Here is a 144,179-nt window from a genome sequence, read left to right as displayed (position 1 = left end):
ACTACAAGGCCAGCCTTATTCCAATTATAACGGAATCAGGGGATTCCGTTATCCTGGACACAAGGGATGATTCGAGTCGTCCAGTGTGGACGCACGTTTTCCGCGCTCCTGGGTTTTGTCTCTGAATATGTGTTTACAGTGCCTGTTAGTTAATGAAAAGTGTACTAATTAGAAGAATTACTACAGTGGATCTCAGGGTGAGAAACTTTTGATCATTTACTGGGAACTTTGCAGGTTATTTGCGTTTTCTATCTGTATCCTTTGTTGCCAGACCGTACTGGTCACCATGCGGCTGACAGCAGGGCTATAGAGAGGCACCAATTACACTGTGGTTGCCACGCAAATACCCTGCACTTGACTTGGGAGGCTCGTGTGACAATGGAATGTATACCCCCTTGTGTGACAAGAATGTGCAGCATTCCCCCTCCGGCGCAGGACTTAGTGAGTAAACACATCTACTGTATTCCTTCAGTTGTGACCTTGACTGCCGCATTTCACTAATTGCGAATGTCCATCTTGCAAAGTAAACAAAATCTTCTGCGATTCTCTAAAAGACTATAGTTGCGAAATCCTGAAAAATTGTATTGCCCTTTTTTTTTTTTTTTTTTTCTGGAATTTTGCGCTGAACTAAAACCATGTCAGATTCCGACGTTGAATATATGAACAGAGACCGCGCAGACGCTGGCAGACGCACTAGAAATGCTAATCTCCTTCATGAGAATGATGAAGCTATGAGAGAACTAAAGAGGCAAAAAAGCACGCGGAAAGCTAGAAGGACAAGACATAGATCTGGCACAGAGTCCCCCCCTGTAAGGGATATACCTGGGGACCCAGGTAGGGATACATCCAGCGGATCGGATACAGATAACACTGATGACAAGGAAGAACCACTACAGGGGACCCCAATTGACCAATTCCTAAAACTGCGCGACATCCTTGAGAAATATATGGCCAAGAAGACCAACAGAATCACTGCTGTCACTCGCACAGGCATTATTAGAATATGGTCGAAACTGGAGGGCATTGTTTACCATCTGCATACAGATAACGAGAAAATGTCGGCCAAATTAGACCTACTCACACAAGAACGGGAAAACAAAATGCTACAACGCCCCCGTTCTTTTACCGAGGCGTTGAGAAATGGCACTTCATCGCTCAACGAAGAGGTCCCTGTGCAAAAAAATACTATCAGGAAATCTGACAAAAGAACAGCTAAATCGCATGTTATCCTGGTGAAACCCACACAGGATACGCAACTAACAACTAGCGACGCAGTTAAGGATGTCTTAACTAGCAACCTCAAGGAGCACATGAAAACCCTAAAGATCAAAAGCATAAGAAAAACCAGGATGCCTGGTGTTATCATTGAAACGGATACTAGGGAGGAGGCACAAACTATACTAAAGAGTTCAGAAATCTCCAACATAGGATTGAAGGCAGAAACGCCAAAACGAAAAGGACCTTCCATTATCCTCTTCGGTCTGGACAAGAGTACTACTCCTCAAGAGCTAAAGGAGGAAATATACTACAAAAACCTTAGCGCGCATACAGGCTCGTGTGACAATGGAATGTATACCCCCTTGTGTGACAAGAATGTGCAGCATTCCCCCTCCGGCGCAGGACTTAGTGAGTAAACACATCTACTGTATTCCTTCAGTTGTGACCTTGACTGCCGCATTTCACTAATTGCGAATGTCCATCTTGCAAAGTAAACAAAATCTTCTGCGATTCTCTAAAAGACTATAGTTGCGAAATCCTGAAAAATTGTATTGCAGAGGACGACGTTGATGCTGACATTATACCAAAACATATCACGAAGTCTAAGTCAGCTGCTACAGTAAACTGGGTAGTCGAACTTTCCCCCAGAGCGTGGAAGGTTATTAGCCAACATGAGAGAATCTACATCGGATGGGGAAGCCACCGATTCAAGGAGTACGTTCCAGTTCCCAAATGTTTCAGGTGTCTGCAATTTGGGCACACATCGCACACCTGCAACCAACGGGTCCCAACGTGTGGTCACTGTACCCAGCAGGGACATGAGTTCAAAGACTGCCCTAAAAGGGAGGAACCAGCAGCTTGTGCAAACTGCAAACGGTCTAAAATACCCCACCTGCACTCCGTCAGGGATGCAAACTGCCCTGTATATATAAAATTTAAGGGAATATACCAAGACAGAACCAATTATGGATAGACGGTCCACCCAACCACCAACACAGAAGAAGCTGAATTTCTTGCAGATAAATGCACAGCATGCCAGAGCAGTGGTTGAACAAATTAAATTAAAAACAGAGGAAGAAAATATTGACATAATTATGCTCCAGGAGCCTTATGCCTACAAGGGTAAGGTCACAGGTTATCCAGCTTCATACAAAATCATTCAAGGTACTACAGATGCACCACGGGCCGCAATCCTAGTCAGTAACACTGAAATCTCTGTAACTAAAGTAGCTCCACTTTGTACATCCTTTAGTGCCTGTGCTCAAGTTCTTACTGCCATGGGATCCTTACATCTGCTCTCACTCTATAGCAGACCTGGTGAAGACATCTCAATTGCGATCGCCATAATACAAACAGCACTTGACCTTCTCCCAGGGGGTAAGCTACTCATAGCCATGGACGCGAATGGTCGCTCTCCCCTGTGGCATAGTCAAACACCTGATCGTACGGTCACTCGAAATGGGGAGGAACTTGAAAACTTCATCCTTGCCTCCAGACTACAAGTACTCAACCAGCCTGGAAATCTCCCCACATACAGTAGCACCCTCTGGGAAAGTACCATCGACATCACCCTGATCACGCCGACTATTTCTGGAAAGTTCAGCAAGTGGAAGGTTAATGAAGCATGGACCACTTCTGATCACAGAGCAATCACCTATTCTCTTGGCCGCTCCGTGGATCGTATTCCCCCAATACCAAGGGATGTAGTGCGATTCTGCACAAAGAAAGCTGACTGGCCACGCTTTCAAGCCGAACTTGTAAGAAGACTTCATGAAGATTCTTCACAACTGAATCACATCACCTCTGAGGACTGTGCAGTTTCCCTCTCCAAGACCATCAAAGAGGCCTGTGCTATGGCAATCCCCAAGAGAAGGCCCTTCAAAAACGCAGTCCCTTGGTGGAATGCTGAACTACAAGATATGAGGAAGAGAGTCCACCAAGCTCGTAAAACTTTTCAGAGAGCCCGTGCTCACCTCCCACCCTTGGAGGTCGAAGCCGCAAAAGACAGTTACCGATTCTTAAGGAACAGTTACACTACCATGATTAGACGCTGCAAAAAAGCCTCATGGCAGAATCTGGTCTCGATCACAGGAAATGATAACCCCTGGGGAGTTGTCTATCGTATCGTTGTGAACAAACTCCCTAGAGGTGAAGTCCTCAGTACAACTGTAAAACCTGATGGTTCTTCCACCTTCACGTGGGAAGACTCTGTCCATAACATGCTAAATGCCCTCTTTCCAACAGATGATGCACAGCTAACTGAAGAGCAACTACAGATTGTTACCGCTAACGATTCTTATACAACAGAAAATACTGAAGAACCATTTACAAATGACGATCTAAAAGCTGCACTGGACAAAACTAAAGAAAATAAAACTCCTGGCAATGACCTCCTGGAGGTGGATGTTATCAAGAAATTTGCAACCTACTTCCCTAACACCATGCTCGCCACTTTCAACAGATGCCTAATGGAAGGCCACTTTCCTGCTATCTGGAAGGAGGCATGCCTTAAACTCATCTTGAAGAACCCAGACAAACCACCTGAAGAGCCAAAATCTTACAGGCCAATTGCTCTCTTGCCAGTCCTAGGCAAACTTCTGGAAAGGCTTCTCCTCAGCAGGTTGTCAAAATGCTACTCTAAAGAAAACCTCATTTCTCCACTTCAGTACGGTTTCAAAGCTGGTTGCAGCACTGAAGATGCTCTTCTTAAATTAATATCTACTGTTTCAAGCACTCAAGGCAAGTATGTGCTAGCCATCACAGTTGACTTTGCTGGAGCGTTTGATCGGCTGTGGTGGCCAAGTATTCTCAGAAGACTCCAACAAGCCAAAGCACCGCTCAACCTTTATAGCTGTGTCAAGGAGTACCTGAGACACCGCACTGTCCATGTTAGTACCAGGTACGAGTCTGTCACTAGCCAGGTCTCCCGAGGCTGTCCCCAGGGCTCGGTCCTGGGGCCTTTCTTTTGGTCCATCGTCCTGGACGAGTTCCTTGGGATGGACTTGGGGATGACTCAACCCCTTGCGTTTGCTGACGATTTGGTTTTGGTGGTGCATGGTGACACAAGAGCTGATTTAGAGGAGAGAGCAAATTGTGAACTAACTAAGCTCCAGGATTGGACAGCCATTCACCGACTAAAGATCTCGGGAGAGAAAACCAAATCTATATTGCTCAAGGGAACGCTTCAACTACGAAGACCACCGGTTATCAAAATTGACAACACCTCCATAAAATTATACCCAGAAATCAAGTATTTAGGAATCGTCTTAGATATGAAGCTAAATTTCCATCCTCACTTGGAATATATGTCACAGAAAATAAAAAAATACTCGGCCATGATCATCCGTATAAGCCGTGCAGACTGGGGCCTTAAGCGCCGGGCTCTGGCCCTCATCTATAATGCCATATTTGTGCCAATAGCTTGCTATGGAGCCTCAGTATGGTGTACTAGGGCCTCCCTCGACCGAAATCGCCGTAAACTAGACTCCATACAGCGTTCTATGCTCCTTGCCGTAACAAGGGCGTGCCGTACAGTAAGCACCCCAGCTCTGCAGGTGCTAGCTGGATGTATACCCCTACACCTAGAGGTAATAAGAAGAGGATTATATCAACGATTGAAGAAGAGTATTCCCACTGAAACAGCAGGCATCACTCTTAACCTTGATAACAACCCCAAACAGGAAAGGAAGAGAATCTCTGAAATTATGTACAGGACCTGGCAAGAGACATGGGACACCACCAACAAAGGATTGATAACCAAAAAGTTCATTCCCTCTGTGAACCTCATCAGTCCAAAGCCTCCTCCCTGGTACTCACCAGGCCTCCATACTACATTTCTATTTACAGGCCACGGACCCTTTAAAGCGAAGCTAACATCCCTAGGCATAGAAGAAGATCCGCTGTGTCACTGCGGGGATGAAGAAACGTGGGATCACGTGATGTATGATTGCCATGAATATGATGAGTTCCGGCTAAGGTTTGCCACTAAAATGCAAGAAAATCCCCGGAATTGTGAGCACCTGATTATAATGGACGAGCAGCGCTATGTCGCCTTTACAGAGTTTGCGCAGTCTGTCTTCACTGCTAGACGGGTTAGGCACCCAAACACCACCCATTGAAGATCAAAGTAAGAAACTTCCTGGATATGACAGTCCTCTCAGGAAAAGGAAAAAAAAAAAAAAAAAAAACGCTCCTTTCTTCCTTCGTCCCAGGAGTGACAGAACCTACATCAGTACAGCTCAGCTGCTGCCTTTAGGCCTCCCTAGCCACGCTCTCTTGCGTGGTCCTTTGCCTCCACTCCCTGGCAGGAGGGGGAGTTCATCCCTGGTGTCCTCCCCCCCTCGCCACCCCTCTTTTTCACTCTGGTGGGGCATGGGCCTGCTCCACTGACTTGGGGGTCATCTTCACTATGGACCCCGTATCTCTGTCTTTTCCCCCCAGTCTTCAGTCTCCCTCCCCTTCTCTAACTTACAACTAGTGTCTGAATCAACTCCAAATTGTTTGAGCCCTACATCCAAAAACTTAACAACATCAAATCGCCCAACTAGTACTCCCTTTGTTTTGGCTGACCCCTATCTATAGCGTGTTTTTTTTTTTTTTTTTTTTTATAGGTCCTTGCCACTGAAATCTCAGGAAATTAGGTGGCAGGACCTGCCAGAGTAAATAACTAAGTAGTGTACCTGGTCTGCCTCCACGGGGCGGAGTGGGGCAACGTTGGGTCCCATTAGGGGCCCAGCGGCTAAATGACCAGATGAACAACGGTACACGACACTACACAAATACAAAATCCATATACTTTTAAACCTCTGGCATTGACAGTGTTCTGTTTCACACCCACAATGTATAGCACGCGGAGATGGGGGAACCCCCTGGTGCCGTTTGACACTAAACACACTCTACACTACTATAACGGAATCAGAGGAAGCGGTTGTTTTAAGTGCTCCTGATTGTCACTCGATTTTTATAGTATATGTGAATGTTAAAAGGTTCTCGCATGTTACAGTGCAACGGCCAAATGTTTCTACCTCTCCCAAGGTGAGTATCTCCCGGATTCCGTTTATTAACTCTTTCAAATTGTGTGCAAGTTAAATCGAACCAGGCACGTTCTGCAGTGGAAGATCGTTATTTTCAGCAGTTCGGACTTTTGCCTACTGGATTGCAGGCCCAGTCAAGGTCAGAGAGGAGTGATAATCCCCTCCCCCCCACAGGTGAAGTCAAAGTAAACGTCATAAAAGAGTCCCGCCGTAGGGTGAAGCGACATACAGCATTAGTCACAAAGCCCTTGCACAGTGCCTAATGGAAAAGACGGCTTCGTGTTCCTGGAAAGCTTTGATGATCCTCCCCCATACTTATTTCTGTAGTCCAAAATGTCGGATTATAGTGCTTCAGTAGCCGGGTTGTCTGGAGAATTGACTTTCTCGGAAGTTCCAGACACCAGTTTCAAGGAACCTCCAGCTATGATGGGAAAAACACTGGAAGACAAATTTCCCCCTATTCAAGGTCCTTTAAATTCTACTCATACGTTAATGATTCTCAAGATTGTAAACAAACTGGTAATGCAGCTATTCTTGACTTATCTTTTTGGATTAAAAGCAAATATGCTCGATGTTTTTGTAGAGGGCTCTACTGTGACACTTCTTATGTTTGTTGAGATGTCCAAAAATTGGAACAATATGGAAAGGTTAGTAATAGATCTAATAATAAAAGTTGACAACAAAATTAAATAATCTTAATGTTGAGAGGAAACAACAAAATGTCTTGCCAACCGTTTCAGCTCCCACCTATGAGGGTGTGGTTGCTTTAGGCGCTGGCAAACAATCTCAGAGTGAAGTTAACTTACTGGATGTTCAAACAAAGTATAAACTTTGTTTAACTCTTTGTCTAACTATAGCTGTTGAACTTTGTCCAACTATAACCCTTAGTTAAAGCAAATGCAGACAGTAATTGTAAAACCAGTGAGGAAGTTAAAGCTGAAATTTCTAAGTCTTAAACCTGAATTTAAAAAATTAAAGATTAAATCAATAAGAGAAAGGGAGTTTTAATCGAAACTGATAACAGCAAGGATCTAAATAAACTTAAATCCTGCCCTAAGTTCAGGGAGTTAAATTTTCTGTGCATTCCCCTAAAAAATTAAATCCAACTGTCATAACATCCCTAAAGATGTCAATGACTCTGATTTTCTGGGGGACTTATTCAATAAAAACCTTGTGGATCCTGGGATTTCCCAGGAAGATTTCGAGTCTATTAAGGTTCGTTTTAAAATCAGGTCTCGGTACAAAAACAATCAACATTGGGTTCTTGAGATCCCAAATAAAATTATCAACATTGGGTTCTTGAGATCCCAAATAAAATTAGGAAAGTGTTTTTGGTTTCAAATAGCAAGGTTTTTATCGGATGGTCTGTCCATGGTATGAAGGATTTTTTCACAGCATCACGCTGTTTTAAATGTCTTAGCTACGGACATTCGGCAAAAAGCTGCCACCAGTCCGAGTTTACCTGCAGACATTGCGGTGACCTGGGTCATCAAATTCAAGACTGTCCTAAAATGGAAGAACCTGCTGTTTGCCCAAATTGTCAGCTTAAGAAGAGGAATGCGGACCATTCCTTCAAGGATGTTAAGTGTCCTGAATTTGTGAAAGCCCAAGAAGTAACAAAAATTCGGACCGACTTTACCTAACTCTGGAATGTCTTGTGTATATACTTTACAGTTAAATTGTCAACGATCTTTATCAGTTTTAAGTGATCTTTCTAAGTTCAACACAAATTTCAACTTTTAGGGTTACAAGAACTGTATTCCTATAAGGGTGTGGTCAAGGGCCTCCCTCTCAGCTGTCGCATTATTTTTTCAAACCCTGTTACGGTCGGTGACCAGGGTAACGCCACTACCAGGGTTTGGGCAGCCCTGGTGGTTGCTGACCCCTTATTACTGTAACAAAAATTTCTAGTCTCTGCTCTACACGCCGCATGTGCATGCTTGTAAGGCTGTTTTGGAAAAATTTATGTGGTTTCTCTGTATGCTCAATGTAGTTAGGTTGGGCAGGCCATAGAGCCATTTCTTAATTACATGGAAGACGTTTTGATCCGTTTATCTAGTTTTCCTGTCATTTTTATGATGGATGCTAATGCTCACTCCCAGCTTTGGAACAAATTTAAAAATATATTATTTTAGGGTTGCCCGTAATTAGATACATTAACCCGTATTTGTGGCTGTAAATTGCGTGTGTTCTATGGTTGATTTGCCTGTTTTGCTGGACGAAAAAACCCCAGTTACTTTACTGGGGAGACCAGCTTTGGAACAGCCCTACTAAAGACTCTAAAGGTGAACTTTTGGAGGAGCTTATTCAGTCCAATAACCTCACTCTGTGGAATACCCCAGGCCATCCGCCTACTTTTGTTTCTTCTGTGGGTCAATCTTATATTGACATTACCCTTTCGAACCCTCTTGGTTATGGCATTTCCAACTGGCTTAGACATACTTCGTGGTACTCGAGCGACCACAATGTCATCACTTTTATGATCAGTCTAAGCAACAATCCTAGGGTTATCAGGTGCTGTTTTGACTTCCCGCGGTTTAAGACAAAACACATTGATTGGAATATCGTTGATGTAAAGGTTCGTGAGCTTATTTCAGAAGAAATAATTGTCCAACTTGGCTTTCTTCCTGCTGATGCAGGTTTCTAGGGTTCAAGAGATTCTAATCACTGTCTGTGAGTCCACTCTAAAAAAGAAAAACGAAAACTGAATAATGTTTCATGGTGGATTCCAAATCTCATAATTCTCAGAAGAAACTTGCAAAATACTCGTCGTAATTTTCAGAGCGCAAAGAGAGCTAACAGGCCCAGAGATGAGATTGACAGATTTGGTGAGTTGTATAAATCCAATAGAAGGAATTATTTCAATACCATTTTCCAAGAGAAGAAACTTTCCTGGGCAAGGTTTGTTCAGCATAATATAAATGAAGATTCGTGGGAATTACTCTACAAACTTGTTACTAACAAGGTTCATCCCGGCGATATTCTTTCTTCTATTATTGTAAATGGTAATGAAACCTTGGACTGAAGTTTGTCAATTAATGCCATCTTGGACGGTTTGCTCCATGAAGACACTGCCTCCTGTGAAAACACCATCCAAACTACAATGAGATTAGATCATTTATCATACCAAGGGCCCCGAACCGAAGCTCCTTTTACGGATGCTGAGCTGGAATCGGCTATCTCAACCTTAAGCGATGGTAAATGTCCTGGACAGGATCTTGAGGTTTTTGTACTTAAAAGATTTTGGAAAAATTGCCCATTAATTATATTAAATCTTTTTAATGCTTGTCTGTTTTCCTGGATTATTCCCGCTGGCTTGGAAACAGGCTAGACTTAAACTTCTGCTTAAGTCCTTTGACAAACCCTCCAATGATCCAGCCTCCTACAGGCTCATTGCACTGTTGCCCATCCTTGGCAAAATCTTGGAAAAATTTATTGTTTCTCGTCTTCTAAATTACTATTTAGACAGAAACCTAAGTTCCCCACTTCAATTTGGCTTTACAAGTGAAAGGTCTTCTGTTGATGCTATTTGTCAGGTTTTGAGTTCTGTTCAAAATTATAATTCTAAATATGTCCTCGGTCTCTTTGTTGATTTCAAAGGGATATTCGACACTGTTTGGTGGCCGATTGTCCTGGCGAGGTCCAGAGAGGCCAAGGTCTCAGCTCCTATTTACCGTCTCCTTTCGAATTACTTTGATTCTCGCAGTATCACAGTTTCCTCAGGATTCTGCTCTGTCACCAGATCTGTTTCTAGGGGCTGCCCTCAGGGCTCTGTTCTTGGCCCTATATGCTGGAACATGGTCCTTGATGGGTGGCTCTCGGTTGATCGAGACAACATCCTTCAGACAGCTTATGCAGACGACCTTGCTATTCTGATTTTTGGTATTTCCCGCCGAGAGCTAGAGTGCAGAGCAAATGAAGTTCTAGACGGCTTGAATATCTGGTGTCAAACTCATAAACTTTAAATCTCGACTAATGAAACAAAACAAATGTTGCTAAATAGCTCTCTTGATGTGAATAGACCATATGTTATTAAGTTGAATGGAGAAATGATTAGGAGTACTCGGCAGCATAAATACTTAGGAATTTATTTTGATGACCGTCTTAATTTTAATTGCCATGCAAAATATGTACTTCAGAAAATAAAAGCTATGACCTATAAAATTATTAAGATTACCAGGAGTACTTTTGGTGTAAAGAAATCTTCCATTAAATTATACTACTCTTGTATATTTATACCAATTGTGTGTTATGCGGCTGGGGCCTGGGGATACAGAATCGGTAACTCCCTTGTTCAAAAATATCTTACTCAAGCACAAAGATTCTTTCTTCTCGCTGTAAGTAGAGCTTGTCGAACTGTCTCTGCAGCTGCTCTCCAGGTCGTCAGTCATCGACTGCCAATCCAATATGAAGTAATGTTACATTATCTTTTATATTTTAGAAGAAAAAACGTTCCTGCGATTGTAATATCTTGATGGTCGCTCCAGATTAAGTCACGTCCAGGAAGAGGGCCTTCAGGAATTCGGACAGAGTCCAGGCCAGGCCAAATGGTATAACATATAATACTGACCTACAAGAAAATGTAGACATTAAAAGAATGAGAAATGAATGTTGTAGAGCGTGGCAAAAAGTTGGTCTACTTCTACCTTGGGTAGGCAGACCTTTAGGTTTTTTCCCGAGGTTGCGGATTATGATAAGAAAATGGGCTGGTTCAATCCTAGCTTATATGTTACGTTTCTGTATACCGGTCATGGCAGTCTTAATTCTAAATTGTTCTCATTCGGATTAAGTAACACTCCTCTCTGCAGTTGTGGTGCTCAAGAAACTGTTGAGCACCTCGTCTTTCATTGTCCTCTGTATGATGATTTAAGACTGGACTTTCAACTTCTCACAAATGTATTCAATTGCTCTGAAATGCCAAGACTAGTTACCTGTCCTGAGTATTATGCTGCCTTCTCCACCTATGCGGAGAAAACCATCGATCGTAATTTTCGATGCGCAGAAAGATCAGGATTCAATCCCTGTAAGGGATGAAATTTACAGGACTATCAAATTACTATATTAGGGTTACCCGTAAATGATTACATTAGCCCGTATTCGTGTCTGTAAATTGCGTGTGTTCTCTGGTCGATTTTCCTGTTTTGCTGGACGAAAAAACTCCAGTTTCTGAGGGAAAAACCTTGCTATCTATGCCTGAGACCGACTAACTCAGCCACGGAGTGAAAAAAGCCCACTAAAGTTCCTCGCGTCATCGACGGGATTCGAACCCGGGCCTTTTCCACCCGGTGTGTGTAGGACGGTGACGATACCACTGTGCTACCCACGCAGACAATTTACAGGACTAACCTGCAACGTGCCTTCCCGGATACTGACCCAACAGAGCTCACAACTCCCAAGTTCCAAACTACATCCAGGTCAGGTGACTCCACTAACTGGGTGGTGGAACTCACTCCAACAGTCTGGCAGGTGCGGACACACCAAAATCGTATATATATATATACTGGTGTTCATACCGCTTTAGGGAGAACGTAGCGGTGTCAAAGTGCTTCCTCTGCTGTAAACTCGGTCATACGACCCACACCTGCTCCCTGAAGGAGCAAATATGTGAACACTGTGCCGAGAAGGGACATGGCTTTGAGTCCTGCCATAACAAGGCCAATCAACCCATCTGTGTTAACTGCAGGAGCCAGAAGCTTCCTCACACACACACACTCAATAAGAGACAACAAATGCCCTGTTTATATTAAACTGAAGAGTATGTACCAACAAAGTATCAATTATGGGTACTCTCCCTAAAATATATATAACGTAGGCAAACTAAAATTCCTACAGATCAACATCCAACGGGCTAAAGCTGTTGCTGCTCAGCTTATAAAGATTACAGAAGAGGAAAACATCGATGCCTTACTCATTCAAGAGCCCTACACCTATCTGAACAAAGCTAGGGGTTATCCCCTGACGTATAAAATTGTTCAGGCCCCTGACGCCGCACCCTGGGCAGCGGTAGTAGTCAGAAACCCGACTCTTACAGTGACACAGATTTCACATCTCTGCTCCCCATGGGCTGCTTGCACCCACATCATCTCCTCTGGGTGAGCTCTATGCAATATCCCTTTATTGCAGGCCCGGGGAGGACATCCTATCAGCAATTCAGTATCTTCAACACTTGCTGAGGGAGCTTAACGGAGCAAGGATTGATATTGCCGATCGCAATTGCCGCTCAGCCTGTTGGTTCAGTGAGACGCCGGAGCACAGGGGTACTGGAAATGGCGCAAGGATGGAGGAGTTTCTGGCAAACAATGGGCTGGACGTGGTAAATAGACCCAATCACCTACCAACATTTTCGAGTACATTATGGGAGTCCACCATAAGGTGTAAGGTATATTGTTGTCATGCGGCCCCAGGGGTTTCCCCCATCTCCGCGTTGCTTTCTTTGTGGGTGTACCAGTTTCCTGGGAATGCCAGAGGTTTAAAAGTGTGTGGGTATTGTACCTGTGTAATGTCGTGTACCGTTGTTCATCTGGTCATTTAGCCGCTGGACCCCTGCTGGAGCCCAGCGTTGCCCCACCTTCGCCCCGTGGAGGCAGACCAGGAAACACCAGTAGACTAAGATTTACTCTGGCAGGTCCTGCCGCTTAATTTCCTGAGATTTCGGCAGCTAGGACCTAAAAAAAAAAAAAAAAAAAAAAACTTATGTACACATACACATATATGCACATATACACAACAGTGATACATAATATATACGCATCCATGCAATCGTAATTACTTTGGATGTTTGCATACAGCACGTGTGCATGCATTCATATGGCAGGAGTAGGGCATTGCGTAGGATAATTAGGCCGAGACTGGGCGAAGATTATTTTTTTGCTAGATTAAATTTAGTGTGTAGGGCGCTCGCGTTGTGTATAGATAGAGTGGGGGAGGGGAGGAAGAAGGTTGGGAGGAAAAGGCAGAAGTATGGGGGACACAGAAGAGATTCCCCCAGGTGGTCAGTGAGGCATGCCCATGCCTCACCAGAAGGAAAGGTGGGGTAGCAGGGGGCGAGGCGACTGGTCATCTCGTCCTCCTGCCAGGAAGGGATATTAAAGGAGAGCCAGGCTAGTGCTTGGCTCAGGCGGCCAGAACAGCTGCTATTCATCCTTCATTCAGATTTTTTGTCTATCTTCATGGTTGCTTAGTAGTCCATCTTTGGTGTTATGCACATTTTGGCTTCTAGCCATTATGTGGCTAGTGTGCATTCAGGTCCCGTCTTCTTCTGTACAGGGCTTCAGCGAACTTTGAGAAGGCAATATATTCCTGTCTCCCATCCAGGAGGTGTTGTTCTCTATCTCTGGGCAAAAAAGTGATCCGAGTGATGAGTTGGCAGTGGAGGTCATCATAAAGCTGGCATTCATGCATGAGGTGGTGCCAGCTCTCCAGCTCTCCACAGCAGCAAGTAGGGTCATCTGTAATGCCCAGGGCTGTAAGTTTAGCCTTAAAGGCACCATGTCCTGTTAGTAGGAAGGTCGCGTGGAGTCCCGGCGTGAACCATGCTGGAGCCATTGGATAGAGTTTTCCAACGTTGGGGGAGAATCGTTTGGTGACTTCTCCCTTTGGGGAATTCTCCCATCTGGTTTGCCAGGTTTGCATGAAATGATTTGCAAGTCTCTTTTTCTCAGTCAAACGATTTGTGGTAGGATCTGCGTCGAAGCCGGCGAAGGTGCAGGCTCTTCCCTTGGAGAGTTCATATAATACTCTACATTTAGCTACTTCGAGGTCTAAAGGTAGGGTTCCCGCCAGCACCTGCAGCGCGTGGGTGCTAACTGTTCTGCAGGCCCGGGTTATAGCGAGCAGCATGGCTCTAAGGATAGAGTCGAGGATTCTGCGATTTACAGCCATGGTGACTTTGGGGTACCAAGCTCCGGAAGCATAGATAGCTATCGGCAGGAAGGCGGCTTTGTAAAACAGCTTGAGGGTCTTCTTTTTCAATCCCCAATCCCTTTTTGCGACTCTGGTAACAAGGGCTGTATAGCCCCGTATCTTCTTACGGATGTATTTCAAGTGTGCCTGGAAGCAGAGAGTGGGGTCCAGTATTACTCCCAGGTATCTAAGTTCCTTGGACAGTCGTAATGTGATACCATCAATCTTAATCTGTGGGGGTCTCCTGTAATCTAGGGCACCCTTGAGGAGAATGGAGTCCGTTTTGGTTGCTGAGATCCTAAGGAAGTGGATATTGGTCCATTCTTGTAGGATTTTAAGGGCATGATTTGCCTTTCTTTCTAGCTGGATTCTGCTGTTTCCCTCTATCATCAGGATGAGGTCGTCTGCAAAGGCTTGTGAAGACGCCTCTCCAATATCGGTATTTAGGAATTCATCCAAAACGATGTTCCATAACGTAGGTCCTAAAACGGAGCCTTGTGGACAGCCTCTGTTGATTTTTCTGGTGAGTATTTTATATGGAGCATTCACCATGATGAGTCTACTGGAGAGGTAGCTTTGGATTACTCGATAGAGTTTGCCTGGCATCCCACTCCCCCGAAGCCGGGCCAGGATGCTCGGCCACCAAAGGGTGTCGAACGCCCCAGCAAAGTCGATAGAGATAGCCAGGAAATATTTGTTTTCTGTGGCAGCTGCACGTGCAAGGACGTTCTTCAGGGCATCTACAGTCGACGTTCCCGGTCTAAAGCCGTACTGGTTTGGGGACATTAGGTTTGCCTGTAGGTAGTGAGCCTGTATTCTGGTTAACAGGAGTCGTTCCAAGAGTTTACTGCAGACTGTTAGTAGGGCTATTGGTCTGTAGGAAGTTGGTTGGTCTGGTGGTTTTGTCGGGTTTTTAATTATGAGTTTAATATTTGCTTTTTTCCAGTCCTTCGGATAGGTTCCAGTTTGGAGACATAGATTGAAGAGGTTCAATAGCATGTCAGGGGCTATCTCCACCACCTTCCTGATGATTTCGGGCTCCAAGAGGTCCGTACCCGGGCATTTCTTACTTTTAATAAGGTGCGCAGCCGTTTGTAGTTCCTCTATTGTGAAATCCGGTTCCCTGTCTTCTGTTCGGTAGTCGTCATTCTCTGTGCACGTCTTGATTTGTTGGGGTGTCTGTGGGTCTACATGAGGGTGGAAGGTTGCATCCAAAATATTGTTAACAGATGCCTCCCAAGAATTGGTAGCATCTCCCTGTGGTGTTATGGTGGTTGAAATTACCTCTCCCCTGGGAAGTTTATTAGTGGTTACTTTGTAGACCACCCCCAGGGGTCAGTGTTGCCAGTGGTTGCGACCAGATTTTCCCACGAGAGTTGTTTACTTCTGCGTATGAGCGAGGTGTACTGGTTTCTGGCCTGTTTGTAGATTTCCCGTAGTGCATCCACTTCAGGGGCAGGCCAGGAGCGTCTGGCTCTCTGGAATGCTTTTCGTTTGTCCTGGACTTCTCTTCGGAGCCTCTGGAGCTCCGGACTCCACCATGGTACAGCACCTGAGGCAGGTTTTCTTCGTTTTATGGCAGCATTCGCTGCTTTAGTAATGATCGCTGTGACTATTTTTTGGAGTTGGTCAGGGTCTTGGATTGTTTGAATTGCAGCTTGCTGTGTATCTTTTTCTGCTATTAGGGTGTCTCTGAATTGGTTCCAGTTTGCAGTGTTCACCGCATATCTCTGCAGCATTTTTCTCTCAGGATATTGTCTCTGATGGTCTCTGTTGAGTTGGAAGTTCAGGACCCTGTGGTCGGACGTTGTCCAGGCATCCTGAACCGTCCAGTCTGTTATATTGCCAGCAATGTTTCTAGTGGCTAGGGAGACATCGATGGTTGATTCCCCTCGTAGGTTGCAGTAAGTCGGTAGTTGATTAGGTTGGTTTAGCACTGTTATCGTTGATGTTGCTAGGAATTCCTCCAGGCGCTGCCCATTCCTTGTCCCCTGCCTGTCCAGGGTATGGCTGTACCAAGCTGGTGACCTGCAATTCACGTCCGCTCCTATTATTAGTTTCTGGTCAGGGAGGATATTTGTTACATGTTCTAGGTACCTTGTAGCCATCGTTATGTCCGCTCCAGAGCGCAATAAAGGGCTACGACGTAGAAGGCTCCCAGTGCTGAGATAAGATCCGCACAGACTGCCCAGGCCGTGCAGAGGTGAGTGATCCTGGTAGCTGTTATATCTGGGTTTCTGACCACAATAGCGGCCGAGGGGATTTCATTTTCAGGTTGTATGATCTTGTATTGTAGGGGGTATCCCCTTACTTGATTGGCGGCTGCGTATGGTTCTTGGAGTATGATGATATCTATATTTTCGTCGTCGGCTTTCATCCTGACCTGGTCGGCCACTGCCCTGGTTCTATGAGCGTTTAGCTGGAAGTATTTGATTACTTTAGTGTTGAATTGTTTATGGTGTGGTGCCATAATCTGTTCTGGATTGGGTCAAGCTCTTGTATTTTTGGTATATGGGACACATGCTGTCTCTGAGGGAATGGGAGGCATCCATTTTCTGACTTTTGCAGTTTGCACAAACGGCGTCTGTGCTCTTATTTGGGCAGTCGGTGAAGTTGTGGCCTTTGCCAGCGCAGTGGCCGCAGGTTCGCACAGCCTGGGAGCATGTGTGCGATGTGTGTCCGAACTTGCAGCAGTTGTAGCATTTGATGATAGCCACATGTTCGCGGAATCGGTGGCCGCTCCAATATATATAAACTCTAGTCTGATTTATAAGTATTTGCCAAGCCAGCGGGCTCAGTTCTACCGACCAATTGACTGTGCTCGAGGACTTGGTCTTGATGGTGTGCTTAGGTATCACATGATCATTTAGATTTTGATCTGGAAAATGTTTGGACAGATTTCTATCAAACAATTCTCTTGCGACCTCCTCGGGTTTGATATCCTTATCAAGGTCGTATATAAGGATGGAGGGCCCCTTCCTTCTTGGGGGTTCCGCTCTGAGTCCCAGGGTTGCTATCTTGGGGTTGGCTATTATTTCGTTTATTTCCTCTGTGGTCTCTGTTTCGATGACTACACCTGGATTCCTTGTCTTTCGTACCGATTTTATTTTCGTGGTCCTTAGGTCACCGGAGAGTTTATTAATTATTGCCTGCTTAATGCCTTCACTAGAATGTTTGTCCACTTTATTAAGGGGTCTCAACACTACAATGTTAGGTCGCCGAGTGGTGGATTTCTCCTTGGCTTGTATTGGTTGGGTGGCTGTGTGGTCACACTGAGCCGGTATCCTCAGCGCATCTGCATAGGAGGGAGTGCGCTGTGGCATATTTTTTGCTCCTCCTTCCTTATAAGCCTGCAGTTTAGCTGTGGCTATTTCAGATTCTAAGTATGTTTGGAATAAAACGGACTCCATTTTATTCCATAAAGTAGCAATTTGGCCTCTGAGACCTGCTGAGATTCTGTTGCTCTGGTCCCTAAATAGGTCTTCTAGGGCTGTCTTGAGAGTGCGTGCTTGATCCAAGGGGGATCCCTCTGGGAGTGCAGAGTCCAGGGGGGAATCCTTCGGCTTGGTTTCAACTTGTTTTCCTGGTTGTAGGGAGCCAGGATCATCATGAGCGTCCTTTGGTTGGCTCTGGCTTCTAGTTGCTCTGTCCGAATTAGAGACTATTTGATTTTTATTTTTTCTTTTAGCCAAAGGTGTCGGTTTAACTTCTTCAGTATGGAATTGGTGTTCAGGGTTAACTTGTTCACAGTCAGAGTCACAATCTTTTTCGTGTGGTTCTCCCATCAAGTTTGTATCCATTTCGGATTTTCGAAGTTATCCGGATTAGTGAGGTCTAGACGCGTTATTTTGTTTGAGGGCTCTGAGAGCTGTTGGAGGATATAAACCACTAGTCCATGGGTATATTTGTTGCCGTGTGATCTGCAGGCGAAGATTCGGGCTCTCCCCCACTGGCAGTATGGGGGGGGGGGAACAGCCTAGTATATAAGTGGCCCTAGGAAAACGGGGTTAATTTCTCTGGGGGTTTTTCTTGGCGCCGATAACAGTTGGGACATCAGTTTTTGCACTACACGTATATTTGCTAAGATCCATTCTGTTCACGGTATGTCTACTGCAGAGGGGAGGGGAAGACAAAAAATACATGTTTCACTAGCACAGTAACGGTAATTCAGCACAGATGATGGAACGCTCTTGCAGCTCGGGTTTAGCACAAGTTGGGGCACCTCCCCAGTCAAATGCAGGGTATTTACGTGGCCGCCGCTTTATATTGGCGCCTCTCTATATCCTTGCTGCCAGCCACATGGTGACCACTGCGGTCTCGCAAACAAAGGATATAGATGAAAACGCAAATAGCCTGCTAAATTCCCAGTTGAAATTTAAAAAATGTCTTACCGTGAGAGTCCACTAGTTGACTTCTTTAGTTGAGAACACTTTTTATGGCAATAACTATAATTAAAACGCATATTTAAGCACATTTTTCTTTAGCGTTGATCAGCACGTCCGACTAGTAAGGCAGCCCTCTAGCCGTGTTTTCGGAGTCCACCATAGACGTTACTCTATCCACGAGATCTCTGACATAGCACATCGCAGATTGGACGGTGAGAGACGGATGGTCTACCTCTGATCACCGCGCCATAACGTTCAACATTTGCAGGGCATTAACACGAGCGCCACAAGGCCGGGACATGCAACAAAAATATGCTGTAAAGAAGACGGAGTGGAACCTTTTTAAGGATGCCCTTACTAACTCAGCTCAACATATTCCAACTAATATCATGCAGACAACGGATCCTGACACCCATCAGCGACTACTTGCAGAGGCAATTGCAAAAGCTGCTAATGTATCCATCAAGCGCAAGGTCCCTGTCTCGGGAGCGGTCCCCTGATGGTCGCCAGAACTTCATGCCCTGCAGCGCCAGGTCCAACAGAAGAGAAGAGCGTTCCAACGTGCCAGAAGAACGTGGCCCCCGGCTGAAATAGATTTCTTACGGAACGAATACAAAGAGGTGCGAAACGCCTACAATGCAATGATCAGACAGCACAAAAAAACTGTCCTGGGAGCATCCGGTCTTCACCACTGGTAAGAAGGATCCCTGGAGCACGGTGTTCAGGATAATTACCAATAAACTGCCCGGAGGAGAAGTCGCCTGCTGTACCACCACCCCACAAGGAAACAAAACCTACAAACTGGAACCACTCAATGAATAGGCTAGACCATATCTACAAACCAGTGCCAGATCAAATCTCCACTGAGCAACAACAACTGTGCAGAGATAACGACAACTGGAGGAGCATTTCACAGCAATTGGAGGAGCATTTCACTGAAACGGAACTTTCCAAGGCTATTGCTAGAATCAGGAACAACAAATCCCCTGGCTTGGACATGTTCGAACCGGAAATAATAAACCGACTATGTGCCTGTGGTGCCCAGGAGACCTGGGATCACCTGATACATGACTGCCTGATATACGAGGATCTAAGATCTAGACTTATAACTCAGTTGCATTTCACCCCAAAGGGGCAGGAGCATACCTACTTGAGGACAGTGACACCTACACCTGAAACCCAACCAGGCAACAATTGAACGAAGCTGCTGGGAACGTGTGCTGGAACTGCCAAGACCTTGGACGCTCATCTACACTTGAATCGCTGAAGAAAACCCAAACTACCAAGGCTAAGCCACTATATTCCATCTGTCCCACGGATGGTATTACCGCAACTGCGAGACACTGGCTTGGAATCTGTCCGAATTCCTGAAGGCCCTCTTCCTGGACATGCCTTAATCTGGAGCGACCATCAAGATATTTATGAATGGGGCAGTCACATGGTCCCCTTTCTCCATGCTTCCTTGCATGGAGCTTTACATCCAACTTCCGGGGGGGGGGGAGGTGCCTTTGCCTGCCTCCTCTCCTCCTCGCCACCCCTCTTTTCTTTCTAGTGAGGCATGGGCATGTCCCACTGATTACAAAGGTCCATCTCCCTATTGACCCCCTTATTTCTATTTATTCCCCCCAGTCTTCAGTCTCCCCTGCCCTTACTTTTATCTTTCACAGTGCGCAGTCCCACACGTAAAAATTTATAAACATCAAAATTTAGCCCGACTTTCCAGGCACTAATATTATCCTTTCAGCGTACAAACCCAACTTACGTTCTTAAATTAATTAATTAGGCAAAACTGAACAGCGATATACCGTATAAATTTTTTTTTTTTTTTTTTTAAGTTCCTTGCCACCAAAATCTCTGCAAAGTAGGCGGAAGGATCTGCCAGAGAAACAAATGAATAAATGGATACACCTGGCTGGCCTCCCCGTGGCAGAGTATGGTAACGTCGGGTTCCATTAGGGGCCTGGCGACCAACAAGCCAGAAGAACAATGGGCACAACATATTACACAACACATGATCCACACACTTTAAATCTCCGGCTTTGAAAGAGTACTGTCCTCGATACAAAGAACATACGCGGAGATGGGGTAAATCCCTGGTGCTGTTAGACCAGAAAATACTCTATACTCTATAACTTATGCCCGGGATAGGCATAAGTTATAATCAGAAGGCAATCGGTGGGGGATATGGCCCTGGCGGGGCATGCCCCCACTGATCACCTTCTCTATAGTCCCCATATTTTTGTCTGTCTCCCCACTCTAACTAAAACGACAGCGTACGCCCTCTAAATTAACACAGCCAAATTATTAGCGTCAAAATTCAAACATCACTCTTATTAAACCATTTTGGCCTAATCAAACTATAGTGCTTATCCCTTTTTTTTTTTTTTTTTTTTACAATAGGCCCTTGACATTTAAATCTTCGTAAACTACATGGCAGGGCCTGCCAGAGTATGAAATATAATATGGAATATATATTGTGTACCTGACCTGCCTCCTCGTGGCAAAATATTGGCAACGCTGGATCCCATCAGGGGCTCAACGGCTAAATGGAAAGAAGATACAACGCACCACGATTATTACACTACAGAACAATACCCATATATACTTTTTATATCACTGGCCTCCACAGAGTACTGTGTTTCACAAACAATGCATACAACGCGGAGATGGGGGAATCCCTGGTGCCGTTAGACCCTAAATACTTTACACTTTATATGAGCTATAAAGTGAATCCCAGGACATAATATACAGGGTATCTCAAAAATACACGGCATAACTTCAAGAATGAGTCCCCCATATGTAGACAATAAAGATATTTTATATCAACATAGTTCTGGAAATGCTTGTCTCCCGAGTTATTAACCGGAATGTCTTATCTCCTGCAGGTGATTTCCTTCATCACAAGGTACTGACAGAATCTGGTGGTTTTCCATTCCGACCATGTACTCAAATCAGGAGCAAACGGATATGCACTTTATGTACGGTTTGGCGGACGGCAATTCTCTGGAGGCTCTTCGTTTGTAAAACGAAAGGTTCCCAGAACGAAGATGTCCAGACAGGAAAACGTTTGAAGGTATCCATCGCCGCCTTTGTGAATATGGGACCGTTACGCCTCGTGCTGTCGACGGACGACGGCCAAGATCTACGACTCCTGAAGTAGAGGAGGAGACTTTAGATGTTGTGCATGCCACTCTTGGAATCAGCACATGCAGAATAGGTAATGTAACTGGCTGTTCAACGTTCGACTATTTGGAGAGTGTTGCGAGGGCACCAACTGTATCCTTACCATCTGCAACGGATACAGGCCTTGTCACCAGCAGATTACCCTGCGCGAGTAATGTTCTGCCAGTGGTTCTTACAGCAGTGTGGTACAACTGCTCACTTTCCTGCTTTAGTGATATTCACAGATGAAGCACAGTTCACACGAGACAGAATCCAAAAATTTCACAATCAGCATGTATGGGCTGGGGGAAACCCACATGCAATTCTTCCATCACATCACCAACAGCGGTACAGCCTCAACATCTGGGTGGCTGTTTTTGGTGATAAGTTATTTGGGCCCCATGTACTTCCAAACAAACTCACAGGGCAGGCATCCAGAAACTTTCTTGTCTGCGCGCGTAGCACAGTGGTATCGTCACCGTCCTCCCCACACCGGGTGGAAAAGGCCTGGGATCGAATCCCGTCGATGACGCGAGGAACTTTAATGGGTTTTTTCACTCCGTGGCTGAGTTAGTTGGTCTCAGGCGTAGATAGCATGGTTTTTCTCCCCAGTTACTGGGGTTTTTTCGTCCAGCAAAACAGGCAAATCAACAATAGAACATACGCAATTTACAGACACAAATACGGGTTAATGTATTTAATTACGGGTAACCCTAAAATAATAATTTGATTTGATCCAGAAACTTTCTGGAAAACAACATGCCTAATTTCTCGGACGACACGCCACTGATCATTCGTCAACACGCACACTTCGTGCACGATGGTGCACATTTCAGCCACCTAGCCCGGAATTACCTGAATCGAAGGTTTCCTGGTCGGTGGATAGATAGAGATGGTCCAAAAAATTAGCCCCAGGGGTTCACATCTAGCGAGGATGGGCTTGGCACACCCAGGGTCCTTACCTGGATATCATCATTCTTCTCTTTCTTGGTGATTCCTTTCTATTTCTCTCTCTCTCTCTCTCTCTCTCTCTCTCTCTCTCTCTCTCTCTCTCTCTCTCTCTCTCTCTCTCTCTCTAGGACTAATAGATTAATAGTAGCCACTGGCAGAGATGAAAGTGATTCTTGCACTGCTTCTATTGTAATGAGCAGCAGCCTGGAAAACAAGATGCAGAGACTGATGGGAGTTACATAGGTTGTTGTAAACACATGGGTTGTGTTAGGGTAGCTAAGAATAGGAACATTTGCATGTATACTTGCGTGTACACCAATGCTAGGAGTTTGGTAAATAAATTTGATGAAATTGAGGTATTGCTCAAAACATCAAAGGCAAGGCAGATATTGTTGTGATATCAGAGACGTGGTGTCACATAGATATAAGGAATGCAGAACTGGAATTTGGTGGAGTACAATGTCTACAGAAAGGATAGACAGAATAGGAAGGGAGGAGGGGTTATGCTATTAGTTAAGAAACACATAAAATCCAAGGAAGTGAAGCCAGTCGACATCGCTGGACAGCGCAGTGTCGAGTTAGTTTGGTGTGACATAAGCATTGGGAGATCAAAATTGAGAGTAGGAGTGTGCTATAGGCCTAACGACTCTGATGAGTATAATAAGAAACTGTACAGGGAAATAGAGTGGGCCAGTAAATCACAGAGTCTTATAATAGGGGATTTTAATTTCCCAGATATTGACTGGAATTTGTGGGTTGGTCACTCACACACTAGCAGGGCTTATGTGGATTTATTGGATTATTCTTTTCTACATCAGCATGTTCGGGAGGCAACTGGAGGGAGTAATACTCTTGATTTGATTATCAGTAGTGATTCTTCATGCCTTAAGAATCTGCAGATAAAGGAACCACTAGGTGGCAGTGATCACAGTGTGCTGAAGTGGGATTTACTCAAAGACTGCCTCGATAGCATCAGCAAAAAATTCTTGCACCCTTTCTATTTAAGTGTATCCCATCCCTGTAGAAGCAGTCTCTCCTATTAACAAGTACAGACCAAGCCGAAAAAAATTCTACCCCTAGCCTTGCACAATCTTTCCAGGGTTAAATTGATCGACAAGGCTCTCATCGTATACTCCCTCCTATCGTGTCTGGGGAGAATTGCAGACACTTTCAAATTCAACCCTAATTCCCGGCTTTTTTTTTTTTCAACAGTGATCTGTACTTGTTAAGTAATTTGGGCATGAAACCAAAACTGACTGGCAAAGGTGATAATGTGAAATCACTCTTATTGACGCTATATGTTTACTTGGAAACTGTTGTTATGTAACTGAAACATTCCTTGTTGCTTGTTTAGTGCTGCACTGTAAACTGATTTCTCTGTTCTCAATATTTCCATATTGAGCGTGTCTCATGAAAAAATTAAAATTTCAAAAATTTAATTTTCGATAACTCGAAAAGTAAACTTCGAAAACAGCTTACGACAAATACCAGGGATTTTTTGTTTGTTTGTTTGTTTGCTTGATGAGGAAATTGTTCACTTTATAAAAATGAGCAATAAGATATACACTGGTGTGCAAAATTTAAGAACCATCTGGTTTTCACCTGTAGCTTCTCATGGGAGTGGCCTGGATGTGCGAAAAGCATACTTCATCATTTCTGTACCTGAAGAGGTACAGAAATGACGAAGGAAACAACACCAACAGAACAACGTTAAGGTCCCTCTGTAAACAAAATGGTATAGATGGACTTTATTTAAAATGGCAACATCGCATTGGCTGCCATAATACAGATGCATCACTGCCAAAATCGTAACAAAGGGAAGAGGTGGTCCTCAGTAGGAGATATGGCCACCCCTAATGTTGATGCAGGCTTTGCCCCACCTGTCCATACTTAGAACAATGTTGTTGATAAGTTCTTGCAGTAATATCGTCCATTCCTCTCACAGCGCCGTATTCAGCTGGTGAACATTTTCGGGTGGGTGTGCACATGCCGCTAGACGTCTCCTCAGAGCGTCCCATATGTGTCCGATGGAATTTAGATCGGCGGGAACGGCGAGATCGGCAGGCCAATCCATACAAACAATGTCCTCACTTTCCAAAAGCATATCAACAGCTACAGTGCATTGGGGTGTGGCTTTATCATCCATAAACACGAACTCGGAGCCAATGGCACCTCGGAACAGACACACACGGGGAAGTATTACCTCAGTACAGTAGCGTCCACCGGTTACAGTACCGCCTTCTAGTATCTTGAGTTGTGTACGTCCATCCAAGATAACGCCTCCCCAGACGAGAACACTTCGACTGCCATATCGATCCCTTTCAGTGAGGTTTGCGGGGTGATACCCTGTGCCACCTCTCGCCAGATTAGCCGACGTCCAGAATTGCTGCTGAGACTGAATCTACTGTCATCAGTCAAGAGTATCTTAAGTAAAGCTTTTGTGGTTGCAACCTTTAGAAATAGTGTTGGTCCTTAAGTTTTGTACACCAGTGTATTTGTGTAGAAAAAAAAATAATAAAATAAATTATAAATATATTGGCATTAATTCATGTCGTTCTCACAATAAGCAGTCCCTTCAGTTCAGGCTTAGGATTTTACACTAGCCGTATAAGTCTACCTTAAAATTTTAGATGATTTTTTAGTGCTTCAAAAGTCAACTTATACGCTGGAATATACACTACCTATTTTAAAATTTCAATTATGTTGTAGGAACATCAGCAACTAAGGCTATATTGCTTCTCATATACTGTCGGTAAATTGCATGTTCTCTGGTCGATTTTCTGTTTGCGGGACGAAATAATCGGGTTTCATGGAGTCAAAAAACGTGCCATATTCGCCTAAGCCGGCTAACTTAGGCAGAGGTGAAGGTGATTCTTGCACTGCTTCTATTAGAATAAGCAGCGGCCTGGGACGAGGGGTGCCAGGGCAGGTTATGCCGTTTTGTCAATTTTTTTTTTTTTTTTTGGCTGATGCTACATAAGCTGATACACTTGCTTTCTTGAATCACATGCCACTACTACTACTACTACTACATTGCGAAAAAGGCCCATGAAAATTCCTCACGTCATTGACCGCACGTTTTTTCCACTCAGTGTGGGAAATACAACAACCTACCAACTAAGCTACCCACGAAGGCTTCAATATTACGTGGGGTACAAATGGTCTAGAAAAATAACTTTCAATTTAACAGACATTGGCAAATAACGGAAACTCTTTCCCCCCAATTAGTCCGTGAAATCGAGGGTTTGCTTTACTTCGTTTTCATAGTATTCAGCATCATTGACCATTTCACTATTTCTTTTATTTGGCTATGAAAACTTCTGTCTTTGGTTTTTAATCAAGACAACTATTCGAAAAAAAAAAAATACATCAAGTGCACTCAGAATTTATCCACTGAAAAATTAGGACTGAATCGAGTACTGCTTCTGTCTTGTTTTTGAACCGAAACTGCAGTTTAACTGCGCATTTGCTCCAGCTTGCCGAGCGAGGTGCTAAAAACTATACGTAATATGTACAAGAAATTGAGACTTAACGCCATCTGTCGTCCTTTGATTATTCAAATTACTTCCGGTTGTGTTAGCATAAGGAATTATTATGGATGCATTGTAGGTTTAAATTTTAAAGTTTTTGATTATGAATGCCATTTATATAAAATTATATGAGCGTAGTATTTCTCATTAACGGTATTCACATATAATTTATATTCTTTAGAAGTGCATTCTGCTTACTTTATAAAATTATGAATAATATAGTTACTATCACTAGTGGAAATTGCTCTGCAGTTATTAATTTATTTGGTAAGTTATTGGTAGTGACGCTACTGAAATTCTAAAAATACAGAAATTTTTATAATAACCAAGTCCAGTGGTTTTTGTCTTGGAGGAGGAGCATTTTTTATAGCATATGTTAGAACAGTGCCTTTCGAACTTTGGTCCGCTGAATCCTTTTTGCAAATCTAAATCTTCCGCGGAACCCTAGTAACTTTACAAACGGTAGCAGTGATTTCGTTAATAATAAATTAAAGTTAGTAATTCATGTGTACATATTATATTTCAAAAAAATGAATGGCGGAAAATTAATGGAACAGGTTATACTTCAGATTATGGGTAAAACCTCTGGAGGAAGTGGCTTCTTTTGCTTGAATTCGCCCAGAATTACTGGTGTAAACTAACATAACCATTTGTTAATTTGTTCCGACAAGGTGTATTGAATTTGTTCCGACAAGGTGTACACATAATCTGGAGTCCATCCTCCAGTACACTATATCTGCCCAATGGGATTTCATTCTTTGAGTTGTGGGATAAGCTAGTCCTTCAGTATAGCTATATAAGAGTTATGATTCCCTAGTCCTTCAAAAAATATGCTCAAACAGATGACATTGCTACTCACAACATGACATGTGATGGGCAGTGCTCTAATTCCTCATAATGATTTGTTTTGCTTCAGAAATAAATATTTCAGTTCTATAAATTGCAATAAATGGCATATTCATCTGGAAAAAAAATTAATTACCATATTCTGGCAGTATCACAAATGTGTCAAGTAAAAGCTGCAGTTCTTTTCTGATGTTTACTAACATAAATAAGCTTGATTGTTTTTAAATCCCACTTTGTGTCTGCTCAAAGTTGCTAGTGGATTACAAAGTTCAGCTGATCTTTTTTAGAGTGATTTTCTGGGAGGCTGTGTAAATGTGAGCATTGTTGCTTTTATCTACTGGGGGGAAGGGGGGTGGTATTCCACATCTGGGGTTGTCCAAAATTCTTTCTGGTGAAAATCGTTTGTTCTTGCTATAGGATACTCAGTTTTATTGGCGTATTTATGCCATTCTTTCAAAATAAGTAAAAATAAATTGTAACACTAAATTAAAAAAATACAAATGAATAGGTAGAAATTGGTACAGACATGCCAAAGTTTTGAAAGCAGACATGTAATTTCATTTTTACTGCAAAATGTTTATTTTTGTAATCAGAGCAATTTTTTTTTTTTTTTTTTGTGATCCCCAATAATGAGTTGAGAAGGCAGATAAAACTTTACACCAAACTTTGAATGCCTATAGGTTTAATTTTTAAGAAATCCATATGGAAGAACATTGTCTTGGAGAACAGATAGAGAAAAATGAAGAAAAACCATTTCAATGGAAACATGAATGGATACTGGCAATTTAAATCCACATATTAATCAGAGATTTGGGGAGTGGGGAAAGAGAGAGAGATGGAATTAGGTTGGTGTTCTGGCCACGGGCACTTCTTTACTAATTGCTAAAACTATTGTGACCTCCAGTTACCAGGAACAAAAAAACTGAAAAAGTGAACCCATGTGCTTCATTTTTAAATTGATCCTATTTACATAGTAATGAAAAGTATGAAAATTATGAATTAAATTTTTTTATACAGTAAGGCCCCCGTATCCACTGGGGATCTACCATGGATAGCTGAAACTGCAGATATAAGCAAACACTGGCTGATCCCATATATAATGTGATTTTCTTGTACATATATATGTATAATAAAGTTTAATTGATAAATTAAACATACAGTAAGACATTACCAACATTAAATACAGTAATAATAAAGTACAGCAGACTCTCGATTAACCGGGACACTTCAAGACTCCAAATTAAAAAAATAAATAAATCAACCAGAAATAATAAAATTCAAGTAATAACTAGAATAGGTATAAACAGATATTTTGCAAGTCGTAAATAAGCGACAAGAACCGGCATTATAAGTCGTCATAACAGTAATAACATATTAGTGTTATCTTGCAACCCCCACTGTTTCACACCCGTCGCTCAAAAAAAAAAAAAAAAGAAGAAATGTTTAGTTTGTTTTAGTGCATCGCATCGATTGTTGTGTTCTGTCGCACCGCAAAAAGACAAATTTTGTTTCGTTATTTATGTCAGGGATGTTGGAATTTTTTTTTATAGTAACTATTTTTTTTTTTTTGTTTAGTAATTGTGAAAATGATGGGCAAACGCAAGAGTTGGGTATTTAAATTAAACAAAAACTTGAAATTATTCAAAAGTTTGAAAACGGTGCATCTGTTAAATCGCAACCGACACTGTAAAAAATAAAGGGAAGCTATTAGATTTAAAATCGATATCGTAAAAAATAATGGAAAGCATTGTATTGACATGTGAGTAGTACGTGTTAAGTTTTTTTCCGTGGTTAACCATGGGTAACTGATTCAGTGGATACGGGGGAACAACTGTATTAAAGTTTGAATATCCCAGAATTGGTGATAGATTTCAAGGAAATAAGAGATCCATTTTCCACCAGAGATCGTGGAAGATCAGGATACCACTTGACAAACATTAGTAATAACATATTCATATCTGTTTGCTCACTGCATCTCTGTGCATAAATAATCTATTCATTACAGTCATTTAGCCTATAGTATGCTTCCATTCAAGTTTTTCTTTTTGCACTTTTGCAGTAGAATTACTTAAGCTTATCTCAACAGTTTTCATCTGTTGGATATGTTCATCTTGGCCTTTATTATCTGTGTCCAGTAATGGCCCAAGATAGCTGTTAATATGAAATAATAATATCACAGAGTGATATTATTATTTCATATTAACAGCTATCTGAAGTATATGTTCAGGGCAGGAATGGTTATATGAGATGTGTGTCAAGAAGAGCTTAAGTGAACACAGTTTCACTATAACAGTATGTGTTTTTGGAAAGGAAATATTGTTATATTGTCTTTAAAACTATTTATCCACATAATTGTTAATTATATACAATAAATATTATATATTATATAATAAATTATATTATATTTATTATATAATAAATAAATTTATATAAATATATAAATTATATAAAAATAATTTATATAAATATAAATTTATTATATAATGAATATTATATATCATATATAATAAAAGATAATGTATTCTTCTTTAGGGGCAACTGTGCAGTCATGGAAAGTAGATGGACAAGAAATGTTGTTTGTGAGGTGAAATTTTTTTTATCTTCTACTGCCATATGTAATTCTGTGTATGAAAATTAAAATTTTGTTTTAATTATAAAGTCTAAGTCATATGAGTAAAATAGATGATGCTTTAAGAATTTATACACTTAATATGGTACAATCACTTCTGTGAAAATTCACTTTACATTTATGAAGATAAAAGGTAGAGACATTACTTTTTTGGTATGAATTAACATGTTTTCATGTTAAAATGTCGTGAAGGGATCTAATTTTTCATTGAAAGGCATAGATAAATTAGCCAAGATAAATTAGCATTATCAGAGACATACGATGCAAGAAAGCAAACTTATGCAGCATCAGCCAAAAAAAAACCAAAAAGCTCCCATTTCACCCCTCCATTTTTTCCAAATGCCTGTCCAGCTCAGCCTTAAATTTATTTATGCTATCAGCTTCCACAACAAAAGATGGAAGTCTGCTCCACCAATACTACCCACTGGCTAAAGGCAAATTTCTGCACATCTATTCTACAACTGTCTTTCCTCAGTTTGAATCTGTGTCTCATCAGGTTCTTAATCTGAGCAAGAGGAAGAATCCCATCAGCATTCAGCTTGCTCAAACCATTCAAGACCTTATACACTTCAATCAAATCACCATTGCTCCAGGTGCTGCCATTTTCAGAACTTAAGCCTTTCTTCATAAGAGCACCCTTTGTTCCCTTCACCAATTTTGTTGCACTTCTTTGTACTCGTTCTAGCAACTGTACATCCTTCCTAAAATGAGGCCTCCAGCCTCCAGACCTGTACACAGTACTCTAGGTGTGGCCTGACCATTGCCTTGTATAACAGGATAATCACATCCCTGTTCCTGCTAGCAAATTCCTATATATCATTGACAAGACTCCATAACCTGCACTGGCAGCCCGTCTGCATGGCTCAGCAAACTTCATATTTGACTGCACAATTACCCCCAGGTCTTTTTCACTTTCCACTTCCCTGAGTGTAGTACCACACAGTTAGTACGTTTCTCTTCAGTTATTGCTACCCATATGCAGTACTTTGCATTTGTCAATGTTAAACTTCTGTTGCCACTTCTCAGCCCATTTGCCCAACTTATCTAGATCCAGTTGGAGCAGCATATTGTCTTTACTGACATTAACAACCCTGCCAGCCTTTGTATCATCTGCAAACTTGGACATTAAACCTGATATACCTTCATCAATATCATTGATAAATATGCAAAACAACAATGGGCCCAACACCGAACCCTGTGGAACTCCACTAATAACATTTGTCCACAGAGAGCAGTGTCCCTTGATTACCACTCTCTGTTGCCTCCCACTCAACCATCTTTTTATCCATTGTAGCGACTTACCGTTAATGCCATACCTCTCCAATTTGTACAGCAGTCTTCCATGTGCAACAGTATCAAAAGCTGTCCTGAAATCCAAGTATGTGATATCAAAATTATTTTTGGCATTTGGTTCCTTTGTGATCACATCATAGTATCCAAACAAATTGGTCAGACAAGATCTCCCTTTAACAAACCCATGGTGTGTCTTAACTATTAATGCAATCTTGTCTAGATGATCCTGCAATGCTTCTTTAACCAGTGATTCCATTATTTTCCCGGAACATAATTTAAACTAACAGGTCTATAGTTACTTGTGTCACCTTTTGAACCTACTTTGTGAATTGGTGATACATTTGCATACCTCCAGTCCGTGGGGACCTCTCCAGACTCCAAGGAAGCTCTCATAATTATGGGTAAGGATTTGCTTACTTCCTTTGCTGCCTCCTTAATATAACTGGATAGATCCCATCCACCTCTTTTGGGTGCCTTTTTTATGTTTAACTTCAACAATTTCTCCTCCACTTTCTCTCAGTTATTACAAAATCACTTAGCTCCCTGTTAAGAGTTTGATAAACTTCTGGCATTCCCCTCATTGAATAACTCCTCATGTGTGAGTGTAGATGCAAAATACTCATTCAGTTTATCAGCTACCTGAGCATGATCATCAATAGTCAACCCATCTATGTTAAGTGGTCCAATCTGATTTAACCCTTTCCTTCTAGAGTTTACATAAGTAAAGAACTCTTTGCTGTTTTTCTTTGCATCCTTTGCCAAGGATTTCTGGTAATCTGCCTTTGCCTACCTAACCTCCTTTGTGACTTGATTACAATCTAGTTTATATCTGCCATAGGCTTCTGTCACTTGATACTTTATATGCATTCCATACATTTTTCTTCTCTGCCACAACCCTCATTAGTTCATCTGACATCCATTTAGGCCTAAACCTTGAACAGTATTTCTTAGTTGGAATGAAAAGCCTAGTAGCCTCCAAAATGAAGGCTTCCCATTTAGAACTGAACGTTGGTAACATCATCAATTGATCCCACTGTACAGAATTTAAAAACTGTCTGAGACCCCTGTAATCACCTTTACGAAATAGCCCTTCCCTTTAGCCTTGATGGTAGTTACATCTGTAAGTAATTCCTACATCAGTACATTGTGATCACTGTCACCCAGTGGTTCCTTTATCTGCAAATTCTTAATGCATGAATAATCACTGCTGATAATCAGATCAAGATTATTACTCCCTCTGGTCACCTCTCGAACATGTTGCTGTAGAATACAGTCATCCAGTTAATCCACAAAAGTCTTGCTAGTGTGTGGGTGACCAAACCACAAGTTCCAGTCAATATCTGGAAAGTTAAAATACCCCATTATAAGACATTCTGATTTATTGATCCACTCTATTTCTCTGCATAATTACTCATTATACTCATCAGATTCATTAGGCCTGTAACACACACCTATTCTCATTTTTCCTTTCCCATTGTGACAGAAAGTTTCCTTTCTGTGTGACAGAAAGGAAACTTTTTGGTGTGACAGGAAGTTTCCTTTCTGTCACACCAAACAGACTCAACATTGCATTGTTCACCAACATCAATTGGATGCACTTCCTTAGATTTTGTGTTTCTTAACTAACAGCATAACCTCTCCTCCCGTCCTGTTCTGTCTATCCTTTCTGTACACATTGTACTCCCCAAATTCCAATTCTGCACTGCTTATGTTTGTGTGGCACCACGTCTCTGATATCCCAATAATATCTGCCTTTGATGTCTTGATTAACTATACTCCTAGCATTGGTGTACATGCAAGTATACATGCACCTGTATCTACTCTTAGTTACCCTAACACAGCCCATGTATTTATTTGTTCCACTATGAATATATAAATTCACAGTGGAAAAATTTAAAAGTGATCTTTAATTTTATTTTACAGTACAGTATTTACAAAATCCAAATATGGCCTATTTCCTATGACAAAATCAAAAAGCTTTTGTCATAGCTTCAAAACAAAATACACAATGTATAATACAATACAAATAGATAACACATTCTCTGTATTCTGCTGGTTGATTATTAGACCCAGAATCAGTAATCAGACATAAACTTAATGTGACTTGCATAAATTGTTTATGCAATTTATTTATTTGTTAAAAAAATATATATTTTAATGTTTAATGGTTAATTTATTAACCACTGAACATCTCTGAACTCTATTCTCTAATGCAACTTTATATTATAGAAATCTATTCTATAATCTCTGAACTCTATTCCAGAGCTGAAAGAAGTAGTCAAACTAACAAAGAAACAAGACCTAAATATTGTTTTGGGAGATCTGAATGCTAAGGTTGGAAAAGGCAGATCTGGTGAAACTGTAGGAGAATTTGGTCTAGGAGCAAGGAATGAAAGAGGGGATTGGTTGATACAATTTTGCCAAGAGGAGAAATTGATGATTGCTAACACCTGGTTTCACCTTCCCAAGAGAAGGCTCTATACACGGAAGTCACCCCTAGACAGTACACAAAATGTGGTCAAAAACCAAATTGACTATATCATGATCAATCAGCATTTCTGGAGCAGTATTAAAAGCACCAAGACATACCCCAGTTTAGATACTGATTCAGACCACAATCCAGTCATAACCGAGATCAAGATGAGATTGAAGGCTATTAGGAGAAAGCAACGATGAAGAAAGTTGACTTAGAGAAGTTAAAAAAACCAGAAACATATCAGTTAATAAAGACATGCCTTAACGAAAGAATGCAACAAATCAGTAGGTAGGAGGAGAGAGGAGTGGTAGATCTTTGAAAGAGTTTTAAATCTATTGACTGAAATGAGCTCAGAAGTTCAAGGTTATGGAAAATGTCAGACATTTTCCATAACCTAAAATCATTTTCCATCCTGACTGAATGACAGATAGTTTTGACACTCATGGAGAAGCACAGGGCATTTAAGAACTGCAATGCACTAAGGTACAAGGAAGTGAATACACTGATTACGAACAAAATTAAAGGAGCTAAAGAGAGCTGGATCACAGAAAAATGCAGAGAAATAGAAGCATTGCAAGAAAAACTTGATGATTTCAATCTTCACAGAAAGACTAAAGAGATTTCAGGAATTAATAGAAGGAAACAACTAACTTCAATCTGAAATGACAAAGGCGAGATTATCATGGAAGAATCAGAAAAACTAGACGTGTGGACTAAATACATAAAAGACCTCTTCGCCGACAGTGAATGTGATAGATGACAACGATGTAGTGGTAGGGCCATCCATCCTAAGATCTGAGGTGAAGAGGATGATTAAATCAATGAAGAAGGGAAAAGCTAAAGGACCTGATGAAATCACAGTGAAAATAGTCAAATTTCTTGACTACAAAACACCAACATTCTTGTTGAATTATTTAACAGAATTTATGACAGGCAACATCCCTTAGGACTGGCTGACATCAACGTTCATCACCCTTCCCAAAAAAACTAAACACCAGGACTCGTGGAGACTTCATACTAATCAGCTTGATGAGCCAAGTCCTCAAAATGTTCTTAAAAATAATTCAAAATTGGATTTTCAGAAATTGTGAGGATTCAATGGACAATGCCCAGTTTGGATTTAGGGAAGGACTGAGTACAAGAGAAGCACTATTTTGTGCCCAGGTCGTTGTGCAGAGAACAAGAGATTGATGCTCACCTTTATTTTATTGACTTTGAGAAGGCCTTTGGTTGAGTCCAACTCACCAAGCTTGTCAGGATCCTTGAGGAGTCTGGCCTGATGAAAAGGATATCCGAATAATCAAGCACCTCAACAGGAACCAAACAGCATCTGTTGTAGTTGACAGCAGAAAGACAGAAAACATTAACATTGAATGTGGAGTGAGGCAAGGATGTGTACTCCACCCCCGCACGCCTCCGTAGCCAGGTGGGAAGGAGCAGCAGTGCATATCACACGCTTCTTGATTACACCGGGGTTCAAGCCCATCACCACCAAATACGGAGGATGCGGAAAGGTCAGGGAATGATCACCGCATATTCCCGGAGCAATATGGCCTTAGTTGCTAATGCTCCTAAAAACCAAATAACAAACAAACAATGGCGCCTCCGTAGCCAGGTGGGAAGGAGCAGCAGTGCGTAGCACATGCTTCTTGATTAGACCGGGGTTCGAGCCCGTCACCACCAAATACGGAGGATGCGGAAAGGTCAAGGAATGACCACCGCATATCCCGGAGCAATATGGCCTTAGTTGCTAATGCTCCTAAAAAAAAAAAAAAAAAAAAAACAAACAAACAAACAAACTCTCCCCCTACCATTTAAAATTTACTGAGACGTCATCTTCAAGAGAGCATTAGATGGAAGAAATGAAGGAATATCTGTCAATGGTAGAGTTATCAACAACCTTTGCTATGCAGATGACACTGTACTTTGTACAGCTAATACGCAGGACTTACAGGTACTCCTCAATTGTGTGAGTGAAGAAAGTGAAAGAATGGGCCTCGGGATTAATATCAACAAGACTAAGTTCATGATCCTTAATGAGACAATGCCAACACCACCCCTCATGTTAAATGGAAGGCTGATAGAGTTAACAAAATTAAATATCTAGGCTGTTGGATCAATGACAAAAACGAACGAAAAAAACGAAATAAAAGCAAGGATTGAAATGGCCAGGCAGTATTTTCTTAAAATGAAACCTGCATTGTGCAATGGAAACCTGGATCTTCACCTTAAAACCCAGATGATGAGATGTTACATTTGGTCAGTTTTGTTGTATGGTGCTGAGACAGGGACACTGAAACTTAACACCTTAAAAAAAACAGAAGCATGTGAAATGTGAACATACAGAAGAATATTAAAGATACCATGGACAGCAAGAATGACCAATGAATGTCCTGCAGAGAACTGGGAAAACCCGGGAATTACTGAAGGACATAAAGGAAAAAAAAACTGCTTATCTTGGACACCTTAATAAGGAACAACAAATATGCAATTCCACGGCTAATTATTGAGGGGTGAATGGAAGGAAGAAGAAAGTTTGGGAGAAGACGTACATTGTGGCTTGATAACATTAAGAATTATACAGGACTGAAGACCGAGCAGCTGTTGAGAGCTACCAGAGACAGAGAGAGATTTGCTGTGGTGGTTGCTGACCTCCATTAGGAGATGGCACACAGAGAAGAAGAAGTCTATTCTCGGTGATAAGCCTTTCTCATTTGCATTAGAGGTGCACCGAAGTTCGGCCTTGGCCTCGGCCATCAGAAGGCCAAATAGCTGAATATCTACATCTTTTTCTTATTGAATTAAAAAATCTGTGTAATAGATTGTTTAATTTACAATAAAGTAGAACCCCCAAATATGTGGCCTCAAAATTCGCATGTGTCAGTTTCATCAACTGTTTCTGCAGTTTATGAAGTAAAATAAACAATTTACGAAATAAATTATCTGTTTAATTTCTCTTGGGCATTTTGGGAGTCTTCCAGCAGTGCCATCTGTTGTTGAGTAATAGCACTATGCGAAGAAGAGCAATATTGAATTGCGAGTTTTCGTACTAAAACCTAAAACTGCAAAACAACAAAGCAAAAGTAATTTGTGTGTTTAAAAATAATTGGTGGCTTATAAAATCATTTCAGCAAACAAATTTATTAAGTTCCTTCTAGAAAACATGTTACAGAAAAAATTTTTCCTGATGTACATTCTGCTGTGTTCAAAAAGGTTAATGATCTTATAAAATGTGTCACTTCTGTATCTTATACAACAGATTTGGACATTCACAAACAACCAGAAATCTTTCTTAAGTTTGACAGCACAATGGATTAATGATGAATTCAACTATGCTTCTGCTTTACTTGCTTGCCAAGAGATTTCTGGGTCTCATACAGTTAGCAATGTAGTGAAGCTGATTGAGGAAATATTTATGGAATGGAAAATTAGTAAAGAAAAGTGTCATGCAATAATTTAACCATGTAAACCATTGTGATATGAGCCTCCATTCCAGAGGTAAAAATTGATCTGCGATTACAAAACTTTACTATTATGAAGTGAGAAATGAAAATATATTTTAACTTTTTACTATAATAAAAATATGTCAGATGTAAACATTATGCTTAAATCCATGAAATAATATTTCAGTTAACATTTCTGTGCCATCATCCACATCACTGACTTTCATTTATTGTTAATATGTGAATAGTCCCTTTCAACAAGGTACCTAATGCATTCTAGATGTAACTAGAAGCGAAAATCATATTATATGCCTTATAAATAAACTTAAACTATATTTATTTTTTATTTATTTAATTCTATTTAGGCCACGAGCCTTTCAAGAAAAAGTCCTATTTGAAAATTCTTCATATCTTGTGAAGATTAATTAAAAGCAGTGTCAACTATGCCACCTCAAAATTTTAAGAGGTGGAAAAACAGCAAAGTCATTTATGGCATCTATGATAAATCATCTTCGATCTCGACATCATAAAGAGTATAAAGAGTTTGAAGAATGGAAGAAAGAATTAGAGAAAAACGAGGTATCTAAAACACAATGTGTTTTCACTAATCAAATTTCAAAACAACAGACTTTACAAGAATGCTTTAAGAAGATAATTCCTTATAGTTCTGAGTCTATGGAGGCTAAAAATTTAAACAAAAAGCTTGTTGAAATGATTGCTATAGATTGTCAACAATTTTTTAAAATAAAAAATTTTTTTATTTTAAAAAATTAAATACTCTTCCTTGAACTTTACACACTTTCACCACCATTGTACTCATGCATTAAATACTTCTTGCAAGCCATTTTTTGAAAGACTGGGAAGTGCTTCCATTGTGGCTCTGCAAGCATTGTCAGACACAAAATGCTTGCCTTTCAGATGTGGAAACAGGAAGAAATTACATGGGGCTAAGTTCAGTGAATAAGGGGAATGTGGCAGAATCTTGGCACCTATGGCAGTGATCACTGGCTGCACAATATTAGCTGTGTGGGGTCTAACATTTTCTTGATGGAGAAACCACCTTACACTGGAATGTTCTTGATGTTTTTCACGAATGACGCAGCAAAGTTTGACTCGGAGAATCTCAGAGAATGCTTCCTTATTCATAGTTGTTCCCTGAGGCACAAGGACCATTTGTTTGTCAGCCGAACAAGAAGCTCGAAATTTATTAGGTCTTGGTGAATCAGAATGCTTCCACTTGCTGGACTGTTGTTTTGTCTCTGGACCATAGTGAAAAATCCAAGTTCATCACAAGTCACTATTCGATTTAAGAAGTTTTGACACTGTTTCTAAATTAGCATTAGCATTAGTAGAGGCATTTGATGCAAGAAAGCAAGCTTATGCAGCATCAGCCAAAAAAAAAAAAAAAAAACCACTTCCACTTCACCCCTCTGTTCGTTCAAAATACCTGTCCAGTTGAGCCTTAAACTTATTTAGGCTATCAACCTCCACCACAAGGGATGGAAGTCTGTTCCACCAACCAACCACCCGCTGGCTAAAGGCAAATTTCCGCACGTCTATCCTACATCTGTCTTTCCTCAATTTGAATTTATGCCCTCTCAGGTGATTATTCTGAGCTAGAGGAAGAATCCCATCAGCATTGAGCATGCTTAAACCATTCAAGGCTTTATACACCTCTATCAGATCACCTCGCTGGTGCCTAGTCTCCAGACACTGTAATTTGCAAAACTTAAGCCTTTCTTCGTAAGAGCACCCCTTTGTTCCATTCACTAATCTTGTTGCCCTTCTCTGTACTCGTTCCAGCAGCTCTACATCCTTCTTGAAATGAGGCCTCCAGACCTGTATACAGTACTCTAGGTGTGGCCTGACCATCGCCTTATACAATGGAATAATCACCTCCTTATCCCTGCTGGAAAAATTCCTGTATATCATTGACAATACTCCATGAGCTACTCTTGCAGCCCGTCTGCACTGCTCAGAGAACTTCATATCTGCCTGCACAACCACCCCCAAGTCCCTTTCATTCTCTACCACTGTCAGTGTTGTACCACAGAGTTGATACATTGCTCTGGGGTTGCTGTTTCCCATGTGTAGTACTTTACATTTGTCAATGTTAAACTTCATTTGCCACCTCTCAGCCCATCTGCTCAACCTTTCCAGATCCTGTTGCAGCAGCATAGTGTTAGTAGTGTCCTTGACAACCCTGCCAACCTTTGTATCGTCTGCAAACTTGGACATTAATCCCGATATACCATCATGAATATCATTTATAAATACAGAAAACAATAATGGACCCAACACTGAGCCCTGAGGGACTCCACTAATAACATCAGTCCACGATGAGCAGTGTCCATTGATTACCACTCTCTGTCTTCTCCCCCTCAACCACCCCTTTATCCATAGCAGCAATTTGCCTCCAATGTCACACTGCTCCAATTTGTGTAGCAGTCTTCCATGTGCAACAGTATCAAAAGCCTTTCTAAGATCCAAGTATATAATATCAAAGTTATTCCCTGCATCCAGTTCTTTTGTGACTGCATCATAGTATCCAATCAAGTTGGTCAGGCAAGACTTCCCCTTAACAAAACCATGCTGTGTCTGAGCTATAACTGAAGTCTTGTCTAAATGATCCTGCAGTGCTTCTTTAACCAGTGCCTCCATTAATTTTCCTGGAACAGAAGTTAAGCTCACAGGTCTATAATTACTTGTGTCAGCCTTTGATCCTCCTTTGTGAATTGGGGTCACATTTGCACATTTCCAGTCTATGGGTACCTCCCCTGAGTCCAAGGAAGCTCTCATAATTATGGCTAAGGGTTTGCTTACTTCCTTTGCTGCCTCCTTTAATATAACTGGATAGATCCCATCCACCCCGGGTGCCTTTCTTGTGTTTATCTTCAACAGTTTCTCCTCCACTTTACTCCCAGTTATTTCAAGATTCTGTAACTTACTGCTAGAGTTGAATACACCTCTGGCATTCCCCTCGCTGAATAACTCCTCATGTGTGAATGTCGATGCAAAATATTCATTTAGTTTGTTAGCTACCTGAGCAGGATCATCAACACTTGACCCATCAATATCAAGTGGACCAATCTGATTCATCCCTTTCCTTTTAGAGTTTACATAAGTAAAGAACTCTTTGCTGTTTTTCTTTGCATCCCTTGCCAAAGATTTCTCGTAATCTGCCTTCGCCTGCCTAACCTCCTTTGTAACTTGGTTGCATATCAACTTGTATCTATCATAGGCTTCTGTGTCATGTGTTAATTTGTAAGTATCCCATGCATTTTTTTCTCTGCCATATGCCTCATTAGTTCATCTGACATCCATTTTGGCCTAAACCTTGAACAATATTTCTTAGTTGGTATGTAAAGCCTAGTAGCTTCCAAGATAAGTTCTTTGAATGCTTCCCATTTTGAATTTGCTGTTGGTAACATCATCAGTTGGTCCCACTGTATAGAATTTAAATACTGTCTCAGTCCATCGTAGTCGCCTTTACGGAAGCAATAACCCTTCCCTTTACCCCTAATGGTAGTTACCTCTTTGAGTAAATCCCACTTCAGCACACTGTGATCACTGCCACCTAGTGGTTCATTTATCTGCAGATTCTTAATGCATGAAAAATCGCTGCTGATAATCAAATCAAGAGTATTACTCCCTCTAGTTGCCTCCCGAACATGCTGATGTAGAAAACAATCATCCAATAAATCCACAAAAGCCCTGCTAGTGTGTGAGTATCCAGCCCCCAAATTCCAGTCAATATCTGGGAAATTAAAATCTCCCATTATAAGACACTCTGATTTACTGGCCCACTCTATTTCCCTGTACAGTTCCTTATTATACTCATCAGAGTCATTAGGCCTATAGCACACTCCTACTCTCAATTTTGATCTCCCAATGTTTATGTCACACCAAACTGACTCCACACTGCACTGTCCAGCGATGTCGACTGGCTTCACTTCCTTGGTTTTTATGTGTTTCTTAACTAATAGCATAACACCCCCCCCTTCCTATCCTCTCTATCCTTTCTGTAGACGTTGTACTCCCCAAATTGCAGTTCCGCATCCCTTATATCTGTGTGACACCACGTCTCTGATATCCCTACAATATCTGCCTTCGATGTTTTGAGCAATACCTCAAATTCATCAAATTTATTTACTAAACTCCTAGCATTGGTGTACACGCAAGTATACCTGCACCTGTTTCTATTCTTAGCTACCCTAACACAACCCATGTGTTTATTTGTACCGCAATGGCTCCCAGCAGTCTCTGAAATACCATGCATCTTGTTTTTCAGGCTTCTGCTCATTCTAATAGAAGCAGTGCAAAAATCTCTTTCACCTCTGCCAGTGGCTATTGTCAATCTATTGGTCTTTGTCTCCCCCCAAGCTAGCAGTTTTCCGACCCACCTAACACTGCCTCGATAGCATCAGCAAATATTCTTGCACCCTTTCTATTTAAGTGTATCCCATCCCTGTAGAAGCAATCTCTCCTGTTAACAAGTACAGTCCAGGCTGAAAAAAATTTTACCCCTTGAGCCTTGCACAATCTTTCCAGGGCCGAATTGATCGACAAGGCTCTCATCATATACTCCCTCCTATCGTGTCTGGGCAGAATTGCAGACACTTTCAAATTCAACCCTAATTCTTGGCTTTTGTTCAACAGTGACCTGTACTTGTTTAGTAATTCTGCCGGTCTCCTACTCTTAATATTATTAGTGCCAACGTGTACAACTATATCACCTTTTGTGCCCTTAAAAGATGATATTCGCTCTACAACGTCATCAACCTTTGCCCCTGGCAGACATACCCTGGTCCTGTTCCACCTATCTTTTTTACAAAGCATGTTCCCCGTTTCCCTGACAATAGAGTCACCAACAACTACTAGTTCCTTCGGGACCAGCGCATTCTGCCTTGGGGGTTGTCTCTGTGTCACGCGATGCCCAAGTGCAAGCTCTGGCGTTGATGTGGGCAGCTGAGAGCTTGATGGGCCCCTCAATTTAGTTTCTTCGAGGGCATCCACCCTGTCCTTCAAGCTCTCATATAGGCCCATAAGAACGCCGAGTTGTTGCCTGATATCGATACACTCCTTGCATCGCGCACACACAAAGACATCCCCCTTGGCAGTGTCATGTCCCGTACCCGATTGCTCTGCAAACATCAAGCAAACAGTGCATTTTATAAGGCTGTGAGTCAGAGGACAACTGCCCCCCTCAGTTCTGCTCTGAGCCAAAGCACTTCCATTAGCTTGAGCCTTTTGCTTTGCTGCTCTGGTCTGAGTCATGATTCTATTAATTTATTAATTAATTATGTTATGTTATTAATTATATTACGTTTGTAAACTAAGTCGTTATATGTATTTATTTAAACGTACAATTTAACTGCTAACGAAGTTCAACTAACGCTATCTAGTACGGTATATAACCTACGGTATATCTAGTACGGTATCACAATGGCGGGAAAGTTAATAACGGTAGCGGTAGTTACGAACACGTGGAAACCCTTACCGATACTTTTACAAGGCCGAGTAAAGAATAAATACACCAAATTAATCAAAAAATCACAAAATAATGTTATACTACTAAATTTAAATCAAAAGTTTTAGAAAAACAATAATTTCAAATCAATAAATAAGAAAAATCCATTTAGCGGCTTGGAACACGACTGTCACTAGTAGCCTCGTCAGCAGACGAGTAAATGATTAAGCAGTTCTCTGTACAAGTCTACTCTTTGTTGTTTTTGTGCTGGAGCCAAATGTATGGTGTCCAGTGGGCACAGATTTGCAAAATTTTCAGGTGATCTTTCACAATATTGTGAGCACTACCATATGAAATGGACATTCTGACAGCTAATTCACAAAGTGTAATTCGCCTGTCTTCATCCAAGATTTCCTGGGTTTTTGTAATTTGCTGAGGAGGAAGGCTAACCCAGGTCTTGGGTCATCTGTAACAGACTCATGGTCTTCACTGAATCACTTGTGTCATTTAAATATGGCCATCCTATCAAGGCACTCAATACCATATGCTTCATTCATCTTTTTAACTGTTTCCGATGCATTTTAAGCCCTGTTTGACACAATAACAAATCACATATTGCTTTTCAATCTGTATGTCCAACATGATACTTGCTTCAAAATGATCATCAGTGACACGGCTAAAAAAACTCTTCACCCAACACTAGCTCGACAAGTACTGGCAGGTGTACAGAGTCTGCTCAGTAGCAATTAGGGAGAGTGTCTCTAGTGGTGGTTATGGAAAGTTCGCATGGTAATCATAAAATCTGGCAGCAGTCCGCGAATTAAATAATCATCCCTTGTAGATCTGCTGGAATAGGTGCAGAGAAGGGAAATGAGATTGACGAAGGGCAGTACTGGACCAAGGTATTTTTTGGTGTTCCCTTTACTAAGGATATATATATATATTTTTTTTTTTTTCATGATTTGTAAAATTTGGTGCCCTTTAAAGAATGGCATCCCAGGCAAGGGCCCTGCTAGCTCGTGCCTTAATTTTTGGCACTGATGAAGGGAACGAATGAAGTGGTCTTACCAAGAAAGGCTTAATTTCTGTAAATTGCAGCATCTGGAGACTAGGCACTTGCAAGAAGGTATCTGATTGAGGTGTTTAAGGCTTTGAATGCCATCAGCAAGCTGAATTCTGATGACATTTTTCCGCTTGCTCAAACTACACATGAGGGGGCATAAATTCAAATTGAGGAAGGATGGTTACAAGATGTGTGGAAGTTTGCCTTCAGCCAGTGGGTGATTGATTATTGGAACAAACTTCCATTTGTTGTTGTGGAAGTAATGGTATTCTATTAGAATGTCTAATTTACTTAAATCTACACTTCTGAAACAACAAAGTTTATTGTCCCTCTCTTGCTAACAGTGATGTTACAAATTTTTCCGATTTTTCAACCAAGGGTTTCAAGGTTGAAACACATTCTTTTGTATGGGAAAACTGAAAAGTCATCCCGCGTCATCACAATTGAAAAGTCTTTTTTTTGTCATGTGATGCCAACCAGTTCTGATGTCATGATAACTTGTTTACTGTTGACAGGTTTTTATTCACTGTTTATGGCTTTTTTTTGTGGGAGGAGTGATTTTTTTTTCTTTCTTTATTTATTTCCCCTATATCTTAGTATTGCCGCCAGTGACAATTGTTATTAGTACAACAACTCACCTCAACCACTAAGGTCCACAAGCTATCTGACTCCTTGAAAATATCAGAATTTCCAGGAGCTGAGGGATTTTCCCATATATGTAATATACAGGTAGGTCCCATTTTACGAAAATCGCAACTTAGTAACACATCACAGCAACGCCTGTGAGTCCAAACATGTACTAGTTGTTTCTTTTGTTTTTTGAGGTGCATTGTGGGTGTAATGATAGCTACGCCTACAATTGTTTACGTTCAGTGCGGCATGTTGGTTTCGTTGTGAATTTTCCTTCAATTGTTAACGGGTTACAGTGTTATTATAGTGCTATTTCTCATTAATAATAATAATTTTTATGTAACCATGAGCTCTAAGTGTAGGGCAGTGTCTGTGCTGGAGGGCACAGACACTGCCCTATGCTTAAAAAAAAAGAGCATAAAACATTAACAATTAAGAAGAAAATGGATGTGATTCATCTCATGGAGTCTGGTGAGCATCGGTTGGATGTGTGTAAGGCATTAGGTTTAGCGCCTTCTACTGTATCACCGATTATGAACAATGTTGATAAAATAAAGTGCACACACACGCAGGGATAACAAGTGTGTCATCCTCCAGAACAACTTATTCACTCAGTGAGTGAGACAGTGGAAAAAAATGGAGAAATTGTTAATGTTGTGGGTGGATGATATGAACCAAAACAACATTCATGTTACACAGGCAGTAATTCTGGACAAGGCGAAGTCCATATTTGATTAAATATGTGAGGAGTCTGGTAGCACTGAAACATTTACGACCAGCAAAGGGTGGTTTCATCGGTTTAAAAACTGTTCTAAAATTCACAATGTGAATGTGTCTGGTGAGGCTGCTAGTGCTGACATTGCAGTGGCAGAAGAGTATCCTTCCGAGTTTAAACGTTTAATAGACGAAGGCAACTGTCACCCTGATTTAGTTTTTAATGTGGACGAAATGGGGCTTTATTGGAAAAAATTGCCAAGTAGGACATATGTCGCCTGTGAGGAGAGGTCTTCCCCTGGTTTCAAGGTTGCAAAAGATCGGTTAAGATTGCTTCTGGGTGGCAATGCATTGGAAACATTTAAACTCAAACCAATGTTAGGGTACCATTCAGAGATGTCTCGTGTAATGAAGGGCATGGTGAAGACATGACTTCCTGTTTTTGGCGCTCTAACAAAAAGGCGTGGGTGACTCAGACAATTTTTGGGCGCCTCCGTAGCCAGATGGGAAGGAGCAGTAGTGCGTATCATATGCTTCTTGATTAGACCGGGGTTCAAGCCCATCACCACCAAATACGGAAGATGTGGAAAGGTCAGGGAATGACCACCGCATATCCCGGAGCAATATGGCCTTAGTTGCTAATGCTCCTAAAAACCAAAACAACAGCAACAGACAATTTTTAGCGAATGGTACACCTCGTACTTTTGTCCAGAGATTGCTCAGTTTTGTGCAGTAAATGGCTTGCCTCCCAGTCATGTTGGTGCTGGACAATACCCCAGGACACCCAGCCAACCTCCAAGAAATCCACAATGACCATTTGGAAATTGTTGTGCATTTGCCTCCCAACACAACTTCACTTTTGCAACCAATGGACCAGGGTGAAATTGCGACCTTTAAGGCGTATTATTTGCATATGACTTTCAAAGGGATTGTTGAGGCTGTGCAGTCTGATATAACTGTGAGGGGCTACTGGAAGTCGTGTAACATCCTGAATGCCATCACAAACTTTGATTCTGCTTTGGGGGAAGTGTCACAGTCCTGCATGAATGGCGTCTGGCATAAATTGTGACCCGAAGCAGTGATTGATTTTTTAAGGATTGAGCCAGTTTTGCAAGTGGCTAAAGTTGTTTCTTGCATGGCTAAGGATCTTGGCATTGACAACGTTGATCCAGATAATGTTGACCAGTTTCTCGAGAGTCATGGTGAGCCACTTTCGAGGGAGGAATTGGAGGAACTGACTGTGCAACTTCAGCAACATGAGGCTGACCACCAGATGGAGTGGAATAATTGGAACCAATCAGAACATTAAAAACAAAACATATTCAGAGTACTCTTACCAAAATTCATAGTGCATTTGATGAACTTTGTGATAATGATCCTGATTGGGAACGTAGCCATGGCATCCAAAGAGGTGTCAACACGATGTTGAAGCCCTACTATAACATCTTGGAAGAAAGAAGTAGGAAGTCACACCAGGCGTCAATACTACAGTTCTTGACAAAGAAGGGAAAGGAACCCTCAGAACCCGATGAGCCTCTGCCAGGAACCTCCCATTAATGTCGCCCCATTATGCCATTGTTGCATAAAATATCAGTGAAGTAAATATGTACTCAAGCGATGACTCCACAGGACCAAAGTAAATTAAATTTTTATTTTATTAATTGTTTTATGCATAAGTATAAATAAAACATGTGCATTAAATGTTTAAAATATTTAATTATTTATAAAGAACAGATGCACTGTTTGCTTGATGTTTGTGGAGCAATCGAGTACGGGACATGATACTGCCATGGGGGATGTCTTTGTGTGTGCACGATGCAAGGAAATTAGGCGACAACTCAGCGTTGTTATGGGCCTATATGAGACCTTGAAGGACAGGGTGGATGCCCTCGAAGGAAATAAATCGAGGGCCCATCAAGCTCTCAGCTGCCCACATCAATGCCAGAGCTTGCACTTGGTCATCTTGCAACACAGAGGCAGCCCCCAAGGCAGAATGCGCTGGTACCACAGGAACTGGTAGTTGTTGGTGACTCTATTGTCAGGGAAACAGGGAACATGCTTTGTAAAAAGGATAGGTGGAACAGGACCAGAGTATGTCTGCCAGGGACAAAGGTTGATGACGTTGTAGAGCGGATATCATCTTTTAAGGGCACAAAAGGTGATATAGTTGTACACATTGGCACTAATGATATTAAGAGTAGGAGACCAGCATTACTTAACAAGTACAGGTCGCTGTTGAAAAAAAGCCGTGAAGTAGGGTTGAATTTGAAAGTGTCTACAATTCTGCCCAGACACGATAGGAGGGAGTATATGATGAGAGCCTTGTCGATCAATTCGGCCCTGGAAAGATTGTGCAAGGCTCAAGGGGTAGAATTTTTTTCAGCCTGGACTGTACTTGTTAACAGGAGAGATTGTTTCTACAGGGATGGGATACACTTAAATAGAAAGGGTGCAAGAATATTTGCTGATGCTATCGAGGCAGTATTAGGTGGGTCGGAAAACTGCTAGCTTCGGGGGAGACAAAGACTAATAGATTAACAGTAGCCACTGGCAGAGGTGAAATAGATTCTTGCACTGCTTCTATTGGAATGAGCAGAAGCCTGAAAAACAAGATGCAGGATATTTCAGAGACTGCTGGAAGTCATTGCGGTACAAGTAAACACATGGGTTGTGTTAGGGTAGCTAAGAAAAAGAACAGGTGCATGTATACTTGCATTTACACCAATGCTAGGAGTTTAGTAAATAAATTTGATGAATTTGAGGTATTGCTGAAAACATCAAAGGCAGATATTGTTGGAATATCAGAGACGTGGTGTCACATAGATATAAGGAATGCAGAACTGGAATTTGGGAAGTACAACATCTACAGAAAGGATAGACAGGATAGGAAGGGAGGAGGGGTTATGCTGTTAGTTAAAAAACACATAAAATCCATGGAAGTGAAACCAGTCGACATCGATGGACAGGGCAGTGTCAAGTCAGTGTGGTGTGACATAAGCATAGGTAAATCAAAATTGAGAGTACGAGTGTGCTATAGGCCTAATGGCTCTGATGAGTATAATAAGATACTGTACAGGGAAATAGAATGGGCCAGTAAATCAGAGATTCTTATAATGGGGGATTTTAATTTCCCAGATATTGACTGGAATTTGTGGGTTGGTCCCTCACACACTAGCAAGGCTTTTGTGGATTATTGGATGATTGTTTTCTACACCAGCATGTTCGGGAGGGAACTAGAGGGAGTAATACTCTTGATTTGATTATCAGTAGTGATTCTTCATGCATTAAGAATCTGCAGATAAAGGAACCACTAGGTGGCAGTGATCACAGTGTGCTGAAGTGGGATTTACTCAAGGAGGTAACTACCAGAGGTAAAGGGAAGGGTTTTTGCTTTCGTAAAGGCAACTATAATGGTCTGAGACAGTATTTAAATTCTATACAGTGGGACCAACTGATGATGTTACCAACAGCAAATTCAAACTGGGAAGCATTCAAGGAACTAATCTTGGAAGCTACCAGGCTTTACATACCAACCAAGAAATATTGTTCAAGGTTCAGGCCTAAATGGTTGTCAGATGAACTAATGAGACATATGGCAGAGAAGAAAAATGCATGGGATACATACAAATTAATGGGTGACATGGAAGCCTATGATAGATATAAGTTGGTCTGTAACCAAGTCACAAAGGAGATTAGGCAGGCAAAGGCAGATTATGAGAAATCCTTGGCAAAGGATGCAAAGAAAAACAGAAAAGAGTTCTTTACCTATTTAAACTCAAGAAGGAAAGGGATGAATCAGATTGGTCCACTGGATGTTGATGGTTCAACATTTGAGGATCCTGCTCAGGTGGCTAACAATCTAAACGAGTATTTTGCATCTACATTCACACATGAGGAGTTATTCAGGAAGGGGAATGTCGTAGGTGAAGTAAACATTGGCAGTGAGCTAGATGATTTTCTAATAACTGAGAGGAAAGTGGAGGAGAGATTGTTGAGGATAAACATAAAAAAGGCACCCGGGGTGGATCTATCCTGTTATATTAAAGGAGGCAGCAAAGGAAGTAAGCAAACCCCTAGCCATAATTATGAGAGCTTCTTTGGACTCAGGGGAGGTACCCATAGACTGGAGATGTGCAAATGTAACCCCAATTCACAAAGAAGGATCAAAGGCTGACACAAGTAATTATAGACCTGTTTAACTTCGGTTCAAGGGAAATTAATGGAGGCACTGGTTAAAGAAGCACTGCAGGATCATCTAGACAAGAATTCAGTTATAGCTCAGACACAGCGTGGTTTTGTTAAGGGCAGGTCTTGTCTGACCAAAACTCTACTGACTTGGTTGTCGTGTGGCGCATTATAGCCTTAGTTGCTAGTGCGCCAATAAAACCCAAATCAATCAATTGGTTGTCGTGCCGGAGTATAAACAGAAATTTTATTATTATTTATTGTTTGATTGGATACTATGATGTAGTCACAAAAGAACTGGATGCAGGGAATAACTTTGATATTATATATTTGCATCTTAGAAAGGCTTTTGATACTGTTGCGCATGGAAGACTGCTGCACAAATTAGAGCAGTGTGGCATTGGAGGCAAATTGCTGCTATGGATAAAGGGATGGTTGAGTGGCATAAGACAGAGAGTGGGTAATCAGTGGACACCGCTCAACGTGGACTAATGTTATTAGTGGAGTTCCTCAGGTTTCAGTGTTGGATCCATTGTTGTTTTCTGTATTTATAAATGATATTGATGATGGTATATCAAGCTTAATGTCGAAGTTTGCAGACGATACAAAGGTTGGCAGGGTTGTTAAGGACACTACTGATGCTATGCTGCTGCAACAGGATCTGGAAAGGTTGAGCAGATGGGCTGAGAGGTGGCAAATGAAGTTTAACATTGACAAATGTAAAGTACTACATATGGGAAACAGTAACCCCAGATCAACGTATCAACTCTGTGGTACTACACTGACAGTGGTAGAGAATGAAAAGGACCGGGGGGTAATTGTGCAGGCAGATATGAAGTTCTCTGAGCAGTGCAGACGAGCTGCAAGAGTAGCTCATGGTGTCTTGTCAATGATATACAGGAATTTTTCTAGGAAGGATAGGGATGTGATTATTCCCTTGTATAAGGCATTGGTCAGGCCACACCTTGAGTACTGTATACAGGTCTGGAGGCCTCATTTCAAGAAGGATGTAGAGCTGCTGGAACGAGTACAGAGAAGGGCAACAAGATTAGTGAATGGAACAAAGGGTTGCTCTTACGAAGAAAGGCTTAAGTTTTGCAAATTACAGAGTCTGGAGACTAGGCATCGGCGAGGTGATCTGATAGAGTTGTATAAGGCATATACAACTATATAAGGAAATTTGCCTTTAGCCAGCGGGTAGTTGGTTTGTGGAATAGACTTCCATCACTTGTTGTTGAAGTTGATAGCCTAATAAAATTTAAGGCTCAGCTGGACAGGTAATTTGAATGAACGGAGAGGTGAAATGGGAGTAGTGGTTGTGGTTTTTTTTTTTTTTTTGGCCGATGCTGAATAAGCTTGCTTTCTTGCATCATATGCCTCTACTAATGCTAATATTAGTACATGGGAAAATATTGGGAATTTTGGAACCTATCTCATTTAATTACATTATAATTTGATCTTGTTTTATGACCCTGTTTTGCTGAAACCTAACACTGCTGTAAAATGGGTTTGTTTGTTATCTGGTTTTTAGGAGCATTAGCAACTAAGGCCATATTGCTCCGGGATATGCGGTGGTCATTCCCTGACCTTTCCGCATCCTGCGTATTTGGTGGTGACGGGCTCGAACCCCGGTCAATCAAGAAGCGTGTGCTACGCACTGCTGCTCCTTCCCACCTGGCTACGGAGGTGCTAGTAAAATGGGTCCGACCTGTATTTATATATGTGTGTGTGTGTGTGTGTGAGCCGTCAGTTTCTTATGCGCAATGCCACAAAAATTATAAAAGAAAATCATTTATTATACAAACCTACTGTATAATATCCGTGTAGATAACCATAGTTTATCCATAAATATAATCTACGTATGTATGTAAAAGGCATTGTTTTAATTGTAGCTCGTATTGTGGCTGCCACAATGACATATCAGATATTGCACTACTTTGAATAAGTAATGCTTCTCTAGAAGAGAAGAATACCTGGTAACTCATTCTGAAGGCAGCCACAATATGAGATACAATTAAAACAATACCTTTTACACTACATATGTAGTTTAAATTTATGGTAAACTATGGAGTATCTACACAGATATTATATAGTTAATTACTTATAACCCATATATAATTATGCCTTGTGCATTTCATCTGTAACTATACAAAGCTACTTACAAGTATAAACATAACTGGTATTCATTTACATTTAATTATTCATTTTTCTTATTTAATTGTTAATACATGCTATCATTTCCATAAAATTTCCCCAATTAACAATATAATCTCTCTCTCTCTCTCTCTCTCTCTCTCTCCCTCTCTCCAGCTGCAAACACAAAAATAATTCAATCTTAATCATTTCCTCATATTTCTCTTAATCAGCAATGTCAGTTCTCTTCATAACAACGATCCATAAGCTAATTTAATACTAACAATTTCATATATCTCTCTTAATTGAGGATTGCTTTCTATAGCAACATGTTCGAGGGGCAACTACTAGAGAGAGTAATACCCTTCATCTGATTATCAGCAGTGATTATTCATGCATTAAAAATTTGCAGATAAAGGAACCACTAGGTGACAGTGATCACAGTGTACTGATGTGGGATTTACTTAAAGATGTAACTACCATCAAAGGTAAAGGGAAGGGATTTTGTTTTCGCAAAGGTGACTACAGTGGTCTCAGACAGTTTTTAAATTCTATACAGTGGGATCAACGGATGTGTTACCAACGGTGAATTCTAAATGGGAAGCCTTCAGGGACTTGATCTTGGAGGCTACTAGACTTTCCATATCAACTAAGAAATACTGTTCAAGGTTCAGGCCTAAATGGATGTCGGATGAATTAATGAGGCTCGTGGCAGAGAAGAAAAATACATGGGATGCACATAAATTATCAGGTAACAAAAGCCAATGCCAGACATAAGCTAGTCTGTGATCAAGTCACAAAGGAGGTTAGGCAGGCAAAGGCAGATTATGAGAAATCTTTGGCAAAGGATGCAAAGAAAAACAGCAAAGAGTTCTTTACTTATGTAAACTCTAGAAGGAAGGGGATGAATCAGATTGGTTTACTTAACATAGATGGTTCAACTATTGACAATCCTGCTCAAGAAGCTGATAAACGTAATGAGTATTTTGCATCTACATTCACACATGAGGAGTTATTCAAGGAGGGGAATGCCAGAAGTTTATCAAATTCTAATAGGGAGCTAAGTGATTTTGTAATAACTGAGAGGAAAGTGGAAAAGAAATTGTTGAAGTTAAACATAACAAAGCCACCTGGGGAAGATGGAATCAATCCAGTTATAATGAAGGAGGCAGCAAGAGAAGTTTGTTTGTTATTTAGTTTTTAGGAGCATTAGCAACTGTGGTCATTTCCTGACCTTTCCGCATCCTCCATATTTGGTGGTTACGGGCTCAAACCCAGGTCTAATCAAGAAGCGTGTGCTATGCACTGCTGCTCTTGCCCACCTGGCTACGGAGGTGCCACAAGGGAAGTAAGCAAAGAAGCAAACCCTTAGCCATACTTATGAGAGCATCCTTAGAGTCAGGGGAGGTCCCCATGGACTGGAGATGTGCAGTGTATCCCCAATTCACAAAAGGGGTTCAAAGGGTGACAGAAATAATTACAGACTGATAGTTTAACTTCTGTTCCAGGGAAAATAATGGAATCACTGGTTAAAGAAGCATTGCAGGATCATCTAGACAAGACAGCAGTAATAGCTCAGACACAGCATGGGTTTGGTAAGGAGAAGTCTTGTCTGACCAATTTGATTGGATACTATGATGTGGTCACAAAGGAACTAGATGCAAAAATATACTTTTGATATCATATACTTGGATTTCAGGAAAGCTTTTGATACTGTTGCACATGGAAGACTGCTGTACAAATTGGAGCGGTATGGCATTAAGGGCAAGTTACTGCAGTGGATAGAGGGATGGTTGAGTGGGAGGCAACAGAGAGTGGTAATAAATGGACACTGCTTTACTTGGACCAATGTTATTAGCAGAGTCCCCCAGGGTTTGGTCCTGGGCCCATTGTTGTTTTGTGTATTTATCAATGATATCGATGAAGGCATATCAGGCTTAATGTCCAAGTTTGCAGATGACACAAAGGTTGGCAGGGTTGTTAATGACAGTAAAGACAGTATGCTACTGCAATAGGATCTAAAAAAGTTAGGCAGATGGGCTGAGAAGTGGTAACTGAAGTTTAACATTGACAAATGCAAAGTACTGCATATGGATAGCAGTAACCCAAGAGAAACGTACCAACTATGTGGTACTACACTCAGGGAGGTGGAGAATGAAAAAGACCTGGGGGTAATTGTGCAATCAGATATGAAGTTCTCTGAGCAGTGCAGACTGGCTGCCAGAGCAGGTCATGGAGTTTTGTCAATGATATGTAGGAATTTTGCTAGCAGAGACAAGGAGGTGATTATCCCTTTGTATAAAGCAATGGTCAGGCCACACACCTTGAGCACTGCATACAGGTCTGGAGACCTCATTTTAGGAAGGATGTAGAGTTGCTAAAAGGAGTACAGAGAAGGGCAACAAAATTGGTGAGAGGAACAAAGGAATGTGCTTACGAAGAAAGGCTTAAGTTCTGCAAGCTTCAGCATTTGGAGACTAGGCACCTGCGAGGTGATCTGATCGAGGTGCATAAGGCTTTGAATCGTTTGAGCAGGCTCAATGCTGACGGGATACTTCCACTTACTGAGATTAAGAACCTGAGGGGGAAAATAGATTCAGATTGAGGAAAGACAGTTGTAGAATAGATGTGCGGAAGTTTGCCTTTAGCCAGCAGATGGTTGATTGCCGGAACAGACTTCCATCTGTTGTTGTGGAAATTGATAGTTTGAATAAATTCAAGGCTGAACTAGACAAACATTTGGAGTGACCGGATGGGTGAAATGGGAAGGGTTTTTTTTTTTTTTGCTGTATAAGCTTACTTTCTTGTATCGTATACCTCAAGTAATGCTAATTCAGCAACATCAATTCTCTTTACAACTTAAGCCAATAAACCAACTCAATACTAAACATTTCCTTTTATTTCTCCTAATTTCTTCAACTTCACTCTAAAATCTACAATTTTATCTAAGCACCCTTTCCATTACAATACAGTTCAGAGGATTTATGTTCCTTCTCTTTCATGGTGGGGTTTCTTTGTGCGGATTCCTTCCACAGTGTGGAAAGAATCCACTTACGAATGAAGTCTCTCTTCTTAGTTGAAGTCTGCTGTATAGCTCTTCCAGTACTGTCTTATTTCGGTAACAACTCTCTGTTAATACAGAAGGAAATTACCATAGCAGTAGTAGGAGCCAGGGATACTATCTAACTGGCCTGCTACTCAGCTCCCAGATCAACTTCTAGCACAGGAATGTGCCCAATGACAGGTAAGCTAACGTTTCAGAACATTACTGCTTAAGCAGTAACCAGACAAGAGAGGTACCATTTTACTTTACTCTTTTCAATACTTTTTCTCCTAACACTGAGACTTCTCCCCACACACTACAAAACAGCCTCTGTTGTGCACAGCAGAACTCTTCACTACATAGTGGGACTCCCCCAGAACTACAACAGCAACAACCCCAAACTACAGTAGCAACCTTTCTGAACAGCAATGGCCACTGCAATCATTTGACAGGAAAACCTTATTTATTTTCTTTTCATTTACTTATCTCCGCCTGTCTAGTTTAAACATGACCCAATCACAGTGGTATTCTTTAAACTCACCCTTCCCATAGCCAGTAACTCATATTCTATTTTTCCCACACAACGAATCCTTTCATCTTTTACCTGTAGATCACCCGCTGACCATACCTTTGAACTGCTACATGTTGACGTCCTTCCACAAACTGCACTGTGCGTTGTATCCTAAAGTAGTGGTGTAATATAGGGATTAAATTATTGTTCTGAAGCTTTTAATTTTAACCTACTTCTGAACCTGACCATACCATTATTTATCGTATTCTTTAAGTGCCTACTGCCAGCCCTACTCCCACTAATGAAAATATTTCCATAATGATGTTTTCTTTATTCCTTAAGTGCTTTACTTCCACACACTGTTCTTACTAAGAGAAATATATTTGTAAGAGTTTGTCTTACAGCTTTAAATAAAATATTATGACATGTTCTAAATTTCCATTGGAAGCATTGAAGTTTTTGGTTTTCTGCTGGCCATTAATTCTCTGTTGGATTAATGGTCCACTTACCAGAATGTTCTTTGATTGAACAGAGCAGAACCAGTTAAATATGATGGCATGAAGAGCAGTTGTCTCTGTTTTTCTCACCTTAACCACCTTAGAATCTTAGTTTCCATTTAAAACCTATATCCTGTAAACAATCCTTATTTTGAATTAAATTGCTAATTTGTGTTATTTGCTCACCAAACCTTCAGGTAAATACACAAACACCTATTTTTCTTTCTTTTCTAATTCAGTAACATTTTATTTTCTCTTAAGGGTTAACTCCTCCCTTTGTTGGCAGCTCTGATTCCCACATTCTGTGTTTCAGTTTAGGGATTATTTCCACATTGCAATTTAAAGCTTGTTTTGGGTACCCAGTCATATAGAATTGGTAAAATAGATGTGATCTGAAAGCATGAGCACCACAGTTCCTTTTCATTGTTTATAAATGTTAGAAATGTTAGAAAATGATGTTGTCATGCAAGTCTAAGTTTCATCAGTAGTGGCATTTTGTAGAGTTTCATTCTTTTTTAATGTGATTTTGTGTATTAATTTTATTTTATGCATATTTTCTGCAGTGCCAACAAAATAAAAAAGAAATAATCATAATTACATAAATATACAGGGTGATTTGCTACCAGTGCAACAAATTTGCAGGAGGTGTAGGGGCCACAAAGATGAATCGGAATCACATAGCATTGCAGGGTCCGAAATGCCTTCGTCATGCGGTAGAGGATGTTGAACGGGAGGTCGCGTGAACAGCGATCCTGCTGGAAGTCAGCATTTGCAAACCGTTTCTGTTGAACAAACCAAGTAGCAAAAGTCCTCCGGAGTGGATAATCCGCAGGCTCCAATGATTGGACGCGTTGCAGATGGTATGAACTCATTTGTTTGTTGACAGTATCCTCCATACAGTGGATTGGGAAATACCCAATCGTTGGCCTATCGCTCGAGTACTCGTACTCGGATTGCCTTCTGCAAGACGTAGGACATTCTCCTAATTGTCTGGCGTCCTCGTCGTTCGCTCTCGATTCATGTAACCTCTCGTGAAACAACCAGTCTCGCGTAACCTTCTGTGCACACGTGCGAAAATCGCATGCTGAGGAGCACACCTGTGTGGGAAACGTTCCTGGTACAAGCGCAGAGCGGCGCGCCTGTTACAGTCCGCAGCTCCATATGCAAGGTACATGTCGGCCAGTTCAACGTTTGAATTCTCGTCCATCCTACTGCCTCGGGAACCGGTTCACAAATGCTGACTTCCAGCGGGATCGCTGTTCACGCGACCTCCCGTTCAACGTCCTCTACCGCATGACGAAGGCATTTCGGACCCTGCAATGTTATGTGATTCTGATTTGTCTTTGTGCCCCCTACACCGCCTGCAAGTTTGTCACACTGGTAGTGAATCACCCTGTAGGTAGGTTTCACTGGGGTAGGAGGAAACAGAGAAAATTGTCATTTTAGCATTAGCATTAGTAGAGGCATTTGATGCAAGAAAGCAAGCTTATGCAGCATCAGCCAAAAAAAAAAAATAAATAAAATAAATAAATAAATAACAAATAACCACTTCCACTTCACCCCTCTGTTCGTTCGAAATACCTGTCCAGCTGAGCCTTAAACTTATATAGGCTATCAACTTCCACGACAAGGGATGGAAGTCTATTCCAGCAACCAACCACCTGCTGGTTAAAGGCAAAATTCCTCACGTGTATCCTACATCTGTCTTTCCTCAATTTGAATTTATGCCCTCTCAGGTGATTATTCTGAGCAAGAGGAAGAATCCCATCAGCATTGAGCATGCTCAAACCATTCAAGGCTTTATACACCTCTATCAGATCACCTCGCCGGTGCCTAGTCTCCAGACACTGTAATTTGCAAAACTTAAGCCTTTCTTCGTAAGAGCACCCCTTTGTTCCATTCACTAATCTTCTTGCCCTTCTCTGTACCCGTTCCAGCATCTCTACATCCTTCTTGAAATGAGGCCTCCAGACCTGTATACAGTACTCTAGGTGCGGTCTGACCATTGCCTTATACAAGGAAATAATCACCTCCTTATCCCTGCTAGAAAAATTCCTATATATCATCGACAATACACCATGAGCTACTCTTGCAGCCCGTCTGCACTGCTCAGAAAACTTCATATCTGCCTGCACAACCACCCCCAGGTCCCTTTCATTCTCTACCACTGTCAGTGTAGTACCACAGAGTTGATACATTGCTCTGGGGTTGCTGTTTCCCATGTGTAGTACTTTACATTTGTCAATGTTAAACTTCATTTGCCACCTCTCAGCCCATCTGCTCAACCTTTCCAGATCCTGTTGCAGTAGCATAGTGTCAGTAGTGTCCTTGACAACCCTGCCAACCTTCGTATCGTCTGCAAACTTGGACATTAAGCTTGATATACCATCATCAATATCATTTATAAATACAGAAAACAATAATGGACCCAATACTGAACCCTGAGGGACTCCACTAATAACATTAGTCCACGATGAGCAGTGTCCATTGATTACCACTCTCTGTCTTCTCCCCCTCAACCACCCCTTTATCCATAGCAGCAATTTGCCTCCAATTCCACACTGCTCCAATTTGTGCAGCAGTCTTCCATGCGCAACAGTATCAAAAGCCTTTCTAAGATCCAAGTATATAATATCAAAGTTATTCCCTGCATCCAGTTCTTTTCTGACTGCATCATAGTATCCAATCAAATTGGTCAGGCAAGACTTCCCCTTAACAAAACCATGCTGTGTCTGAGCTATAACTGAAGTCTTGTCTAGATGATCCTGCAGCGCTTCTTTAACCAGTGCCTCCATTAATTTTCCTGGAACAGAAGTTAAACTCACAGGTCTATAATTACTTGTGTCAGCCTTTGATCCTCCTTTGTAAATTGGGGTCACATTTGCACATCTCCAGTCCATGGGTACTTCCCCTGAGTCCAAGGAAGCTCTCATAATTATGGCTAAGGGTTTGCTTACTTCCTTTGCTGCCTCCTTTAATATAACTGGATAGATCCCATCCACCCCAGGTGCCTTTCTTGTATTTATCTTCAACAATTTATCCTCCACTTTACTCTCAATTATTACAAGATTATCTAGCTTATTGCCAGAGTTGAATACACCTCTGGCATTCCCCTCACTGAATAACTCCTCATGTGTGAATGTCGATGCAAAATATTCATTCAGTTTGTTAGCTACCTGAGCAGGATCATCAACAGTTGAACCATCGATATCAAGTGGACCAATCTGATTCATCCCCTTCCTTCTAGAGTTTACATAAGTAAAGAACTCTTTGCTGTTTTTCTTTGCATCCCTTGCCAAAGATTTCTCGTAATCTGCCTTCGCCCGCCTAACCTCCTTTGTAACTTGGTTACAGATCGACTTGTATCTGTCATAGGCTTCTGTGTCACATGTTAATTTGTATGTATCCCATGCATTTTTCTTCTCTGCCATATGTCTCATTAGTTCATCTGACATCCACTTAGGCCTAAACTTTGAACAATATTTCTTAGTTGGTATGTAAAGCCTAGTAGCTTGCAAGATAAGTTCTTTGAATGCTTCCCATTTTGAATTTGCTGTTGGTAACATCATCAGTTGGTCCCACTGTATAGAATTTAAATACTGTCTCAGTCCATCGTAGTCGCCTTTACGAAAGCAATAACCCTTCCCTTTACCCCTAATGGTAGTTACCTCTTTGAGTAAATCCCACTTCAGCACACTGTGATCACTGCCACCTAGTGGTTCCTTTACCTGCAAATTCTTAATGCATGAAGAATCACTACTGATAATCAAATCAAGAGTATTACTCCCTCTAGTTGCCTCCTGAACATGCTGATGTAGAAAACAATCATCCAATAAATCCACAAAAGCCTTGCTAGTGTGTGAGTGACCAGCCCCCAAATTCCAGTAAATATCTGGGAAATTAAAATCCCCCATTATAAGACACTCTGATTTACTGCCCACTCTATTTCCCCGTACAGTTTCTTATTATACTCATCAGAGTCATTAGGCCTGTAGCACACTCCTACTCTCAATTTTGATCACCCAATGCTTATGTCACATCAAACTGACTCGACACTGCACTGTCCAGCAATGTCGACTGGCTTCACTTCCTTGGATTTTATGTATTTCTTAACTAATAGCATAACCTCTCATCCCTTCCTATCCTGTCTATCCTTTCTGTAGACATTGTACTCCCCAAATTCCAGTTCTGCATTCCTTATATCTGTGTGACACCACGTCTCTGAAATCCCCACAATATCTGCCTTTGATGTTTTGAGCAATACCTCAAATTCATCTAATTTATTTACTAAACTCCTAGCATTGGTGTACATGCAAGTATACATGCACCTGTTCTTTTTCTTAGCTACCCTAACACAACCCATGTGTTTATTTGTACCCCAATGATTCCCAGCAGTCTCTGAAATATCCTGCATCTTATTTTCCAGGCTGTGGCTCATTCCAATAGAAGCAGTGGAAGAATCACTTTCACCTCTGCCAGTGGCTACTGTTAATCTATTAGTCCTTGTATCCCCCAATCTAGCAGTTTTCCGACCCACCTTAATGCCTCGATAGCAACAGCAAACATTCTTGCACCCTTTCTATTTAAGTGTATCCCATCCCTGTAGAAGCAGTCTGTCCTGTTAACAAGTACAGACCAGGCTGAAAAAAATTCTGTCCCTTGACCCTTGCACAATCCTTCTAGGGCCGAACTGATCGACAGGGCTCTCATCATATGCCCCCTCCTATCGTGTCTGGGCAGAATTGCAGACACTTTCAAATTCAACCCTAATTCGATGCTTTTTTTCAACAGTGACCTGTACTTGTTAAGTAATTCTGCCGGTCTCCTACTCTTAATATCATTAGTGCCAACGTGTACAACTATATCACCTTTTGTGCCCTTAAAAGATGATATACGCTCTACAACATCATCAACCTTTGCCCCTGGCAGACATACCCTGGTCCTGTTCTTTTCTTTTGTTTTATATTAGTGTGGCTAAACACATCCACTATTGAGAATGTCCATTATATAGAAGTAACCACATTACGAAACCCTTATGACTAGGAATAATAAGTTTGGGTGTTATTCAGAAGTGTCTGTTAATGTAGTTGCTTTTTTTTCTTTTTTTTTATATTTTCTAACTGAAAAATTCTTTATTTGTATCATAATAGCAAATAGCATTGTTAAGATCCTAAATTAGAAATATATACAAGCAAATAGTTATTACAAAATAAATTCTTGTTCTGCCTTTGTGACTTGAGAAAAGACTCGTGCACCTCCTGTGTTCAAATAAACACCATCTTTTTTTAAAAACAAATTCGTTTTACCAATTAAAGCAGGCAAACTGAAAAAATCCTCCTTTCCTGGTAACTCTTGCAGAGTTTCTGAGGTCCGAAATTAATCAACAAAGCCCTCATTATAAGATGGCCAATTATGTGTGGGCAGAATTGTCGCCACAAAACTGAATTGATAGCACTAAATCAAACTGATAATTGTTTACCAAAGATTGGGTGACTAGCAGCAGTGTGAAACAACTGCCAATGAAAATATCAGTAATCTTTTAATGCTACTGACTGCCTAGAGCATTGTTAGTTTCAAAATATTCGCCTTCTGTTATGCTGGGAAGATGCTTGAACAGCAGCAGTGAGGCTTTCCTTTGTTGAGAGTTTGGCAAAACTTTTCATTGTTGAGGCACTGAAACTTTTGGTTCAGAATTTGGAAAAAATTTTTCAGTGAGTGTTTGCAGATATGATTGGTAGATCCAGCCATCTTCTGACCTCCATTGACTTCTGTAACAGTTCCACATTACCATGAAACATTATTACAAATGTCACGTGCTTTTAATAAAATATTAATTTAATGTTTTATTATTATTGGTATTTCATCTTGGTATTTCAAGAAAATTCCAAGCTATATGCAAAAAACATTCCTTGTTTCTTGTTTTAATTAAAATATATATTTTTACCTAAATTAGATATAGTTATAAAGTTGATATTTCCATCTATAAATAAGTGTGTTACAAATTTCACCATAGATTTCAATTCATTTTGTACTAATAAAAATGCACAATTTTTTTAGTGAAAAGGCTATTTTTGATAACAAAAAAGCCATTAGAGGAGGTATACCTGTTGTATTTCGTAAGTAGAAGTTTTATTGAATTTTTTCATATTAAACTTTATGGTGCTGAATTTTCATTTTTACAGTGCTTTTACTCTTATTCCTGTAAAAATTTTTATTCAAACAGATAATGTCTTTACTATAAATAACCATAGATATCAAGTTATACATTGTAATTATATACAACTAAAGGTGTAATTATTTAAGATTTTGAAGTGCATATGTGCTAATTGGCGTGAATGGCCAGTTATTTTACAAGAATTGTTTCAAATTAATTTTAGTCGTGTTTTAAATTAATAGTAAGGTTATAGTTTTTACTATTCTAATTCTGTAGATTTTTTAAACTCATGAAAACTGAGACCAAAGGAGAATGGAAAAAGTAGTAGTGGAGGCATGTGATGCAAGAAAGCAAGCTTAGGTAGCATCAGCCAAAAAAAAAAAAAAAAAAAAACCTATTTCACACATCCATTCCCTCTAAATGTATGTCCAGTTCCTCCTTGAATTTATTTAAACTATCAACTTCCAAAATGACAGATGGAAGTTTGTTTCAGAATCAACTACCCGCTGGCTAAAGGCAAATTTCCGCACATCTATTCTATAACTGTCTTTCCTCAATTTGAATTTATGCCCCGTCAGGTTCGTAATCTGAGTAAAAAGGAAGAATCCCATCAGAATTGAGCAAGTGCAACCCATTCCAGGCCTTATACACCTCAATCTGATCACCTTGCAGGTGTCTAGTCTCCAGATGCTGCAAGTTGCAGAACTTAAGCCTTTCTTGGTAAGACCACCTTTTTGTTTCCCTCGCCAATCTTGTTGCCCTTCTCTGTATTCACTCAAGTAACTCTACATCTTTCCTAAAATAGGCCTCCAGACACCTGTACACAGTACTCAAGGTGCACCCTGACCATTGCCTTATTCAAAGGGATGAGCACCGTCTTATCCCTGCTAGCAAAATTCCTGTGTATCATTTACAAGACACCATGAACTGCTCTGGCAGCCTGTCTGCACTGATCAGAAAATTTCATATCTGATGCACAATCACTCCCAGGTCCTTTTCATATTCTACCACCCTAAGTGTAGTACCACACAGTCGGTACGTTTCTCTGGGGTTACTTCTACCCATATGCAGTACTTTGCATTTGTCAATTTTAAACTTCAGTTTAAACTTCTCAGCCCATCTGCTCAATTTTTCTAGAACCTGTTGCAGTAGCACACTGCTATTACTGTCATTAACAACCCTTTGTATCATCTGCAAACTTCGACATTAAGCCTGATATACCTTCATCAATATCATTAATAAATATACAAAACAACAGTAGGCCCAACTCCAAACCCTAGGGGACAGCACTAATAACATTAGTCCACGAAAAGCAACGTCTGTTGATTACCAATATCTGTCTTCTCCCACTCAACCACCCTTTTATCTATTGTAGCAACTTACTTTGTGACTTAATACTGTACTGCTTCAATTTGTATAGTAGTCTTCCATGCACAACAAGGCGCCTCCGTAGCCAGGTGGGAAGGAGCAGCAGTGCATAGCACACGCTTCTTGATTAGACCGGGGTTCGAGCCCATCACCACCAAATACGGAGGATGCGGAAAGGTCAGGGTATGACCACCGCATATCCCGGAGCAATATGGCCTTAGTTGCTAATGCTCCTAAAAACCAAAATAAACAAACAAACAAACTTCTATGCACAACAGGGTCAAAAGCTTTCCTGAAATCCAAGTATATGATATAAAAATTATTTTTTGCATCCAGTTCCTTTGTAACCACATCATAGTATCCAATCAAATTTGTCAGACAAGATTTTCCCTTAACAAACCCATGCTGTGTCTGAATTATTACTGCAATCTCGTATAGATGATCCTGCAATGCATCTTTAACCAGTGACTCCAGTGTTTTCCCCCGAACAGAAGTCAAACTAACTGATCTGTAATTACTTGTCACCCTTAGATCCCCTTTGTGAATTGGGGATAAATTTGCACTTCTCCAGTCCATGGGAACTTCCTCTGAGTTCAAGGATGCTCTCATAATTATGGCTAAGGGTTTGCTTATTTCCTTTGCCATCTCCTTTAATATAACTGGATAGATCCCATTCACTGCAAGTGCATTTCTTAAGTTGAATTCAACAATTTCTCCTCCCCTTTGCTCTCAGTTATTAAAAAATTATTAAACACCCTGTTACAGTTTGATAAATTTATGGAATTTTCTTCCCTTAATAACTCTTCATATTTGAATGTAGATACAAAATACTCATTGAGATTATCAGCTATCTCAGCAGGATCATCAAAAGTCTAACCATCAATATCAAGTGGACCAATCTGATTCATCCCCTTCCTTCTAGAGTTTATACAACTAAAGAAGTCCTTGTTGTTTTTCTTAGCATCAGTTGCCAAAGATTTCTAGTAATCTGCCTTCGCTTGCCTAACTTCCTTTGTGACTTGATTACAGACTAGCTTATATCTATCATAGCCTTCTGTGTCGCCTGATAATTTATATGCACTCCATGCAAGTAATGTGGAACAAAATTTTCCTCCTTCAACTTTAAAGGAACTTATCTCTGTTATTAACAGGTATTTTATTTTTAATGTTTTTTATGAACACCCCATACACAAGAGGTATTAGAACTATAGTATTTAGTACTGCACATGGGCTGAAGATTAGCATTAGCATTAGCATTAGCATTAGCAGAGGCATATGATGCAAGAAAGCAAGCTTATTCAGCATCAGCCAAAAAAAAAAAAAAAAAAAAAACACCCACTCCCATTTCACCCCTCCGTTCGTTCGAAATACCTGTCCAGTTGAGCTTTAAATTTGTTTAGGCTATCAACTTCAACAACAAGTGATGGAAGTCGGTTCCACCAACCAACCACCCGCTGGCCAAAGGCAAATTTCCGCACATCTATCCGACATCCGTCCTTCCTCAATTTGAATTTATGCCCTCTGAGGTGATTATTCTGAGAAAGATGAAGAATCCCATTGGCATTGAGCATGCTCAAACCATTCAAAGCCTTATACACCTCTATCAGATCACCTCGCCGGTGCCTAGTCTCCAGACTCTGTAATTTGCAAAACTTAAGCCTTTCTTCGTAAGAGCAACCCTTTGTTCCATTTACTAATCTTGTTGCCCTTCTCTGTACCCGTTCCAGCAGCTCTACATCCTTCTTGAAATGAGGCCTCCAGACCTGTATACAGTACTCAAGATGTGGCCTTACCATTGCCTTATACAAGGGAATAATCACCTCCTTATCCCTGCTAGAAAAATTCCTGTATATCATTGACAAGACACCATGCGCTACTCTTGCAGCTCGTCTGCACTGCTCAGAGAACTTCATATCTGCCTGCACAATTACCCCCAGGTCCTTTTCATTCTCCACCACTGTCAGTGTAGTACCGCAGAGTTGATACGTTGCTCTGGGGTTACTGTTTCCCATATGCAGCACTTTACATTTGTCGATGTTAAACCTCATTTGCCACCTCTCAGCCCATCTGTTCAACCTTTCCAGATCCTGTTGCAGCAGCATAGCGTCAGTATTGTCCTTAACGACCCTGCCAACCTTTGTATCATCTGCAAACTTGGACATTAAACTTGATATCCCATCATCAATATCATTCATAAACACCGAAAACAACAACGGACCCAACACTGAACCTTGAGGAACTCCACTAATAACATTAGTCCACGTTGAGCAGTGTCCATTGATTACCACTCTCTGTCTTCTGCCACTCAACCATCCCCTTATCCATAGCAGCAATTTGCCTCCAATGCCACACTGCTCCAATTTGTGCAGCAGTCTTCCATGTGCAACAGTATCAAAAGCCTTTCTAAGATCCAAATATATAATATCAAAGTTATTCCCTGCATCCAGTTCTTTTGTGACTACATCATAGTATCCAATCAAATTGGTCAGGCAAGACCTGCCCTTAACAAAACCATGCTGCGTCTGAGCTATAACTGAATTCTTGTCTAGATGATCCTGCAGTGCTTCTTTAACCAGTGCCTCCATTAATTTACCTGGAACAGAAGTTAAACTAAATTTTTTAAGATTAAGAAGATGAAAGAAGATACTTGTTGACATTAGAATTGAATTTCTGTAGATTGTAATTTTCAGGAAGTACATGTGAAGGGAGATTGTTCTAGAAAACAGAAGTTAGCATTAGTAGAGGCATATGATGCAAGAAAGCAAGCTTATACAGCATCAGCCAAAAAAAAAAATTTCCATTTCACCCATCCATTCGCTCCAAACGTTTGTCAACTTCTCCCCTGAATTTATTTAAACTATCAACTTCCACAATGACAGATGGAAGTTTGTTCCAGCAATTAACTACATGCTAGCTAAAGGCAAATTTCCACACGTCTGTTTGCAACTGTCTTTCCTCAATTTTAGTTTATGCCCCCTCAGGTTAATCTGAGCAAGAGGAAGAATCCTATAAGCATTGAGCCTGCTCAATCGATTCAAGGCCTTACACCTCAATCAAATCACCTCACAGGTACCTAGTCTCCAGACTCTGCAATTTGCAGAACTTAAGCCTTTCTTCGTAAGAGCATCCATTTGTCCCCCTCACTGTCCTTCTCTGTACTCGTTCTAGCAACTCTACATCCTTCCTAAAATGAATCTTCCAGACCTGTATGCAGTATTCAAGGTGTGGCTTGACTATTGCCTTCTACAAGGGGATAATTACCTCCTTATCCCTGCTCTCAAAATTCCTGTATATCATTGACAAGACCCCATGGCCTACTCTGGCAGCCTGTCTGCACTGCTCAGAAAACTTCATATCTGACTGCACAATTACCCTCAAGACTCTTTCGTTCTCCACATACCCCGGATGTAACACCATACAGTTGGTACATTGTTCTGGGGTTACTGCTACCCATGTGCAGTACTTTGCATTTGTCAATGTTAAACTTTAGTTGGCCCTTCTCAGCCCATCTTCCCAACTTTTCTAGATCCTGTTGCAGTAGAATACTGTCATTACTATCACTAACAACCCTGCCAACCTTTCTATCATCTGCAAACTTTGACATTAAGCTTGATATGCCTTCATCAATATCATTGATAAATATGCAAAACAACAATGGACCCAACACCAAACCCTGGAGAACACCACTAATAACATCAGCCCACGAAGAGCAGTATCCATTGACTACCACTCTGTCTTTTCCCACTCAACCATCCTTTTATCCATTGTAGCAACTTGCCCTTAATGCCATATTGCTTCAATTTGTATAGTAGTCTTCCATGTGTAACAGTATCAAAAGCTTTTCTGAAATCCAAGTGTATGATGTCAACATTATTTTTTGCATCCAGTTCCTTTGTGACCACGTCATAATATCCAGTCAAATTGGTCAGACAAGACTTCTCCTCAACAAACCTCCATGTTGTGTCTGAATTATTACTGCTGTTTTCCCTAAATGATCCTGCAATGCTTCTTTAACTAGTGACTCCATTATTTTCCCTGGAACAGAAGTTAAACTAACAGGTCTGCAATTATTCGTGTAATCCTTTGATCCCCATTTGTGAATTGAAGATAGATTTGCTCATCTCCAGTCCATCGGCCCTGAGTCCAGTGATGCTCTCATAATTATGGCTAAGGGTTTGCGTACTTCCTTTACTGCTTGCTTTAATATAACTGGATAGATTCCATCAACCCCAGGTGCCTTTCTTATGGTTAACTTCAACAATTTCTCCTCCACTTTGTTCTCGGTCATAACAGAATCATTTAACTCCCTGTTAGAGTTTGATAAACTTCTGGCCTTCCCCTCCCTGAATAACTCCTCATGTGTGAATGTAGAAGCAAAATACTCATTTAGTTTGGCAGCTATCTGAGCAGCAGGATCATCTACAGTCAAACGATCGATATCAAGTGGACCAGTCTGATTCATCCCCTTCCTTTTAGAGGTTATATAAGTAAAGAAGTGTTTGCTGTTTTTCTTTACATCCTTTTCCAAAGATTTTTCATAATCTGCCTTCGCCTGCCTAACCTCCTTTGTGACTTGATTACAAACTAGCTTATATCTACCATAAGTTTCTGCGTCGCCTGATAATTTATATGCATCCCATGCATTCTTCTTCTCTGCCAGTCGAAGGGATAAATGAAGAAGAAAAAAAAAAGTTGGTTATGTGAGTTTAAAGCTGGACAATAAATGGATGTTGATTGGTTGTAGCATGTGTGAACTGGTTTTTTAAGAGGGGGAGGGGGGGTGAGGGGAATTATAGAAGCCATTTCAGAAGAACAGTGCCTGTGGAGGTGTGTATAAGAGGTATCTGTTTCTGCACACAGCAGAAACAGAACAACTATGAGACAGAGTGTAGAGACTCTGTAAGAGATGGGTCATTAATTAACTTAACTGCTCTTTTTTGAATGGAGTCTAGAAGTCTGAGAGAGGTTATGAGGCACTGCTCCAGATGTGAGAACAGTATTCTATGGTAGGGTGGATTTGAGATTTCTATAGAGTGAGTAGTTTAGAAGAAAAGTAACACTGAGAACAAAAGAGAAAACTCAGTTTTTTAGATGCAGAGGGAGCAATATTTGTGTTATGCTTATGGAAAGAGAGATTAGAAGTCAGGGTAATCCATAATAGAGTTATGTAATCTTGTCTAGAAATCTGAGCGTCATTGAAGATAAGCGTAGGAGCAGAAGAATCCTTTTTGTGAGATTTAAGACAGAACAGGGTTTTGGAAGGGTTCCATTGGAGAATTACCTGGAGATTAGCATTTAGGGAATTGGAAGTGTATATTTGAGAAGTTGAAGCTGTTTCTGCAGCTCAAGGTTTCTCAAACTGGAAGGTGCAATGCAGGGTGCCATCATCAGTAAAACTATGGATAGGATTTTTGGTTATTGGAAGAAGGTCATTAATATACAAGAGGAACAGAGTACAGAAAGAACTAAACCTTGGGGAACACCAGCATTAGTGGAGAAATTAGAAGACAGAGATCTACCATCTCCTGCAGTGAGTGATAGAGAGAAAACTGAATACCCAATTACAAAAAACAGTCAGCAATCCATAAGATGGAAACTTATTTAGAAGGCCTTTATGCCAGACATGATCAAAAGTCTTTGAAATATCAAGGGCAACTGCTTGAGTTTTACCAAGCTTTTCCATTAAATTTTGTCCATAACCTAAACTAGTATATCTTCAGTGGATCGCCACCAACAGAATCCATATTGGCAATCGTTGATCAGATGGATGATTTCTAGATAGTTTAGGAGTTCGCAGTTAATGGATTTCTCCAAATTACTTTAGAAAGAGTAGAAGTTCAATAGGACAATAATTGGATGGGAAGGATTTGTCACCCTTTTTAGGAACTGGCTGAATATGAGCAAGTTTCCAAGCAGAAGGGAAGATACCAGTGGAATAAGAAAGTGCAAAAAGGCCATACAGAATGGGAGTAAGCTCAGAACCACAGTTTTTGAGAAAAAGTGGAGAAATATCATCAGGATCTAGAACTTTTTCACCATCAAGATTGTTCAAAATTCTTCTGACATACTTTTGATGAAAACTATAGGAGTCATCAAGTGGAGTGTACTGGGAATATTAGGAGGTGGTTTACCAAGATCACCAATACAGGAATTAGAAGAAAAGTAGATGCTAGTAAGTCAGCTTTATCTCTAACTGAGGTGGCAACAGAACCATCAGGTTTTGGCAGAGGTGGCAGTACAGATGTGCAAAAGTTGCAGCCGGTAGCTTAACAAGAGACCAGAATGCTTGACCACCATTTGGACAAGAAGTGAGTTTTCTACTCTTAGAAAATTAACTTAGAGATTTGGATGCAAGCCAGTTGCAATATGCAATATTCTTATCTTGAACAGCCTCAGCACATTTCTTGGAGAACCAAGGTTTAGATAAAGGACAAGATTTTAAGGTTGAGTGTGGAATAAAGGATTTCATCCCTACAGGAATAATTTCACTGACATGATCTGAGCAAATATATGACATCAGACGGTTTAAAACAGTAATCCAACCAAGGAAACGAAGAATAGAAATTTCAAAGGTCATCCCATTTTACATGCTTGTAATGCCAAACAATACAAGTCTGAGAATGCTCACGCGAGAAAGCCTCTGTTGGAGAAGAGACCATCACCAATTTGTGATCCTAGGTGCCTAGAGGACTGCTCACCTCACATATTTGGAAGGGTTGTTCATTAGAAAACGATCAAGGGCTGTTTGGTTAGGATTATTTGGTATAGCTGACTAGCTGAGTCCGTGTGACTAGAAACTGAAACCATTTGGAATTGTAGGTATTCAAAAAAATTACTTCACTGTTATGAAAGTTAGACTGCAGAAAGTTGAGTTTGAAAGAAAGGAAATCAAAGAGTTTCAAATGATTATTGAACTGAGAAAACGTTGGAGGTCAGAGATGAAATTGACAAAATGGGGCACAGATTTTAAGTCAGAGGAGAAGATTGAAAAGACTGAACTTCAAATTACTGTCTTTGACAGGGAATATCAGAACAGACATATGCATAGGCACCTCCTTTGAAGTGAAAGGAATCATACAGCAAATTATTAGGACAACTGAGATGAGCAGTGGTTGAATCAGCCAATAATTGGGATTCTGTCCGAAAAAGTAAGGAGGTTTGGCAGACTGCAAGTGGAAATGGACACCATTCAGATTGGAACTGAGACCACTTATATCTGTGAAATGAATAAGAAAGTGTTTGGGTGGATTAGGTCTTTTCACAGATAAGTTTGTTCTATTAGTTTGACTATTCATGATGTATTCAGTAGTGAAGAAAAGATGCCTCCCATCTTTGCATATGCATAGGCACCTTCTTTGAAGCAAAAGGAATCATACAGCAAATAATTAGGACAACTGAGATGAGCAGTGGCTGAATCAACTGATAGTTAGGATTCTGTTGGGATGTGTTGTATGAAGCAATGAAATTTTTGGATATGATATACACACAGCAAGAATATGAATAATATTTGGATATGTTGTACACACGGCATGCACACTACTCGGGATGATCCCTCTAGTCACTATCTGGCAGGGTAGAGGCAGCGAGATTACACACTAGCTGATCCGGTTGCCTCCTAGAAAGTTACCAGTAGGTTCAGTCCAGTGGACTATCTAGCTGCCAGCCTAGGAACAACATTTTAGAGTTGTACCCTTTGAAATGTAAGGAAGATTGGATCTCACCATGATGCCAAGCACAATCTCAAAGGTATCAGTGACACTGCATAATGCAGGAGATGGAGGTTGCCGGGGTTTTGCTCTGGAGACTAAACATGGTTTGCATGATCCCAAGCCTCCAGTAAGGAAAAATGATGGTATTGCACCAGTTGATGAGTAGCATCTACCACGTAGTATTGCTTGGTAACACTGAGGAACAGCATTTTTCTGGGTGGTGTGAACAACAGACCTCAACCCCTGCTTATGTTGGTTCACACCTGGGTGGTCACCTCCAGTATATTAGGTGTAGTATTTCAAGTCTCGCATACAGGGGATGATACACAGAGTTACTAACAATCCCACCATTGTGAATATGCAAGCAAAGGATATGACTGTCACAGAATAACAGGCTCCACCGAAATTTGATCCACTTGACAAATTTCACTCGAATAGCAGTTCATTAGCATTTTAGACTTCTAGGTAGCAAGCCCTAGCTTATACCTGAGGGAATGTGACAAATCTCAAGAATTAAGTTTATTAATAATACCAAAATGTTGGCTCTTCACTATGAATAATTTTTAGTTTCTGCGAAAACATGATTAGTAACCCAGAATAACAATAATAAGAAATAACAGATAAGGGCTAATAGAGGAAGAAAAAATATATAAACAACTTATTTATTATTTAGAATTGCATCTTAATTTTTCTATATGAAATTTATGAAGAGTAAAATTTCAAACAGTTTTTTAAATAGTTAAAAGGATTTTTTTTTTTTTTTTTCTTTTGCTAGCTCAATTTGGTCCTTGGAATCTCGGTCCCCAACATGGATTTGCACGAATAGCCAAATGGTTATTGAAAAAAAAGGCAAGCGTTTCTTTTGGCTGATATTCAGTTTTACCTATTAATAAATTTATTTTTTGAATCCCTTATATATGTGTTGTTTTTATCCCCAAATTAATATAATAAACTTCTAACTACAGGCACTCCCTGGCTTATGTTATGTAATACTCAAATTACGAATATTCAACTTTATGTAAGTTTTTGCTGGCTGGTTCAAACTTAAAAAAATCATGGAAACATATTTTGCATCCCGTAGAAATAAATAGAGGTATCGCGAAAATATCGTAATGTGACCCCAATAACACGTTGGTATTTTTTTTTGGTAATTCGTTCCAAGACCTTGGAAGTTGAAATTTTTGCTATATAACTAAGCTATTTATCTCTCTAAAAGGTCATTTTTATAATGTAAATTTCACTACGCTTTCATCGTTGTTATATGTTCTGTTATAAGAATCAATTTTGAATGCCTTTGTGATATTTTCTAAAACACATTTCTGGAGGTCACTATCATAAAACAATAAAAACAATTTGCACTCTCCAGTTTATTGGGCTTTTCTGTTAGTGCAATCTATTATAAATGGGTAGTAAACTCGATCTTATTGCATTTGCAATAATGCCAATAACTGGAATTGTGTGGGTTTTTACATTATGGTATTATGGTGAAATGAGTTCCCCTTCACTGAAATCTTCAATCATATAAAAAACATAAATAAATTTTCAGGATCTCCTCTTCATTCCTATTTACTTATTACAATGGTGAAGGAAAAGGGACCAATGGAAAATGCAAGTGCTGGCAGTGCTAGGAAACAAAACAGAATTGATTTAGAAATGAAGATGATTAATTAAGTAGTATGAAGCAGGACAAATTTTGTCATCTATTGCCTGGAATTAGGTCTCCCTGCTTCACCAGTGAATACTATTTTAAGGGACAGTGCGCGTATAAAAGAACATGTTAAAGGATCAACGCATTTAAGATCATCAGTGATCACAAAACAGCATTCAGGTGCTATCTCGAAGATGGAAAAGCTATTAATAATATGAATGGAAAATCAGATTCAGAAGCGTGCCGAGTCCAATGACCATTCAAGCAAAAGCAACAAGTATTTATGAAGATATTAAGGATAAGTACAGCAAACCCCAAGCCAAGTTTGTGGCATGCAACGGGTGGTTTAACAGGTTCAAGCATCGTGCTGGTTTCCAAAACATTAAAGTATACGGTGAAGTCACTAGTGCCAATTGTGCAGCTGCAGAGAAATTTTGTGATTTGTTGGAAAAAACCCCTTCTAAATCTCCACAGCCCTCAACTTTTCCGCAGCAGCGTGCTTAACAGCTGGAGAGTTAATTCTGGCAACGATGCTTGAAAGGTAAATCTTGCTGACATTATGCTTGTCTCCTCTCTCTTTTTGTAATTTTATAACTTTGAAATTTTCGTCATTTTGTACACTTTTGTAATTTTTCCTGCACATGAAATAAAAAAATTGAATAAATAATTCTATTTACATGTTTGTCGAACATTTATTTTTTGCTTCAATCAAATTCAGCATGCTTAGTTGTGAGTGCTGCATAAGCATTTAGGGAAATTCTGACTTACATACAATTCAACTTATGAAGAATTCTGCAGAACACAACCCTTACGTAAGTCGGGGAGTGGCTGTATCCTGATTAACGAAGGAGAAAGGAAACAATAAAACTAGGTAATGTATGTGGTATATGAATAGCCTATACGATATAGATGATAAAAAGAAATGATACTTCTCTATTTCTATTTGTTCAATTTTAATGAAATTTGGGACGGCTCAACAAATCTTTTTAAAATGTCTAAATGTAAAATTTCATGTGAATCTATCCACTGGAGTCGAGTTGTTATGCAGATGGATGGATTTACTGACAGCCATGGTAAAGACAAAAAAAAAAAAAAACTCAAACTATTATATTAGTGCCACCCATAATTTCTTATATATGCCTGTATATGTATTATGTCTGTAAATTGTATGTGTTCGCTGGTCGATTTGCCTGTTTTGCTGGATGAAAAAAACCCCAGTTTCTGGGAAAAAACCTTGCTATCTATGCCCGAGACCTAACTTGCTAACTCAGCCACGCAGTGAAAAAACCCCATTAAAGCCCCTTGCATCATCGACGGGATTTGAATTCGGGCCTTTTCCGCCCAGTGTGGGGAGGATGGTGACGATACCTCTGTGCTACCTGCACAGACCATGGTAAAGACAATGGCACTAATGCATATTAATAATTAGTATTAACAATGGCCAGATGGTGCAAGGAAGCTCATGGCTTATGCCACCAGCCAAAAAAAAAAAAAATATATATATATATATGCAGACATACCTAAAAACATGTATAATCAAAAATTATTTTATTTATTATTCATATATTTTTTACGGAACAATTGAGAATTGAGAATTTTTTTACTTATCACTGTTCATAGCTGTCATGAATGATGTGCAGTGTAGAGTGGTGGAACAACTTGGACAGGACCAGATGAAAGTCATGTTCTTCGTAGATGACCTCTGCATATTGGAGAGAGAGTAGGGAACAAGTGCAACGGCAAGTTGATATATGGGCTAGTATGGCCAGTGAATTTGGACTGGTTTTCAGTTAGGAGAAGAGTGAAGTAATGGTTCTAAAGAGGAGTGGCGAGCTTGACGGATACATTACAATGGAAGGAAGACAGCTAAAAATGGTTAACAATTTCAAGTATCTAGGAAGCACCATTACAAAGACTGGAGTAATAGACGAAGAAATAAGTAGAAGGATACAAATGCGTGGGAATTCTATAGGCAGACAAAAGATCTGATCTGGAACAGGAACATATCACTGAAGTGTAAGAAGGCTATATATCAGGCCTATTACGTACCAATTCTGACATATGCATCTGAAACTTGGACTATGAGGGAAAAGGATGAAAGCAGAATTCGGGGGCAGAAATGAGATTTGTGAGGAGCATAGCCTAAAAGACAAGACGCGACAAAATCAGGAATGATGTGATTAGGGAGAGAATTCAGGTTGAAAAACTCCAGAATAGGATTGAAAGGGCCCAGATACATTACAATGAAATGGTTTGGACATGTCAAGAGGATGAACGAGAGGAGTTTGCCAAGAAGAATGTTTGATTTACAATTAACAGACAAAAGACCAAGGGAGGAGACCAAGAATGAGATGGCAGGATTTATTAATATCATTAATAAATATAGAAAACAACAATGGCCCAGCATTGAACCTTGTTTAACTCCACTAATAACATTAGTCCAAGAAGAGGAGTGTCTTCTTTCACCAAACCCCATTTATCCATAGCAATTATCCATACTGCCATTGATTATAAATGCCAGTGTCATCCATAGCAGTAACTTGCTCAGCAGTCTTTTATGTGCAACAGGATTAGAAGCTTTCCTGAAATCCAAGTATATGATATTAAAATTATTTTGATATCATATATTTGGATTTCATATAGCATTCTGTAGATACTGTTAAAGATGTATTTGTTATTTAAAATAATTATTGTTATTGTATCTGGAAACACTTAAATTTCTAATCAGATTCGGGAAGCCACCTGATCTATATGTTTGAAGAGCACTGCTGTACACAATTAAAATTTGACAATAACTATAAATAAAATTATATAAATGTTAAAAAGGTAAGATCCAGATAAAATTCATAAAATAATTGGTACTTTTCAGTGAAAAGATTGCCTTCTTTGTCCACTTATCTTCCATGTTGTGGACTGCTTTTAACCTGCACAGTTCGTATGAGAAAGTATAATCAGAAGGATCATAGACATTCCATCAGTGCAGCAGTTAGATGAAAATAACTTCAGTTTCCCCATCTGTCTTTGATACAAGACACTGAATGTTTTGGGGAAACAGGAGGCTGCATTCCTTACCCAATCCAGTTTATACAGTGTGACCACTATTGGTCACTTTGTAAGTTGACTGTTTATAGAAGTAATGAAAACCACCCAGCTTGGATTTAATGAAGTAGTCTGTATAATAGTCCTCTGCTATTTGAATTATGCCTTCTCTGCTATTTATAAGTATACCGCCACTATCCTTTAGTTTCAGTATCATTTGTCTTTCTGTATTCCTGCTCATGACTGCTGATTTAAGTCCTTTGTTTTCTCTTAATGCTCGTTCTACTTTTCTTGTGTTAAATCTTCTTATGTCTTCTCTGAGTCTCTTTCTAACGGCTCACATCAATCCCAGGGGCTCACATCTGGTGAGTATGGGCTTGGCACATCCAGGGTCCTGAGCTGGATATCATCATTCTTCTCTTTCTTGTTGATTCCCTTTTACTTCTGACTATTGTTTCTCTCTCTCTCTCTCTCAGGGTAACTTGGGAATTTTTTTTTTGCCTGGTGAAGCATAAGCCTCAGGCTTCCTTACACCGTGTGGCTGATGATAATAATAATAAAGTTTGGTTCATGACATAAATTTAATTTTATATTTTTCACAGATGTTTTAGTGGCATGTATAAATTACTCAATGTACATTATAATAATATTTTATTCATACTTATACATTATAACATTTTAACACACCCTGTACATTGTAAGCTCGTTATTAATATATGTTTTTAAAATACATTCGATTTAACGGACTTTCGTCAATAGCAGACACCCCCTTTCCCCAATTAGTCCATTAAATCGAGGGGCTACTGTAAATTATTTTTTCTCTGTCTTACACATGAACAGTCAACACTTATGCTTTTTTTTTTATCAACAAACAACTAATTCAGACATATTTCAGTGATTTATTTATTTGTCAAGGATTTGAATAGAATTTTCATTACTGTAAGTTTAGCCAATCTCTGTAAGTATTTCGGTTTGTCTTCTACCTGCTCATATTCCTGCACAAAAGTGGCAACCAAGTCACGCAGTACATCATATCTTCTCTTTTTCACCTCTAGACGGACCTGCCTGTGCATTAGCCAGTGTGCCTCCGTAGCCAAGTGGGCAGGAGCAGCAGTGCGTAGCACACGCCTCTTGATTAAACTGGGGTTCGAGCCCGTGACCACCAAATACAGAGGATGTGGTTAGGTCAGGGAATGACTATCGCATATCCCCCCGGAGCAATATGGCCTTAGTTGCTAATGCTCCTAAAAACCAAATAACAAACAAACATTAGCCAGCGTCAATCTGTGGCAAGCCAGGTCCCTCTTCAGTCCATAAAACAAAAACCACACGCCAGGATGACTGCAGTGGAATAGGAAATTAAGTGCATTGTGAAATCCATGGCAGTTTGTAGTTTTAGGTGACCGTCCAAGGGCTGCATCATGATGATTCCATATTTTTATTGGAAACTGGGGATCTCTACCTGCTTCACCCTCAATTGTCATTCAATTATGAAGACAAAATATGGCAACATAGTACAACAACAACCAAACATTATGATTCCTGTCCTCAAAAAGCAGAAGCCAACATTTCCAGAAGCAAAATGAGGCAATACATGAGAGTAGTTAATTCTACTCCTCGCAACGTGTTGTCAGAGTTGAGTAACGATGTACTGGCCCATATGCCCAAATGATTTATTTAATTTTGACATTCCTGAGAAGTACTGTCATCTGACACTTCATGATTCAGGTGTGGATGATCCAGACAGAATTCTGGTTTTAGTGATAAAGAACTCTTGGTTGAAATTGAACAAAGATACAATTTATGGAGATGGCACCTTTGATAAAGTTCCAAACATGTTTTACCAACTGTATATGTGATATGCCAAGGTGGGTAACTCATATCCTCCATGTATTTACGTTTTGTTACAGAAAAAGAACTTGGATACTTATAATAGAATGTTTGAAATCATGAAGCTGTTGATTCCAAATCTGGTGCCTCAAAAGGTTTTAGTGGATTTTGAGCAGGCTTGCATGAATGCAGTGAGGATTACCTTTCCACACGTTGAGGTCAAAGGGTGCTATTTCCATCTGTGTCAGAGTCTCATCAGGAAACTCAGCAATGTTGGCTTGAAGACTGATATTGATATAAATATAAAACTCAAGCTGAAGTCTCTTGCTCCGTTAACCTTTGTCCCAGTCCATGATGTCAGGAGTGTCTTCAATGAGCTTGCCGCCACATTTCCAGACGAAGATAGCTATAATGAGGTGCTCACATACTTCTTTTCCACATACGTTGAGGGTGCAGCAGGTAGAAATCCCTACTTTCTATTAAGAATATGGAATCATCATGATACTGCTTTTGAATGGTCGCCTAAAACTACAAGCTGCTATGAGGGATTTCACAATGCACTTAATTTCCTATTCCACTGCAGTCATTCCAGCGTGTGGTTTTTGTTTGATGTACTGAAGAGGGACCTGGCTTGCCACAGATTGATACTGGCTAATGCACAGGCAGGTCTGTCTAGAGGTGAAAAAGAGAAGATATGATGCACTGCATGACTTGGTTTCCAGTTTTGTGCAGGAATATGAGCAGATAGAAGACAAACCGAAATACTTGCAGAGATTGGCTAACTTACAGTAATGAAAATTCTATTCAAATCCTTGACAAATAAATAAATCACTGAAATATGTCTGAATTAATTGTTTGTTGATAAAAAACCAAAAAATATTGACTGTTCACTTTGTAAGACAGAGAAAAAAAAATTTATTTTTATAAATAAAATAAAACGCTTCAGTTGCCATAAAACCAGAGCATTTTATTTCCTGTAATTTCCCTTACAAACATTTACATTCAAATATTCTATTTTATATTAAAATGAAATGTTATATTAAAATACATTGTATAGAAGTAGAAATAAAATATATAAATTTAACATTTATATATTTGAATGTCGGTTGATGATCGCTCTGGGCATCCATCATTGAGCACCACCTCGGAAAATGTCGCAAAAGTTCAGGCGGCGATCCGTGAAGATTGCAGGTGGACTATCCGCGACATTTGTGGCATTATAGGACTATTGTACAGTACATTTTGGCAGATTTTGTCAGATGAGTTGAACATGAGATGAATTGCGACCAAGTTTGTGCCACGGTTACTGAGTGAAGATCAAAAGCAGCATCGCATGGAAGTTAGCAGAGATCTTCAAGAACAGGCCAGGAGTGATCAAAACTTCCTTTCTACAGTCATCACTGGTGACAAGAGTTGGGTATATGGGTATGACCCAGAAATCAAGCAACAATCATCCAAGTGGAAGATCCCATCTTCACCCTGACCGAAGAAAGCCTGACAAGTGAAGAGCAATGTGAAGTCCATACTGATCTGTTTTTTGTTGGACATTGACAGGATTACCCATAAGGAATTCGGTCCTCCTGACGAGACTGTCAACACAAAGTTCTACTGCGACGTCCTGAGGCGGTTAATTGAAGCCATCAGTGGAAATGTCCAGAGAAGTGGCTCGCAAAGAACTGAGTCCTCCATCGTGACAACATGCTGGCTCATACATCTCTTGCTGTGGCGCAGTTTGTGGCATCCAACAACATGACATCGTTCCACCCTTAATCACCAGACTTAGCTCCCTACGATTTCTTCCTCTTTCCAAAAATGAAAATCAAGCTGAAGGGTTGAAGATTTGACAGTGTAGAGGATATCCAAACCAAATCGCAGGCTGTGCTGAACATTGTGACAAAGAAGAACTTTCAGGACACATTCAACTCATGGGAGAAGCACTAGGATTGGCGTTTACGCTCTCAAGGGGACTACTTCGAAGGTGACTGTGGGGCATAAGACCCACAGTGAGTCTAATTTTTTTATAAATACATTTTGGGAACTTTTGGGTAGCACCTCGTGTATATATATATATATATATATAGTTTTTTTTCTCTTACTTCTTTAGGAAAAAGATGCGGCCACCTTTGTTTTGACTGATAATGATGACACCTTCGCTATGTGGGAAAATAGGTAATAGAATATAGATTTGGTTAATTTGTATGCAGAAGTATGAATTTTTGTATATATATATATTTTAGTGTAATTAACTTTTTTTTAGTTTGACCAGCTGAATCAGATAACAAGAGAAGGCTGTTTAGTTGAGGATCTATTGCCTGCTATGTAGGGGCAAGGGTGGATCCAGCCTGCATATATTTTGGAAGGGGGAGTAGTAACAGCATTGAAAAATCTTTCTCTTTTTTTTTAACAGGTAATGCAGAAGCATCAGAATACGAAGAATGTGCTTTTGGAATAGGAAAATATAGAACAAAAGATTAACAGAAGAAAGCATAGAAAAATTATGCATTTTTACAGATAATGCAGAAGCATCAGAGCTTGCAATAACATGCTTCTGGAATAATGCTGGGGGTGAAGATAATTATGCCCCCTCTATTTGGCATTAATGTGTATGGAGTTGTCACTGGCAAAGCTATTCTCCTAACAGGTTGACCATTGATGGAACAGAGCCTGAAGGACAGGGGCTTTGAGAGTTCCTTTGGTAAAAAGCATGGAAGGGGCCATAAGTGAATTTCAATTGTGGTGGGAGCAAAATTTGTAGTTTGCCTTTGATGGGAGAGGTAAATTAATTCTCAGTGAGGAAAGAGTTCTTTCCTGCTCAATCATTTTTCCTAAACACATTACTTACAGCACATATCAAGGAAAGTCCTTTTTTTTTTCTGTTAAAAATTGGAAAAATTAAAATTAATTATTGATAAAATGAAATGTAGGATCAAATGTGAGACTGACATTTTTTTGTTTTGTTTATTTAATATGTTCACACCTGGGCAACTCGCATGTGGGTTGCTCAATGACTGTTCATCACCCTGAGTAATCCACTGGTGGGTTTACAAGTATCTAGTCCTGGGCAGAACTATCCACTTGCAGGTCACTAAGTGCTTAAAACTGCAAAAATTTGTGTGATAAATTTGTCTTCTTGATGCCTTTTATACGTATATCAGTAAATTTAATATATACAGGGGGTCCCTGGTAGCCGAGTATTCATTATCCAAGTTCTCGCAGTTACGAGGTTACAAATAATATATAAAAAATATATATATATATGAAAACATAAAAAATTTAATAGTATCTATGTAAAGCACACGACATGCGCAAGTGATATACAGAAATGTAAAAAGTTTACGAAGTTTATTTAATGTTTTTTATATGATTGAAGATTTCAGTGAAGGGAGAAACAGTTCACCATAATAATGTAAAAACACACCGAATTCCAGCTATTGTATCATCGCAAATGCAATAAGATAGAGTTTACTACCCGTTTATAGTAGACTGCCCTACCAGAAAAGCCCAATAAACTGGAAAGTGCATATTGTTTTATGCAATGACCTTCAGAAATGTGCTTTAAAAATATCACAGAGGCATTCAAATTTGAAGCACTTCTGTCCTGTTGACCCGACTCCATTTATCTATGGTCAGTTTTCTCATTTACTGTTGCTTGTTAGTTGCTGTTTGTTTGTTTGTTTGTTATTTGGTTTTTCGGAGCATTAGCAACTAAGGCCATATTGCTCCGGGGATATGCCGGTGGTCATTTCCTGACCTTTCCATATCCTCCGTATTTGGTGGGCACGGGCTCGAACCCCGGTCTAATCAAGAAGCATGTGCTATGCACTGCTGCTCCTGCCCACCTGACTACGGAGGCGCCTTGTTAGTTGCGCCTGATATTTTTGATAATTTTTAAGTTAAGTGAATTCTTAGTTTTTTATTTTTATTAAACATGAGACATGAATTCAAAGCGAAGTGCTGAGGATAAAACATAACAAAAATAAAGACAATGCAGAAGTTATGGTTTAGATGTTAAATTAAAAGTTATACGTTGTAAAAGAAGTGGAGAATGAGTAATTGATATTGTGCATTCCCTTGAGATCCTGGAAACAACAGTTCACACCATCCTAAATAACAAAGGAGATATCGAAAGCAGAGCAAAGAACATGATTCGGCATTCTGAGGTTAAATTAATGAGAAAAAGGAATAATGTATTAGAGATTATGGAAAGATGACTAGCTACCTGGATAGAAGACCTTTATCAACAATACACCCCTGTAAGCTTAGCTCATACAAGAAAGGCTTTAAGCTTATATGAAGATATACAGAAAGAGAATGGAAATAATGCAGCCGAAAATTCCAAAAAATTTGTAGCTTCAAAAACAGTACGGATTCAAAAATGTCAAAATTCAAGGAGAAACTGCTAGCGCAGATTCAAAAGCTGCCGAATCTTATCCTTTAGAATTTAAAAGACTGATTGAGGAGGGACAATATAGTCCTAAACAAATTTTTTATGTCAATGAAACCGGATTAAATTGGAAGCAAATGCCGTCAAGGACATGCATATCAATCAAAGAAAAGGCAGCACCTGGTTTCACGGCATCACGAGATCACATAACTTTACATTTTGGCAGAATTGCAAATGGCGACAAAAAACTAAAGCCTTTACTTGTCTACAGGAGTGAAAATCCGAGAGCTTTAAAAAAACATACCAAAAAGTTTGCTACCAGTGATATGGAAGTCCCAACGAAAAGCATGGATGATGAAAGAAATATTCCATGATTGGTTTATTCATTTTTTTGTGCCTGAAGTAAAAAAATATTGCTAGGATTCAAATATAGAGTTCAAGGTCCTTCTTATTGTAGACAATGCCACAGCTCATAACATTGAAGCTGACAATGACTTGTGCCCTAATGTTAAAATTATATTTTTACTGCCACAAACAACATCAGTAATGCAACCTATGGACCAAGGAGTTACTGCTGTTTTGAAGGCTTATTACCTTCGACTTACATTTAGAAAATTAATTTCTGAAACCGATACAAGTAATGAAAATAACGTGGATGATTTTTGAAAAAGTTTTAATATTCTGCACAGTATGAAAATGATTGGAGAAGCTTGGAAAGAAATTTTGTGTAGATTAGTGAATAGCGCATGGAAAAAGTTATACCCTGACGCTGTTCGTGAATATGAAGAATGCAATGTGACTGGGATACAAAATGAAATTGAAAGTCTTGCAAAAAAGAAGCAGGATTCCACGAAGTTGATGATGAAGATATTGCACAATTACTTGAATCACGTGCAAAACCACTTACAAATGAGGAGCTAGCAGAATTAGACCAACTGACTAACTACCGACAGAAGAGGAGGAAGCCGAAAATGATGACGCGATTCAATCACCAAAGAATAAAGATTTGAAAATTAAAGAATTAAAGGAAGCCATTGAGAAAATTGACCAAGCACTTGCGTATTATTTTTGTGAGAATGACTCTCTTCATGATTGTGCAGCAAAAGTTAAGTGCAAAGTTAAAGATATAACTAAATGTTACTACATAATTTTATCAGAAAAAACACAGCAAAAAAAACAAACTACTCAGGATTCATTCTTTATTAATAAAAATGAAAAACAGTTTAATTTCAATATATAACTGTATAACTTCATACTGTATAACTTCAATAAACTTTAATTAACTTTACAACGTTCAACACATTATAATAAAAAATGTCTAATAAAATAATTGTCTCCTTTTTCAGTTCCTTCAATCCATTTTTTACTATGTACAAGTACATAATACACATTACGAAAAATTGGTCCCCGTTTTAAGTGAATTCATTTTAAGTGGAGTTTTCTGGAACCAATTATCCTCGGATAACAAGGATCCCCTGTACTAACAAACTTAGCATTATAAAATTATTTATATTTTGATATTTATATATATACTGAAAAAATATTACCAAGATTACTATTTGAATAAGGAAATTTTTCTATAAACATCTACTGTATTGTTCACAGTCATCATTGATATCTAATAAATTTAAAAATGAAGGGAAATTAAATTACAATAGAATACAATATAATACTATTTATTTTGAGTGCATCACACAGAAACAAGATATATCACAGCTGTCTTTCACATTCTTCACAATAGGTTGTTACCTCCTTGGTTTTGTCATCAGCAGCTCCCCCCCCCACTTCTGGCTGATTTTTTTCTGTAGCATTCACTGAAGCGTCATTGGATATTTCTTGCCAGCTCATCTCTTTTTTGGATGCAGAGCACTTTTGGACTCTTGGGAAAGCACTGTCTCCTTCATTTGAATGTTTTTCTGTGATAACTGTCAAAATTGCGAGCTTAGAACTAGAGTTGAACAAACCAACTGAGGCTGATGGAATCTATCCAATTATATTATGCGAAGCTGCAAAAGAAGTAGCTAAACATTTGGCCATAATAATAATAACATCCATAGATTCAGAGGAAATACCTATGGATTGAAGATGTGCAAATATATCCCCTATTCACGGGGCTGGTTCACAGGGTTAAGTGGGTAAGTATAGATTTTTCAGTTTAACCTCTGTGCCATGGAAAATAATGAGATAATTTAAAAGATGTTTCTTGGCTAAATGCCTAAGAGCGAAGGAGTTTGTTTATGCATGGGTAATGCACGTGCATCATTTCTACTACCAAGGTAGTTTAGGTAGTTTTAATGGTTTGTTTTAATTATATCTCATATTGTGAATCCCTTCACAACGAGTTGCCATGGTGTTGCACTACCTCAAATAAGTTTTGAGGTAGTGCAATATTGTTACCTTCACCTATTGTTAAGACTATTGTTACTTATTCTCGGCAGATACCACTACCCAGATGGCACCATTTCAAGCTTTTTGGCCCCTCTTCTGTCGGTAGGTAGGTACTCCGTTGTTGCAATAGTGACAACCCAGTTATGAAGTATAACTCCACAATATGAGAGATGCCTGATGGTGTGCATGGTTTAATCCAAAAGATATTTTGTGTCTAAATGTCTAAGGGTATGAAGGAATTTGTTTTTGCATGGTTAATGCACACACATGATCACACCAAAGAGGGACTAAAAAGCCTTGAAACGGTGCCATCTGGATGATGGTATCCCCTGAGAATAAGTAACAATAGTCTACTCCATAGGTGAAGCATTACTTATTTGAGGTAATGCAATTCCATGGCAACTCGTGAAGGTATTCATAATATGAGATATAATTAAAATGATGCATTAAAACTACCTTGGTAGTAGAAATGATGTGTGTGCATTACCCATGCATAAACAAACTCCTTCAATGGGATAATTATAATTAGCTAAAGAAGTAATGTAAGATCACCTTGACAGGAATGGAATCATATGGAAATCACAGCACAGGTTTGTTAAAGGAAGACCATAGTTCATAAATCTGATTAGCTACTATGGAGGTCATCGTAGAGAATCTAGATGCAGAGAATAATTTTGACATCACATACATAGATTTCAGTAAAGCCTTTAATGCTGTGCCACATATACAATTGTATAAATTGGAGCAGTGTGGCATCGGGCATTATTATTATAGATAAAGGGATGGTTAAGTGGCAGAAGACGGAGTGGTTATAAATCCACTGATCTTATGGACTAATGTGATGAATGGAGTTCCACATGGGTCTGTGTTGAGCTCTTTACTGTTTCTAATATTTATGAATGATGATGATGATGTAGGTATTTCAAGTTTTATGCTTAAGCTTGCTGATGATATAAAAGTGGCACAGTAGTTAATTATAGTAATCAATGGTGCAATATGGCCCTAGTAGCCCTTCCACCAGAAGTAACAACAATACCAATCAATGTATGCTAAGGGTATCCAGGCATCCTAATCAGGGTATTTATTCAACTGCAGGATACTGCATTTGGGCACCAGTAATCTCAGAATAACATACCATATGGCTGGTACCAAACTTTAGTGTAATGGAATATGAAAAAAGATCCAGGGATAATTGTACAGTCTGACATGGAATTCTCTGTCCAGTGCAGACAAGTTAGAACAGCTCGTGATGTTCCGTTAATGATATAACAGGTACTTTTCCAGCAGAGACAGAGTTAGTTATCCTATTGTATAAGGCAGTAGTTAGGCTACATTAAGAATATTGAATATAGGTTTGGAAACCTTATTTTAGGAAGAAAATAGATCTGTGGGAAACTGTATAGAGACGAATAAAAAGGTTAGTTGAGGGCAGGAAAGGATATTCTTACCAAGAAAGACTGGGATTCGTATTGCAGCCTCTGGAAACTAAGCATCTGCGGGGGGGGGAGTGTATAAGGCCAATTGAAGTGTATAAGGCTCTAAACGGGTTTAAGTAAACTGAATGCTGATGGTATTTAGTTTACTTTAAATCTGCTCTTTCTCAGATGGGGAGCATAACACAAGTGGCATAAATTTAAATTGGAAAAGGATGGCTGCAGAATATGTGTAAGGAAATTTGTAGGGCAAAGAGTAATCAGTTGTTGAAATTTCCACCTAGCATTTGGATGTGGATAATTCGAATAAATTTAAGGAAGGTTTGGAAGGAATGAGCAAATGTAGTGTTTTTTTTTTTTTTTTTTGGCCAGTGCTGTCCTTGCTGTCTTGCATCATGCGTGGAAGCTCACAATGGCACTCAATCTTTGCTCTGCAGTTCACAACTTCATCAACATCTGGGAATTCGTGGGCTGGAAAATCCCAGGTAGAGCTCTCAGAATCCTCCAGTGCTCGGATAAAACCTGCAGAAGCTCTCGACCTTCAAGCAGCACTTTCCCAACAACATCATTGGCGCACTGAGTTTTGCCGACATTGATTTTGGTCTGTGGTCCAGTGTTTCAGCTTACAGGAGAAAAAAAGAGAAAATCCATATTCACGTGCCATCACCATTCCTGTAACTGTCATTAAAACTAAAACAAAACTGACTCCAAGTGAAAGATGTCCAGTCTGGCTCAATTAGTCTATCAAGTTATACCCGGATCATACTCTACGGTACAGCCCTATATCATCAGTATCTCAGAAGATCCAGTTCAAATGCAGTTATCGATAACTCAGAGCTAATTAGGTTAATCTTATGCTGGAGAAAGCGATATATTTGCTGTGATTTATGTATTCTATGGATGTTATATTTATTATGTTGCTCTATGTATTATATGGATGTTCTATGCATTTTATGCAGTTTTTCTGTTTTAGCAGTTTGTATGTAAGTAAATATAATCTCTCCAATTAGATTGTGGTTAGATTCCTCTGGATGCCTGTAACGAGAGTCGTATCTTGTAAAATTTTGTGAGTAAAGAATTTTATTATTATTATTATTATGTTGCCAATACTAATCTGGAGTATAAACAAAAAATTTATTTATTATTTATTTTAGTAGCTACAATCATATTTTTAGATGCAAGAATGATACATAAACTGCTCTTCTGTAGGTATGCTGCATTTATTTATTTTCTTTCATGTAAGTTTTTCTGTTATAATATTTATGGCAGTTATCTGGTGATTTTTTTTTTTAAATACCATTTCTTACTGATTACAATTTTGCAGGTTTGAAATAAGGTACACAGTAAGCATAAGGAGACAGGAACTCCAGATGGATGTCAGTGTAACTAACTTAGGTAATTTATATAAACTTTTGACTGTTTTACAGGCATGAAATACATAGCATGTTTATATTTTAAAATTTCTCATTAAAAATAAATTTAAAAAATTACATTTAATTAGTACTGTAGTCCCTGCCTAACTGCAGGTTTGCTGATGGTGGGTTGGAAATAACATAATTTTATGTTTGTATACCAAAATTTTCCAACTGGCTTTTTTTTTTTTTTTTTTCATTATTATTATTATTATTATTATTTATTATTATTTTTTATTACATATACGAGGGGGTATCAAAAAGTTTGTATCCTTACGTAGAAATAATAGCTCTAGAAAGGTGAAACTTCACAGGAACTTTAATCCTTTTCTATGTACTCTCTCCATGTACAGTAACACATTTCTCCCATCTATGGATCAGTTTTTAATGCCTTGATCATAGAAGTCTGCACTTTTTGCCTGAAACCATGTTTCCGCTACACTGATGACTTCCTGAGACAAATCAAGTCGGCATCCATGCAATGGTTTCTTCATTGTACACCTGACATGTTGGGTGTACCACTTTGTACAACCAGCATTTGTCAACAACCAATCAAAAAAGTTCTCAACATCTGCATTACACAAATCCAACAGTTGGTGAGAACATTGCATTCGACATTGCTTCTGCAAAGGCGTCAGCAATCTTGGAACCCCTCATGCGGAGACCTTAGACATGTGCAGATGGTCATGTAAAATGCTGTGGGCAGACCCATAACTAATTCCCACTGCATTTGCGATGAAGTGAATTGTCACATGTCTATCACTCAGTACCAGCTGCTCAACCTTTGCAACTGTCTTACTATCCGTGGATGTTGATGGCCTTCCTTCTCTTACCTCATCAAAGACACTTGTACAATCACACTGGAATTCCCATTTCCACTTTTTTACAGTGTCATAGGATGGAAAGTTTTGCCCATACACAGCTTTCATTTCTTCGTCCATTTCCCAAGTTTTCTTGCTCTGCAAATGCAGGAACTTGATCACTGCTCGATACTCCACTTTGTCAACCATAGTATCCTTCCTCAGATCCTGGGCTCCACCTCTGGTGTACGATCGCCTACGGAAATGAAATTTCACATGTTAGTTATTGAATATGTAGACAACTTATTAAAAACGGCATCTTCCTACTGATGTTTTATCTATGTCAGGGTACAAACTTTTTGATATCCCCTTGTACATGATTCGGTCTAGTCTATGAACCCTTTCTGAGTTTTCCAGATGTGTATGGGCTAAAAGTAGTGAGGTTTCCTCAGTGACCAGCTCTGTAGATTGAATTTTTTTAAATTTATAAAAATGAAAACTTTGAACTTAAATGCTTTTCAATATTAATTTATGCTTATTTTGAACTGATTGTGCAATGTTGGAGTGCAGTTGTTGCCAAAAATGTAAAAAACATTCATGGTTATTATTATTTTTAATGCAGTAATATCCTTTGTATCTCTTTATTTAATTTAATTTCATAAATTTTTTGGATCAGAAATCCAGAGAATTTAGGCTTTTTTTCAGACCCGAATCATACAATCACAGCCAACAGATGTAATCTTTTCCTTTGATTTTCAAAGATATTTTCATGTTACCATTTGTTTAAATTGTCTAATATTAGTTGGAAACATAAATAAGAGATAGCAGGCATGTATTGTGGAAGATTCAAAACAACTTGTACATTTAAAGGGGCACTTTATTTAGAAAATGTAAATTTATGTATGTACTTTCCAGATCTCACACACCTGTGGCTCCTGTCCAATTGGACAGGAGGAACATGTGTGAACTCTGGTTTTACTGAGGAGAGAGAGAGAGAGAGAGAGAGAGAGAGAGAGAGAGAGAGAGAGAGAGAGAGAGAGAAAAAGAGAGAGAGAGAGAGAATTTATTTATTTATTTATTCTTCAACCCAGTGGCTCCCAAATTTTATTTTCCTAATCATAAAGCATGCCTAAGCGCTTACTTAAGCATGTAGAAACCACTCAGTGAGACGTTTGTCAGTACTATTATGTACAGTGTGGTCCACAGGCATGTCACCACCTCTCTATAGATTTTTGTGATTTTGATTAATATTTATGGTTTTCCTGGATTATATTTTGGACTTGTTTTTGTAACATTGTGTACAGGTATATTCTGGGTATATTCTTATCATGTGTACACCATATCCAAAAATTTCATTAGCATGCCCCCCCCCAAACTTTTTCTTACTATTGAATACACCATGAATAGAGCAGACTTATCTGCGATAAGATCTAAACCTCCCAAACACTTCCTACTTCATTTCACAAATGCACACGGTCTCAGTTCTAATCTCAATGATGTCCATTTCCACTTAGTCTGCCAAACCCTATACTTTTTTTGACAGAATCTCAATTATTGGTTGATTCAACCACTGCTCATCTCAGTTGCCCAAATTATTCGCTGTATGATTCCTTTTGCCTCAAAGGTGGTACTTGTGCATATGTCCATTGCGGTATTCCCTGTCAGAGACTTGGTAATTTGGAATCTCCTTTTTTCGATCTTCTCTGGCTTAAAATCTCTCTACCTCATTCTGTCAAATTCATCTGTTGTCTTTACCATTCTCCCAACTCCACTAATCACTTGGCACTCTTTGACTTCCTCTCTCTGCAACTTGACTTTCTCCAGACCAACTTTCCTAACAGTGGTGTAACTTTCCTTGGTGATTTTAATGTTCACAACTCCAGCTGGCTTTCGTTTTCTAGTCACACACACCCAGCTGGTCTAGATGCTGAGGCTTTTGCAATTACTAATGGCCTCGCACAAATTGTACATTTACCTACCAGAATACCGGACAATCCTAATCATACAGCCAACACGTGTGATATTTTTCTCACAAACGACCCTTCTAAGTACACGTTTGAAGTGAGTGGTCCTTTAGGCACCTCAGATCACAACTTGGTGATTGTCTCTTCTCCAATGGAGCCTTTATTTCATGGCTATTCCCAATCTCATGTCGTTTGGTATTACAAGAATGCAAAATGGGATGACCTGCAAGATTTCTTTTCTTCTTTTCCTTGGCCAGATTACTGTTTCAAAACTCCTGATGTCAACTTTTGCTCAGATCGTGTCAGTGAAATTATTCTTGTAGGAATGAAATCCTTTATTCCACACTCCACCTTAAAATCTCGTCCTTTATCTAAACCTTGGTTTTCCAATAAATGTGCTAAGGCTGTTGAAGAAAAGAACGTTGCATATCGTAATTGGCTTGTTTCCAATTCTTCAGTTTCATTTTCTGCCTAAACCAGAGCTCGCAACAATTGTAAAGCAGTTATTAATCAGTCCAAACTATATTTTGAACAGGCTAAGAGTAGAAAACTTGCTTTTTGCCCTAATGGTAGCCAAGTATTCTGGTCTCTTGCCAAAACTATTGGCCGCAACTTTTGCACATCTCTGCTCCCAACTCTGTCAAAACCAGATGGCTCTATTGTCACTTCAGCTAAGGATAAAGCTGACCTGCTAGCATACCATTTTTTCTTCCAATTCCTGTATTACTGATCTTTGTAAAACACCTCCCATCATTCCCAGCACACTCCATTCAATGCCTCCTGTGGTCTTCCATCAAAAGGATGTCAGAAGGATTTTGACGAATCTTGATGCTAAGAAAGCTCCAGGTCCTGATGGTATTTCTCCATTTGTTCTCAAAACCTGCACTCCTGAACTGACTCCTGTTCTTTGCTGCCTTTTTTTCACTGTCTTTTTTTCCAAAGGTGGGCAATTTGCTCATATCCAGCCAGTTCCTAAAAAGGGTTACAAATCCCTCCCATCCAATTATCATCCCATTGCAATTACTTCTACTCTTTCTGAAGTAATGGGGAAATCAATTAACTGCTAACTCTAGAACTATCTAGAAACCTAGCATCTGATCAATGATCGCCAGTATGAATTCCGTCAGTGTCGATCCACTGATGATATTCTAGCTTATGTTACCCATTTATGGACAAATTCAATGGAAACGTTTGGTGAAACACAAGCAATTGCTCTTGACATCTCAAAGGCTTTCAATCATGTTTGGCATAAAGGTCTTCTAAACAAGCTTCAATCTTATGATTTGCCAACTGTTTTTTTGTAATTGGTTATCCAGTTTTCCCTCTGACCACTCACTGAGGGTGTTGGTAGATGACTCGCTGTCTTCTAACTTCTCCACTAATGGTGGTGTCCCCCAAGGTTCAGTTTTTTCCCCCCACTCTTTTCCTCTTGTATATTAATAACCTTCCATCGACCGGAAATCCTATCCATAGTTTTGCTGATGATAGCACATTGTCTTCCACTTTCCAGTTTGAGAAACCTCACCCTGCTCAATCAGCTTCAGCTTCTCGAATATCAGCTATCAATTCCTTAAGTGCCGATCTCCAGGTAATTCTCCAGTGGGGCAAAGACAACTTAGTTGACTTTAATCCTTTTAAAACTAAAACTCAGTCCTCTCTTATATCTCACAAAAAGGATTCTTCTACTCCTATGCTTTTCTTTGATGACACTCCGATTTCTAGGCAAGATGATATATCTCTTTTGGGGATCACCCTGACTTCTAATCTTTTTGGCACAAGAACATTACAAATATTGCTTCTTCTGCATCTAAAAAACTTGGTTTTCTCTTTCACTCTCGGCGTTACTTTTTTTCCAAACAGCTGTTCACTCTGTACAAATCTCAAATCTGCCCTACCATGGAATATTGTTCTCACATGTGGGGCAGTGCTCCCAAAACCTCTCTCGGGCTTCTAGATTCCATTCAGAAGAGGGCAGTTTAGGTTAGGTTAATTAATGACTCATCTCAACAGAGTCTCTCCATTCTGTCTCATAGACGTACTGTTTCTGCTGCATGCCTTTTTTACAGGTACTTCCATGGTCACTGTTCTGAACTGGTTTCAATAATTCCTGCTCTCTCTTTGAAAACAGTCCAAACATTTGCTGCCCACCAGCCAACATCCATTTACTGTCCAATTTCAAACTCACAGAACCAACTTTTCATCTTCCTCATTTATTCATTCAACTGCCGTTTTCTGGAACAATTTTCCTTCATACATATTTCCTGAAAATTAGTCTGCAGAAGTTCAAGTCTAATGTCAACAAATACCTTCTTTTGTCTTCTCAACCTCCAACCCATGCATGGTACTAAGTACTATAGGTTCTAATACCTCTCATGTTTGGGCTTTAAAATAAAAAAGTGTACAAATGGAAGTATAATTTTTTATTTGTAGAAATGGATGCTTGAAAAGTGCATTTCTTCTTTTTTTTTTTCTTATTATCTTGATTATCATTGTTTTTTTGCTGTATTTGTGGAAAATGAAGCTTACTGCATTTTTTAAATATTTTATTGGCCTATTTCTTGTTTTTCTGATTTTGTACGAGATTTTAGTCTTGCTAATTGCAGTTTTGTCAAATGTGGTACTTTTCATGAATGTATTCCCCTTGCACCTGGCAAGAAATTACTCTATTGCAATCCATTAATAAACGGTCAAGTAAGAATAAAACAGATGACTCAGTTACAATGATTTCTGAGGCATAACTCTTAACAGATTCACCCATTTTACTCTTGTCTGTTCATGCCAAAGAAATATTTTGAATGTTTATTTGACCTTAACTGGTAAAACCTAACTTCCAGCAGTAAATAAAATGAAGTCAAATAGCTTTTTAGCTAAAGCCGTACAAGAGCTATATAATCATTATACACAAAGACATACATGGCTGTATGACTGACATTTATCATTGAGCAAACTGAGTTCACTGCTTAGTGCACTGATTTTATATTGTGGAGGCACTTCACTGTGAGTTGGTATCACACAGTCTAAATAAAATGCACTGCTCCAGTGGAGAAGTATATTGCTGTTTTATTTAAGTGTATGCCACTACCCGGATTAAGTTTTTGAATTTTTTTGGGATTTCATCAGTGGGCATGTAGACACAGCAAAGACATGTGCAATTCAGTAATGGGAAACATTCACAATATGTTAGAGACAAGAAGGCACAGTAAACAGAATGAAGTCAAACGGGTTTACAGGTAAAGAGCTATATAATGTCATTGTAAATGAAGGGCATAGCCTCATTCTGTGCATAGCATTGAGCATTACCTGGCTTTCCACAAAAATGGATTTAAATGGGTCTGAGTAGTGGCACACACTTTAAATAAAAAGCAATATACCTCTTCACTGGAATATTGTGTTCTATGAGGGTTATCCTAAAGGTAATGCACACTACACAGGTGCTACTTTCTCTACCCATGTGCCTGCATGACTGACATTGATCTGGATAATAATTTGGAGCTTAACCTCACCATTAATGTGCTTGAAACAGAGTTCCTGCATTGAATGTTTGTGTAGATTTTAAAAATGGATGATGATATTGTTTCAGGTCAGATTATGATTACAGATCAAATATCTTTTATCAGAAACGAAATTTTATGTGGTCAGATGCTGACAAAATATTTATTGTACAGTAATACCCCGACTTACGCGAACTCGGAGTTACGCGGTTCCTGATTTTTTCGTTTGGCAACGCTGCCGCCCACTATCTTCAAGGTCGTTTTTCATATGTTATCAATATACGGTGCGACGGCGGAGAATGAGAGCGAAAGATGAACAAAATTCAACTTTGCTGCTTTTATGTTTTTTATATCAGTGAAGGGGAAACACACTTTCACCATAATAACGTAAAAACCAACACAATTCCAGCTATCGGTATAATCGCAAATGCAATTAGATCGAGTTTACTACCAGTTTATAACAGATTCCACTAGCAGAAACGCAACTGGATTTTTATTGTTTTATGGTAGTAACCCCTAGAAATGTGAGGTGTTAATAGTGTATCTCTGCCTTTATGGTGTTGTTTATTCAGTTGCTACATGCGCGCAGCTTTGTTTATGCGTATCAAGCGTGCCTCCTCGTTTTGTAATTGTGCTTTATTCCCTAAAAATGAAAAGGAAGCGTCCTGGTGAAGACACTGCAGATTCAGAGAGAAAAAGAAAAGCAATTATCGATAAACAGAGGCAGACTGGGTCAAAAATTCTTACCCGGGAAAATTTATAGTGGCCTCATACTATGGTTTATGGCCAAAATCACACTGGCCCACCGGGGTTTCCCCGGTAAGGCTTATTGCCAGTCCGCCTCTGTCGATAGAGAAAAAAATATGAAATTGTGAAACGCTTTGAGCGAAATGAAAGACCATGTGATATTGCACGTGCTACAGGCCTAAATGAAGCAACGGCGAAAAGCACATGACAATTGCAAACTTGACAGGTTGAAAATTGAAAAGGGCTCAATTGTAAAGGGCTTAAAAATTTTAGAAAACATAGACTCCAACGAAGAACGCGTTATAGCTACAAAGCAAGGAATAAAAAAATTATTAGCTTGCTACGAAGAAATTCTGCGTGAAAAAAAGAACGCGCTGTGTCGTCAGACGAATTTGTTAGATTTTATGAAGCCATCGACATCGAAATAACTTTTTAATGTAAGTCATTTGTTTTTTTAATACATATTTTGTATTAATATGTATAAAGAACTGCAATTTTATTAATATTTTTCTTCTAAACTAGTGTTTTTGTTAGTCCTTGGTCCCAATTAAGCAAAACTTATATGTATTTATATGCAAAGTTGTACCCCGACTTACGCGATTTTCGTCGGACCCACCTATCGCGTAACTTCGGGGTATTACTGTATTTACAAGAGGTATCCATGTGATGCAGACAGACATCCATACGTCTTTGGTGCCTCCGTAGCCAGGTGGGCAGGAGTGGCAGTGCGTAGCACACACTTCTTGATTAGACCAGGGTTCGAGCCCATGACCACCAAATACGGAGGATGCAGAAAGGTCAGGGAATGACCACCACATATCCCCAGAGCAATATGTGCTAATGCTCCTAAAAATCAAATAACAACAACCATAGAAATTTGATGCATAGAAATATGTGCTAATGCTCCTAAAAATCAAATAACAACAACCATTTAATTTGATGCATTCTTTCACAATGCATCAAATTAAAAGCGTAATTAATTTGGATCTTTACCCGTTTGAGAAGATCCAAATTAATTACGCTTCGCCACTGATAATCCTCCTGCTCTTGAAGGTCAGGAGGATTATCAGTGGTTTTTTTTTCATAGCTCATTTCAAATGTTCTTTAAAGTGCTTCCAGATATATCCCATAGTTTTATGGAGACATTAATAGTATGTAGAGTGGCAATGTCTTGTTGGAAATATGTTCCACTAATTTTGTCTTACTCAAATGTCTGATAAAGAATGGAATGGCAGTAAATTTTATTGTCTCTTGAAAAAAATTATTTGATATGGTGCACCATGCACCAATTTTTAGTGCAGTGGTGTGTCTGCATTCATGTGCAAATTTTCTGTCAGCCATATTTTAGCTATAAAATATATTGTAGCTGAATAAATTAAGCTGTTTAATCACTGAGAAAAGTAACCTAAAATATTTCATTATCAGCAATTACATTTTGGAACTACTCACAGTAATGCATATGCGTGTACAAACATTTGCTGATTCCTTGAGTTCCTGCTTTCACTTTGTATGGATACAGATGTAGATGTTTTCTCAGTGCTTTGTGTATTGTACACAAGACACTAACCTGCTGATAGAACCTACAAGCTGATTGGTGAAGCCTCCCTAATACATTTGTAGAAACCTCACTGACATTTTCCTCCAATAAGGACTGTTGCTCTACTAGACCTCCTACCATCAGAAACTGAACCTGTTGAATTGAACTTCACAGTTCAATTCATTATATAGAATTACATTATGTTATATATTTACATTATATAGAATAACACCATAAAGAAACTGAAAGCTCCCATGTTACTTTTCAGTATATTCACCACCATTCTGAAACTTTCTCTGCCTGTACCTTAAATGACTGGATCGTGAACCACTGATTTGAATCATGTCTCAATAAAAAACTAACTTAACAAAACTGCAACCAAATCTTGGGGAGGGGAGGGATGGAGGAAAGTTAATCAAGTGAAGGAAGGTTACTGCTTGCATATGTCAAGGTCACTTCTGTATTATGAACAGTGGAACTACCTGTCATACCTTAAATTGCATTTTGTAGTGGTGTACAGTGACTTTGCAGACACTCAGTGTAATGTAAACATCCAACATCCTTTCACAGAGAGGTTGTTTTTTTTTATAATCTATATATCCAAAAGTATTTTGCAAGACTTTTTTAATTGTATATTTTAAAGAGGATAAGTTAAAAAAAAAAAAGTACCACAGAAGGAAATGTAAACAACCATTTCACGCTGTGCTATTTCTCAATTTAAAAAGTGTGCCAAGCTGCTGTTACTCTCATTTGATTTCTACCTGTGATTTTTATCTACCATGAAAGTTGAGGCTTTTAATTCTGTTTAAAAAGAATTAAAAGCCTCAACAAAGAATTAAAAGTCCAGCCAGCTATGTCCTGTCTTACCTTGATCTATAGTATGCTGAAACTGCATTACCAACTGAACTATCAATGTTCAGATACATTGACAACTTACTGGTAATAAACTGTACCAACTTCATACAACAGTTTGCCAACATTTACCCTCCAGAACTGACTCTGGAAAAAACCAATGACAACAACCGTACAGCAAATTACCTAGATGTGAATATTAATATTAATGGCTCACAAACATTCATCAACATGGAGGGGTGAAATGGGAGGGTTTTTTTGGTTGATGCTGTATAAGCTTGCTTTCTTGCATCGTATGCCCTACTAATGCTAACATCAACAATAAAAGAGACTCCTTCAATTTCAATGTTGTCAACTATATGCACCGGCACTCTAATATTTGAAAAAGTATGTGCAAATGTTATTCTTTCACAATGCATCAGAATAGTTAATATATGTAACAGTAACTGGCTGATAAAGCATAATATGATAACCCCATATAACAAGCTATTGGACAATCAGTTTCCGACAGCCTACCTTCGCTACCACTTCAACAAAGCATTCCAAATCTTAAAATATAAGAATATAATTAACCAACCCTTAAATATGACAAATATATTAGCATAATGACATCCTCAACATCCAGGCTGTGTAAATAATGTATTGGGAATACCCCTTAACCTTTTTGGTGTCTCATGGTCTGGAAAACCTGTGCCCACCGATTAGTTATCATAGGAGTATTTTTTCACTATTTTTTACAAATTTTCACTATTTTTATTGTCAATATATGTAATTATATTTTCATCATGAATGGTAATAAAACCTAAATGGTAATATAATGGTCTACCTCCACCATTATTAACATTATTGACTTAAACACATGAGACAGTCCCAGAAATTATGTTCAGGGTCCTACTACAGGAATGGGCTAGCGACCATGGACCACCCGAGCACTACTAATTCCTCTCATCCTCACACTCCTTTTTACCGTTCTGAATCCCTATCTTTTGTTTCTTGTGTGCGATTAGGTTTCGAAAGCAATATCAAGATGCTATTTTACTGCTATACATACTGACTTCGCCTCATACAAAATTCAGCATCTTTTTCACGTTATTTTGTACGTTATGCCTTCTCCCCCTATCCTAGGACACGTGGCCTCATTGTGTTTAATCCCTCCATCAACCCTGTATATCTTACTGCATTCCAACGTCTGTGGTCGCTTCTACCATATAGTCATTGAAACAAGCACGTAGCATTCTTTCTCTCCCCACAGTACACTGGACAACTGTCTCCACTTCTCCGGTTTGCAAAATCAGTAAGTATGATTCCTGACCGTCTGCTCCATCTCGTGATTTCAACTTTCAATGATTTTTAGTAATTGTTTACTACCTATATTTCTTATTATCTATCATTTCTCTGCCGCTGTCAGGTCAGTCATGATATATACGTTAGCATTACGATTAACCTGGCTTACAAACATTAACGATAAACTAAAAACCTGGTCTCTTTTTACCATATGCCACGTATATTTCATGGTAGAAGCAGAGGCCTTACTTTTTGCTGCATTTTGATTGATCTTGACAGCTGGCCCTCGTTAACAACGTTGAAATCATCTGAAGTACTGCACTAAGTATTTATAATATAATATTTTTGACTTTTTGTGTTGCAGGTTCGAATCGTGTTATTTTATGACTGACTGTGTTTCCATGTTATCTAACCCGTTGGTTGATTACACTATCTGCTGTTCTCTCTCCACATTAAAAACATAACCTCCCATCTATAAAAAAAAATATATATATATATATATTTTTTTTTTACATATATTATCTGCTACATATATTATATATATTACCTGCTATATATATGTTAAATGGAATAAAAATAAAGTGATTGTAGAAATAAGAAAGTAGAAAAATGGGGAAGTAGTCTGGTGCAGTCCAAGGCAGCAAATGTTAAACCTAAGCAGAGCAGAGACAATAAAGTAATAAGGGGAGAGGAAAAGGAATAAAAGAACAGTAAAAAAAATAGAAAGAAGAAGAGAAATAAAAGAATAAAGTTAAAGAAAGTGAGAGAGAGAGAGGATGAAAATAACTATTAGATAACTAATAAAATAAACATAATTACATAATAATTGATTAAATGAGCATGTTGACACACACAACTTAAAAAACCAGCCTCTCATCAGGTGCCAGTGGCCAGAATTGCAAGCAAACTAGCATCTTTCTTTAACTTTATTCTTTTATTTCTCTTCTTTTATTCCTTTTTCTCTCCCCTTATCATTTGTTCTTTAAACATATATATATAGTTTAATTAATAGTAATAGATACAGATATATTTATAAAAGGTATTTATGAAGGATTATAGACCTGGAGTACTACTATATATAGTAGAAAGAACCCAATGACTATAAAGAAATGTAGATAAGTAGGTAATGAATGTGGAAAGGGAGAGTAGGTAGTCTATTAAACTCTGCTCCGACTCCTTATTTCAGCTTTTGCAATTACTTTTTATTTCATGGATTTATTATTTTTTCCTACTTTTTTCCTTTCTCTGCCTCTGTGGGGTCAGCCATGAAATTAACATCAGCATTCCATATATTAACCGCTGCGCTTAGTCCGGCTTCCATATATGCTGAATCTATAACTTGGTTTCTTTGTATCTACTATGTGCTACGTGTATTTCATGTTAGAAACAAGGGGCCTTCTTGCTGCATTTCCCTTGGTTTTGACATCTGACCCTTGATGAAGATGTTAAAATCATCGAATTTGCAGCATTAAGTAAATTTAATATATTATTTTTACTTTTATTTTACAGATGCCATTGTTTTATTCCATGATTTCGACTTCCGGTTTTAATAGACTACCTACTCTCCCTTTGCTACATTCATTACCTACTTATATATTATTTATAAAATATTCTCATTATTTTGGTGATATTTTATTGAAAATTTGTTTCAGTGTTGAAGTCACATTATAAATTACTACTGTTTTAGGGAACAATCAGTTTTCATTCACTTTTTTACTTCATTCGTACTTTACTGTTCCTGATGTCATGAAATGTACAGTTAGTGGGCTTCAGGGATGTACTTATATAGATAAGGTAAGAATTTTAGAACTGAACCTGCTAATAATAAACAAATTGAGAAATATAATTGTATTTGCAAAATTTGTTTTAAATTTTAATGGAAAAAAAATTTCATTTTTATATTTGTATACACTTTCTGCAAAGTCTTATTATCCCTATGAAATGTTGAATCCATATTTAATACACTTATTGTTTAGTTTTAACACTAAACTGCATTTTGAAAAATTTAAGGAATTTTAGATAGCACTGACAAAAAGCTACTAAATACCTGCTGAGACACTCTTGTCTCTCTGACACTTTATGAATAGCAAAGGGTGTGAAACAGATTGAAAAAGTATTAAGAAAATAGCCAGTGAACCTGCTACAACCTCCTTTTCCAGTTATTTCAGTAACATTTGATATGCATGATATTTAATATTAAATGCACTGTTATGTTAAAACTAGTAAGTGTTTACTTCCTGGATTAATTACTCTTCAACTCTCATTCATATTTCAATATAACTTTTATATTTTATATTTAAAAATATAAAAAATTTTAAAAATATTTAGTTTGATAAAATTTTTATGCAAAGGTTTGTTACCAATAAAAATAAATGCTCAAGGCATAAATACTACAAACTTGTAATTTACCATTGAATTCTCAGTGTAAATACACTATCCTTCGTTTGTAGTGCAGATCTTGAGCAATGGCCTTTGAGCTTCGGTCCTGTTCGACAACAGTCAGTAATACTAGCTTGTCTGTGAATAAGTCACACTAATATTACTCGTGGTTATCTTTTAAGAGGGGAGATTCACCCTCAGTGTCATCACTATAACACAGTGCTTTCAGTGAGGCATATCCTTGTGGAATGCACAAAATTTGCAATAGAATGCCAGACTCTTTTCATTCCAGCCACAACAGAAGATCTGCTAACACTTATTTCACTTTTGGGCAATAAAACAAATGTCTCAAAGATTTTTACCTTTCTCAAAGCGATCAATGTATACTACCTCTTTTAGCTAGTCAAAAACCAATTTTCTGACTCAATCTGTAATGAAATAGCATATATACTATCATATGTATCACTATGGCCATTAGAGCCAGAACTAGGCAATCCTACGCCTGGGGCAAAAGTGTTATAAGTGCGCTCCTATTATATGCAGGTAGTCAATCTTTCAGTAGCGTAGCTAGGGTCATCGAAGTCTGGGGGGCAACATGTCTTCCTGGCACCCTGAGTGTGATAATGTGATGTGAATGTGATAGATAATTCCTTCAGTTTGCACCCCCTGAAGCTCGGAACCTGGGGGAAATTTCCCTCACTACGCCTCTGCAATCTTTATCAATTTATAAAAATTACTTTGCAACAGTCTATGATTTGCATATATTTATTAATATAATAATTTAAATAATACAATGAATATAACAAAACAAAAATATCAAAGAAAAAGAAACTTCCAAATATTTGTTTATATTTTTATTTGTAAATATTTATTTACACAGAATTTATTTCTATATAAACTACAAAGAAAGTACACACATCACGGGCTCACATCTGGTGAGTATGGGCTTGGCAAACTCAGGGTCCTGAGCTGGATATCATCATTCTTCTCTTTCTTGCCTTGGTGATTTCCTTCTACTTCTCTCTCTCTCTCTCTCTCTCTCTTTCGGTAATGTGGGAATTTTTTCCTTTTTTGGTTGGTGCAGGATAAGCCTCAGGCTTCCTTGCACTATATGGCTAATAATAATAATATAAACTACAAAGAAATTAAAAAAACGGATAGGTTGTTTATATATCTAGTATTCAGTTTTTCAAATCAAGTGCTTAAGCCATTCATAAGAGCAACCAAAACATTTAATTACAATACAAAATTGTTGTTCGACAGATAAATTTAAATCGTCAGAAGATTTGTAAAGCATTCTTTTTTTTTTTTTTTTTTTCATCTGGAAATGTAGCTGGTATATTCATTTTTTTCTGATGTGGTAGCAGCATATCCGAAAATATCTTGAAATTCACTTTCCTGTATTTTTTGGAGACTTTTTTGTCAATCTGCTTATTAACTGGGAAGAGTTGTATATGCAAAGCTTTGTAGCTTGCATTGCTTTATTTACACAGTCAGTATTATGAAGGATTTTATTCCATATAGCCAATCTTCAAAAAATGGATAGTCTATTTGTAAAAGCAGACTTTGAGCAATACTGATAGTTTTGCATTTGCAGACGTATGTTCATTATTAATTAAGACTTCATTAACTTTTGTTATTTTTAAGAACAAAGATTTTATAGCTTGTTCTTTGGACGACCATCTTGTGTCTGTATGTCCTTTAAGTGAAATCTTCAAAATTTCTCAGCGACTAGTGGAACCAGAAAAAAAAGAAAATATTCTTTGAACAATGCCAAAAAAAAACTTACTATCCCAGATGTTATTTGATGGTGCAGCCTGAATGTATACCAGCTAAATTAAGACAGTGTGCCAAACATGGTACCAATGTGGCAAATTCATTTTTTTTTTTTTTTTTTTTATTATTGCCTGTACGCCATTATATTTTCCTGCCATATTTTCCTCATTATCATATTCCTGCCCACCTACATTTTTAATGTCAATCCATCCTTTTCTAATTTGGTAAGAATTTCTGTCGCCAATGGCAGCCTTTTCTTTGCTTTCTAAAGTCAGTGAAACTCTCTTCTATTGATATTTTTCTATCAATAATTAATTTGCACATGTCTTATTATTTGGGACATTTGTTCATGATGTGATAAATCTGGTGTTCAATCAGTTAACAAGAAGTACAGTACTTAACTTTTCTAATTTTTGAAATAATACTGGCCTGAATTTCATTTCCAGTTAAGCATATAAATATGTCTTGAATTTTATGTGATAAAAAATTCACAGTTCCTTTTCGTTGATTTGAAATTTGTTCTGCTAGTTCTTTATTATAATAAGTTCACCCTAGTTCCGACACTGATGGCCATTGATGCCGATGCACCTAAAAAAATCCCCAAACAAACAATCATTCGTAGTAGTAAACTACAGTAGTAGTGTGGACCTCATCAATTTAATTCTCCCATATTATGACTGCCTTTAGTAGTTTATTACTACGAACGAAGGATGGTGTATTTACACTGAGTTCTATGGTAAATTACAAGTTCGTAGTATATTATGCCTTGAGCATTTATTTTTATTAGTAATATTACTATGTACACATTTTGGCATCTGTCATATTGTGGAGTCATACTTCATAACTGGGTTGGCATGATTGTAACATCAGGGTACCTACTCGCCCACTGATGATAGTCAAAAAGCCTTGAAAAGGTGCCATCTGGGTGGTGGTATTCACTGAGAATAAGTAACAATAGCATTAGCATAGGCATATGATGCAAGAAAGCAAGCTTGTTCAGCATCCAAAAAAAAAAAAAAACACACCACTCCCATTTCACCCCTCCGTTTGCTCGAAATACCTGTCCAGTTGAGCCTTAAATTTGTTTAGGCTATCAACTTCAACAACAAGTGATGGAAGTCGGTTCCACCAACCAACCACCCGCTGGCCAAAGGCAAATTTCTGCACATCTATCCAACATCCGTCCTTCCTCAATTTGAATTTATGCCATCTGAGCTGATTATTCTGAGCAAGATGAAGAATCCCATTGGCATTGAGCATGCTCAAACCATTCAAAGCCTTATACACCTCTATCAGATCACCTCGCCGGTGCCTAGTCTCCAGACTCTGTAATTTGCAAAACTTAAGCCTTTCTTCGTAAGAGCAACCCTTTGTTCCATTCACTAATCTTGTTGCCCTTCTCTGTACCCGTTCCAGCAGCTCTACATCCTTCTTGAAATGAGGCCTCCAGACCTGTATACAGTACTCAAGATGTGGCCTAACCATTGCCTTATACAAGGGAATAATTACCTCCTTATCCATGCTAGAAAAATTCCTGTATATCATTGACAAGACACCATGAGCTACTCTTGCAGCTCGTCTGCACTGCTCAGTGTAGTACCGCAGAGTTGATACGTTGCTCTGGGGTTACTGTTTCCCATATGTAGTACTTTACATTTGTCAATGTTAAACATCATTTGCCACCTCTCAGCCCATCTGTTCAACCTTTCCAGATCCTGTTGCAACAGCATAGCATCAGTGGTGTCCTTAACAACCCTGCCAACCTTTGTATCATCTGCAAACTTGGACATTAAGCTTGATATACCATCATCAATATCATTTATAAATGCAGAAAACAATAATCGACCCAACATTGAACCCTGAAGGACTCCACTAATAACATTAGTCCATGATGAGTAGTGTCCATTGATTACCACTCCGCCTCAACCACCCCTTTATCCCTAGCAGCAATTTGCCTCCAGTGCCACACTGCTCCAATTTGTGCAGCAGTCTTCCATGTGCAACAGTATCAAAAGCCTTTCTAAGATCCAAATATATAATATCAAAGTTATTCCCTGCATCCAGTTCTTTTGTGACTACATCATAGTATCCAATCAAATTGGTCAGGCAAGACCTGCCCTTAACAAAACCATGCTGTGTCTGAGCTATAACTGAATTCTTGTCTAGATGATCCTGCAGTGCTTCTTTAACCAGTGCCTCCATTAATTTACCTGGAACAGAAGTTAAACTAACAGGTCTATAATTACTTGTGTCAGCCTTTGATCCTCCTTTGTGAATTGGGGTTACATTTGCACATCTCCAGTCTATGGGTACCTCCCCTGAGTCCAAAGAAGCTCTCATAATTATGGCTAGGGGTTTGCTTACTTCCTTTGCTGTCTCCTTTAATATAACTGGATAGATCCCATCCACCCCAGGTGCCTTTTTTATGTTTATCCTCAACAATCTCTCCTCCACTTTCCTCTCAGTTATTACAAAATCATCCAGCTCACTGCCAATGTTTACTTTACCTACATCATTCTCCTTCCTGAATAACTCATGTGTGAATGTAGATTCAAAATACTCGTTTAGATTGTTAGCCACCTGAGCAGGATCCTCAACTGTTGAACCATCAATATCCAGTGGACCAATCTGATTCATCCCTTTCCTTCTTGAGTTTAAATAGGTAAAGAACTCTTTTCTGTTTTTCTTTGCATCCTCTGCCAAGGATTTTTCGTAGTCTGCCTTTGCCTGCCTAATCTCCTTTGTGACTTGGTTACAGACCAACTTATATCTATCATAGGCTTCCATGTCACCCATTAATTTGTATGTATCCCATGCATTTTTCTTCTCTGCCACATGTCTCATTAGTTCATCTGACTACCATTTAGGCCTAAACCTTGAACAATATTTCTTAGTTGGTATGTAAAGCTTGGTAGCCTCCAAGATTAGTTCCTTGAATGCTTCCCATTTTGAGTTTGCTGTTGGTAACATCATCAGTTGATCCCACTGTATAGAATTTAAATACTGTCTCAGACCATCATAGTCGCCTTTACGAAAACAATAGTCTTCTCCATTGGTGAAGTGTTACTTATTCGAGGTAGTGCAATACATGGTAACTCATTGTGAAGGCAGTTACAATATGAGATACAATTAAATCAATGCCGTTCACATTACTGTTGTAGTTTACTACTGCGAACGAAGGATGGTGTATTTACATTGAGAGTTCTATGGCAAAATCTTGTATAAATATGTTGATATTATACATAGTGGACTTAAGAAGGGCCTTCAGTAAGGTAAATCATAAATTTCTTTTATTAAGATTACATTATTATGGAATATAAACTCTGATAAATGTACTTTTACCAACAGAGTCCCCATAGTGGTTGGTTCAGCAATCAGTACTTTTATAAGATATTTATGTTATAGAAAAATGGGATTCATTTAAAGCAGAGGGAAAGGAAACTTTAAGGTTCTTATATTATAACCCATATCTCACTCTAACGCTGTCACAACTCACTATAATGCTCTTTTACCAGCGTACAGATTAAATTTTTGGCATGTTTAACAAAAATGTTTCATCTGACATAATTGATAGTTTGAAAATGAATAGCAAAACAGTATTAAAAAGTTTCCCATGCTAATTTAATTGCAGTACAGTGGCTTGTTACGTAGTTCTGAGATCAACATTTTAAAAAATGATCAAGTATATTGCTTATAATATTTGTGTTATATGCATTTATCTGAAGTCTAGTCATCACTCAGTACAGCGTTGGGTAACGGACAGTTTACTTGAACATTTTATAATAATTAATGCAACGCAGTTACATTTTCGAAGATGAATAATGGATAAGAATTAAAAAGCAACAACTTCTGGGCATGGTATGAAGGTAAAAAACTACTACTAAGGTAAAAAAAAGACTGAATTTGAATTTAAAAATTAAATTATACATTTTGAAGTCAATCGGTTCCGTTCAATGACAAGTAAATTTGTGCAATCATTTAGGACTAGCAGATTCAACTGTAAGAACAATTATAAAAAAATAAATAATTAATTTTAGCAGTGGGAAAGACAGCTGTTCCAGTGCAAGCAACTAAATTGATTAGGGCTAGGCCAGCTATTATGATTGAAACGGAGAGACTTCTAAATAATTTTATTGAAGTTAATATCCAACATACAATTCCATTAAGTTAAATATTATTAAATAAAAAGTGATTAGCCTATAATAATGATCTGAAGAAAGCTCACCTTAAAAAAAAAAGAAAAGTGGAACCATTTAAAGCTAGTAAGGGCTGGTTCGATATATTTAAAATTCAGGGAGAAGCTGTAAGTGCAGATCAAGGAGCCGAAACTTTCAAAAAAGAACTTCTTAAAATTACTGAAGAGAGGTGTTATACTTCTCAACAAGTTTTTAACATAGATGAAACAGGACTTTTTTGGAAATGAATGCCCAAAAGAAGTTTCATATCGAAAAAGAAAAAACATGCCTGGCTTCAAAGTGGCAAAGGATCAGTTGACTTTATTGTTAAGTGGGAATGCTGCAGGGGATTTTAAAGTAAAACCCCTTTTAGTTTACCAGGAAGAGGGCCAAAGTACAACCCAAAATCGACCAAAGATACGAAAACTCGACAGCCCAGGGCCATCAGATTAATAGATTCATGATTTTAATTAGCATTTTAAGTTTAATTTTGATACGTAATGTAGTTAATTATATACCACATAATTATATACATAAGTAATGGAGAATATTTTGACCGACATTTTCGCTACTGTTTATTATTTGCGAGTCACAGTGGTATAGACTGCGACTCAAATACATATGTTACCTTATGGGAATACAACACTCGCTTTACACTGATTCACTTAGCGCTCTGATTTTCCTTAATGAATTATTAGCGTTAATCGGGGGTCACCTGTATTGGCCTCGGTTAATGTTTATGGCTAGCCGTATTGTGAGGAGGTGTGTGTGTGTGTGTGTGTGTGTGTGTGTGTGTGTGTGTGTGTGTGTGTGTGTGTGTGTGTGTGTGTGTGTGTGTGTGTGTGTGTGTGGGGTTTGGAATTACCATTAATTTTTTAATGAATTTTAAATATAAATCATAATTGATTATTTTATAAGGAAACAAAATATTTTTTCATTTATTAATCAATACTTAACATAAATAAATGGTGACAGCTTCACAACCATAAAGATAACGCTTATTTTGTTATACAGTAAACCCCCGCTATTCGCGGTATCTGTATCCGCGTATTCGCGATCACTGATTTTATATAAAATGAAACCTAAAAATATGTGAATTTTAAAGCGCCGTGAATATTTTCCGTCATAAAAAAAAAATTGGGCGTGGCTAAAATTATCTTTCCCAGTCAAAACAGCGCTCAGTGGGTGGCGGGGAGAGGGGTGACAAAATCCCAGCGTGGATGTTTCTCGCTATTCCTTGTTCAGTATGTGTTATGCGCTTGTCATGGAAGGTTTCGTCGTTTGCTTTTAATTTACATGCTTATAAATTGAATAAATTTATAAATTGATATGCTTACAGAAGAAAGTGACTTTATTGTGGACAAGTTCTTTCTAACCCGTACAAAAATATGGCTACGAATAACAAGGGAAATGTGAAAAGATGAAAGAAGGTGATGACATTAGCGAATAAAATTGAGTTATTAGACAAAATTTCTAATGGTAAAAGTGTCTCTCTCAGTGGCAAAACATTATAAAATCAATGAGTCAACGGTACGATCAATCTAGAAATTGGAAGAAAAAAATCCGGCGTAGTGTCCGTGAAAACGCGCTAATTGCTTCAAAAATTTGCTCTGTAACTCGTGATGTTAAATTAGATAAAACGGAAAAGGCTTTAAATCTGTAGATAGAAGACCGAACTCAAAATAAAATTCCGTTAAGTTCACTCATCATTCGTGAGAAGGCAAAACTCCTTTATCAACACTTTAGCAAAACTGGTGATAGCACTGGCGGGATAAGTTTTTTAGCTAGCAAAGGCGCTGGTTTGAAAGATTTGTTTGAAATTTCTAATAAATATTACATTTAATATTAAATTGTTTCTTATTTTCATTTCTATGCCACATGCTTGCATTTCACTACGTACTGTCTATGTACATAGTCATATTATGAAGGTACATATAATACATACATAGACAAAATTTTAGACTAGTTTTTCTTATATATTTCATACTTTGGAACAGAACCCCATTATTACTATGGGAGCCATAACTCAGTATTCGCATTTTCGGTATTCGCGGCATTTCTCAGGAACGTAACCCCCGCAAATAGCGGGGGTTTACTGTATATATATATATATATAAATATAAAATGTAAATTAATCACAAATAATGAAAACGAATGTAAATCATCGAAATCATGTTTATTAAATCAAGTAGGTATAAGAATTCACAGATAGGTAAATACATTATTTCTAAAATAGAAAAGAAAAATAATTATTTTAATTTTGTAACAGATTAAAAAATAGATTTAATAATTTACATCAAAATATTTCTTAGTAATTTATCTCTTATTGCAAGTTCAGAAATGATATCTTCATTTTTGATTTTCATTAATGTCTTTTTCGGAATTCATGATAATAAAACTTTCCAACCTGGTCTGGGTCATGGAATTGTGCAACCGGTTTAATGTGTACTTTAGTTTGGAAAATGATCTCTCACATGCAACTTGCATAGTAGACAAAATTAAAATTTTTTTATACGTTTAAATAATTATACGACATACTATACCCTTAGTTTAAGTAGCAAGAGCCAAGAATTATGACAGAACGTACGCACTTAGTTAAGGCTTAATAAAAACGGCACTCACCTCAGTGGTCTGTTATAGTTACATGATTTGTGAAAGGGATATAGGAAAGTTTCTGATTAAAAACTAAAAATTAAAAGTTAAGATTCGTAGATTAAAAACTAGAAATTAAAAATTTAAGCTCAGAGGAGGAAGAGGTACACCACGTCGTCCCCTAGTTGTCAATTATAAAACTGTGAAAGTTATGATAAATTAAAATGGGAATAAGGCCAATAGTCCCGAACGATGGACTTTTGTTAAGATCATCTTCATTTGGCATTAGAGAAGGTTGAACAGGGAATCGGCATAAACTTTGGGGTAAGTACCCGAAATGATTTGCTGAACACGTGGTATTTTAACGCGTGCGAGATTCCAAATAGGGGAAAAGGAAACCGGAAGTTTAGTGCTTAGGATATCGAGGTTAGTATTAAGACTGCACCATTCTATTATGAGGGTTTCGTATTGAAGGAGCTTATAGCGTGAATTTAATTTAATAATGGTAATTGCAGTGTTGATTGATTTGTTGTTGTCGATATGGGGGTTTGATGGCGCATAAGCTACTTTGGCTATAATGCAGTGTTGATTGAGGGGTTATGATTGTAAGTATACACATGCTGAGAGAGCTCTGTGTTTCCTTGTAATTTATTAAAAGTTTTTCACTGGATTATACAGTATTTATCTCTTTATGCAATGGAATCCAGTATTAACGTGATAGTATGTGCGTGTATTTGCCTAATTTTAAAGGGGGTTCCTAATTTAAAACAAATTAGGAAACCCCTTTAACAAATACAAAGAAACCCATATATATGACACGAAAAACATTAATAATATAGTTTATTTAATCAAATGCCAGTCTGACTGCAACATGTGTTACATCGGAAGCACTACCAACAAATTTGGATCATCCACCACCACAAATACCCGCACATATTATCACATTACTAGTTTCCGGACACATCAAGGAAATACAGAGCTCTCTCAGCATGTGTATATTTACTCAGCATGTGTACAATCATAACCCCTCAATCAGTGCTGCAATTACCATTATTAAATTAAATTCAAGCTATAAGCTCCTTCAATACGAAACCCTCATAATAGAATGGTGCCATCTTAATAACTAACCTCGACGTCCTAAACACTAAACTTCCAATTTCCTTTTCCCCTATTTGGAATCTTGCGCGTGTTAAAATACCACATGTTCAGCAAACCATTTCGGGTACTTAAACTTTACGCTGATTCCCTGTTCAACCTTCTTTAGTGCCAACTGAAAATGACCTTAATGAAAGTCTGTCGTTCAGGACTATTGGCCTTATTCCCATTTTAATTTATCATAACTTTCACAGGTTTATAATTGACAACTAGGGGATGATGTGGTGCACCTCTTCTGAGCTTACTTTTTTAATTTCTAGTTTTAATCTACGATTCTTAACTTTTGATTTTTAGTTTTTAATCAGACACTTTCCTATATCCCTTTCACAAATCATGTAACTATAATGAATCATTGATGTGAGTGCTGTTTTTATTTAGCCTTGAATAAGTGAGTACTTTATGACATACTATATAAATTATATTTATGCAACAACTTATGCAGTTTTTACAGGATTTACATTTTGATTCTTGTTCATATTCTTCTTCAGCTCTTATTTTTGTCATCATTCATTTTCACAAATTTACAGTAATGTACTCTTCTACTATTGACATTTTTAATATATCATATTTTGAGGGCTCTTAACTGATATTGTAATTCTTCAATTGTAATATCTGGCAAAAATCTTTTAAGCAGGTTTACTAGCGATCTGAAACTGTTCGAAGGTAACAATCCAGTTTTAATTGTATCAAAAATTTTTGGGTTTAATGCAGAAATATCTGCAATTAAATGTCCTGGTTCTGTAAATCTGCTGTCTTACTTATTATACCTTGGTCCATAGTGACAGTGTATACATTAAAGAGATAAATACTGTATAATGTCACAATATCACTGCCTACATTCCCTGCTATCCAGGCACATCAGGCTAGATTTAGAAAATCCTCTGGGAATGCCGCATAAAATGCAGCAACTACCCGGTAGGAGCTTGCATTCTCTGGTTTCTACCTTGAAGACTCCTGTCACCCCTCTTTTGGGCAGTGGTGTATTTACCAGATTTATTTATAAGCTATACAACATCTGCTATGACTTTATTAAATACTTGAAGTTTTACACTTTATGGCATATATGAATATGGCTGTAACTATTTGTATGTATAAACACTTAGTCAAGTTTGCCATGCATTTTGTACTGCCAATCAACTCATTGATTAATCTGTGTCATGTTTAAGATGTGTACCAATATCCACTTCTAATTGGTCTTTAATAATTCTTATTGATAGGGAGGGTAAAATTTGATGATTTTTATTGACAGGAGAGGGTGGCATTTTGGTTCTAATTTTATTGTATTCTTCTGATGTATTTTTGTGTATAATTCTGTTCTAGCCTTATGATTCTGTTGTAACTGAAAACTCTAGGCCAGTCACATTGGTTAGAGCAGTCGGCATCCTTACGTTATTTTCTTTAATAAATCTTTATTGTTTTCTAAATTGAGCGAGACTTATTCCTAGGCCACATTTTTTGCATTGTGTTGGAAATGAAAAATTGCAGAGTTTGCTTGATGGCTAACTGAACAATCACAGCTAACTTTTACTGGGTGTTTATACAGACCTATTTGTTACTTTTGCCTTTTTATGGAAGAGTAAACTTCCATTTAAAAAGCATGATAACTGTTGTCTTTACCTTTAACCCCTAGAATTGGGCTGCATTTGCCCTACACAGAAATTTGAACCTAAGCCCAAGCTTTGGCAATGAGGGTGCTGCTCTTTGTGCAGTCTTCAGTGAGAACAAGGTCTTCTACCGTGTTGAAATATTATAATCCTATATTTATTAAACTGAAGATGTTCTGTCCCATTAAAAAAAAAAAAAAAAAAAGCAGTGGCATTTACTTTTATATCTGTGTGCATAGTTATCTCATTTGGCTGCTAACTGCTGATGAAAAATATCTACACAGTGTTTCCACTTCTGTTCATTTTTTTCTCATTATTTTACTTTTCAGTAGAACCTTACTGAAGCAACTTCTGTAGGTAATCATGTCAATAACTTTATTAAATATTTTAACTTTGCTTGAGTTTCTCATTTTCAGTTTTTGACTATTGGCCCAAAGGAGATAAATGAATAAGAACTAATAATATAATTAATGAGAAATAAGCTAGGCAGCTGAGTTGTTTATGTATTATCCATTTATCTATGCTGGACAATTCATGCTTGGTTGAAAAATGTTCAGAACCAGAAAAATCCAAAACAGACATCTTCAGGTCTCAATGTTGCCAGTTTTTGGATGTTGCACTATATTACTAGGACATTTTTCCTAAGGTTTTTCATCTAATTTTCCTACTACCTCAAGAAGAGGTAGTAGAAATTTTTAATGTAACAGAAGAGATCAGTTGCCTGTTAAAACATGGTGTTGAGTTTGAGGAAGTAGATGTGAATGACACAGTGGAGTTGTTGGATTCCTAAGAAAAGGTTGAACCAGAAAGACCTTTTGCAGTTTGATCAACAAAGGGCAGGCAAGAAAAAAGGATAATTGTTTCTCCTAGATCAACTGATAACAAGAAGATTATCAGAAGCATTAAGCTTATTTAAACAAGAACATACTAATTGAATATGACCTGAAATATGAAACTAACTAATTAATATGGCAGATCGACTGGAGACACCTTGTGTTTCCTATTTGAATTAATGATGAAGAAAAGGTTGCACAGTAACTCTTTATTATTATTTTTTTAAGCCAATCAAAAGTAAAGAAATCTATAATCCAAAAGAACCTCTATAACCCAAAATTGTTCTCGTGAAGAGACATTACTTTGTTTTTACATTTTGGTAAATAGTAACCTTTCTTTTATTGAACTTCTATAGGTCTGTTTTAGTTTATTTGTAATGAAATAATTTTATAATTGGAAATATTTTAGTTAAATCAGTCAGCAATATTTACAAAGTGACTTATATTTAAAAAAATTTAATTCTTCATAGGCAAGAAATGAAGGTGCATTTGAGGAAGATAGAGATTTGGTGAGCATTAATGAATTTACTGACAGGTAATTTTACATTTTCTGATAAAACTTAAGTTAGAGAGCCATATTTACTGATTTACATATGCTTGCAATAATAAGTGTTTTCAGGCTTATTGGGAAAGTGAAGAAAATCGAGCCTATGTTTTGAAGGAAAAAAAAAAAAAATCTGATATCACTGTTGTTTTCAATGATTATAACAATCTTGTGGGGCGTACTCTCAATGGATTTCTATACGTTGAGAGCAAATGATGATGATAAAAAGGTTGGTAGGTGGTTAATAAGGAATCAAGTCATAGTACTACATCAAGAGAAATTAGGCAGATTTACTGGGAAGTGCCAATTGAAATTTAATATTTTTAAATTTAAGGTACTGCATGTGGATAGCAGTAATCCCAAAACAGTATACCAATTGGCTGGTACCATACTCAAAGTAGGGGTGAGCAAAACAGACCCATGGGTGTAATTGTACAGTCAAAGATGAAGTTTTCAGAACAGTACAGACAGGCTGCTAAAAAAGTTCAGGGATTCTGTCAAAGGTATACTGGAATTTTTCCAGCATAGCCAGGAAAGTTATTATTCCATTGTGTAGCACACTGGTTAGGTTGCATCCTGAGTACTTCATAGATTTCTGGAAACCTCATTTTAAAACAGCTGTGGATCTGTTGGAATAGGTACAGAGAAGAGCAACTAGAGTAGTCAAGGACACAAAATGTTACTATGACTGTGAAAGACTTTATGTTCAGCAAATTGCAGCTCTTGAAAACTAGGCACTTGCAAAAATACCTGATTGAAGTGTGTTAAGTCCATCAGCCTACTAAATGCTGATGGACTTAAATTGAAAGTAATGGTTGCATGATAGATGTGCATAAATTTGCTTTGTGGCAAAGTAATCAATTGTTTGAACAAACTTCATCTGGTGTTGTGGAAGTAGATTGTTTGAATAAATTCAAGGAAGGGCTATACAAATTAGTAGAAGGGATGGACAAATAAAGTGAGAGATTTTTTTTTTTTTGTGTATAAGCTTTCCTTGCATCATTTGCCATTAATAATACTAAATTTTGCACAATCCACATCTTCAAAGCAGTAACTAATTCATCCCTAGAATTTAGATTAAGGCCTCCGTAGCCGAGTGGGCAGGAGCGGGAGTGCAGTAGCACACGCTCTTTGAGTAGACCGGGGTTCAAGCCCCTGACCGCTGAATATGGTCGATCTGCCAACCCGCACTGGACCAGCATGGCAGATTATGGTCCATTTCCCTCAACATGAATTGTTGAGGACGCTTCCATCCTGCAGTGGGTTGATAATGGCTGCACTTTACTTTTTTTTTTTATTTGATGATAAACAGGTTTTTAATGCGATATATGTCAGTTTTATGGGATAACTGGATTAATCTTGAAATTTTGAAATTTGGATCTTGAAATTTTTTGTATTTTGAGTGGTCATATTATGTTATAAAAAAAAAAAAAAAGTGAAAAAAATTACTGCAACTTATTGTTCATATTTCTATACAAGTGCAGCTTGTGTGTGTGCACCTGCGTGTTGTGAGAGAGTTGGGGGACATATATAGCACATGTGAAAAAATAGTAAAAGCAAAATTATTTCCTATTCTAAAAATATATTGTATATGTATATTTTGTATATACTGTGTATGTATATTAAAAATATAAACATATACTGTGTATGTATACTTTAGAAGTGAAAAAGCAGCTTTCCTGAAATCTCATTGTGGAGTGTCATGAATAATACAATCTTTTCCTTAATAGATAACAAGTAGGGTGTGCATTTTGAAAGGCCACAGCCCTCTGGGCTACTTAACTTTGTTTTAGACAGCATATGGACAAATAGAAATGGATAAAAATTGCTCTATTGATGTTTTTACAGACAATAATCCAAAAGTTCTAAAAACATTCATTGAACAGTATGTGTATTTAAGTGAAATTTCCCAGTCTGATTCTTCTTTTAAGAATAATAAAATTCAGACACTGAGCAATCTGTTGCTTATTTTCAGTGAGTCACTAACCTTGTTCGTGAAAGTAATTTAACAGCCCCGCGGCTTAACAAATTTTGTAATGTCACTGAAACACAATAAACCTCGTGGCACCGAGATGAAACCATCCTGAACAATCAGTACTAACATGCTTCTGCAAGGAATGAACAATCCAAGAAATAAATTTCTCGATTCTGAAGTGGTTTTGCCAGATTCATTCATTCATTTTCTTAACCATAGTAGGGAAGTAGGTAGTGCTAGATTTGGGAGGTTCAACTATATTTTGCTGTTAAATTTTCTGTTATCAATTATGAATTATCTTTTATCAGTTATGACTTACAAAATTTACTCCATCCCTCAATATTTTTTTGCTGTTTTTTTTTTCCCTCCAACTTTTTCTTTCTGTTATGACTTCATTTTCATCATGCATGCAGGCAGAATACGTGTAATTAATGTACAAGTCTATGTATTTGCCTATTGTATATAAATAAAAAAAAAACTGCCTATGTAATGTATACATTCAAAAATATACATATGAGGCAAAAATATAGCGTACCATAGGAACAAGGTATTCCTCTTATTCATCCATCCACTTAAACATTAATCCATTTTGTAATTTGTTGGCACATACAAGAGTCCCTCCAATACAATTACCCTTCTTGATGGGCAGATGAATAAGGAGAAAACTCCTTATAAATTCTGACCAATTATGAAACATACACAGGAGCAATCATTCAACAGTAGTAGACAAAAGCAAATATTCATCAATGGCAACAACATAATGAGGATCTATTTGACTCAGACTAGTTAACCTCTAACCAGTTGAAAGAAAAACAGATGATACTGCATCATGAATTAAGCAATAAAGATGTTGTTCTACATTAAAAAAAAGATTTTATTTCATATCTTTTGACACCACCCTGGTGATTCTCTTCATTTACAGTTATTAGCTCTTGTATTGTAATGCTCTTTGCCTATCATAGTTATGAATAGTGAATCATTATTTAGATGTAGCTGGTGTAGAAAGGTAAGTAAGAGGATGTGATTCCACTCACAAATTCAGAGGATTTAAATTTCAATATAAGCTATCCAGATCGATGTTAATTTCTGCCACTACTATAAGTCCACTTACTTCAGCTGCATGCACCGTAACAGGCAATGGCTTCAGTTGTAAAAGTAGTTGGACAGCTATGATTTCTCATCTTATACAGTTTCTGATAACAGCCAGTCTGTTATTCTCTGCTTGTTTTTCTTTTGACAAGTTTGTTGACTACCAGCTGTTACTAACCAATAACTAGTTGGCTAGTTCCAGTGTAAAATTTCCAATCAGTTAATAGCCAGTATTTGCTATCTTGAAGCTAAAACAAGGACATTTTTGAATAATATGTAGTTAATAAAATGAATAATTATTTCAGCTTTTATTTGGTTGCATCACGAATACTAAACATACTAGTATCCTTGCTATTTTATTTTGCATGAGCTCTTTAAAAAAACTTTTGTTTTTCTTTTAGTTTCTTGAAGATTTAATTTTATATGAATTTTTTTACTTGTTTTCAGAGTATATCAAGATACTACATCTGAGCATATTTTGAGTAATACAGCTGGAGGAAACTCATTAAAAATAGTCAAGAAGAATTTTCCTGATACAGGTGAACAAATGTGGCTTTTTTATTTGAATTAAATTTAAAAATAATTTTAAATTAATTGATAGAATCCCTATAAATTAAATGCTTTAATTTAAATAATTACTAAAATAAGAAGAATGGTAGTTATGATTCAGTCTTCCATCGAGCCCTATAGCTGAAACTTTTGTCTGAAGTATAAGCTTCAAATACCACAGAGCATCTCTCATAAAACAGTTCCTTTCCCCTCTCTCTCTCTCTCTCCCCCTCCCCCCCTCACCAGATTTACATTGATTGGTGCCCAGTGACCCTCTGAAATTGCTGTACTGTACCGTACCGTTGAAACAACTATCAGGACTGCAACACTCCTTTTTAAATCAACAGTAGGACCTTTCTATTTATGGGAGGCTACATTCCTGAAAATGATGGTGTATATCAAATCTGCAAAGAACAAAGTTAAGTGATTATGAAAACATGTCAGGGCAATTAGCTTCTTGACTTACAAAAGATAATGCAATACTAAAATGTATTGTATTAAACATAATTTTCTATGTGAAGTATCTTAATTAGTTTATTGGCATGTAAAGAACAGTTGGTACAATTATATCCCAGACACTTCCAACAACTAAATAAAACTGGCTGTTTCAGATTTCAGTATTGAAATCAGTCTTCAGGCTTAGGTATTTTGTTTCTATAAATTTTGCTCAGAGAGAAGTTAACAAACGTTGACAATATATGACATGAATCCAATTTTACAGTAGATTTAAATTATAGTTTAAAATTAAATTCTGAACTATCCTTAATCATAAAACATATCTACTCTGCTAGATAGGGAAAGCATACAGAGGCTTATTTTGCATAAACCTCCATACATCCTATCTAGTAGAGTAGATATGTTTCATGATTAAGGATAAATCAGAGTTTAATTTTAAACTCTAATTTAGAATTGGATTCGTGTCACATATTATCAACTTTTGTTATGGTTGCACATAATTTTATAGAAACAGAAACCTCAAGCACAGAGATGGATTTTGATATTGAAATCTGAAACGTAACCAGTTCTATTTAGTTGTTGGGATTGTTGTGGTCTAATTGTACCAACTGCCCTGTGCATACAAATAAGCTAATTAAAATAATTCATGTGGAAAAATGTCTTATTTTAAATCTTAATTAGCATATTTCACAATGTCCTCAAGTTTAATTAATTGCATTAATGTACATTATGCATATTGACTGGTCATTAATTCTACAGGTATGCATTTTGTAAAAATCGAGAGGTTATCTGATTATAGATTGTGCTGTAAATTGATTTAGTGCACTCTGAATTTTGTTGGCAGAAAGAACAGCAAGAGTAAAATATGTTCTAAATTTTTACCAACAGCCAGTGTAGTATCATAGCTACCAACTTTTGACTTTTGAAAAGTTGTAGATTGGATAACCTGTAAGCAGGAGGAAAACAGGCCATTGTTTGGCCAAAGCAGGAGAAAAGTGGAGATTTTTCAGGAAAAGCACAAGGTTTTTTTAAAGTCCACATTGCATTAGAAATTATATTTCAGTGAACACACAGAGGTGTCTCCATAGCCAGGTGGGCAGGAGCAGCAGCGTGTAGCACATGCTTCTTGATTAGACTGGGGTTCGAGCCTGTGACCACCAAATATGGAGGATACGGAAAGGTCAGGGAATGACCACCGCATATCCCCGGAGCAATATGGCCTTAGTTGCCAATACTCCTAAAAACCAAATAATAACAACAACAACACACACACATATTTTGTATTAAAATACAGCCATGGATTGTTTACCAGTACAGTGTGCTTTCCAACATTAGCTTACCTAGGATTTTTCTGTCTGTTTTTTCTGCTTGGATTGTTTGTTAGATATCAACTGATTATGATTGCTTCAAGAAAGATACTGTTTCAGACTCTGCCCTCTTCAAAAATTTGATCAAAGTTTTGTTTATAATAATGACACTGCTATTTACACTTTGCTCTCAAGGGCATTTCCAAAACTTCACCAAAAAGAAAGGATCTGAACTCAGGTCCCCATAACCTGCAAGTGAATATGTGAATATTGTCTCACAATCAGAATTACTATAAGGAACTGTTAAAATGTCAGCATGATTTGGGATAATTTGCTGTATTTCAGTCTTCCTTGTGCAGCACTTAGTTTTGCAACCAAGGTTCACTATATATCAGTTCTTTCTTTTCATTTACTGTGAAAGAAAAACTGACAGAACTGATACTGCAAAATGTCCATTTCTTTATCTTCAATAATATTGAGAAGCAGTGGAAAATTTTTTTTTCTTAAAATTGATTAATTGTAGTTTGGTTCAAATAATTTGTTCGCCAAATAGCACTATTGGATGACAAATTGGTTCTTCAAACATAATTATATTTAAGTTAAATAATATCTAACCTAATGTCTCTAAAACCCAGTTGGCAATTGGCGATCTGCTATCTCTGAATTCTGTTTGGGGCCAACAGACTTCTTACTGTAAGGAAATATGACTTTCTTTTAAGTCAGTTTTTCTAATTTATTTATAAAGTCATACATCTGCTATGACTATATTAAACATTTGAAGTTGTAATACTTCGTTGGATCATATCAGCACTGATGATCACTTGTCATAAGCACTTAAAATGTACATGTGTACAGTAAACCAAATCCATTCTTTTATCTAATCAGTGGAAGCCCATTTGGTAACAGCTCACACTAATTATTTTTGGATGTAATTAATTTAACCGAGTCAAAAGGAAGATACTAATAATACAGTCGAACTTCCCTATAATGAATTCGATAAATCCAGCAAAAAAATTCGTTATACAGAGAATATCTTTTTTATTATAAATTGTTATCTAATTAGAAAATGAATCTACATTTATTTTTAATGTATTTTATTTCAAAAACATACTTATTTAAATTACATTTACACAATTTTCGCCGGTAAGTATCACAAATTAAAAAAAATTATCTGTAATTTTCGTTTGCACAGTACAATTAAAAAATTGTCTGATTCTCAAAGAAAACCTCACATTTGTTTAGAGCATTAAAAACATTATCAGGAGCATTTTCACAAAACAGTAGACCCATACAAACCGTTTTAAAAGTGTTAATAATTTCTTCACGAGTTGGCTTTTCTACAGGTTGTTCTGAAGCGTCTTCAGCGTCATCGTTAATTTCTTCGTGATTGTGGTCGCGTCTAACACTGTTCAGCAGTATTTCATCTTCATTTGGATGTTCTGCTGTGATCTACATAAACATAACTATCCAGTGTTATTTCATTTTCGATGTTTCTGGACGATTCTAATAATGTCCAAAAGTTTTTCAGTTGTGAAAGGGGCAGTTCATCTTGTTCGTCCAGTTGTTGTTCGACTTCTGTATTCAATGCAAATCCCGCTTTCGAAAAACAATTTTGAATAGTGTATTCAGTGACATCGTTTGTCCATACTTTTGCCAGTTCAGAGATACAATCTCTAAGTTTAATTGTAACCTCCAAGTTTCTATTTTCTGTTAACGCATTGACAATCTTCATTATTATTCTCTTTCGATAATGAAATTTAAAATTTTTAATAATGTCTTGAGTTTTGACGTTATGTTTGGTGGTAAGAACAACAACTTCGCACTTTTAAGTTTGGCAGAAATACTGGCAGGATGTGCCAGACAGCTGTCGGTTGCCAACACGATTTTCATTTTTCTTTTGTTATACGCTTGTCTAGTTTTAACATCCATTCTTAAAAAATATCACTTGTCATCCATGCTTTTTTATTAAAGGTGTAGTCAACTTCCAAAGATTTTGTGCCTCTGAAACATCTTGGGTTTTTTTTATATTCCAATGACTAAAAGTCAATTTTTCACTCCCTGTCATATTTGCTTCAACTAGCGCAGTGATTCTTTCTTTGCTTTGTTTTCCAACAAAACATTTATCATCCTTAAAAGCAAGTGTTCTATTCAGTGAACATTTAAAGAATAAACCCATTTTGTCAGCATTAAAAACATCCTTACGCTCATATTCTTCCAAAATCTTCTTTAAGGTATTGTTCCTCCAACTGTTGCAGTCTTCTTCACTTACATTAACACTTTCTCCACAAATAACCATTTCCACAATTCTGTGGCGCTTCTTAAATTTATTTAGCCACCCAGTGCTCGCATTACATTTTGTATGTCCAAGGGACTGTGCAAATTTCAGAGCTTGTTGCTTAATTATTAGGCCCGATATTGGTATATTCTTTTCACGTATCATTTGCACTTATTTTAGAACAGCTTTATCAACATCTTGGTGTACACACAACTTAATTTGCTCTTTTTAAATTGCATTTAAAATTGACTCTTGATTTTTTAAAATCGTAGATAAGCTGCTTGCAACATCCTTTTTCTTAAAACCCTGTTCAATATCATAACAATCTTTGCTTTATCATTAATACTTAAAAACACTTTCTCTTCGACTTTGTTTCCACAATTGTAAAAATTACTGGACTGCAGCTCTTGCCGATACATACACCGCAAACTTAGCTGTGCTGGCCATATGGTGAATTGCTAGTACTGCCTACTCAATGACGTTCGCTTGCCAACTCAGCAGTATCACGTGACCTTTCCTATCAATCACTTTAAAGAAATATACAACTTTGTGAATTTCTTTTATTCTGCTTTCATTCATATATACATGAAAGAAAATTTATGATTAATCTATGCTCTATGTTACTTTTCAGAAAAAAAAAAATACAAGAGCATATAGCCTATGTGATTGATGACAAACGAAATAAAAAAAAAAAAAAAAATCATGAAAACCACCTACTGGGAGTCCAGTTAGATGAGAACGGACGTATCATATAATGATTGACAGGAAGATCACGTGGTACAGTTGAGGTAAGAAGCGGATGTCACTCAGTAGGCATTACTAAAAACCGACTATGGTAGCATTCTATGTATTGCCACCGCAGCATGCTAAAGTTTACCGCAGCGAATTTCGTTTTCCCCTGAGCCGACATCAATTTACAAATCTACCCTATTTATTGTAAAGTTTATGACCACTTTTAAGAAAACCCATTTGGTTTAATAACTGTAACAAAAATGAAACGAAGACCCTCCTACAGGCATCAATGGCCACAAGTATTCACTAAAAGGATGATTAATTCCAGATGCTAATGCGCAATTTCGGAGGGAAGGAGGCTGTATATTTGAGCGGCTGTTTAGCAATAAATGCTTGAAAATTTTCAAAAATGCTTTTACTAATTTTTTTTAAAATTCGTTATAGAGAGACTAACACTTCGCTATATGGGGTTCATTTTACATGTAATTTCGTTTCGAGGTGCAATGTTTTGCAAAAAAATTTGTAATATAGAGAAATTCGTTAAATAGAAGTTCGTAATAGAGAAGTTCCACTGTGTGTGTGTGTGTGTGTGTATATATATATATATATATATATAATTGGTACTATATAGGTACTCAAAGTGTATTAAAACATTGGCATAAAAGTACTCAGCAGGCCATAAGGGCAAAAGAACCTATAAACACTAAGATAGCCCGTGTTGGTTTGCATTGCTATACCCTAGAAATAAACATATAATTAGCAATAAAATAAAAATATAAAATAGAATAAAATAATGATTATGCAGTTAATTATTGATAATCGGATACACTGAATGGCACTTTTTCGAGGGCTAACAACATTCAATATATCCCACCAATAATTAGTAAGGCTATCTGTTTCTGATTGTTATTTGCCTGTTTAACTAGGTCCAAATAATAAACATAAAGGCAATCTATGCTAAACTTTAAATTTAACAGCAAACAGGCAAGATAACAGCTAGCCCGACAGATAGCTATGAAACGAATATACAGAATATAATACAGAAAAAGAGTGTCAACCATAATTTTCACTTCAGTTGTGGTGTTTTTTATTTATTTTATATATGTGCAAAAGAAAGCTTATGATGATATAAGGAGAAAGGAGGTAAGAATAAGTATAGTAATAGTACCCCAATTTCCCTCGAATTGCTCTAATAATAGATCTTGAGATATGAAATTTAGTTAGAAAGTGAAAATTGAAAACAAAGAAAAGAGCTTTTTATAATGGTACTTAGGATATACAGGAAGTGTAACAGCCCGACCCTTTAGTAAGGGATCCTGGTATAACTACAAGGGGTTAAAGGTTAGTAATTTAATGGACAAAAACAGAATTACAATAATGAAGAAATATAGAATAACAGTTGTAGATAATAATAAGGAAATAAAAGAAATAGCTACAGTCGAACTTGGTTATAACGAGCACAGAAATAACAAGATCACGGCTGTAATGAGCAAAAAGCCCTAACGATTTTAATTTACGTGTATTCCCATACAATCACTCACTTTTATAACAAGCATACTATACGGATATACCGAACAAATTTTGTTTTGTTTTGAACAATTCTTGGAATAGACAAAAATGAAAAGGGCAACTTAGCTTTACGACCACCTGCATCGGATTAGCAGCTGGTTTATGACCTTGTCCTTCCAGGGATGGGGGTTATACAATAGTGCATTGGCGTTCCACTTGTCGCATTACCCTATTTACAGACTGTTTTGTATTCACTGAACCATAAATTTATTTCGGGACTTCTAAGAATTTTGGAAAGGGGACTTCCAAGAAATTTGTATGCATTTCGGGCTTCTGTGAACTTTGTATGCAGATCACTTTACTATCATTTTAAAGTAAAATCAGTTAGAAACGGATCCTTCCTTCGGAAACACATCTACTAACAAAACAAAGTGTCTCTCGATTTGCGAAAAAGTTGAAATTATTTGCGAGTTAGAACGTGGTGCAAAAAATGTTGAAGTGTGCAAAAAGTTTTCTTTGTCCTCTTCAAGTGTATCGACATTGTGGAAGAATAAATGTTTGCATATATATCGGCACTGGAAAAGAACATAACTAAAAATTAAAATTAGAAAGTGCTAGATTACAAACGTTGTGAAGCATTGCTTCAATGGTTCACCACACAAAGAAATGCTGGATTTTCCATAGACGGTCCGATCTTGAAGGCTCAAGCGGAAAAATTTGCTAAACAATTTGGACACAGTGATTTTGTGTGTGTAACAACGGTTGGCTGGATCGATTTAAAAACCGACATAACACTGATTATGCAAAAATTAGTGGAGAATCTCAATCTGCAGCTCCAATGATGGCAAATGAATGGATTGACCGTGTTTGGGCAGAAATCAGGAAATATTTCAATGACAAAAACGTCTACAATGCATACTAAACAGGACCTTTTTATAATTTGACACCTGACAATACATTTAAATTCAAAGGGGGAAAATGTGTTGGTGGAAAAAAACCAAAGGCTTCTTTGACAGTGCTTGTATACACAAATATGACATGAACTAATAAAAAAAAAAAAAAAAAAAAACTGGTTTGTTAACTGAAAATCATTAAAACCTCGGTGTTTCAAAAATGTGAGGAAACTTCCTGTGTATTACACTGCAAACAAGAAAGCTTGGACGACTTCATACATTTTTTGGGAATACATTGGAATAAGGAGCTATTCAAAAAGAAGAAAAATATTTTATTGTTAGTTTTTAACTGTCCTGCACATCCCCAGATTCAAAATTTGTCCAACATTAAGCTGGTGTTTCTGCCTCCCAATGTGACATAAATTTTACAACCAATGGACATAGGTGTAATCAAGGGTTTGAAAGGATTTTATAAAAGATGTCTAGTTCTACATCTGATCAGTCAAAGAGAGCAGAAACTTATCGAGTCTATATCACTATAAATTTATTGAATGATGCATGGAACAACGTTACTTCGACAACCATATCGAATTGCTTCAAGAAATCGAAATTAAATTCAAATGAAATTTCAGTTGTAGATGAAGAAGATGGGAACGAAGAAAACAACTTGCCATTATCCGAATGGTTGCTACGTAAGAATGTTGTAGGTTTTAGTACAGATAACATCAATGAATTTGTACGAGTCGATTACAACTTATTAATTTGTGGTCTTCCTACAGAGAATTACATTGTAAATGCTGTGCTCAACAAAGATGATAACGACGATGATTGTGATATGATGACAATTGAAAGTGACTCAAAATCAGTGCCAACAATCTCACAAGCTCAAGGTGCAATGGACACAATCAATTTTTTTGAAGGAACTGAGGCAAGTAATGAGACGTTTAACACATTGAGTGTTTTAAGGGGAAACTTAAGAAATATCAAAGTGAAATTAAAACAAACATCAATTTTAAGATTCATAAATAAAGACTAATTGAATCGTGTTATTATTAAGTGTATGGTTTTAAAATTATCGACAAATAAATTGTCTTTAATATGAAGTGTATTGTAGTTTATACAAGCATATTACTACAAATAATATGTAGGTATATACTTATATATATTTTTTCTCTCTAATATTTCTTTTGTTTTTTGAATCTATCTTTTTATCAAGTTATTGAGAATTTAAAAAAATAGGAAGTAGTTTTAACTCACGACTGATATATAAAGTATTCTTTGTTTAATGGCCCCAGGGGTTCCCCATCTCCGCTATCACTGATATAGCAAGTAACAGTTATAACAAGGAAATTTTGTTGGTCCCTTGATTGCCGTTATAACAAGGTTCGACTGTATTACCAAATGTAGGAATACTTAAATAAAAATTGATATTTTTAAGAATTTTATAATAATTAAAATAATTCATCCTATCTGATATAGTAATAAATGGCAGACCATTATTAATTATTAAAGAACAGTTAAATTAAAAATAACCAGTTACAACTAAAAGAATAAATATGAATTTGCAGCTTACCACCCTATATGCTATACTAAGTATAAAAAATGAATATTTGAGCACATGTTACCTATTATAAAACAAATAGCGACAACAGCACCCTCTCAGTTCAGATAACTGCAAGACAAACTAAATAAATTAAATAAATAATTATTAATTTATAAAACCAATCAAAGCGGTGCCCTCTGAATTTTGTATAACTTTAAGACTTAACTAATAGACTGAAATTATAGTTAATAGTACACTATAAATTTGAACTTTATTTGGATAATGTCCTACGAAAATAAATAGTTGGTTCTCAGTTTTTTATAATGACATGTAACAAGATCAATTGAAATGAAATACCTTTAAAAAATATATTGTAAGGTAGAAATGAAATTCCTTTATGAAAGATGAAATTGATTACTTCCTTAAGAACAATTATTAGTACAACTTTTTCAATGAGTGTAAGCTATACGTGACATGCTCTAAAGGCAGTGCATACTATATATACATATGTACAAGTCTTCAAAATGACTAATGTGATTTTAAATAGCTACTATAGAATTGTAATGGCAAACTTTGTGAACCAGGAGAGAATTATAGTGAGCATTGAGAGCTAGTGGAATTGAAATACTTATTTAGAACATACTTTAGCTATGATGTAATTTGGATTTATATTGTGCCATTTATTAATGGCAATAAAAATGGCTTTTTTGAAGATGTTTGCAATAAAAATTAATCAATAATCTTATACCTCAAGTCTATAAGTGATTCTATGATATTATTAGCATTATTACATATTTTTATCAGTCTAAAGCTTTGTGAAACAATGATATTCCTGTGAATTCTCTTTGAAATATTAAAATGCCAGTATGTTTCTATATCTAGATAGGTAGCTGTACTGGTACTATGCTTATTAGTATATACTAACTCTAATTTGGGTGGGTAGTGCTGAACTATATCTTTAAGAAAGTTGGGTTCATTTATTACTATTAGATCATCTATGTAGCGGTAAAATATTAGGTTTTTATTTAATTTTCTTTCAAAATGATGTAAATAGAGGTTATCAACTAAGCATGAGCTACAGACCCCCATTGCTATACCTGTATGTTGTTTATATATACTGTCACCATTAAATATGTAGCTATTGAATAAACATAAGTTAATTAAGCAGTCCCAATAATTCTGTTGGCATTTTGTATGGTAATATGTTTTGGTACTCATTAGAATAATTACTAAATACAGATTTTAAGTTATGGGAAATACTAGTAAATAAGTTTTTAAAATCGAATGTGCTTATATGTTCTGTAGTATTGGAGTTGTTATTTAAACGTTCTAATATTGGGGTGTTATTAAGAATTATTCTAGATAATAATAATATATTTAGTAGAGATTCCAGTTTTTTTTGTGGGAGCTTGATATAGCTGTTCCTACATGATGTGATAAATCTGAATGCTTCAGATTTATCCCATGATTTTAAAATCCACTAAAATTTCATTAATTTTATTGCATTTTAGTAATATTTAACTTGTATTTTAAATTTGCATTTATGACAAAATGTCTTCCATCACTAAAGGTTGCATGGGGGTTTGATATTTCCTGGGTCGGGTTGGAGTTCACCACTGTGATCCTGGGGTGTTCGACTACTCGTGTTGATAGTGAGGAACACATTATGAGTTTTAAATTTTTAAGAATTTTTTAACAAATCATTTATAATTTATTCGTATAAGGAGAGTTGGTCAAGAAGAAATCTTACTGACTGAATAAAAGGTAACTCCTTGTTTATTCTTAAAATATTAATAGAACGTAGGAAAAATTGAGCATATGTAAGCTCTCATTTATTTAAATAATATGTAATACGGGGTAGAAAAGGCATCAAATGTATATGCTCAATCACTGAGAGGTAGACCTCCGATGCTGCTTAGCCTCAATCCCATTGGCAAACCAAAATTTTGTTTGTATACCTTGTTTTGAAAGGTGATATAGTTGGCTTCAACTAAGAGTTTAATTAAGTGAAAAACTTCTTTAATAGGAAGTTTTGTATAATTAATCAGTATAGAGTTATTATTTAACATATACCAAAGAATATCTAATGTGTATTCAATGTTTATATTCGTATATAACGAAGTAACATCCATTGAGAATAAATTATCATTATTGCCAATTCTACAATCCTTAAGGTTATTATGTATTGTAGTTTTTATCCCAGGTGCACTATAGCCATAGCAGCTAATGTGCCAATAAACAACCATACCACACACATACACAGTTTTTATCCCAAATTGTATTGCCTGTCTAAATGGTTTTTATAATACTATATCCATGTGTGGCTAAGAATGAAATTGCAGAGTTCCTGTAAATCAGGTGGTAGATGACTTTCATCGACCGGTGAAATACCACCACTTTGCTTATTGGAGGCTTGAAGTGGTGAAACCCATGTTTAGTCTCTAGAGCAAAGTTTCCGGCGTCCCCCCTCCCCCATACTTCTCCTTCAACCCATGCACGGTACTAAGTACTATAGATTTTGATAACTTTCGTGTTTGGGGTTTTCATAAAAAAAAAAAAAAAAAAAAAAAAAAAAAAGAAATGATGGGGTGAATAGGAAATCTGGTTTTATGCTGTTTTACCTGACTGAAAATTGCTGGGATGCTGTATGTTCTGGCCTTCAATTCCTTTAACCGAGACAGTAATGTAGTCATTTTTTTTGATACATGGTTAACATTTTATTGTACTGATTGACCAAATTGGTAAATAGTACCAGGTCTACTTCAAGATAAATGGAGGTATCTGATATATCTGAATTTAACTTATTAATATAATCAGTTTTATCAAGTATTCACAACTGTATCTCCTTTATCAGCTCTCTGAATAACAATGTCTTATTTCCCAAAGGTCATGTAAAGCTGAAATTTCACATCTATTCAATTTAGGAAGTCGTGCACCTTTTCTTTTTTTCACCACTTGGTTAACTTGTTGAATAAATAAATCTTTTATTACTGTAATCATTTTTGCATTAATTTTATATTCATTTTAATTGCTGGAGAGTGTCATAACAATGTTTTCTACATATCATATTGTGGTAAATTTCTCTGATTCTTCTACAAATATTGAAATACAACACAGAACATATTGAGCATCATAGCTCTGTTTTATACTAATCATATATATATATATATATATATTTTTTTTATTATTATTTTTTTTTTTTTTAAGTTATTTGGAATCCCTGGAAAGAAAGAGCAAAAGCCATGGGTGACTTTGGTGATGAAGAATATCATTCCATGATTTGTGTTGAAGCAGGATATGTTGCAAGACCTTTTTCGCTGCCAGCACAGCAGAGCTTCAAGGCATCACAAACATTGGAGGTTATATTAAAACACTAACAAAATTCCCATTTTTGAGAGAAAATAATTGTCATGTACTGTGTAGGTTTTATGTCAGGTATTTTGGATTAACTTACCCTTATTTTAGTGTATGGAACTTAGTTACTATTACAAGTCTTTAAGTGTTGCACAAAATACCAGGAACAAAAACATTTTCTGTGATCTTTATATACCCAGAAGTGAGTCACATCAGGGAATTCTTTTGTCTTTAATTACTACTATGTTATAGCTTTTAATACATTTAAAACGTTAATTTTTTTTTAGTGAATCTTTTTGGCATGAAAACAATCAAAATATTTGGAAACGTTAATACGTCTCCCTATTCCTCCCTTATCGGTCCCAAATCTTTTCAGTACAGTGAGCACCAAACTATCATTTTGATTACTAAACTAGAACCAGATTGTTTTTTTTTAAATATCAATCAAGTACCTCATATTTACAAAGATGAATAATCATTAATGGGGAAAATGTGTCAACTTACATTTATTTGTAATATATTTAAGAAAAGAAAAAAAATCTCAGAACCTGAAGATTATTTATTACAGGGGTGAATTGACATTGCTCTCAGAATTAGGAAAGAAGACAGTAATTTTAATATTTTTTTTCTAGTCGGTCAACATTGCTTCTGGAACACTGATCAACTATAAAAAAATTAGATATATTCAAGTGATTGTGATATAAGCACTTGCTATATCGGACCATGGCAGAACCCTGTGCAGCCACTTAAGATACACTTTTAGCCATGCATCCCTTAAGTGAAACATGGCTAAAAAAATTAAAAAGGAATATTCAACAAGCAGCCATGCCAAGGGTGAGACCAACAAGGCGCTTGCCTCAGGTTAAAAGCTGAAAGGGATGCCAAAAGAAAGATCAAATAATTGCCAACGTTGACATGATTAAAGGTAGGACGCAATTTTTCATTCGTGCCTCAGGTACTAAAATGGCTTGGCGCGGCACTGACACTACGTAACTAATTAAGCTGCACTTTTAGCCTCGCATCTTTACAGTTTAAGGAACCCCACTCTTCCTTTTAATTTGGAGAATACTATTTTTTTTTTTTTTTTTTGCAAAAAGAATGAATTGGTTTCAAAGTGAGATTTCAGGTAGAGGACTTCACCCTCAAGATATAAACATATGGCTTACATGTCAAATGAAGCAAAAACAAAAGTTAAACCTAAACTCAAAAGCACAAATTCAAACATTGTAGGTACTGCCAAGCTTTTCTAAGACCATAGCAATGTTAACAAGCAACAGCAACAACTTGGGGACCCCTTCTTTATGCATTCATACCCCTCACACTAATTAGTACCATGTGAAACTCTGCTTAGCCTCCTCTTTCATCCAAGAAAAGGCTGAGCTAATAAGAACTTTTGCAGTGCCCTTCACAACTAGAAAGAAGTGTGAAAATGTGCTTTCCTTCTAGGAGATTACTTTGAAAAATGGATTATGTTTTATTTCTGTACCTTGTGTATTTTATGAGAAATAAATTTGGAGATCTTATAACTTGAACACACCTCATATCAGAGAAATTTACAAAGTTAAAAAAAAAAAAAAAAGACAAAAACAAAAAGGGGGGAATTAGACACTTATATAATTGCAGTATCTAAAGGATTAGATACTTATATAATTGCATTTTGTAATGCCCAAAATTAGTAACTTTGTGGAAACCATAAAGCAAACATTTCCTAATTTGTTATGCATGAAATATTGAACTTCCTCTACATCAAGTACTCTGATGTAGTTGTATACAATAAACATATTTTATTTTACCAGCCAACATATGGACAAATAGTTATTAGCCATTTTAATGTAAATTTCATTATTATTGTTTTTTACTGTGATATACAAATATAAGAGTAAAATATTAGCATTTGAATAAATAGACCAAATTATTGTTAAGACTGTGGCTTAGAGATCTACATTACTGAGCTCTACATTACATGTTTTATTTCTGAAATAGTTATGGAAATCCATGAAATTTTTACTATGGTACATAAGAAAGATGTATACTTACAATTAATTATGTTTGGCAGTCAATATAAAAATTCAACAATTTTATTTTATAGTTATCTTTAAAAGTATATTTTTATAATAATAATAATAATTATTATTATTAGTAAGTTATGCTACAGGCGCATATTAATATAGATTCACCAAATTGTTGATTAAATTATGTTAAATTACAAAATGTAACATCAGTATACCACCATTTTGAGAGTATAGCATTACTAATGAATCGTATTATTTTTAACCATGTTCAGTGTTCTCCCCAGAAAATTTTGCCAGCTGGGGGGCATTATGAAATAGCTTGGTGGGGAAGTTTTTTTTTTTTTTTTTTATGTGAACCCCAACCACGAAAGATATTAGAACCTATAGTACTTAGTACCGTGCTTGGGTTGGAGGTTGAGAAAACGAAAGAAGATATTTGTTGACATTGGACTTGAACTTCAGTAGATTGTAATTTTCAGGAAATACGTATGAAGGAAGGTTGTTCCAGAAAACGGCAGTTGAATGAATAAATGAGGAAGATGAAAAGTTGGTTCTGTGGGTTTGAAGTTGGACAGTAAATGGATGTTGGCTGGTGGCGGCACGTGTTCGGACTGTTTTGAAAGAGAGAGAGCGGGAATTATAGAAGCCAATTCAGAAGAACAGTGCCCATGGAAGTATCTGTAGAAGAGACATGCAGCAGAAACAGTACATCTATGAGAAAGCGAGTGAAGAGACTCTGTTAGAGATGAATCATTAATTAACCTAACTGCCCTCTTCTGAATGGAATCAAGAAGCCTGAGAGAGGTTTTGGGGGCACCACCCCAGATGTGGGAACAATATTCCATGGCAGGGTGGATTTGTGATTTGTACAGAGTGAACAGCTGTTTGGAAGAAAAGTAACGCCGAGAGCGAAAGAGAAAACCAAGTTTTTTAGATGCAGAGGAAGCAATATTTGTAATGTGCTTGTGCCAAGAGAGATTAGAAGTCAGGGTAATCCCCAAAAGAGATATATCATTTTGCCTAGAAATCGGAGTGTCACTAAAGATAAGCATAGGAGCAGAAGAATCCTTTTTGCGAGATATAAGACAAGACTGAGTTTTAGAAGGGTTGAAATCAACTAAGTTGTCTTCGCCCCACTGGAGAATTACCTGAAGATCGGCATTTAAGGAATTAGTAACAGATTTTCGAGAGAAGTTGAAGCTGATTGAGAAGGACAAGGTTTCTCAAAATGGAAAGTTGAATGCAATGTGCTATCATCGGCAAAACTATGGATAGGATTTCAGTCACTGGAAGAAGGTCATTGATATACAAGAGGAAAAGAGTGGGGGAAAGAACTGAACCTTGGGGGACACCGGTATTAGTGGAGAAGTTAGAAGACAGAGAGCCATCTACCATCACCCTCAGTGAGCGATCAGAGAGAAAACTGGATAACCAATTACTAAAAACAGTTGGGAAACCATAAGATGGAACCTTGTTTAGAAGAGCTTTATGCCAAACAAGATCAAAAGCCTTTGAGATGTCAAGAGCAACTACTTGTGTTTCACCGAACCTTTCCATTGAATTAGTCCATAAATGGGTAATATAAGCCAGAATATCACCATATCACGATCGACACTGACGGAATCCATACTGGCGATCATTGATCAGACGGAAGGTTTCAAGGTAGTTTAAGAGTTGGCGGTTAATTGATTTCTCCATTACTTTAGAAAGAGTAGAAGTAATTGCAATGGGACGATAATTGGATGGGAGGGATTTGTCACCCTTTTTAGGAACTGGCTGGATATGAGCAAATTTCCAAGCAGAAGGAAAAACACCTTTGGAATAAGAAAGTGAAAAAAGGCGGCAAAGAATAGGAGTAAGTTCAGGAGCACAGGTTTTGAGAACAAGTGGAGAAATACCATCAGGACCTGGAGCTTTCTTAGCATCAAGATTCATCAAAATCCTTCTGATATCCTTTTGACGGAAGACCACAGGATGCATTGAATGGAGCGTGTTGGGAATAGTGGGAGGTGTTTTACCAAGATCATACATGAGCTGGAAGAAAAATGGGATGCTAGCAGGTCAGCTTTATCCTTGGCTGAAGTGACAACAGAGCCATCTGGTTTGGACAGAGGTGGGAGCAGAGATGGGCAAAAGTTGCGGCCAATAGCTTTGGCAAGAGACCAGAATGCTCGGCTACCATTAGGGCAAGAAGCAAGTTTTCTACTCTTAGCTTGTTCAAACACTAGTTTGGACTGATTAATAACTGCTTTACAATTGTTGCGAGCTTTGGTGTAGGCAGAAAATGAAACTGAAGAATTAGAAACAAGCCAATTACGATATGCAACATTCTTCTCTTGAACAGCCTTAGCACATTTATTGGAAAACCAAGGTTTAGATAAAGGACGAGATTTTAAAGTGCAGTGTGGGATAAAGGATTCCATTCCTGCAAGAATAATTTCACTGACACGATCTGAGCAAACATTGAAATCAGAAGTTTTGAAACAGTAATCCAACCAAGGAAAAGAAGAAAAGAAGCCTCGCAGGTCATCCCATTTTGCATTCTTGTAATGCCAAACAATACGAGGTTGGGAATAGCCATGAGATAAAGGTTCCATTGGAGAAGAGACAATCACCAAGTTGTGATCTGAAGTGCCTAAAGGACCTCTCACTTCGACCGTGTACTTAGAAGGGTTGTTTGTGAGAAAAAGATCAAGCGTATTGGCTGTATGATTAGGATTGTTCGGTATTCTCGTAGGTAAATGAACAATCTGTGCTAGGTCATTAGTAATTGCAAAAGCCTCAGCATCTCGACCTGCTGGGTCGGTGTGACTAGAAAACGGAAGCCAGCTGGAGTTGTGAACATTAAAATCACCAAAGAAAATTATCTCACTGTTAAGAAAGTTGGACTGGAGAAAGTCAAGTTGCAAAGAAAGGAAGTCAAAGAGCTCCAAGTGATTAGTGGGGTTGGGAGAACGGTAGAGACAACAGATGAATTTGACACAATGAGGTAGAGAGATTTTAAGCCAGAGAAGATCAAAGAGAGGAGATTCCAGATTGCCAAGTCTCTGACAGGGAATATCAGAATGGACATATGCACAAGTACCACCTTTGAGGTGAAAGGAATCATACAGTGAATAATTTGGGAATCTGAGATGAGCAGTAGTTGAATCAACCGATAACTGAGATTCTGTCAGAAAAAGTACATGAGGTTTGGCAGACTGCAAGTGGAAATGGACATCGTTGAGATTAGAATTGAGACCACGTATATTTGTGAAATGAATTAGGATATGAATTAGTGTAATACTTTGCAATATTATTGTTGTGAAATGAATTAGTGTAATACTTTGCAATATTATTGTTTTCTGTTTCTGTTATTGTAAAAATGTTTATAAATGTGACTTAAGCAATTTAGAGTGAAAACTAATTGCATAATTTAACATTATATGCTCCTTTCGCATTGACCTCTATCACATAGTATGTTCAGATTAATATTGATCGAGATCAGAGAGCAGCACCATACAGTACCGTGAGATTCGCTTAAATTTTAGCCAGGGGGAATCGGTTAAATTCACTGAGCTGTGTGCCCGTTCGATAGGTCCTGGGGAGAACACTGGTGTTATATATATATTTTTTTATTATTATTTATTTTATTTTTTTTTTTCTCATGCCTCCAGTTCTAATAGAATTATTTTAAGATGCATATTATATATTACAGTTACATGCTGCATATTTACTTATCAGATATGGGAAGAAAAAGAAATTAGATATACAGATTACTTTCTTTTATTGTATTTTTAATTTCATTATACAAACTTATTGTACATTACAAAAATAGCAGTAGTTTTATTTTTTATACTATATATGTTATTTCTTACTAGAGAATTATACTCTGTTATTGATTTTCAAGTTATAATTTGTACATTATGAAATTTATAAAATATATATTTTATAAATAAAATTATTAGCTTGTGTTTTTGTTTTTTTATTTAAAATAAAGATGTGTGAATAGAATAATTACTCACAATATAACTTCAGATAACGTTAAAAATTTTATATATTTTTGCAGCAAAAGTGGTATGAAGGTAATGAAGACCATATTGATATTTGGACTTCTAGTAATTTATTCCTCATACATCACAAAAATTTGTTGATGTGCTAAAAAAAACTTCAGAAAAATGAACAGTAAATGAAATACAGTGATAGACTAGTCATTGAGGCTTGAATTTACACTGAAAATAATAACACAGAGTAGCAGCATAGCTTATGAGATTATTGTTTGGACATTGATTTATGTAATACAGGAGAGATATTTAGATTGGTTAGGATTCTACATGATTTTTTGGATTTGTATTATAGTGTCCATGAAGTCCTTATTGAAAACAATCTTATTGCAAAAAGAAAGAAATTCAATTGTGATAATAGTAGAACACATAGATTTAATGGAAACTTAAGCATAGGATTGTACGTGAGTGCTGTCAATATCTCTACACAGCTAAAATCTGTCACCATTTCTGAACATGTGTGGTATTGTGGGAGTTATTTTTTGTAACTATCTCATTTGATAGATGTCTAATTTGATAATGTTCCATGCAGAGAAATCTATGTTCATATAATATTGATGCGCCTGTCTTGTTTAAAAGATAGTGGTCAAAATGTCATCTTAGTGGAGCTGGCATTTTGAACATTCTTTTCTTTCAGAAAAGATGCATCGCATTATGTGAACATTGTTTGTAATACCTGAATGAATAATTTCCCGATTGGTGGATTGGAAGTGGGGAGGAGAAGGTATATATAATTGACCCAAATATTATATTAATGCACATTTAATTTAATAACATAATTTCATTTACTGTGGATCAAGCATGCAGGTAAAAAGGATGGCTGTGTAGTAAAGAAAAGTAATTTAAATTTAAAATAATTCAGAGCCGATGTCATATGAGTAATTTCAAAAGTCACATGAGTATTTCCTCAAATGTCACTATTGAACACCTAGCAATGCAAATAATACTTGAACACAGCTGTCAAATGCATGGGGTTGATATAAAAATTCACCTCAGCTTGACTGATGTTATGTACTTCACCTTTTCTGCCTGCAAGATACAGTATCCCCTAAAGCAGGGGTGAGCAACCTTTTTAAATGGTGGACCAAATAAAATGTCTGTATGGTGCACGCAGGCCAAATTCTTTGTAGCTTTCCAAATTCTTTTTATTCACTGGCATTTGCCATTGAAATGGCAAATGGCAAATCTAAGATATCTACAAAGACTATCATCTTTGGAGATATCTTAGATGATCTGTGCACTGCAAACCCCATTCAGAAACCTTTGGGAAAGTGACTATTTTATTAATATCATTATCAGTGGCTGTTTCCACACCATGCACTTATCCTTCAAGGGCCAAATAGACCACTCTAATGTCTTTTATTAGTGGCTTTATGGACTTCAAAAGCTCTTTTGGTAGGAGGGATCAGAAGGGGTTTGAACTCCTTGGAACCCCAAGTCTACAGATTGTAGGAATCAACATGTAAATTCTCATGAAATGGAAATGTCTGAATGCCATTAGCTGACAACTTCCCACACTGGAAAAATGGCTTGCCAGTGTCAGAAATTCAGTAAATTCCTACCTCTAGGTTGCAGCAGTAAGAAGTTAGCTGGTTGTTAATCACACTACATTTAGAAAGACCTGCAAATATCAGCAAGATGATGTCCCATTGTGCCAATGGGACAACTTGCCATTATCCACTTATCAGTAGTGTAAGAATCCCATGTGAGTCAAAGGTGATGCTTATGCCAGCAAGGTGAGTTCAAACTGCCCTGCATTGCAGGGGATAGCTATGTCCCATCTCCATAAAGACAACTGAAATCAGCAAGTTAAGTCCAGTTCAGGGCTTGACAATCCTGTGCTAAGGGTGAGTTGGTTGTACCACAGTGGTATGTCTTATAGGTTATGCAAAGCCTGTAGGTGAAAAAGGCTTTCAAGTTGTTCTGGTCACAAGCTAAGATGTGTTCTTGTCTGGCATTTCTGGCAAGGGCAAATGCTCATATGTTTCCAAGCTTTGCCACATACCAAACTGGTTGAGGTAACTGCTCTAAGTGACTTATTAAAGAAACCATGACAAGTAAAAAGGGTGACTTGCAAAGTGGGAGAGAACCAAGTCTTTCTGATAACAGGTATCCCCAGAATGAAACCTTTAGTTACCACCCCTTTGTACAGTTGGCCCACCATTCCTTGTGTCTGTTTAGCTGGATTTGGATTCCTAGGTACTTAACATTTTTGTTTTTCCTGAGATGATAGAGGACACTCTTAATATGACTTCTAAGTCTAGAGGCAGTTGCCTTGCTAGAACCTGTAGGGCACTTGTTGATCAATATGAAATGTAGTGAGAGAAGTACATTGCATGCAGTACATCTAAAACAGCCCTGGATGATTTTTCTGCCTAGATAGAAAAATCATCTTTGAGCGTCCTCAATCATGACTTGTATTACAATTGAGTAGGGTGAAATAATTTGATCTTTTTTGGTACTCTACATGCTGTGTAAAGAAGAGTTTAAGCACTCTCTAAGGGAACCCCATTGCTCTTTTCTTTCGACATGAGAAGCTTGTTGGTCTTGTGCTATGTAATCAGCCAGGATTTCGGTATATGGATATCTCTCAAGGTCGTAACAAGACCTCAGGATGGAACCTTGTGGATAGCCCGTGTTGATGTGTATGGCTTGCTGTAAGTGGGAATGGATGCAGATGTTCTGGTCGGTGAAGTAATCTTGGATTATTTTATAAATGTTGGCATCACTGAAGTGTTTGATATCGCTGGGACACCACAGTATATCAAAGGCACCTTTGAAATCAATGAATATTACCAAGATATTTGTACCTAGCATCTTGAGCTGTAGTAGTTGGGATGTGCAGGAGGGCATCCTGCTCCTAGGCCCTTCCTGGCGCTGAACTGGTTTTGTGAGACCAGATCTCTTTCTGAGTGGTATGCTGTGAATCTTCTTTCGGGAGACATTCAAATATCTTTCAGGAGTGAAATCAGCCAGTAGGAGGTCAGCTGTTTGGCGGTTTCTTGGGGTTCTTAAATATCAGTTTTATTATTGCCATTTTCCATGCTGGGTTCCAGTTCCAAAATAATATCAAGGCTGACACATTTACTGGGTTTGGATTTCTTGACAGTGCATCATAGTTCAACTGGAATGAATTTTGTTCAGTAGATGATGATACAAATTGTTCTGCCCTCTGATCTGCACTTGCTCATTGCCTCCTGGCCAGTGATCAGTAGAATGATATGGCCCAAGATAGCATTGACAGTGGCTCCCAAGTGACAGTTTTAATTGACTTGTTGATTGACTGTCTAGAACAGGGGTGGGCAACTTTTTTCGTCAGCGGGCTGAATGAAATTTTCGCATCATGATGCGGGCCGGAATAGATTGAACGATTTAATAAAAAAAAATCAGAACCTAAAAAATGTTATATTACTTGAATTACCAAATTATTAATGTATTTTTAAAAAAAGTAAATACAATATTTAAATTTGTCAGAGCTCTATCTGTTTTGACAAAATTTTCAAAGTATTTTGTTGCTTACGCAACCACATTTTAAATTTTCTGCTTCAATTTTCATTTGTTCCGGTGAAAATAGCTTATATTTTACGAAATGTTTTTTTTGAAAAATGCCTTTTTAGATTATATTCTTTAAATAAAAACGGAAATAGTTTCGTTACAAACCAAACAAACAGCTTTATCGTCTATATTTGCAATTAAATATCTGAATGTCCAATTATCATTGAAAATGTGGCATTCGGCATCAATTTTTCTTTTTTTTTTAATTGGCTCATTTTATGGGCTATAAATTATATTAAATTAAAAATTGTAATAATTAGAAAAGGCATAAAATATAAAATATCTCCCACCAATATTATTTTTTTCAATAAGAAGTCAAACCCAAAGGAACTTCGTTCGATCGATGCTACAATAATAATTAGGAAATAACTCTTTGACGCTGCGTAGAATCACTTGGTTACTGTTGTACTGGCCGCGATTCCCGATTGAACCGAATTAAGCCGAACGTTTATGGCGAGTGTAGTCAGGCATGGATTTTCTATATTTATGCATTTACCGAGGGGGCCGGATTCAACATAGTCGCGGGCCGGCTGTTGCCCACCCCTGGTCTAGAATATCTTTTTTGGGCCACACCAGTCCCTTAGGATCAGTGTTAGTTGTTTCGACCAGTTTGCAAATTTCTGATTATACCAAAATTCTCATCTTACTGTGTAGTTTTATTAGCACAAGATAGGTATTCTGCACTCCACCAGGGGACATATTTCACTATATGAGTATACCTTCTCCATTTTACAGCAGTGGTACACAGTTATCAGTTGATCCTATATGAGGTTAAGTTGGGGCTGTTGCCCGTGATGTTAAGCCTTGCATTTAGTTGGTGTGAAAATGCTGTCAATCCTTTGTTAAAAAACATCCCATTTGGCAGTTTTTATTTGAAATCTGGGCATACTATATGTTGATGGAGGATGGTAATCACGTGTCTGGTTGATAAGTTGATGCAGTTATAGTTGCTGTTTGTTTGCTGGTTGGTTGCCTTCCAGTCAGGTGAGTATGTCTACGTAAGAAATTCAAATTATTGTGCTCCATTTATAGTGAAAGTGGGAGTGGAGGAATAAAAGTAAAACAGATTAGCATTAGTAGGCATATGATGCAAGAAAGCAAGCTTGTGCAGCATCAGCCAAAAAAACCCCATTTCACCCTTCCATTCGTTCCAAATGCCTGTCCAGCTCAGCCTTAAATTTTTATTTAGCCTATTAGCTTCCATAACAAAACATGGAAGCCTGTTCCACCAATCAACTACTTGCTGGCTAAAGGCAAATTTTTGCACATCTATTCTACAACTATCTTTCCTCCATTTCAAACTGGCCCCCTTAGGTTCTTAGTCTGAGCAAGAGGAAGAATCCCAAAAGCATTTAGCTTACTCAACCTATTCAAGGGCCTTAGCATTATCATTAGTAGAGGCATATGATGCAAGAAAGCAAGCTTATGCAGCATCAGCCAAAAAAAAGAAAAAAAACATTGCAAAAAGAAAAATTCAATAGTGATAATAGTAGAACACATTAGAATGCCAGTATGTTTCTATATCTAGATAGGTAGTTGTACTGGTACTATGCTTATTAGTATATACTAACTCTAATTCGCCCCTCTTTTCGTTCAAAATACCTGTCCAGCTGAGCCTTAAATTTATTTAGGCTATCAACTTCCACAACAAGGGATGGAAGTCTGTTCCACCAACCAACTACCCGCTGGCTAAAGGCAATTTCTGCTCATCTATCCTACATCTGTCTTTTCACAATCTGAATTTATGCCCTCTCAGGTGATTATTCTGAGCAAGAGGAAGAATCCCATCGGCATTGAGCATGCTCAAACCATTCAAGGCTTTATACGCCAGTGCCTTATACACCTCAACCAGATCACCTCGCAGGTGCCTACTCTCCAGGCACTGCAGTTTGCAGAACTTAAGCCTTTTTTTGGTAAAAGCACCCCTTTGTTCCCCTCACCAATCTTGTTGCCCTTCTTTGTACTCTTTCTAGCAACTCTACATCCTTCCTAAAATGAGGCCTCCAGACCTGTACACAGTACTCTAGGTGTGGCCTGACCATTGGCAAGACTCCATGACCTGCCCTGGCAGCCCATCTGCACTGCTCAGCGAACTTCATATTTGACTGCACAATTACCCCCAGGTCTCTTTCACTTTCCACTTCTCTGAGTGTAGTATCACACAGTTGGTACGTTTCTCTTCGGTTATTGCTACCCACATGCAGTACTTTGCATTTGTCAATGTTAAACTTCAGTTGCCACTTCTCAGCCCATTTTCCCAACTTATCTAGATCCAGTAGCATAATGTCTTTACTGTCGTTAAAAACTCTGCCTATCTTTGTATCATCTGTGAACTTGGACATTAAATCCGATATACCTTCAATATCATTGATAAATATACAAAACAACAATGGGCCTAACACCGAACCCTGGGGAACTCTACTAATAACATTTGTCCACGAAGAGCAGTGTCCATTGATTACCACTTTCTGTCGTCTCCCACTCAACCATCCCTTTATCCATTGTAACAACTTACCGTTAATGCCATACCACTCCAATTTGTACAGCAGTCTTTCATATGCAACAGTATCAAAAGCTTTCCTGAAATCCAAGTATATGATATCAAAATTATTTTTGGCATTCAGTTCCTTTGTGACCACATATTATCCAATCAAATTGGTCAGAGAAGACTTCCCTTTAACAAACCCATGCTGTCTCTTAGCTATTACTGCCGTCTTGTCTAGATTATGTTCTAAGATGAATTACTCAATTTGCCTGTGAGGACTCACCAGGCTGTCTGTTCCAATGTACAGCAACTCCCCGACTTACATAAGGGTTGCACTTCGCGGAACGCTACGTAAGTCGGAATTTCTCCCATGCTTGTGCAGCACTCGCAACTATGCTCGCTGATTTGATTGAATCAAAAAATAAATGTTCGACGAACATGTAAATAGAATTATTTATTCAATTTTTTATCTCGTGCAGGAAAAATTACAAAAGTGTGCAATTTAAAAAAAATTCAAAATGATAAAATTACAAAAAAGAGGAAACAGGTATAACGTCAGTAAGTTCTACCTCTCGAGCATCGTTGCTAAAATCGACGTCTTCAGCTGATAAGTCGGCCGCTCTACCTTACGAAAAAACATTAATGGATGACTGGACGGTGGCTTTTTTCTTTTTATCGTAGATTTCTTTGTAGCAAGCAAGCATATCATTCACCCCTCTGTTGTTAACTTTTAAGAATTGTTCGCTGTCAGGATCCATCTTCTCAAACCTTGCCATTGCCATCTCTCTCTGGTGATGAAGCGTCTCGGCTCCTCATTTGGTTTATCTTGAGCTTCATCAGCGTTTTCTTCTTTCACTATCACTGCCTGCAAGTCAATAAGTTCTTCGTTAGATAATTCCTTCTCTTCCTCTATTAACTCTTCCACGTCTTTGGCATCAACTTCCAACTGAAGTATCTTTGCAACCTTTACAATCTTATCTGTAACCTCTTCATGTAATTTGTCTTTTTAAAATCCTTCGAAGCCTTTTACGTGCTGTGGGCATATTTTCTTCCATGCGCCATTTAAACAACTTTTAGTAATTTCCGCCCAGGCCTTATTAATGTTTAAGAGGGCTTGGTAAACATTTAAGATTTCCAAAAGTCTCTTAACGTAAAATTTTTCTCATCATCTACTGCAGACAATGCCTGAGCAAATGTGCATAAATAGTATGCTTTTATATTCAAAATAACACCCTGATCCATAGGTTGGATGAGTGAAGTCATGTTTGGAGGTAGAAATATGACTCTCACGTTTGAATTGAAATCATCTAGATGCATAGGATGTCCGGGAGCATTATCTAATAGAAGCAACATCTTGAAAGGAACGTCGTTGTCTTTACAATATTTTTCAACCTCAGGAATGAAGCAGCATTTAAACCAATCCTCAAAGAGAGATATTGTTATCCATGCTCTGGTTCGATCAGAATTACACGAGTAGGGCGACTTTATTGATGCCATTAAATGCACGAGGATTTCCAGAATGGTACACAAACAGTGGTTTTAATCTGTAATCTCCCGTTGCATTAGCCCCAAGCAAGAGCGTGGCTCTCTCTTTTGATGCCTTGAAACCTGGCATTGTATTTTCCTCTTTGGCAATGTATGTTCGATCCAGCATTTTTTTTTTTTTTTTTTTTCAAATTCAGAGCAGTCTCGTCAACGTTAAAAATTTGCTGCGTTTAATAGCCGCCTTTATCAATAATTTTTTCCAACACATCACAAAATTTCTCTGCAGCTGCAGAATCAGCACTGGCGACTTCACCTTTAACGTTGAATTCATTAAAGCATACTTTAACGTTGTGAAAATCAGCGCGATGCTTGAACCTATTAAACCACCCGTTGCTTGCCACGAACTTGGGGTGAGGTTCGCCGTTGCTTTTGCTTGAATGGTCATTAGTCAGGAGCACTCGTTCCATCCATAGTAACAGCTGTTCCATGTTCAGTATAGCACCTGAATGCTGTTTTGTGATCACTGTTGATCTTAAGTGCGTTGATCCTTTGACATGTTCTTTTATACGCACACTGTCCTTTAAAATAGTATTCGCTGTTGAAGCAGCAAGACCTAATTCCCTTGCAATAGATGACAAACTTTGTCCTGCTTCATACTTCTTAATCATTTTCATCTTCATTTCTAAATGAATTTTGTTTTGTTTCCTAGCACTGCCAGTACTTGCCCTTTCCATTGGTCTCTTTCCCTTCATCATTGAAACATAAATAGGAATGAAGAGAAGTTTCTGAAAATTTGTGTTTTATATGATTGAAGATTTCAGTGAAGGGGAACACATTTCACCAAAATAGCATAAAAATCCACACATTTGCAGTTATCGGTATTGTCCCAAATGCAATAAGATCGAGTTTACTACCAGTTTATAATTAGATGCACTAACAGAAAAGCCCAATAAACCGGAAAGTGCAAATTGTTTTTTATTGTTTTGTGGTTGTGACCTCCAGAAATGTGTTTTAGAAAAATATCACAAAGGCGTTCAAAATTGATTCTTATAACGGGAACATATGATAATGATGTAAGGATAGTGCAATTTCCATTATAAAAATGTAACTTAGTTATATAGCGAAATTTTCAACTTCCAAGGACTTGGAACGAATTACAAAAAAAAAAATAATGTGTTATTGGGTTGACATTACTATATTTTCACTATACCTCCATTTATTCCTATGGGATGCAAAATATGTTTCCACGATTTTTTTTAAGTTTGCACCGGCCGGCAAAAACTTACGTAAAGTCGAATTTCCATAAGTAGAATATTAAGTAAGGCGGGCAGTTCCTGTATTTGTTTATCCTCACTAAGGATTAAAAATCAAATTATTATATTAGGGTTTCCCGTAATTGACTACATAGACCCGTATTTGTGTCCTTAAATTGTGTGTTCTCTGGTCGATTTGTCTGTTTTGCTGAACGAAAAAAACCCGTTTCTTGAGGGGTTTGCTATCTTTGTCTGAGCCCGACTAACTCAGCCACGGAGTGAAAAAAAAGTCCATCGCGTCATCGACGGGATTCGAACACGGGCCTTTTCCTCCAGGTGTGGGGAGGACAGCAACAGTACAACTTGCTACGCACGCAGACCCTTACTAAGGACAACAAACCTCTACTTAGTTTGCCTCCAAGTGGTAGCCATTTTGAAAACATTTAAGTTCCTGTCAACCCTTCCCTATCTCTTCCATCATGCAGTATGCTTGATGACTTTTGAGGTTATGATGAACGTCGTGGCGAGATCCAATATTCCTTACATTTCGAGGGTACAGCTCTAAAACGGTTTTCGCAGGCCGGCCGCTAGTTCGTACACCGGACCGGACCTATTGGTAACTCTCTAGGAGGCTTCCAGATCAGCTAGTGTATAATCTTGCTACCTCTACTCTGCCAGATAGTGACTGGAGGGAGTCCGAGTAGTGTGTATGCGGGGAGCATTGTTGAGGCCACGTTATGTCAAGGATCTGGGTATATTCTTACCACATGTACGCCATATCCAAAAATTTCATTACTTCATACAGCATGTCCCACCCACTTTTTCTTACTATTGAATACACCATGAATTTTCAGACTAATAGAGGAAGCTTATCTGCGAAAAGATCTAAACCTCCCAAGGACTTCCTAATTCATTTCACAAATGTACATGGTCTCAATTCTAATCTCAACGATGTCCATTTCCACTTGCAGTCTGCCAAACCTCATGTACTTTTTCTGACAGAATCTCAGTTATCGGTTGATTCAACTACTGCTCATCTCAGATGCCCAAATTATTCGCTGTATGATTCCTTTCGCCTCAAAGGTGGTACTTGTGCATATGTCCGTTCTGATATGCCCTGCCAGAGACTTGGCAATTTGGAATCTACTCTCTTTGATCTTCTCTGGCTTAAAATCTCTCTACCTCATTGTGTCAAATTCATCTGTTGTCTCTACCGTTCTCCCAACTCCACTAATCACTTGGAGCTCTTTGGCTTCCTCTCGTTGCAACTTGACTTTCTCCAGTCCAACTCTCCTAACAGTGAGGTAATTTTCCTTGGTGATTTTAAAGTTCACAACCCCAGCTGGCTTCCGTTTTCTAGTCACACCGACCCAGCAGGTCGAGATGCTGAAGCTTTTGCAATTACTAATGACCTAGCACAGATTGTTCATTTACCTACAAGAATACCGGACA

At 38.0% G+C, this 144,179-nt stretch overlaps 1 protein-coding gene across 2 annotated transcripts; it reads left to right on the top strand.

The window, feature by feature from the left end:
- Positions 1 to 26,213: 26,213 nt before the first annotated feature.
- Positions 26,214 to 128,957, top strand: LOC150076070 (uncharacterized). 2 transcript variants are annotated; one of them, XM_090388003.1, is made up of 10 exons: positions 26,214 to 26,256; positions 29,560 to 29,611; positions 61,172 to 61,230; positions 71,121 to 71,194; positions 78,967 to 79,031; positions 86,392 to 86,462; positions 98,842 to 98,948; positions 112,139 to 112,203; positions 115,724 to 115,815; positions 127,748 to 128,957. In XM_090388003.1, exons 1-10 carry the CDS (start codon positions 26,250 to 26,252, stop codon positions 127,915 to 127,917), a joined length of 762 nt encoding a protein of 253 aa, XP_090244129.1. In that variant the 5' UTR covers positions 26,214 to 26,249; the 3' UTR covers positions 127,918 to 128,957. The 2 variants fall into 2 exon arrangements, with proteins under 2 accessions (XP_090244129.1, XP_090244128.1); XM_090388002.1 differs by lacking the exon at positions 26,214 to 26,256 and adding an exon at positions 26,263 to 26,448.
- The last annotated feature ends 15,222 nt before the right edge of the window (positions 128,958 to 144,179 follow it).

This window comes from Mastigoproctus giganteus, chromosome 13, assembly GCF_048544385.1.
Source record: "Mastigoproctus giganteus isolate SK-2022 chromosome 13, ASM4854438v1, whole genome shotgun sequence".
NCBI classification, from domain to species: Eukaryota; Metazoa; Arthropoda; class Arachnida; order Uropygi; family Thelyphonidae; genus Mastigoproctus; species Mastigoproctus giganteus.
Note: the sequence above shows the minus strand (reverse complement) of the source record. Positions and strands in the feature narration are given on the sequence as shown.

What these genes read in the sequence shown, in the direction of transcription:
- LOC150076070 (XM_090388002.1), top strand. Translation starts at nt 26,391, where the DNA reads ATGAATAATATAGTTACTATCACTAGTGGAAATTGCTCTGCAGTTATT. An exon ending in AGGTATACCTGTTGTATTTC is followed by an intron (nt 61,231 to 71,120) that starts GTAAGTAGAAGT and finishes TTCTTTTGCTAG; the next exon opens with CTCAATTTGGTCCTTGGAAT. An exon ending in GAAGAATTTTCCTGATACAG is followed by an intron (nt 115,816 to 127,747) that starts GTGAACAAATGT and finishes TTTTTTTTTAAG; the next exon opens with TTATTTGGAATCCCTGGAAA.